Source organism: Mus caroli, unplaced genomic scaffold (genome assembly GCF_978045245.1).
Source record: "Mus caroli unplaced genomic scaffold, Mus_caroli_1 scaffold_9, whole genome shotgun sequence".
Taxonomy (NCBI): domain Eukaryota; kingdom Metazoa; phylum Chordata; class Mammalia; order Rodentia; family Muridae; genus Mus; species Mus caroli.
In genome coordinates, this window is record NW_028227264.1 from 118,725,865 (window position 1) to 118,870,043 (window position 144,179).

The following is a 144,179-nucleotide window of genomic DNA, read 5'->3' on the forward strand; positions in this document are numbered from 1 at the left end:
TTCCATGCTAAATATGTTACAGATTAAAACTTCTATTCATGTGGTAGTGACTGGCACAGGCTAGAGCTATTTTTGCTTGATGCTGATGCTTTGAGGTGGTTGTCTCAGACTCCTGGTTTGCAACTCAGCATGACCAGGTTCTCTGCCTCACTGCTGGACCATTACAGATGCCAGAACTTGGCCAAATGAAGAAGACTTTTCACAAACAATCCATCCATGGGCGCCTACATAGAAAACAAGAGGGGCTTTAAAAGAAACGGCCTAGTGTTAATGTCAGGTATACATACTATTTAGGCAAAGGGGCATTCTGTCAACCAAATATCCTAGTTAAGTCAGGAGTATTCTTGAAAGAATGGGACCTTAGACACTAGCTTTCAAATGAATTATATGTGATTCCCTGCATCCAAACCAAGCAGGTTTTTATCTTTGACAGTTCAGCAGTCAGGGACGTGTCTGTGGCCTCTATTGGGCAGATGAGTCCCCACGTTTGTAAGGCACCAGTGAAGCAAAGCAGGGCACCTTAAATGGTGTTTACCAGATAGCAGTGAGTCTACTGCGTCTATCTGTGGACCTAAACACGGTACTAAGTTTCATGTCAATGGTTTAGTCTACCTAAACCCAAGTCTACACAAGAACTCGCATAAGCGAAAGCCCTGTGCACTTTTTGTTTTCTCAGAATGGTTTAGGTCAAGTCCATTTACTGAAGAGCAATTTTCCAGGACACCAATCCTGGAAACCTTCCTGCAGTTTGGTAGATTGAGAAACTATAGATCCAGGGGCTGAGCACTATGTACACAGAGGTGGGAAGGTGGGAAACTGGAGACTGTCTAAAAGAATTGGCTTCTAGAACTGATTCTTACTGGTCACGGCCCCTGTCTTTATTCCTTGGTAAAGCCAAAAGGCATTCTCCAACGCCAGGTACCAGAAGATTTGCTACACAACACCCCCCCCCCCCAACCTTCCTTGAGCATAAAAATCAACTGACCAGGAAACTTCAGCCTTGGTCACTTCCCAGGCCCACTGACCCAGCTGAGCCATCCCCACCAGTCACTGTGGCCGGGGCTTTAAACGACATGTGCGGATCCTGCTGAGAGACAGGCATGGAAGTCGACAATGCTGAACATGAAACATTTGTATCTCGCGTATCAGATGGCTAAGCCAGCACAAAATTGATTCTTTTAGTGTTGTTGTTGTTATTATTACACTTTAAATTCTATTTTATTTTGCATACCTATGTACGTGTATATGCACAAATCTGAGGACAGCTATAAGAGGTCATTCTCTGCCTTTCTCCTGTGGGTCCCAGGTATTGAACTGAGGTCATCAGGTTGAGCAGCAGGAAACCTTGACCATCTCACTGGCCAAAATAGTGAGTCACATCTATGAATATGTGTTTCATTTACTTAAAGATTAAAAGTTATTTCTGGGTGCTGGCCACATGGTTTTGGCTCAGACAATGGTCTTATCGCAATCCACCAACACCAGAGGCAGCAGTGACATTGAATTCTGAATAAAGCTTCATTATTTACCCTTCTTTAGCTCTTTAGTCATTTTTCAGATGAACAGAATTCTCAAGACACTCATCTCAGATTAGTCAGTCAGAGAGGAAGTTTGCCCTACTATGAAGGAACCGAGCAGATGGAATTAAGATCACAGATCTTAAAATAGGAAGATTATTCTAGATTATCCACATGTATTCAATTTAATCCCTTCTGTCTTTAAGGCTGGCTGGAGTCAGAAAGATCAATGGCAGAAAGTGGGAAGGAGAGAGAGCCGGAAGCACTCAACAGGAAACTAGAACCCCAAAGGTCCCTGCTGGCTCTGCCTGTGAAGGAAGAAGCAGGTGACACTGGGTTTTGCACAGCCTGGAGCTGAGAACAATGTCCTATGACAGCCAATGAGAAAGTGAGAATTTCAGTTGACTGCAGGGAGCTGATGAGGGCCATTTGTGCTCCAGACTCTCCCTGGAGGGTTCAGCTCCACCTGGAACTGGATTCCAGCCTCGGGAGACCCAGAGCAGAGCCAAGCAGACTGTTCACGTACAGAAGAGACGCACGAACTAGATAGGTGTTGCTTTAAATGGCTATGGAAGTGGTAGTTCTAGTAACTGTAAACACCGCAATTTCCAAAGTAAAAGTTCCCTAATCTCCAGTGAGTAGTTAACTTTTCCACTTCCATTTGTCCCCACTTGGTTTTTTTACAAAACTTGCTGTGGACTTCATTACTTGTTTTTTCTCTCATCTTCCCTGGGAGCCCCCACCAAAGGAACCCCCACCAAAGTCAGTATTTGCTCCAAAACAGAAACCCACACTTACCGTGAGGAAGGAAGGAAGGAAGGAAGGAAGGAAGGAAGGAAGGAAGGAAGGAAGGAAGGAAGGAAGGAAGGAAGGAAGAACTGACTACCCAAAGCCTCCAGGTGGGTAATGTTCTGTGATCTGCACACTATTAGAGCACAGGCAAACCACTGCCTGAGAGTGATTTTAACATAAAGGCTATCAGTTTTATGAGGATAACGTTTAAAAATCTATCCAGGGAAAGTAGCTCCCAGATCAGGCCTAGTCTCTGTGGTAAGAAGTTCCCTAAGAAATAAAAACTTTAGAAATAAAAAAGTTTCGGTTTCCCAGGGAAGCAGCAGATGGGGCTTTTCGGAAGGAGCTCCTTGGGCTGGAGAGATGACTCGGTGGTTAAGAGCACTGACTGCTCTTCCAGAGGTCCTGAGTTCAAATCCCAGCAACCATCTCTCCTCTGGTGTGTCTGAAGACAGCTACAGGGTATACACACACACACACACACACACACACACACACACACACTAAATCTGAAAGAAAAGAAGCAGCTACTGCCAATGGGCTGATAATCATTGATGGTTCTATAACCTCAGAGGAGCCGGGTCTGTTTCTGGAACTTCCTCAAGGCCTCACTAAATAGAGTAAAAACTAACATAACAGCCAGTCAAAAACCGACCTGTGTAACCTCCCCGGCACCCACCAATGAAGTTTTTAGATCACCTAACCCTAGTTAAAAATGTCCTAGTTTTCTATAAAAGCCTTGTCTGGGGTTGCCATTCTGATAAATGTTTGACCCCTGCATGCTGGTAATTTCTACAGAGTAAACACTCTTTGCATACTATTTGAGTCTAGGGTCTTCCTTTAACAAGTCTTGGACTCTAACAATGGTTTAAAAAAAAATCCACTCTTAGAAATGACCCAGTTTTTGAAATTGAAAGCCATCAAATGCCTTGGGGGTGAAAAAAATCTCTGAAATGGATACAGTATCATTTTACAAAATTTTGCAGAGAAAGTGAGCAAATTCAGCCAAAAGTACCAACCCATAGTTATAGTAGAGTTTAAGGCTGTTATGGCTTATCTCCCTCAGCCCCAGGGAACCAGTTTCAACAAGCATAATAACAAAATAATATTGTTTCAATGTCTCTCAAAGTATAGTTCCTAAGTGCGGTTTAAAAGGCTGATCTGGCAATAATACAAATTGTGGGTGGGTGGGTCTGTGTGTAAGGTAGGGATTGAGCTTGGGGCTACAAACAAGCCAAGTACACTGTATGCCTGAGCTACACTAAGCCCTGGCATGACCCAGTTGGGCTCCTGGCAACACCAACTGTCTTGCCTAGAAGCACCTAGAGCAGCCATGAGCACAGACTGGTTGCTGTGACAGGAAAAGATGAACAAGACATGTGGGAGCCATCGGAAGCTGGCCTGGGCTTGCACTGCCCTTAAGTTGGTCTTGGTGTCCAATGAGTGGGCATCCACAGGGACAGTGACCATAGGATAGGCCATCCTCAGACTCTGATCCACCCTCACTCTGAGGCTGTGTATTGCTGTTAGGCAAAGGTGGCTCAGACATGGCCCTAGGTTGGGACACTCTGCATCTCTGCAATGCAATTAGATGTGGTTTTGATTTGTGTGTGTATGTGTGTGTGTGCACACGCACACGCGTGTGAGCACTGGAGTCCTGTTTTCTAAAAAAAAAAAAATCTATTGTTTTATTTCAATTTCTATTTTTCTGAAACAACGAAGAAGCACATTGATCCTATAGCTTCTAATGGACCCAAATTAAAATGTGCATTCCTTTGCTGGCTCTACCAATGTGCCAGGAAGGGACAACTGACCAGCTCACATGTTTTAGGGTCTTCCATGTCCGTGTGATGCGCATTCTGAGTGATGGATTTCCAAACCACACCCTGCCTCTTCCCCCGTCTCTTGACATTACTGAACTTCTCGGGTTTCAGATTCTTTACTCTAAAAGCATTATGCCTCATAAGTAGCCTGTCATGATGGAGTAATTATTACATAATGTTAAGTTTCACGCAGAGCCTTGAACATAGTGAGCAATTTGAGCTATTATCATTACAGCTATTAAAGAACTGCGACAAATAACAAAGGTAACATCTTTCTCAGGCCTGTCTACTTCCACATTTATCTCAGATTTACAAACTTGGGGACTAAATGCCTACCAGATGAAGTTCCCTAAGTAATCAATTTCAATAAGTAAACCTCAGAAGCCATTTAAATTCTACGTGTGCTGCGAGTCCCATTTGTTTCTGCCCTCGGGGTATCCAGGCATTGTTGCAAACCAAGCTAGACTGGAAGGAATGAAGCTTAGCCTGGAAGGTGGGGGGGTGGGGGTGGGGGTTACTCAGAGCTGCCTCTGCCCTGGACTACTCTTTGCAGACTCTACCTCCCTTGGTGGGTTTGAGATGAAGTGGTGTAGAGTCAAGGACACAGACTCTGGGAGCAGGTGAGAAACGCGGAAGCAAGATTGTCAGAACATGGCTGCAGCAGGCTCCTTTAATACCCGCCATCTGCGCCCCATTGGTCCCTAGAAAGCATCTCTTCTAAACAGCGGTTCCCGACTGGCTAGCAATGTGTCAGCAATCCTTGGTCTTCAGGCTGTCTTCAATTAGGTCCTCCTGCAGAGGGTGCCTCTGCGCTGCTACTCCTCCTAACCACAGGACCCGGTGGTTAGAGGTTCCAGGAGAGTGTTCATCATTGGTTAGCGCTGGGGTGCTGGGAATGCTTCATTTGCATGAAAAGGAATTACAGGGGCTTGTTGGGCACGTTCTTACAGGGACAGAGGAAGATAAGCCTGTAATTTGGCCACTAGGCTATAGGACCACCTCAAGGGTGGCAGAGGTGGGGGTTGTAACGGCTGTGTGGGCCAGGACACACGTGCCCAGAGCAAAGAGGGAACAGCCCTCCTCCTGCCTGTCTCAGGATGAGAGTGTCAGGCTTTGCACACGTCTCCACTCTTGCTCTAGATTGGCTCCCCAACACAACATACACGGCTTTCTAACCCCACAGTGTGCAGCTTTGTCCTCCCATGCCTACCCTGCTCCTTCATTCATGCATTCACGAAGCTCTGCTTTTTAAGAGGGAAAAAAAAATATGGGCACATTGACAGTGTGGGACGGAAGCAATGAGCACAGGGCAAGGCTGACACGGGGCAAACCAGCCATTATTAGTCTTTGTCCTCACCGCTGGGCCTACTTCTAAATCCCAGAGGGCGTTTTTTTTGTTTTTTTTTTTGTTTGTTTGTTTGTTTGTTTTTGTACATTCCGCTTATAAATCGGGTTTCCATCACTTACAAAGCCCAGTACTGTCAATCTATATCTTGATGCTTACCCTAGGAAGGAAGTTTCCCAGTAGCTAACAGAAGACCTGATTTGGAAGGTGTCCGTCCCCACCCTTGCCTGGTGAAGAGAGCAGGGAATTTGTACTATCAGAGGGCCAAGCATTTCACAATGCATGGGAACCAGATTTTTCAGGTAAACTAAATTGTGTCAAAAAAAAAAAAAAAAAAAAAAAGTAGAGGCTTCTAAAATGTCTGACCCTGCCTCCGTCTCCACTGACTGATCTTTCTCATTGTAGTTTAAAGCAAGAAGATAGGGTCGGGCTGGAGAGATGGCTCAGTGGTTAAGAGCACTGACTGCTCTTCCAGAGGTCCTGAGTTCAAATCCCAGCAACCACATGGTGGCTCAGAGCCATCTGTAATGGGATCTGATGCCCTCTTCTGGTGTGTTTGAAGACAGCTACAGTGTACTCGTCATATATATATATATATATATATATATATATATATATATATATATATAATCTTAAAAAAAAGAAAGAAGCAGCTAGGGTCATGTCTTTAACCCTATTTCATGACACAAGCAATTGACTGTGGTTGGGGAAACTGAATAACAATTAAATATCCTGAATTCATGTGGTTTGTGGGGGGGGGCGGGTCTCCCTTAGACTCAAGGTGCTACTGTTACAGACTAGCATGGCACTGCAGTTTAGTGTTGTTGGTTTCAGTTGAGGAACCAGCAGCTGAGATGTTTATTTAACATATCTTTTCCTATTCTTTAAAAACAAAAAACCAACAGGCTGGATTGTGAATGTTTTTTCATTTCTTTGTACAGAAATCTTTTTCTCTGATTTATTTATTTTCTGCATATAAGTACATTGTAGCTGTCTTCAGACACACCAGAAGAGGGCATCGGATCCCATTACAGATGGTTGTAAGCCACCATGTGGTTGCTGGGATTTGAACTCAGGACCTCTGGAAGAGCAGTCAGTGCTCTAAACCCCTGAGCCATCTCTGCAGCCCTTAATTAACATATCAAAGTGGACCTGGCCTCCAGGTTCCCCCAGCATCCCTCAGTGCCTACCTGTTACAGGGCATGACTAGGATACCCAACCCTCTACCCTCAACTTCCCAGCCCAGGGACTGGGCTTTTTCCCTCCCCCTCCTTCTTCCCCCCTCCCCCTCCTCCCTCCCCCAAGAAGCTGTTCCCTATGTAATCCAGGTATTTAGAGTCTTTTACATTCTCTGCATTTCTCCTCTCCCTCTTCCTCCCCCCTCCCCTCTTCTCCCTCTCCCCCCTCTCTCCTCTCTCTCTGCAACCCCCCCTTTTTTTTTGCTCTTCAATTTCCCTGACCTCCTCCTGTGATACCAATGGAACCCACCTGAAAGCTGTCCCCCAATAAACCTTCCTTTATACTTTAACTTGGCTTGAACTGGCTCATTTCATTGGCAGAGGAAACCTATAAAGTGTGTTCTCAATAAGTATTCCCGTCCTGGCTTCAGTTGATCCCTCCACGGGATTCTTGATCAGTCATCAGTTTCTCATATTGGACAAGGATTGACAACTGCCACCTCCTTTCTTTGCATGTCCACAGTTTCTCTGCGGTTTCTCAGCTTTGTTAAGGTTACCTCCCAGCAGACAGAGTGGTAGTGGTACATGGCTTCTAATCTTAGTGTAAGGCCAAGGAAGTGTTTGATTTCCCCCCCCCCCAAAACAGACAGGAGCTGATCTGATGCAACTCACAGCAGGGTCTTTATTCTAGTCAAGGTAGCTCAGGCCCCCCAATGCAGGACTGTTTTGGTGGTAGGGGAGCCCAGAATATCTATCAGGGCAAGGCAAGCAGCAAGCAGGGAGTACATGTGCAAGCATCTCATTGGAAAGCTCCTGTGGCCTTTAACATGATAGGTTGGTGCTGGGAGTCTATCATAGACTTAACTTCTGCTCCCCTCTGCATTGGTGGTCGTTAGGCAAGGGGTGGGCTTGTAACCTGGGGTGCAGGTTTGTTGGGCTAATAGCCTGGAGACACTGGTCCTGTTGAGGGTGTAACCTGGAGAAACTGGTCTTGTTGGGGATTAGCCTAGAGAATGGAGCTAGGCTCGGGTTTTGTTGAGGGCCAACATGGAAACTAACGTGATGTACCAGCCTGTTAGTTTACCTGAGTTCAAATTTAGATCAGGCTCTCTAAAATGGGGTCCAAGCTTAAAAGATTTGGCCTCTCACTAGGAACCTGAGGCGGGAAGATTGTATGTTCCATCTCAGCCCAGGTGACATATTAAAACCTCCTCTCAACGCCAAAAAAAAAAAAAATCCAACCACAAGAGAAAAATCAATAAGTGACTTATCAAGCACTAAAGATTTCTATAGTGTATTATGAAAGAAAACTATTGGTACTGGGCTTAAATAAAATTGTTAAAATTTTATTTCTTTAGATTTTCTTGAATCTTATTTAAAAATTATCGATTTGTGTCAGCAGTATACGTATAAGGGATGACCTTATTTTACCAGGACTTGTATTTCCTCTTTTACCTCTCATAAAATGCTGTGCTAATGGAAACAACGTCTTTGTATTTTCATGACCCAGAAAGCCCTTCAAAGAACATTTTAGCTCACAAGAGAGAATGAAATGGCTTCCATCCAGTACAGACGTTATCCTAGTTAATTATGAGCACTGAGGTTCCAGTGGAGTGTGGAGCACACTAACAGATGCAGCCAATGCTCTGGGCCAGTGCCTTGAAGAGAGACGCCCGTGTGCTAGTCGTGAAGGAATGAGGTGAAAGGGGAAATGAGCTAATGGAGCCCTGTGTGCAGTGCGCGTGTGCTCAGAGCACTCAGCACAGAGTGGGTCCTGTGGAGGTTGCCTGGAGAGGATCTAAGCCTCGAGAAGATGATGCTCAGTTATACTCCGCAAATGATGTCTATTCATAGCACTTATTGAACAAAAATACTGTAAAGGACGTGAGGGGGGTTTGAAAGAAATAGATCTCTGGTTCCAAAGAGGCACAGAAAAGTAAACCAAGTGGAGAACGGGTTGGCAAAGGAATCTCAGGTCCCCCAAGGTAAGGCAGGTCCTCGCACTCAGGAGAGTTTAGAGAACCCCAGGGAGGAAGAAGGAACTGAGCAGAGGGCTCCTGAGGAGCCTTGGAGCTCTGCAGAGCAAGAGAAGAGCCTTTAATCTCAGTGCTTGGGAGACAGAGGCAGGTGGATCTCCGTGAGTTCAAGGACAGCATGGTCTACATGGAGAATTCCAGGCAAGCTACGGCTGCATGGTGAAACTCAGGAGAGGAGAAATGGGGTGTGGTGGGGGTGGGAGAATCAGTAGTTGCTGTGTGCAGAACGCTAGGTAGCAGCAGGCTGTGGAGAAGAAGTAATTGAGCATCGGGCTACTGTGGAAGGGCTATCTGAGGCTAAAGCCGATGCTGTTTCCTCAAAACACTGATGGGAACTGTCTATATCCCGACTGTGAGATGGCTGCGCCAGGATTCAAATAAGCTTGCCAAATGCTCACAGAAATCCAAACATAAAACGGGTGCTATTTTGTAAATGAGTTATACCTCAGTGAAACAGATTTTCAAAAGACGAATAAAATTCTTGGTGAAAGAAGCTAAATCAACACAAGTCTAATCTACTCAAAGTGTTTTGTTTTGTTTTTTACTCTGTTCTTTCAATTGTTGATATTGTTGAATCTGAAATCTAGTGGGAAATTACCAAAGGATGCTGTTATGTTTTTGAAATAAAGACATATTTTAAAAAGTAGGCTTTTGGAATTGGATGCAATTTGATTTAACTGTGAATACTTCTTTATGATTCATAGCCGAAGACAGTTTATTCTTCTGTGGTTGAGCAAGAATGATGTCTTTGTACACACACCCCTGTAACATACTTAAATCTTAAACCCTCGGTTGTAGACTAATGGAACATTTGCAGAATGCAAGCAAGCCTTTTCTGAACCATACTGTCATGAGGTTACAATTATGGGCCTCTATACCAGCATTGACCCCCATTAACGAGAAGACAGGATGGAGAAAGTTGCAGACTACCCACACTCCTGGATCTCAAAGCAGAGGAGAAACAAACCAAGAACCTATCAAAATACCATAGACATTTGGAGACAATGAGATTTGCATTAATTCCATGGTAGTGAATAGTTCCTAGGCAGAAACTTCCAGTCACCTGTATTTTCTCCTTGGGTCACTTGGTTAAGAGATTAATGGCTGAGTTTGACCCAAGAGTGAGACAGTGAGACCAGCAGAGTTTTTGTGGCTCACATTTACCTAAAATATTGAAAACACAGAGCCTGGATGTAAGAGTGAATTTTGGTGCTGATAATTTGGTGGAGTCTTGAGAGGTATTGTGAGTCCTAGGCTAGAAAAGTCTAGCAAGGCTTTCTGCACATCCTTCTCCTCGCCTCGGATGAGGAGGAGGGCAAGACATGGTACATGTGGTACTGTACCTATACCCAGGACAAAATCTGGTAACTGAGTAATCCACATAGAAGTTCATATTCTGTACTCTTTGGTTTTCACCCTTGAGCATGCATTCCCCCTTGGTGTTTGAAGAACACCATCAGTCACTCACATTCTACTATACGTAGATCCCAACCGTAACACACAAAAATGGTTCTAGGGCTCTGTGGGTAAGGTGCTTATTGAGCAAACATGGGGATTTGAGTTTGGATTTCCAGCATCCTTAGAGAAAGTCGTAGTGACAGCACGTCTCTGTAACCCAACATTGGAAATGATTAAAAAGAGGATACAAGGGGCTTGATGCCAGCCAGTATAGTCAGTCAGTGAGTGAGCTGCAGTCTAGAAAGTCAGTCAGGGAGCTGCAGTCTAGTCAGTCAGTGAGCTGCAGTCTAGACAGTCAGTCAGTGAGCTGCAGTCTAGAAAGTCAGTCAGGGAGCTGCAGTCTAGTCAGTCAGTGAGCTGCAGTCTAGACAGTCAGTCAGTGAGCTGCAGTCTAGAAAGTCAGTCAGGGAGCTGCAGTCTAGTCAATCAGTGAGCTGCAGTCTAGTCAATCAGTGAGCTGCAGTCTAGTCAGTCAGTGAGCTCCAGTCTAGTCAGTCAGTCAGTGAGCTCCAGTCTAGACAGTCAGTGAGCTCCAGTCTAGACAGTCAGTCAGTGAGCTGCAGTCTAGTCAGTCAGTGAGCTCCAGTCTAGTCAGTCAGTGAGCTCCAGTCTAGACAGTCAGACAGGGAGCTGTAGTCTAAGTCAGTCAGTCAGTGAGCTCCAGTCTAGTCAGTCAGTGAGCTGCAGTCTAGTCAGTCAGTGTCCTCTAAATTAGTCAGTCACTGAGCTCCAGTCTAGAGTCAGTCAGTGGACTCTAGTCTAGTTGGTGAACTCCAATATCGTTAGTCAGTGTGCTCTAGATTAGTCAGTCATTGAGCTCCAGTCTAGTCAGTCGGTGAGTTCTAGTCTAGTCAATTGGTAAGCTCCAGTCTATCAGTGAACTCCAGTCTAGTCAGTTGGTTAGCTCCAGTCTAGTCAATTTGGTGTGCAGTAGTCTAGCCAATCAGCGAGTTCCACTCTAGTCAATTGAGACCAGGTTCAGTGAGAGACCTGTTCTCAAAAAATAAGGAGGATGAAATACAAATGTGCACCTCTGGCCTACACAGGAGCACACATGGACACATGCACTCATATACATGCATGTTAGTATCCACTCTTCCACCACACATGCACACACACACACACAGACACACAGGAAACAAGCCTGACAAGACCTTGGAAAACTATAAAACTCAATCAAAATCTCACCTTCCTTATCTGTAGAGACTCCAACTTATGTTAAGTCCTTGTGCTACTGTAATTTAGAAGTGAGGCAGTAGACATGTACATGTTACCTTTGTCAATACTGTGACCAACAAAACAAAACAAACAAAACAAAACACAGAAGCAGCTTGAAAAGAGAAGGGCTGAAGCCGGGCGTGGTGGCGCACGCCTTTAATCCCAGCACTTGGGAGGCAGAGGCAGGCGGATTTCTGAGTTCGAGGCCAGCCTGGTCTACAAAGTGAGTTCCAGGACAGCCAGGGCTATACAGAGAAACCCTGTCTCGAAAAAAAAAAAAAGAAAAAGAAAAAAAAAGAGAAGGGCTGATGTTGGAATGTGGTGCCAGAAGGCTCGGCCCATGGTTTCTTGACCCCCTGAGTTTGAACAGAATTATCATAGCAAACAGAATATGTGACTTAGGACAGATGTTGATCTCATGGCAGATGTGAAGCAGAGAGAGAGGGGAGGGAACTCCCGGAACATATTCCCAAGTGGTCTACTTCTAGGCAGACCCTCACCTCCTAAACTTTCTAGAGCTTTGACAAGAATTCCTAGCAGTCAGGAACCAAACGTCATTCTCATGGGCCTGTATAAGGCATTTTATATTCCATAACCATACATAGGGTACTTGGGAAAAAAAGCATTGAAACATCAGTGTAATCATTTGTTAGGGAGAGCCATTGACAGCTCTGTGTGCCTTTGAGCTGAACAGAAAAGGAGACTCGGTGGAGAAAGAGGAGGACATTAGGCTCCATCTGAGCTGATTTGGCTCCCAGAGTGACTGGCTAGCAAGAACAGGACCATTAGACAAAAAGGGTGGGGCATGGAGGTGAAGCACACTGAAGTTTTGCTCACCTCCCCCAGGATGGGTGCCTTGAGTCTGTCTACAAATCCCCTATGCTGTTCTGTGGTTCCAGATCTACCCCAGTCTTTCCTCCGGACTGCAAAAGCATCATACCAGGGTGAAAAAAAGAGTTGAAGTATATTTGGCTGGTGACACAGACTTGTCATCTCAGCTACTTGTGAGGCTGACTTGTAGGGATGCAAATTTTAGGCTACAGAGCAAGTTCAAAGCTTTAGTCAGCTTAGTTTAAAAAAAAAAAGATAGAAAGAAAGAAAAGGGAAAGAAAGAAAAGAAAAAAAGAAAAGGAAGGGGAAAAGGCTAAGGAATAGCTTACCTGCCTAGCATTCACTTGAGACAGCCTGGGTTTAATCACCAACAGAGACAAGAGAAAGATGCTAGGAGTGAAGGGGGTTAAACAGAGCAGAATGGAAGAAGACAGGAAGGGGAAGGGGAGGGCAAGAGGAAGAAGAACAGAAGAAACAAGGCCCAGTGTCTTCTGTCTTAGTGGTGCCCCAACATCACAGACTTGGATAAACTTAGGAGGGCTCTGGGACTTGCAAGGCCAATGAGAGGGTCTACCAGCTGGTGGAAACAGGAAGAGCAATATGACCACTGTGATGGTTTGTGTATGCTTGGCCCAGGGAGTGGCACTATTAGGAGGTGTGGCCTTGTTGGAGCAGGTGTGTCACTGTGGGCATGAGCTTTGAGACCCTCATTCTAGCTCCTGGTAGAATGAGGTAGTACCTACTGCCTGGAGCCTGACTTCGGCCCCCATGTCAGCAGATGCCCACTTTTTTGTTCTTTGTAAAATTCCCCCTCAACCCCTCCCTATTCCCCGAGATGTATGCTTTAAAACAAGGCACCTCAGCATAATAAACGGAGACCTTGATAGGAAATTTCTCTACTTGGTCTTCCCTTCTCTTTTCTCTTCCAATCCCATTTTCTTCCGGGTTTGTGGTGCCCCTTGCACCCACGAATAACTGAATCCTGCAGGATGGGATATTTATGTAGTGGCTGGATTACACCTTTTACCATATAAAAGGGTCTGTTTTTATACTTTTTTTTTTTAAAGAAGATTGTAGGGGGTTGATCTAGTGCTACTGTGTATTCAGATGCTAAATACTGACCTCTAAGATCTGGTTGCCCTGACTAGGAGATCCTAACATAGACCAGCTTTTGTTATATAAACCTTGCCTGTTTGACAAATTATCCCTGATTGGTTAATAAAAATGCCTACGGCTTGGGTTGGGCAGAAGAGACCAAAGGTTCCCATGCTTGCAGTCTCAGACAGGGACAATAAGGGAGAGAGAGGAAGCAGGAAAAAGTCGTGGCCATGGAGCAGGTGGATCATGAACTGGTGGCCATGAGGGCTGGCCTGTTGGAGTAGGAGGTGGCCCAAGTGGAACATGGCCGATGACAGGTATCTCGAGGATCACCACAGGGAAGTAGACAAAATACCATAGAGAGTTGCTATCAGCCCAGCTCTAGTGCTTTTAAGCTTACTATAAATCTATTTGGAAACTAGATGGCCTGTCTCCGTTAGGGTTTTCCTGCTGTGAACAGACACCATGACCAAGGCAACTCTTATGAGGACAACATTTCATTGGGGCTGGCTTACAGGTTCAGAGGTTCAGTCCATTATCATCAAGGCAAGAGCATGGCAGCATCCAGGCAGGCATGGTGCAGGAGGAGCTGAGAGTTCTACATCTTCATCTGAAGGCAGCTAGCAGAATACTGGCTTCTAGGCAGCTAGGATGAGGTTCTTATAACCCACAACCACGGTGACACATCTACTCTCACGGGGTCATACCTTTTAACCACTCCTTGGGCAGAGCATATACAAACCATCACATGGTCCAAGTGGGGTAGAAATCCAAAATAATAATTACTACAGCAGAAATCTACCATGTGACACAATCTGTGCAAGGCCACACATCTCCTGTTCCATGTGTCACTTTAATAAAAGTGCCTAGATCTGGAATCCCAGTTGGGTGCACTCACACCATCATAAGACAAAAGGCAAAGCGAGTTTATATGCAACTTGATCAGAGTGTGAACGCAGAGAACCAGTTCTTCCTACCCTCACCCTCACAGAAATGCTACCATATTAAAAGCCAGGAGATATATGTGTGTAGATTCACCCAGGCTGCGAGCTAAAGCCCACAGGAGAGCTATGTTGAAATTCTGGTTTTGCAAGGCCCGTTGAAGGCCTGCCAGATCTGGTTGAGATTTAGAAGGGCAAGCAGTTTCTGTTCCCAGTATAAAATGTCCTGTAAGGAGCTTTGTCTTAGGGTTTCTACTGCTGTGAAGAGACGCCATGACCAAAGCAACTCTTAAAAGGAAAACATTTCATTGAGATTGGCATTCAGGTTCAGAGTTTCAGTCCATTGTTGAAAGAGGTTCAGTCCATTGGCAGGAAGCATGGCAGAGCACAGAGAGACATGGTGCTGGAGAAGAAGCAGAGAGCTCTACATCTGGCTGGGCAGGCAGCAGGAAAAGAAAGTGAGCCCCTGGGCCTGGCTTGAGCTTCTGAAACCTCAAAGCCCACCCCAAGTGAAACACACTTCCTCCAACAAGGCCATGCCTATTCCAACAAGGCCACACCTCCTCAGAAATATACAAATAACTCCAACCACTTAGTTTTTCTTTTTTTTTTTTTTGGTTTTTCGAGACAGGGTTTCTCTGTGTAGCCCTGGCTGTCCTGGAACTCACTTTGTAGACCAGGCTGGACTCGAACTCAGAAATCCGCCTGCCTCTGCCTCCCGAGTGCTGGGATTAAAGGTGTGCGCCACCACGCCCGGCTCACTTAGTTTTTCTAAACGTGGAAATCAGTGATGAATTTTTTTTTCAGATGAGAGAATTGCACCAGAGAAATATTTTAATACCTCAGATCTAAGAATTCACATACTGCCAAGGAACAAGGAAAAGAAAAGAAAACAAAACAAAACAAAAAAAGGATTTGCATAGTGACCATAGATACAGACACTAGAGGGCAGGATACATGGTTTTGTGTTTTCTCAAATTTTCATCTGTTTTCAATTTTAATAAGAATGCAGGCCAGGCTTCCTTTCAGACAGTAAGGAAGAGCACACTGCTGCACACAGCATGATGCAGACTCAGACTGGACTTTGGAGGAGGGAGGGAGGGAAACCACAGAGAGAAGCAAAGGGGACAACAAGCAGCTCGGGTGATCTACTGACTGAGCTACAGCTTCTGCAGAATCAATCACCTGTGATTTTCTAACGTGGAACCTTTGACCTTGACTTTGGCAGCACAGGGGAGAGTCTTTTCTCACCCATGCCAGGAGAGTCTCTATAATCAGTTACACGGCTGTAGTCTCCTACTGTTCTGCTGTTTACTGGGATTCGGCCTGTTACTTCTTACAACTCAGAGCTGAAAAGAAAGTGATTTTTAAAATTTCCCCCAACGTTTCAGAAGACAGTAGCTCAGGTTTGTCATGCCTTCAGATAAATGAATTCAGACTTATTTGGGATGATAGGGCTTTACCTCACACGTGAGCATCCATGTTCATGTGTGCATCTGTGTGCGTGTGTGTGTGTGTGTGTGTGTGTGTGTGAATGCATGCTACCATGTGTCAGTCACCTCAGAGAAAGCCCTTTGCTGTCTTTATACAGTGAAAGTGACAAACGGTCTCTCCCTCTCTGTCCTAAGAGTATCAATGCTATTAACAAAAGAGGCTCAATCTCAAAACTTCATAGTCAGCTGAAGGCTCCACATCTTTTTAATTCTTTTAATCCGATGAGATGTTTCTTGGTGTGTTGCCCAGTCTGCTGGTGTTAAATAATCTTCCAGGCCCAGCTTCCTTAAAAGGTGGGTTACAGGTGAATGCTACCATGTCCACTTTATTTATTCTTTTCCTGTGTGTGTGTGTGTTAGTGTGTGTGGGCAGGGGTTGTTTCAAGACAAAAGTTTTTTCTGTGTAGCCCTGGCTATCCTGAAACTTGCTCTGTAGACCAGAGACCAAGCCAACCTCAAACTTGGCGATCTGCTGCCTCTGACTCTCAAGTGCCGGAACTAAAGGTGTATGACCACCTCCCCCCCCCCCCATTACTTTATGGTTTTCAAAGAAGGGCTAGAAGCCAGAGCCTCGCATGCGCTAGGCAAGTGCTCTGCCACTAAGCCCCACCCTGCTCTGCAATTGTCTGCTCCTATCGATCTTTTTAAAATGTGCGTGTGCTTCCTAAGGGTTCCCAGCATGGAGATCAGCCCTGAAGATCCACAGCAGAAGTAAGCGGCAGAGCAGCACTGCATTGCACAGCCCTGCTCACGCAGGGTCAAGCTCTGCTTCCATTCCGAGGGTTCCCACTTGATGTGGCAAAAAGTGCAATATGGATGTGGCTTCCAAGCCCTGCATAACCTGACTCCAAATTCACTACTTCACACTCTCCACCAGACACCGTCAGCATGTAAACTTCGCCCTGGAATTATGGCGTGGACTTCATCACCATAAAGTTGATCCTTCTTATGTGGCAGACAGGGAGCAGCGGATGCAAGATTTTCGCACATGCGCACACGCCGTCGTACGCCCTCGGTATCACATGATACAGATGGACGCCTGAGGAGAACTTTGAGGACTGTTCTCCCTGTCCACTGTGGGCTCCTGTCATCACACCTAGCTCATTGAGCTTTCTCAACAAATTCTCTGAGCCATCTTGCAGGCTCTCTCTTGTAATTCCTACAAAATTCAATTCATAAACCGAAGAGCAGTAAAGAGTGCAAAGAGGTACCCTTCCCTGCTCTGCAATGGTCCTGTTGGGTCCTTAGTACTCATGCCCCGCCCGCTAGTCTCTTCTAGCTACTATGGGTTTCTACTCACAGGGCAGGTCTGATGGCAGATTACACTGAAGACTGTCCTCCGGGTTTTTTTGAGTTATCCTGCAATTCAATTCCTTTATTTTTTCATTTTCTATTCTTAAGAATTTCATACAGGCATACACTGAAATATGGTCATATCTAGTCCTTCCCATTTCCCCCATCTAAGTCTCCCCGCCTTTCCCAGCAACACTATCTGAGTACAACACTATTTCCCAGCAATCTCTATCTGAGTACTCGCCCCTAAACAGGATCCTTGTATCAATGCGTTCCTGATGCTATCTATCTAGGCTAGCATCACATTCCGCAAGGCTGCCCTCGTTTTGGATGCCAATCACAAAGGCGGGGCTCCAAACAACTGGCCTGGCTCCAACTCCTTCCCGGGTTCAATTTTTTGCTACTATCAGTTCTCAGAACTCAGAGGATGTTTTGCTTATATGAACAAATGCATTTTAAAGGATACAGCCATAACCCAAAGGTACATATTTTAAAGGGCCTCGTAACCAAGGATTGTGAAAGAGATGCTTAAGGGAGGGGGAATAGCAAGTGAGCACCACCCTTGACACACCTCGGCGTGTTCACTAACCCGCAGGTCTTGGTACAAGAAACAGTTGAGACTCGATCAATTGAATTATAAGGGTCAGAGGATGTAGAGAGAAAGGGGGAGGGATAATCACTTAACAAGCTACAGAACGACAACAAAACAGGGTCACATCCCTGAACATATGTTGAAAGAGAAGTTTCTAATCCTAAATTGTCTCCCTCTTTTCCTCCCTTGTAGAGATTCTTTTTCTCCCCCAGTTAGAGGCCAAAGTGTATCCTCCTAAATTTTGTATGTTGAAGCCCTAATCCCTTAATATGAGCTCATCTGAAAATGAACTCACTGCATATCTAATTGGAGAAGGTGAGGTCAAAACCGAGTAAGGTGGGTGGGCCCCCTGCTCCCATAGGATCGGTGCTTTTCTACAAAGGGGAAACCAGAGACAGATACTCAGGGAGAGGCCATTATGAGAAGATGCAGGTGGAGCCCAGGCTGATGTAACAGAAGCTAAGGAATATCAAGATGGACAGGACCCCAGGTGCCAGGATGGAAGGGAACAGATTCGCCCTCATAGGAGAAGCCAACCTGTCCAAACCTCCATCTCAGAGATGTTCACTCCAGAACTGCGGGAACATAGGTCTTCTGTCTACATTCAGTTTCCAGCTTTTCTTCCTCATAACACTTCCGGTCGTGGTGCTTGAGGGTCAGTAAAGCTCCCCCAAGGACAGGCCTTCCCCACCCCGGGCATTCGCCTGTCTCTGCTGAATCCGGTTGGACAGTCTGATAGCCACAGGAAATCGCCATCAGGTGAGCTTTTGGGGAAGTGCGTTCACTTGGTAGCTCTGAACCTCTGTGACCTCTAAAGCTCTAGATAAGGCTGGACACACCCAGTAAGTCCGCTCTGCCCGTGAGATACACCAAACTGTGAAATGAAATTGTTCTCCCCCATCCTCCTTTCTCCTCCCGTCTAAAAGAAACCCAGAGCGCCTGTGTCTTTCTGCGCATGCGTGCTGCTGCTCTTCTCCAGAAACTCCAAGTTGTAGCTTTTGCTGCACAGGCCATGGCACTTCCCTCATGGTACTTACTCATTTTGTATACACTTTTCTCTGCGTGACAATTTGTGACGTGTGAATTCCCACTTTTGAACAGGTTCAACGAAAAGCCAGTGACTATTTTGTACCACACTGCGCACCCAGCATCTAGATGTGAAGGGTTTGGACACAACGAAAATGAGGGCATGGCTGCTCCTAGGCACGGTGGAGGAGAAAGGGTTTTGTAGATATGAGGGAGAAAGCAGCCAGAAGCCAGAGAGTACACGCAGAGTCCAACAAACAGGGAGAAAAAGAAGTACACGAAACATGACCAACACACAGCCCAACAACAGTCCATGAGAGGAGAGAGAGGAGGGGAGAGAGAGAGAGGAAAGAAGAGAGGGAGCAAAGAGAGGGGACCAAGAGAGCCAAGGCAAAAGAGGACAAGGACCTAGAGAGAGAGAGAGAGAGAACACCAAGAGTGCACATGGCTGAAATGGCTAGTTAATTAGGAACGGAAGCTGCGAGAAGAGAAGGGAAACCTCTGGGCTGCAGAGCTTTAGGCTGGAGAGTGGACAGGGGTGAAAGTCTCAGGTATTGAGTGAGCTTAGAGACCAAGCAAACCCTTAGGTGTACTATTAGGCACCACAGACGTTTAGATGGTTAGACATTTGTCCTGGGCTTCTTTGGGAGCTGATAGAGACTCTCTAATCAAGCCATGGCCTGCCACAGGCGTCTCTGAAGGAAGCCCAAGTGCCTGGAGGTATGCACACCCGTGGCTGATCTCCGCATCCTTCTTCAGCAAGGTAGAACGGGCCGGGCCGATCACCCAAAGCCCCTTTGTCATCTGGCGAGTCAATCAGCATGTTTCAGTAGAGACTTGAAAACGTGGTAAGTTCTAGAAACAGAACACTTGCTAATCCCACCAGGCCAGAATAAGATCACTACCACAGTGTTTTACGTACCTCATGCCTGTGTGTGATCAAGGACTTGCTATGAAGTTGAGGCAAGCAATCTTGTTTACAGAAGTGAAAACACTTGGCTTGTTACCTTACCTGACCAAGAGCTCCCACCCCCACCGCCCGCATTCCCCGGAGTTATCTATCCTTGGGTAAATGGGGCTTAGAGTTTGGAGGCATATTTGTTTTATAGGTCTCTTAAGCACAGTAATTATAACTTACAACATAACTTCAGCCCTCACAAGGTGTCTGGAAAAAGGGTGTTTCCTGGGAAAAATATGACAAACAGAAGGCTAATGCACTACTCATATTCTGTACCGAATATCCCAGCAGACCCAATAGCCAGTGTGGTTTCTCAAGAGAAAAATTAGGTTTCGAGAGCTTAAATATGCTGCCAAAATTCACACCCTGACTCCAGAATTTAAAAGCAGGGAGCTTACCGTAAAATCTGCGAGCCTAAATTCAATGCTAGGAACCATATAATGGAAGTCTATAACTGGCTCTTGCATGTTGTCCTCGTGAGGACTTAAGTTATATCTTAAAATTTAATTGCTGTGCTTAAGAGATCTATAAAACAAAAATGCCTCTAACCTCTAAGCCACATTGATCCAAGGATGGGTAACTTCCTGGAATGCTGGAGGCTGTCCGCCATGTAAGATAGCAAGCCCCAAGTTTTCACTTCTGTAAGCAAGGTTGGTTGCCCCAACCGCACAGGAACTGCTTGATCACACATGGGTGGCAGGTGCATAGGCAGGAAATGCAGTAGGTTGTATGCTTGCCCCTCATTGGATGAAGGCAGGAAGGACATGCCCTTGTATGCCCTTGTAGGTTTTACCTTTATAAACACTGGACCCATTTAATTTGCACCCATTCTCTGCAAATCCTAGGTATGGACCTGGCCAGTGTTCATCTTCCTGGTGTTTAATAATGCTCACTTCAACTTTGACTTAAAAATTATAGTAGTGATCTTATTCTCACCAAGTAGGATTAGCATCTTCTGACCCCCCAACATGTATACACACACACACACACACACACACACACACACTATTAAGAAATACTGAAAGGCTTCAGTGATGTTAACTCAGCTGTATTCACTAACCAGACACAAGCCCCTTGAGACGGCAGGCTTGCCCCTCAATATTAACACACCTTAACTTAGTAGGTCTGCCATCCCTAATACTTAATACAAGACCTGGAAGAAAGTAGATGCTTAATAATATTTATATTAGGAGTGAATTAAATATGTACTTATTGGTCACTTAAATGTATTTTAAAAATCAAAATTAAAGAACTTTTGTAGATTTATTTTTTTATGCATATAAGTGTCTTGCTAAGCCAGGCGTGGTGGCACACACCTTTAATCCCAGCACTTGGGAGGCAGAGGCAGGCGGATTTCTGAGTTCGAGGCCAGCCTGGTCTACAAAGTGAGTTCCAGGACAGCCAGGGCTACACAGAGAAACCCTGTCTCGAAAAAAAAATTTAAAAAAAAGTGTCTTGCACAGTACATCCATGTATTGTGTGTGTTCCTGGTCCCTGAGGAGGTCAGAAAAGGATGTCCGATCCCCTCAGAACTGGAGTCGTGGACAATTGTGAACTACCGTGTAGGTATTAGAATGGAGCACAGATCCTCTGCAAGAAGAATGGCTCAGACTTGCAGAGCCATCTCCATCCCCCGGGTTAAAAACCTTATTTCAGAGAAAGAACTTAGGAACAAGCTGACCTAGAAGCAAGTCATTACAATTATAGAATGCTGTAACTGTGAAATGCTATAATGTGTGTATGTGTGTGTTTATGTATGTTTGTGTGTGTGTGTACTGTGTGTGTATGTGTGTTTGTGTGTATATGTATATTTGTGAGTATGTGTATGTTTGTGTGTATGTATATGCTTGTGTGTGTTTGTGAGTATGTGTATGTTTGTGTGTATGTATATGCTTGTGTGTGTAGTGTATGTGTATGTGTTTATGTGTGTATTTGTGTGTATGTGTATGTTTGTGTGTATGTGTATGTTTGTGTATATATATAGTGTGTAGTGTGTGTATATGTGTTTGTGTGTGTGTACTTGTGTATATGTGTATGTTTGTGTGTGTTAGTGTGTGTATTTGTGTGTATGCGTATTTTTGATGGGGTATGTAATGTATGTATAGATGTGTGTAATTTGTGTATAATGCATGTGCAATGTGTGTGTAATGTGTGTGTATGTGTGTGTATTTGTGTGTGTTAGATATATCTGGTTTTTCTTCTCATAATCAACTTTCCATTTTTATATCTATTCCAATTTTGCCTGGAATTGTTCTTGCTAAACCATGAGGTTTTTATTATAATAAAAGCTTCAAAGCAATAAAAAGCAAACGAACACTAGACAGACATTTTAATGGGGTCGATCTAGACAGCAGTTATTTCTAAACAGGCAGCTGTGACGACCCCAACAGCGATTTCCTCTCTCCCTGATTAAGAGACTAGAAGTCAATTGTTAGATAAACAAGCAAGATCCCAAATGCCCCACAGCCATCAAGGTGTGTGACCTTGTTCCTGAGCCTAGGCCCTCTAGTTTCTTTTACTAGAATTTGCCCTAAGAGGGGGGAACTACCCAGCAGCTGTGTGAAAACTGCTGTACAGCAAAGTAAGGGCAAAGAGTTTTTGGAAATTAGCCTCTAGACGAACGCAGCGCCAGGGGTGGTTGGTGAGGAAAGACAACCTCAATCGTAACAGAGCAGCTGTGGCTAGCAAGGATTAAGGCAACATTTTCAAACCTCGAACACAAAGAAATGATCAGTGTCTAAGGTAAACCATTTACCCCATCTGAGTATTTACACATCACACACACACACACACACACTCAGCACCACCATATACCCCAGGAATACTCACAATCACCATGAGTCAAATAATAATAAAAAGACATACTGGGTATGGTAGCAAATCCCTGTACTCAGGGGTTAGAGACAAGGGTACCATGAGTTACAGTCCTTTTCTATAAAGAAATAAATACTGAACATACAAGTAGTCTCTAAAAGACCCTGTGGTTTCTTACGATCCTCTGAAGCATATAGTTGCCATTGTGGTTTAGATTAAAAGTCATAATTCTGGATTCAACAGCATCGTCTTCAATCAAGTAAAGTGCACCATCCAGAAGCCAGAGGCCAAGCCGGTCGGTGTCAACCTTGACAAGCTAATTGGGAAAAAAAGGGGACGATTGAGTTCAGTATCTTCCCCCTCCCTTTCTGATGACTAGTGACTGGGGATCAAACGAAAGGGCGTCCCTGAGGAGTAGCCCAACCTGGGCAGGGACTCCCCAGTGGGAGGCCTTGAGGGGCAAACGTGCCTACAGAACTTCCTTTGAATTTTCTGATGTTCTATCGCCATCTTCTGGAAGAAAAAACCGAGATTGCATAGGGTATGGGGGTGCCGGAGTCCTGGCCTGAAACTAAGAGAGTTACCCTGAACTCTCAAGAAAGGTAAAGACGATCTTCTAGTCACTGCCTCTCCCAGTCATGTTCATGTTCAGCAGACAGGAAAGCTACCGGACAAACATGCGGCATGGGAGCGCGGATGATCACATCAAACCTGAGTAACGAGCCTTCGGACTGGGATCCCCAGAGTTCTGAGTCCTCCGTTAGAGAAGAGACAGTGAGAACCTAGCCTCACGAGGAGCAAGAACACAGAAGGCATCGAGAGAGGCCATAAAAGAGTAATTTCCAGTCTATCTCTCAAATAGTCAGCCTCATCTTTGCATTTTAAGTCTCAGAATTTAGCAAAGGAGTTCAAGGGGTTTTAAAATGTCAGTTCTAAGACTAAGAGTTTCCCCAGATTAACTCCTCCCTGATTTATGTAACTAAAAAGGAACCTGGTGTAATATTTTAAAGTATTTTAAAGCAAATTCTTCTATGTGATGGGGGATGAGGAGCCCTAAAACTGCAGAGTGGGAAGGGGCTCTGTCCACATGCGTCTCAATTCCAGACCACAGCCATTCTCACCCAAATCAACTCCCGGGGAGATGGTGAAGCATCTGTTTTCTCCAACAGTTTCATCCCCCCCCCCCGACTCACCCTCTTGACTTTACCGACAGTTACAGCATCCACAAGTCACAGTGTCCCAAGAAGGGTGGGACTGTAGCTTCCATTCCAAATACTGACTATGCTTAGCTATAAAACTCCGTGCAGTACAGAGTGCAAAGGTAATGAGGTCAGAGCTAGAAAGGACCTCCTTCTTGTAAATGATATAAAAGATGCCTGTGCCCAATGGTCTTTTTATTATTAATCCATTCATGGTCTTTTTATTATTAATCTATTCAACTTCTCAAGAAGGTTTAAGGGGGGGCTGGAGAGATGGCTCAGCGGTTAAGAGTGCCGATTGCTCTTCTGAAGGTCATGAGTTCAAATCCCAGCAACCACATGGTGGCTCACAACCATCTGTAATGAGATCTGATGCCCTCCTCTTGGGGTGTCTGAAGACAGCTACAGTGTACTTACATATAGTAAATAAATAAATATTAAAAAAAAAAAAGAAGGTTTAAGGGCTGGGGAGATGGCTCAGTGGTTAAGAGCACTGACTGCTATTCCAGAGGTCCTGAGTTCAATTCCTAGCAACCACATGGTGGCTCACAACCATCTGTAATGGGATCTGATGCCCTCTCCTGGTGCATCAAGACAGCTACGGTGTAGTTATTTATAATAATAAATAACTCTCTGGGCTGGAGGGAGCAGAGACTAAGTGAGTGGGCTTTTTAGATGACACCTCAAGGGACATGTAATCAGTACAGTGACCTGATAACCTGGTACCAGCTACCACACTGAGCTACTTTCCCAAGGCAGATGGCCAGGCCCACTGACCTATTCCTGCTAAACCTCTAATCAAGAACACCACCCACAATATCTAGCAAAGGCTGGGGATGGACTTTGGTATCCCAACCTCCCGGTGATCTCACATTTCAGAGTCAGAAACTGAGCTTTCATGGAACAGTGTTACTGGAGTTATTGGAGTCTGGGGCAGGGGGTGGGGGAGAACCGGGGGGCTCAGCAGCCACAAGTTAGTGTGGGCCTGTCAATGGCAGGCCAGCTAAGGAGACAGTAATGGTGGAAAGCAGAGAAAGGAGAAGAATCCAGTAGGGAGTGGAGCCAAAGGGTCTGGTAACAGCCCACACCCACATCCCAAGCCCATCCTTGGGGGCGGCATATGTGGATTCATTTTAAACAGAAGACAAGAGGTACACACATTACTAAACTGTCCTGATCTTAGTGTGAGCTCATTCACATGGTCTTGTCTTCAGTCTCTCTACAAGGTGGTCTAACAAATAAATCGTCAGAACTGTAAGACATCTCTCCCTGCACGAGTTCCTCCCCTGGTAGGCACCTGACTTCAGCCTTGTCTTTTATCCCTGCATGAGATTCCTGGGAAAAGTCAGTTTCTCAGAGTCTACTGTCTCAGTAGGCTGACACCTGCAGGAAGGGGCCCAGCATCTCGCTAGAACACCTTTATCCTTGCCATGACCAGTACAGTTACAACAGAGGCCTGAAATACTCCCCGGGGAACAACCCAACTGGGATGAATCTTTCCGGTCTTTGCTTGGTTACATGCCCCTTTGTCCCCCACCTCAAGAACATGCTTGCCTGGACGTTGCAGTTTTAGTCAATCTCATGTTGATGGTACAGCTATTCACTAGCTGGACATCTGTGTCATTCCTTATCAGTGATCAATCTGTGTAGCTAAGACACCTGACCAAGATGTACAAGGTTGCATTATTGCCAACGGAGCAATTCTCTCTAACTGACCAGCCGTCTCATTTAAGTGAGATAGGAGAATTCCGGCCCTGCAGAGAGACAATTCAAAGGCAAACTGGGCCGTTTGACAATGAACGAATCCTCACTGACAAGTTCTCTTCGTGAAATTAATTCCAAAAGTCTGAAAAACCTATCTCACCCTTTCCCTGGAGTCTTCTCGGTCTCTAATGAGTTGGTTTTTGCTCAACTCTCTTCATCCATGCTCCCAGCACAATCGCAGCTTCCAGCGTGCAGGATTGCTTGCAGGCTTCCCTAAATGAGCCAGGCTGTGTCTGTCTCCACAGATCATGCATGCTCTTGCGTCTGTATCATAAGACTGGTCTACAGAGTGAGTCCCAGGACAGCCAGGGCAACACAGAGAAACCCTGTCTCGAAAAACCCAAATCTAACAGATGCCAGGCCATGAGCTCTGTACATTCAAGGTCTTCCTGGTTTACGTAGTGAGAGCTCCAGGAAAAACATTATTATCATCATCCAACATATGAATCTAACACAAAACTCATTAATTCTAATATTGTTTAAATACTATTTTTGTTTAATGTACAGGATGAGGATAAACAGTTTGGAAGCTTATTCAGTCAAAGATCAAACAACATTTTTAATTATTGTGTTGCCAGTTCACCTTAAAAGGTCAAAGGGGTGCTGGGGAGAGGGCTCGGGGGTTAAGGACACTTGCTATTCTTGCAGAAGACCCAGGTTTGATTCCCAGCACCCACACCATCCATCTGTAATTCCAGGGCTTTGACACCCTTCTCGGGCAGGCACACAGTGGTATGCATATAAGTTACATATAAATTAAAATAAACATTTTTAGACTATTATTATTTACGCTAACCATGTAGCTATAAATAACCACATGCAAACTCATAGAAAAGTATACACATGAAAATATTACCAGATACATAAGCCCATGTAGCACTCACAAAAATATATATTTCCACAGTAACCTTCTAGCATCCTCACATTTAAATAGTTACACAGACATAGATGTGTATGTTCATAGTTGAAATAAATGAACTACAGGTTGTTTCAATGAAGCTGATGTTGAATAAAATCGTTTCCCCACTCACTGATTTTGTTTTTATTTCCTACTTGTTATAACTTACACTGTTGAAGTGTTTCACGCCTCAAGGTAAGCAGTCACAGCAATAGTGTCCTGTTTTGTAAATTGGGTTGGGTTTTACTGGTAAGCATTGGGCTCTTCGCCCAGTGAGTGAACTGGGGAACAGCAGCCTGCAAGCCTTAGGGAACCGAAGTTCCCTAAGACTCAAAACAGAAAGCCAGGCCATGAGTTCTGTAGTCATGCTAGTCAGCAAAAAAAGTCACTCTTCCTAAACAAGGAAGCACAGGAAAAAGGCAGTAAACATTTAGAAGGCATGCAGAGCTTAAGTTTGAGGTTCTATAATTCCTCTTTGAAATATACTAATCTGAGGAACATTCTGGATGGAGCCCCTGATTTTACAGTTCTTGTTTTTGTTGTTGCTATTGTTTTTGGGTTTTTTTGAATATTTATTTATTCATTATTATATGTAAGTACACTGTAGCTGTCTTCTGACACACCAGAAGGGGGCGTCAGATCTCATTACAGATGGTTGTGAGCCACCATATGGTTGCTGGGATTTGAACTTAGGACCTCTGGAAGAGCAGTCAGAGCTCTTAACCGCTGAGCCATCTCTCCAGCCCAGAGCCCCCCACCCCTTTTTTTAATTGGATAAACGGGCATTCTGTTCCAAAATAGAACATAATAGATCTGAGATGCCTACTCTTTGGGTGAAACATTCCAATCATAAAAGGGACTTTGTAAAAATGATTTTTGTCTTATGGAATTATAGGCAAGAAGGGTCTGGGGAGATGGCTCGGGGTTAAAGTGCTTGGTGTGAAAGCACAAAGACTGGAGTTTGGATCCCAGACACCATGTGAACACCAGGTGAGCAAGACAGCCTGCCTGCCTGTAATTCCAAGCTTGGATGGAAGAGACAGAGATCCCAAAGCCAGTTGGCTAGTGAGGCCAGCCATAGCAGCAAGCTCTGGGTTTGATTGAGAGACCTTACCTTAGTGAAGAAGGCAGGAGAGTGATGGAGGGTGATTCTTAACGTTAACCTTTGGCCTCCACATACACCCACCCACATGGCTCCCACACAAAAGCATGTGAGCAGATACACACACAAAAACAGAAAATAAATAAAATTATACATATGCAAAAGAAAGTAGTCTGAATTGAAAATAAAAATATCCGAGCTAAAATATTTACCCATTTTAAGCAGAGTCGAGAATAACTTCCAGAGAGCAGATTTGGCTCTGATCTCACTAATTACATCTGCACTCACTGAGAGGTAATATTCTTATTAAAAATCAGATCTTCAGAGAAAATTCAATTGAAAATGCCGAAAGTTCCCAATTTATAAGCCACAAAATCTAACTGTGGGGATGATAAGCAATTTTATGGAAATTCTACTGAAAAAAATGCAAAAACACATTGTTTACTCAAAGAAGAGTGTGGAGGCGAGACACAGTCACAGTTTCAGAGGCAAAAACAACAGTAGATGTGACTTTTCTTGCTTCTGTGACCAAATACTGACAGGAAGCAGTTTCAGAGAGGGCTTTATATTAGCTACAGTGTGAGTAGACAGGTTCCTCCATCCCAGAGGGGAGGGCGGGGCAACAGGAACACAACTTCAGCTTCTTCCAGGGCATCTGTAGTCAGGGAGAAAAAAGCTAGTGCCCAGCTCCAAATCCAGCTTCTCCTCCTCCTCCTCCTCTTCCTCCTCCTCTTTTGTCCTCCTCCACCTTCTCCTTCTCCTCTTCCTCCTCCTCCACCTTCTCCTCTTCCTCCTTCTCTTCCTCCTCTTCCTTCTCCTCCTCCTTCTCTTTATTCTCTTTCTCCTCCTCTTCCTTCTTTTCCTTCCTCCTCTTCCTGTTCTTCTTCTTCTTCAGTCCAGAGCCCCAGCCCAGGGAGTGATACCACTCATGTTTAAAGAGAGTCATTCTGGCTGGGCATGGTGGCGCCCGCCTTTAGTCCCAGCACTCAGGAGGCAGAGGCAGGCAGATTTCTGAGTTCGAAGCCAGCCTGGTCTACAAAGTGAGTTCCAGGACAGCCAGGGCTATACAGAGACACCCTGTCTCGAAAAGACCAAAAAGAGAGAGAGAGAGAGAGAGAGAGAGAGAGAGAGAGAGAGAGAGAGAGAGAGAGTCATTCTATCTCAATTAGCCTAATGTAGATAATATCTCACAGACATGCACAGAGACTTTTCTCCCAAGTGATTCTAGACCCTGTTGACAATATAATCTGTTCCAAGTCCACTGTGTGTCAATTTCACCCCCAAACATATTATAGACATAACCTTCCTTCCATCTTCTTCCTCCATGTGTTCATGGCTATCTCTTAGAATGCAGAGTGCAATCAGTGCCACTTCAAATTCCTATAGTTTTTAGTAGCAAGTGCAGAGTATCTCCTGAGACTCCGGAAAATGTGTAACTGTGGCCATCAAGACTCCTGCCCCTTGCCAGGCAGTGGTGGCACACGCCTTTAATCCTAGCACTTGGGAGGCAGAGGCAGGCAGATTTCTGAGTTCGAGGCCAGCCTGGTCTACAGAGTGAGCTCCAGGACAGCTAGAACTACACAGAGAAACCCTGTCTTGAAAAACCTTAAAAAAAAAAAAAAAAAAAAAGACTCCTGCCCCTCTGTCAGAACAACCCCAGTGGCCCTGCCCTCGTGCAATATGGTTTCTGGGACGTCACTGACTAAATGGACTCACCTGGTGCTCTTTCTGTCTTCTGATATCTCCTGATCCTTTGGGGTGTTGTGGTTTTTGTGTGTGTCTGTGTATATGTGAAGGAGTAATAACAACATACTATGTTGTTTGAAAAAGGAGCCTGGTATAGCTGTCCCCAGAAAGGTTCTGCCAGCACCTGACCAATACAGATGCAGATGCTCACAGACAACCATCAAACTGAGCATGGGACCCCAGTGGAAGAGATAAGGTAGGACTGAAGGAGCTGAAGGAGATTGCAACCCCATAGGAAGAACAATATCAACTAACTGGACCACCCAGAGCTCCCAGGGACTAAACCACCAACCAAAGACTACACATGGAGGAACCCATGGCTCCAGCTGCATATGTAGCAGAGGATGGCCTTATCTGGCATCAATGGGAGGGAAGGCCTTGGTCCTATGGAGGCTTGATGCCCCAGCTTAGGGGAATGCTAGGGCGATGAGATAGGAGTCGGGGGGAGCACCCTCATAGAGGCAAGGGGAGAAGGTTGGGATGAGGTTTGCAGAGGGGAAATCAGACATTTGAAATGCAAATAAAATAACCAATTAAATAAATAAATAAATAAATAAATAAATAAATAAATAAATAAACTAGGCACTTTTAAAGAAAAGGAGAGAAAAGAAAAGAAAAGAGAAAAGGAAAGGAAAGGAAAGGAAAGGAAAGGAAAGGAAAGGAAAGGAAAGGAAAGGAAAGGAAAGGAAAGGAAAGGAAAGGAAAGGAAAGGAAAGGAAAGGAAAGAAAAGAAAAGAAGAGAAGAGAAGAGAAAAGAAAAGAAAAGAGAAAATCTACTTTAGTTGGGAGTGGTGGCCCAAGCCTTTAATCCCAGTACTCAGGAAGCAGAGGCAAGCAGATGTCTGTGAGTTTGAAGCCAGCCTGGGACATCATACATACACACACACACACACACACACACACACACAATTCAATTATCCTATATGAGAATGTTTCTCCCAGATGTCATAGGTTCTCAAACAAAAACCCCAGGGCCAGGTATGGAATTCTCCCTTCAAGTTGTTGGTCGGTGGTTCTCAGTGGTTCCCAAAGCAATACAAGGTTTTGGTCACTGACCAGAACTTAATTGTAATGACCACCCTATTGCTGAAGACACTATACACTTGGATCATAGTAAGGGACCCTAAGGGCTTTTTCCAGTCCCATACCCTCCATACAGCTTCCCCTCCCACCTAGGGTCAAGGCTAGGCCAAGTTCCATTCTCCACTCACAGGAACATTCTTGAGTAATAAATTCTCAGAATGTACTGACTGATAGTCTCCTGAACCTCTGGAAAGTCCCAGGTAGAGTTCAAATGCATGATATGCTTGCTAGTCAATAGATTTAAAGGTCAATAGGCTCTGTCAATAAACTTGAACTGTAACCTTGCTGATGTAACCTGTGCCCCTAAAAAGTATAAAAACTGCTTGTAATAGCCATTCAGGGTCACCTTCTCATCACTCGCCTTGAGGGACTGATTGAGGGTTGACCTCAATGTGCCAGAAAATAAACCTCTTGCTTTTGCATCAGTCTGTGTCTTGGTGTCTCACTCCGGGGCATCTTGAAGTACGCATAGCACATGGAGAAGTCAAACTGGTTTCAGTCCTGAAGCTTTCTCTTTGTTAGCTATCACAAGTACTAGAAGATGCCATACAGGCTCTTAGGGGAGGAAAGACAGTAGTAGTCATATCTAGCTGTAAGCCCTGTTGAATTGTAAAAACAAGCTAGTCAAGATGAACCGACTCATGCAACAGTGGCACAAATGTTACTGGGGTAGCTAATCACTTTTTGGCAGGATGAAAGACCCACTCTGATAGGTCTCAAATACGGGACACATGGCTAACTGAGGTGCCTATTTAATGTATCTAAGCAAACCTTGCCACCAGGTTCTCCCAGCATCCCTTAATGCTTACCTGTTACAGGATATGGCTGGCATACCTTGCCTCCCTACCCTAAACTCCTCCTGCCCAGGGCCTGGGCTGTCCTTCTTCAAGCTGCCCTTCCATTTATAATCCAGCCATGTTTGTTATCTGGCCTTTTTGTCTATTCTTTTACCTCCTGGTTTCCTGGCAATCTAGTGAGATAAAATTTTGGAAGGCAAACTTGGGGGTAGGGACCAGGAGGAGTTGTGGGAGAGGAGTAGATTAGAGGGTGGCTATGATCAAAATACATTGTATATATGTGTGAAATTCTCAAAGAATAAGTAAGAATATTAAAAAAAAAACAAAAAACAAAAAACCTAGCTGGGCAGTGGTGGCACATGCCTTTAATCCCAGCACTTAGGCAGAGGCAGGCGGATTTCTGAGTTCGAGGCCAGCCTGATCTACAGAGTGAGTTCTAGGACAGCCAGGGCTACACAGAGAAACCGGTCTCAAAAACAAAAAAACAAAACAAAATAAACAAAGTTTCATTCCTTCAACATACCAGTGTGGAAAAAAATTTCATTCTACAAGGAAGAAATCGGGGTATAACTAGTCAAAAGAAGATTGAACCCCCAGAAGGCAAATATCAGATCCATTCAGTGTATGGCATCTGGAGCTCAAACTCAATCACCTGGGCTCCAACAGTCTTGGGTAGCCTCAGCTTTAGAGTTCTACTCTCCTAGAACTCACTGCCTCTCTTGTGATCTGGGCCCACTCCAGGCCTTCAGCTTTCCTCAGTGGATCTCCTCGGTGGATCTCTCATGATCCTTGGATTTCCAACATTCTGGGTCTTCATTTCAACTTGGGCTTTGTCGTCACAGCTTCATGAAGGGGCCCCTCATAGTCTCTTTGCAAGGACTCTGAACATGCTGAACATTCTCTGACTCCAGAAGCTTTCTGAAGCCTCAGCACAACGTTCCCCAAGGTCCCCCATCTTCCTGTGCCTTTCATAGTAGCTCTCATAGCTCTCACATTATGCTATCTTATTGAGATGGAGGCTATCTGGGGCAAGCAACTCTTTCTATTTTCAAAAGAGTTTGTTGTCAGAGTCTAGATGGTCCATGGTTCCTTTCTCAAGCAGAAACCCTGGCCCAGATATGGCCGGAATTCTGTGCTCACTGGCTGGGGGAGGAGTGGGTGACAACATACACCTGTGGGCATGACACAAGACAAGACCTATGGCCTGAAAGGAACATCCTCCAGGGCAAAACAGTGCCGCCAGGGCAGGGAAATGCAGAAGAAAGATTCAGATAAGAGGGCCACAGAGAATGTTTGATCAGGCTCTGCTTCTGTATGCTATCTTTAGTAGCTAGATAAACAATATGCAAACAGCAGTGTGAAAAACAAAACTATTCATGCCTGACTCTACCATTATCCTCCTTTTCAGGTCCCTGGATACCTATGGCTCTGCTGGCCATGGTAATTTGTACTCTCTGTCTCTGTCTGTCTGTCTCCTCTGTCTCTTTCTCTCTGTGTGTCTGTCTCTCTGTGTGTCTCTGTAGGTCTCTCTCTCTCTCTCTCTCTCTCTCTCTCTCTCACTCACTCACTCACTTTTTGAGACAGTGTTTCTGTATGTAGGGCCAGACTGTGCTAGAACTCACTCTGTAGACCAAGCTGGCCTTGAACTCCTCGAGATCTCCCTGCCTCTGCCTCCTGTGTGCTGGGATTAAAGGTGTGCACCACCACACCTAGCTCAATGTGTATTCTCACAAGTTAGACCCTTCCTGGATGAGGTCTGGTCCTCAGAGTCCCTTTCTTACTGTCTGCAACTTTAAAGTCGTTCACACACCTTTCCTCATCAAACTTCATTTTTTTCCCCCAAGGGGAACTGCTCTGAGTTCATGTGTACAACAGTCACATCATGTCCACAGGCCAATGGTTCACAACATTTAAAATTCAGTTTAAAAAATATTGTTTTGAATTTCAAGAAAATGTAAGGTGTTAGTTTTAATTTTTTTGGGTTTTTTTGTTTTATTTTATTGTATTTTGTGTGTGTGGATGTTTTACCTGCATGCATGTGTGTCTGCAGCGGTCAGAAGAAAGCACTGGCTCTCCTGGGACTATCTTGGTGTGAGCTGCCATGAAGGTGCTGGGAACTGCACTCAGATCCTCATTAAGAGTCACAAGTGCTTCTAACTGCTGAGCCTTCTCTCCAGCCCCTAGACTTTACACTTTCAAAAGACCTTTTCGTTCTCTTCAATATATGTCTTACTAAGGACCATGAGCAATAGCCACTGCATAGCAGAGCCTGAATGTTATCTTGAAATTTTCATCTGCAAAGAAATTAGCGAAGTAATTTTAAATTAAACCTCACAGAAATTCTCAGACATGGACAGATGGAACCATATTTACTGCAAGAATAACCTCTAGCCCAGTCTTTATTCCCCTCTAAGGCTGTATGATTCAGGGCTCCTATTGACACTTCCCTAAGCATCCTGGTGCCCGGAAATCCACTACTGCCCATAACATGCTAGCACTTTCTTAGCCAACTTTCAAGCACTTCCACGCTCCATGTTCTATCTCATACTCTGTTCTCCACGTCTTATATTCTCTGCCTCTCTTGTTACTATCTACAATCAGGGTGAATTTAATGTAATGTGGGTTTATTTTGATTTAGACTTTGATGGGGAAACAGTCTGTTCTAGGAAGTAAGACAAGGTGACAAGGACAGGTCCAGCTGGCTACATGGCATCTGCTGTTGGGAAGGGGAGAGTAAAGAATACTTGTCCAGATGGCTTTCTCCTTTTAATGCATTTCAGGGTCCCAGCCCAGGGAACATGGCTGCTCACATCGTATGTAGGTCATAGGTCTTTTCACCTCAGTGAATCTCATATAGAAAGCATCTCACAGACACATCCAGAGAATTTTCTCCCAGGTGATTCCAGACCCTGTCAAGTTGACCATCAATACAAACCATTACACCAACTAACTAGCTAAAATAGGGTTCAGGAATAATTATTATACTTGTATTTTTTAAAAATATTCAGCTCTCCAACATATTTACTTTAACAGATTTTGAGAAGTAGCTTTAAATGTTCAACAATGACATAAAACCCATTGATTGGTTGGTTGGTTGGTTGGTTGGTTGGTTGTAATAAAGGTGTACTTCTTTTTTTTAGTAATTTTTAAGATTTATTAATTTTATGTATTTTAGTACACTGTAGCTGTCTTCAGATACCCCAAAAGAGGGCATCGGATCCCGTTACAGATGTTTGTGAGCCACCATGTGGTGGCTGGGAATTAAACTCAGGACCTCTGGAAGAGCAGTCAATGCTCTTAACCGCTGAGCCATCTCTCCGGCCCCAAAGGTGTACTTCAAAACTAAGAATTTCTTTATAATAACTCCTACTAGTTTTAAAGATGTCCCAGTCTGGTTGATAAACTGCTTTTGTGTAAACCAAATCTCAGTGCAGATTTTGTCACAATATGATAACTAACACCATGTATTAAGTTTCAATTATTGTGTCTCAAAGCCTAAAAACATAATTTCCTCTAATTTGTAAGTCCACCTGCCCAAGGATAGACAGCTTCTCAGAATGCTGAGGGCTGTTCTTGTGATTGCCTGTTCTTGTACCACTTGAAGAAACTCTTGTTTATGCAAGATCATGGTCACAAAGGTTTGCTTACTCGAGATAACTAAGATATCTGTTTGCTAAATAGAAAACAACCTTCTGATTGCAGAATGTGTGACTGCACATAAACAGAACACAACCTCATGGGTTTCTTGCCTTTGTAACCTCCTAGCTAATGTGCCTCAGCACCACATTTTGGGAATCCCAAGTCCCAGGCATAGCCCTGGTGCCAGAATCCAAATAAAATACTCTTCATTGTTGCGATATATTCATGGTCAGAGCGGTGAACTGCTTAGACCCCAGACCTGTAACAGCAGCCTGTGAGTGAGAAGCAGTTGTTGAAATTAGCTCTGGTTCTGCCTCCCAGCTGCCAGGAATGACTTAAACTCAAAATCTATTTACAAATGTTTTGTCCAGATAGTGAGGCTCTACTCTGATTAGATGATAACTTGAGATAACCCATTTCTCTTAACCTTCATTCTGCCACGTGTCTGGTTACCCGTGCTCAGGTGCCATGCATCCATCTGCTCACATCCATCTACTCTTATCTGAAGTTATCCCAGGGGAGTCTGGTGATACCCGGATCTCCTGGACCACAGAGCACAGGGTATGGAGAAGACCAATGGGTGGAGCTGGCAGGGCTGCCAGGTTCCAACCATTATTCCCACCCAGTTCCAGAGTGCCCATCTTATTTCTATCTTCCATACTGGATTTCCATTTAAACTGTAATGTGAAAGAAACGGTTTTATAGCTAGAAATAAGTTTGGAAATACAGCTGTGGGAAACAAACTCCTGGACCATGTGAGTTTAGAATGTGAGGACAGGATTTCTCTGCACCATGATTTAGTGTTGTGTTCTTTGATTCTAAGAAAGCCTCCCAAATCATGTTTACAAAGTCCCCTGTTCAAAGATCTTCATGTTGAATGACAAACTGATTTCTCAGGAAAAAAAAGAAGTTGTTTATTTTGATGGTCCTGTTTTGTTTCAATACAATTTTAAAAGAATTATTTAATTGTGCTATTTCATGTGTGTGTGTGTGTGTGTGTGTGTGTGTGTGTGTGTGTGTGTGTGTGTATTCAGACAGCACCAGAAGAGGGCGTCAGATCCCATTACAGATGGTTGTGAGCCACCATGTGGTTGCTGGGAATTGAACTCAGGACCTCTGGATGAGCAGCCTTAACTCTTAACTGCTAAACCATCTTTCCTTTTTTAAAATTAAAAAAAATAAAAATCTGTATGTGTGTGTGTGTGTGTGTGTTTTAATGTACACACATATATCTACAGTGTGTATGTGAAGGACAGATGTTGGATGTTCATCTTCGCTTTTCTGTGTTTGAGACAGGGTCTCTTCTTGTCCATTCTGCATATGCCTGACTAGCTGGAGAATGAAACAGGCATTCTCCTGTTTCTGCTTCCCATCTCACCTCACCGTAGGAGCACAGGAACTGCAGATGTGCACCAGTGTGTACAGCGACTGCCGATGTACACCAGTGTGTGCAGTGGCTGCAGATGTGCACCAGTGTGTGCAGCTTTACATGCATTCTAAACATCCAGACTCAAATCCTCACACTCACACCGTGAGCGCTTTACCTACAGAGCATCTGCCCAGTCCAGTATTCCCCACTGACGTGACTCCTAGATGCCTCAGAAGTAAATGTTTGACCATGGCAAGTAATTAGTTCCAGATACAGTGCAGTTTTTTTCCTTACTTTTATATCTTTGCTGTTCTCCACCTTGTTTGTTTGCTTGCTTGCTTGCTTGTCCTGGCTTCTTAAAGTTGTCCAATTTGAAAACAATATGAACTATGAACTCCAAACCCTAAGCAACAAGCATCGTGATTGTTAGTGCTATGCAGAGCTCACACATGCCAGACAACAGTCTGGACTCGTTGTGCATGTTAACTCATTTGAGTCTTGCTAAACTAAATATGGAACAATCTCTCACTTTGTGATTACTGTACTTATTTATAAAATATAGGTGACATCAGAAGACATCTGCTTCCCTTTCTCACCACTATAAGCTTAACTAACAATGTCTATGCTTAAAATTCTTCAAGCAATAAAACAGCCAAAAATAAATACCAAAAAAAAGAAAGAAAAAGAAAAAGAAAAAACTTAGCTCCCAAACACTAAAAATAAAAGCATGAAAAATTAACTCTGATTCTCCACTGTGTACTATAAAAAATTCATCTAAAAAATAATGATGCACAAGAGAGTCATACTGAAAGTTTTTGGTTAGTTGGTTGGTTGGTTAGTTGGTTGGTTGGCTGGCTGGTTAGTTGGTTGGTTGGTTGGTTGGTTGGTTGGTTGGTTGGTTGGTTGGTTTGGTTTTTCAAGACAGGGTTTCTATGAGTAGCCCTGGTTGTCCTGGAACTCACTCCATAGAGCAGGCTGGCCTTGAACTCACGGAGATCCACCCTCCTCTGCCTCCTGAATGATGGGATTAAAAGTGTTCACCACCCCCAACCCTAGCCATACTGAAAAATTTAAAGCAGTGCATAAATGTGTACAAGTGAACGAGAACAAAGGTTAACCCGAGAAAGAGTGGCTCGGGAGTTCTCTGTTGTTTTCTCGTGCTTCTGGTACAACCCACGGGCAAGCCAATCTCCACCAAAGATCTAGAAGCTGATCACTTCTCAGCACCCATATCTCAACTATTCTGGATGGGGGAAACCAGCGCCTCTCACCAGTCCCATCACCACAGGCCTTGTATCAGATACTTTTCTGTTGCTGTGATAAAATACTCTTGACAAAAAAATCAGATGACAGGGAAAGTTAGACCTACAGTTCCAGAGGGATCAGTCCATCATGGAGAAGACAGGGCAGCAGGGGTGTGGGTCCAGACCACATGCCACCTTAAGCTTCATAGTGCTCTCTTCATCTCCAAACTATACATCTTTCTCTTTCTGCCATACTTGCTCTTTTTCATTGTAAAACTAAGAGCAATCAGGAACAATTATTATGCAAACTCAATGATAGACTATCTTGAGATTTTTCTTTGCCAGAGACATTAGTTCATTAATTTTTAATTCAGCCTCATACAAATTCTCAGGACATGGGCAAAATGCAGCCAGATCTCTAGCAACCGTATCACAAAATATGCCCCCAAGGCTGGACCCTATAGAGTCCTCGCTTTCCTCTGAAACCTCATAGGTTGGGCCCCTGCTGTCCCTATTTCTCCCAACACCACTAACTTCTAAGCTTGCACAAGAATGAACCCTTAATGCCGGGCGGTGGTGGCGCACGCCTTTAATCCCAGCACTTGGGAGGCAGAGGCAGGCGGATTTCTGAGTTCTAGGCCAGCCTGGTCTACAAAGTGAGTTCCAGGACAGCCAGGGCTATACAGAGAAACCCTGTCTCGAAAAACCAAAAAAAAAAAAAAAAAAAAGAATGAACCCTTAAGCCCTGTCCAGAGCACTCGATGGCTTTTGCAGATCAACGTTTCATAAAATAGTGCAAAGGTTGAGAGTCACACACACACAGTCTATCAGGGAAACAATGATTCTCCATGCCAAGTGCCATACAAGTTACTGTTTTGTCACTGTGATAAAACACACCATCAGAAACCAAGTTCACAACATAAGGGTTTCCTTTGGCTTACAGTTCTGGAGAGAAAGAGCCTATCACGGTGGAGAAGACATTGGGACGTGAGGGAGCATGTTGTAGGAGCCAGAAGCTGGCTGATCATATTTCATCAGCACACAGGAAACAGAGAGAAGAAAGAACAGGAAGTACACCGGGTTACCAATACTCAGAGTCCACTCCAGGGACATATTTCCTCCAGCTTCACCTCCTAAAGGTTTCCTGACTATCCCAAACAGCACCACCAGCCGAGGACCAAGTGTTCAATACACAAGCCTACAGGGGGCATTTCTCATTCAAACCAACACACTCCTAGTGAATCTCCCGCTTCAAACTCTTCTTGTGTAGAGAATCCGGAAAGGAGGTCTCCCTTCACTTCCTCCATCTCCCCCCACTTCCTCCATCTTCCCCCACTTCCTCCATCTCCCCTCACTTCCTCCATCTCCCCTCACTTCCTCCATCTCCCCTCACTTCCTCCATCTCCCCTCACTTCCTCCATCTCCCCCCACTTCCTCCATCTCCCCTCACTTCCTCCATCTCCCCTCACGTCCCCCACCCCTCAGTTCCTCCATCTCCCCCCACTTCCTCCATCTCCCCCCACTTCCTCCATCTCCCCTCACTTCCTCCATCTCCCCTCACTTCCTCCATCTCCCCTCACTTCCTCCATCTCCCCCCATTTCCTCCATCTCTCCTCACTGCCTCCATCTCCCCTCATTTCCTCCATCTCCCCTCACTTCCTCCATCTCCCCTCACGTCCCCCACCCCTCAATTCCTCCATCTCCCCCCACTTCCTCCATTTCCCCCTCACTTTCTCCATTTCCCCTCACTTCCTCCATCTCTCCTCACTTCCCTCACCCCTCAATTCCTCCATCTCCCCCCACTTCCTCCATTTCCCCCTCACTTTCTCCATTTCCCCTCACTTCCCCCATCTTCCCTCACTTCCTCCATCTTCCCCCATTTCCTCCATCTCCCCCCACTTTCTCCATCTCCCCTTACTTCTTCCATTTCCCCTACTTCTTCCTTCTCCCATCACTTTCTCCATCTCCCCCCAACACACACACACACACACACACACACACACACACACACACACACACACGCACACACTCCCTCCATCTTCTCCTTTGGCTTCCCTGCTGCTCTGAGCATGCTTGCTTGTTGTCACACCAGAGCCTTTGCTCTTGCTATTTCTCCATCCTCTGATTCAAATTCTCTTCATCTTCTTTGACTTTTTGTCACCTTATCACGCAGGACATTGTTCTTTTAAGGAGCACTGTAGAGTCTCAACAGTGGTTTTCACCCTGTGGGGTGTGATCCTTTGGGGTCAAACAACCACTTCACAGGGGTCACATATTAGATATCCTGCATAAGAGATATTTACATATAATTTATAACAGTGACAAAATTATGGTTATGAAGTAACAATAAAATGATTTTATGGTTGGGGGTTCACCACAACATGAGAAATCATATTAAAGGTTGCAGCATTAGAAAGGCATTAGAAAGGCTGAGAAACACTGCTTTGGGAAGATAGCACCAAGCCTAAGTATTTCCCTCAAAAACCTGAGGACCCATGTTGGGATTCTTTTTTTTTTTTTTTTTTTTTTTTTTTTTTTTTTTTGCTTTTCGAGACAGGGTTTCTCTGTGTAGCCCTGGCTGTCCTGGAGCTCACTTTGTAGACCAGGCTGGCCTCGAACTCAGAAATCCGCCTGCCTCTGCCTCCCGAGTGCTGGGATTAAAGGCGTGCGCCACCACGCCCGGCCCATGTTGGGATTCTTAACACGCATGCAAAAATCTGCACAGAAAGGCAGGCAGGGGTGGCACTTGGGCGGCAGAGGCAGGCAGATCTCTGTAAGTGTGAGGCCAGACTGGTCTATGGAGTGAGTTACAGGACAGCCAGAGCTGTTATACACAGAAACAAATGCTGTCTCAAAACAAACAAACAAACAAACAAAACACCTGGGCACAGGGACTCTATGACTCCACCCCCGCTGTGGGGAGGTAGGAAGGAGTGGATATTCAGAGCTCATTGCCAGCCAGTCTAGCCAAATTGAGAAGCTCTAGGTCCAGTAGGAGACCCCCTTCCAATCGAAACTGGAGAGTGGGGAAATCCCACCCAGTGTCAATCTCTGGCCTCCAAACACTTCTGTGTACCCACACATGTATGGCGGCGGCTATACAAGTGCTACTTCCTAGGCATACACGAAACAAAGAGTGAAACAGCATCTGCTTCTTTCTCCCTGCTTTAGTTTTCTAAGAACGCATTTCCAACAATGTTAAGTGTTAAGTGATCATCGCTCCCTTCCCCAGATGAGAATATAAATTCCTCATGTAAATGCTGTTTGTTGTTAAGTTGGGTCCTGTGTCCCCATTCTGTAAAAGTGCCAGGCACAGAGGAAGGACACGAGGCATTTGGTGAACTGAACACATTATTTTAAATTGTTCATAATATCTCTATCTTTTTCAGTTTAATTATTTTCAGTATCTCTGTCCTTGCGCAAAGAAACTCTGAAACCATTACTCTCTGCTCTCATAAATTTGAGAAACCCACCCACATGAACCCCCATCAAAACAAGTTGGAAGGAGAGAAACTCCCCAGGGAGGTAGTGGTAGAAAGATTTTTCCCTTACAACTTCAAAACCTTTCCAAAAGGGGTCAAAAACTCAGGCAGCGCCAGTTCAGAGTCTCCCAACCAGAGAATGTCATGACAGCTCTGAACTCATAATTAATCTCACAAGGCCAGCAGGGTAATTAGTCCTAGGCCTGCAACCAGCTATTAACGTATTTTAATTCACTCTCATTCAGAAGTAATGAAACGAAATGGGTTTTGACTGTTTCTAAGGAATTCAAAATTAACCAGTTTTCAACAGGCTTCTTCAGTGTCTCCAACATCACTAACAGATGTGACTGAGGAATCTTCCCACAACAGAACTGAGGGGCAGAGAGAGATGGGCTCGGGGGTACAGCCAGGAAGAACGAGCCTTCTCAGTACCAGGCACTCTTGGGAGCATTGGCCCACTCCAATTTTGAAATCTGACTACGTTGTATGACTGAAGATCAAGGAGGCTGTGGAGTTCAGGGTTTGGTTTTGTTCTAACCATGAGATCATTGTCCTGTGCACATGGAAGGAAACAGGCCAACAGGGTAGTGGTGGAGGGAGAAGTTAGAAACTCTTGGGTTAGGGAGGAAAGAGGAAAAAAACAAAACAAAACAAAACAAAACAAAACAAAACAAAACAGGAAGCAAGACACAGACACAAGTAGTCTCAGAACAAAAGAAACTAGAAGTGATTCCAACAACTGGGTCATTTTGATAAATCTGAATCAATGTGGCCATATAGAGTTGTGGAAATATATTTAGAGTTTTTGTTTGTTTGTTTTTGTTTTGTTTTACTACCAAATAACATTCGAAAGAAAGAAAGAAAGAAAGAAAGAAAGAAAGAAAGAAAGAAAGAAAGAAAGAAAGAAAGAAAGAAAGAAAGAAAGGGGAGGAGAGGAGAGGAGAGGAGAGGAGGGGAGGGGAGGGGAGGGGAGGGGAGGGGAGGGGAGGGGAGGGGAGGGGAGGGGAGGGGAGGGGAGGGGAGGGGAGGGGAGGGGAGGGGAGGGGAGGGGAGGGGAGAAGAGGAGGAGAGGAGAGGAGAGAGAGGAGGGGAGGGGAGGGGAGGGGAGAGGAGAGGAGAGGAGAGGAGAGGAGGGGAGGGGAGGGGAGGGGAGGGGAGGGGAGGGGAGGGGAGGGGAGGGGAGGGGAGGGGAGGGGAGGGGAGGGGAGAGGAGGGGAGAGGAGAGGAGAGGAGAGGAGAGGAGAGGAGAGGAGAGGAGAGGAGAGGAGAGGAGAGGAGAGGAGAGGAGAGCGCTATGTATCCTTTGAGATGTCTTGTTTCACCTTTCTTGTAGTGCATACTACTAGCATTAATACATGTGTTAGTCTGTTATAACTCTGTAAGCTTTATAAAGACACCCCAATTCTGTCTCTCCAAACATTTTAAGGGAGTTTGGAAATGTTTCTAGAATGTGTTTAGAACCTTGAGTAATGAAGCATCTATCCAAATGTGAACCGGTGATGACCTGTGCCACTCAGGCAGGGTGAGAATTGGAGACCATCGTGTAACACAGGTACCCTCTACTAATGATGCTCCTTCCGGTAGTCCTTGACTATATCTCTTGGGTAGAGCGCTCTCATCTGCAGGGTAGAGGAATGTTCACAACAGCATAGCTTTGATTTAGAGATCTTCAGTCCATTCTCGTGGTTGTCACGCTGACAACAGAATATTTCACTATTAAAGAGCATTTACTGACAAAAATTACAGTATCCCTGTAACCACAAAGGCAAAAAATAAAAAAAAGAAAAAGAAAATTAGAATGATAGAAATGTATCCCCAGCTGAGCAGTGGTGGCGCACACCTTTGATCCCAGCATTCGGGAGGCAGAGGCAGGAGGATTTCTGAGTTCGAGGCCAGCCTGGTCTACAGGGTGAGTTCCAGGACAGCCAGGGCTACACAGAGAAACCCTGTCTCGAAAAACAACAACAACAACAAAAAAAAAAAAAAAAGAAAAGAAATGTATCCCTAGTCTGCCAATCATGAGGAAATATACACATTACTGAGAGCAATGCAGACCAGAGCACAAACTACAAAAGATGTGACTTGCCCACGGGGTGGCTCTTTCCTTCCTCTCTCCTCCAACATGGACAAACCTCCCCAGCAAGGCCACACCAACCTCCATAGAAAGAAGCTCACCAAGCATGGACCAAGCATACACATACATGAACCAACAGGGGCCATTCTCCTTCAAAACACACAAAAGGGGAGGCACGGTAACCATAGTGACAAGAAGTGACACCCCAGGGATAGTAGTGGGGCAGAAGCTCCATAGTTGATACTTCCAGCGAGAATGTTTCTACATGGCCAGAGCTCCAACAAAGATAGAAAAGAGCATATGATTCACGAATCACTTACTAAAACAAACTCTTTTAAACTTCAAAGCTACATGTTTTCTTTGGGGGTGGGGGTGTTTTGTCTGCATCAAGATGCCTTCCTATCCGTTAGGATAAGAATATCCGTTGCAATGTTTCTTGAAATAATATGTCGGATCCAAGTTTGTGTCGACTAACACATCAAAGACAACTTCAGATGCATCGAAACACAGACTTCTTTCATGAATTTGATCAAGACAGAGCTCAAATTTGAACCTTCACCTCTCTCCCTGTACCTTCCTTCTGTCTATTGTGACTGTTGGCTTATCTTTGGTTGGTCTGTTATGTCTGCCTCCTGAATGTTGTCTGATGCCTCACTGTCCCCGTGTCTGCCTGCCTCTATCAGAGGACTTTGCTCTGTATTTATTGAGCAGCATAGAAAACATGACATGGGAATGGAATGAGGGATACTTTACAGAAATCTTTAACAGAGCCTTACCGGGCAAGAAGTCATTTTGATGACCCTAAGTGACCCCAAAACACTCATAAAAGCAAACAGTCTTGCAAACAGAAACTATCAAGCTATATCCTCAAGTTATTGCCAACATTTATGGCAGATATTTATTGTATCAGGCTGTTTTCTAACCCATTGACTGCTTTTAGCGAGTGGTTGCCACCATGTAAGTGCTGGGTAGTTTTATGACACAAGCTAGAGATATCTGAAAGGAGGGAGCCTTTGAGAAAGTGCCTGCATAAGATCCAGATGCAGGACATTTTTTAAATTAGTGATTGATAGGGGAAGGCCCAGCCTATTGGGCTACCTACCCCTAAGCTGGTGGTTTTGGGTTCTCTAAGAAAGCAGGCCGAGCAAGCCACGATGAGCAAGCCAGTAAGCAGCACCCCCTCCATGGCCTCTTCAGTGGCTTCTGCCTTCGGGATTCTGGACTGTCTGAGTTCCTGTCCTGACTTCCTCCAGTGTTGGACTGGAATCTGGAAGTATAAGCTGAGTCTAAGACGAGTAAACCCTTTCTTCCCCAACTTGCTTTTGGTCTTGGTGTTTTCATCACAGCAACAGAAATCTTATCTAACACACACTCACACATGTGCTCGCACATCCTTTTGAGCCAAGGACATGGAAGAGTAAAGCTTTTGCGGTGGCTTAGGTTTTAAAGGCTGATGGCATGGGAAATTCAAAGCACAGTAAGGCTGGTTCTTACAGTGTTTTCCTAAAGGCTACTTAAACTTAGGCTGCATACACGGGAAGATAGCAAGCTCCCTCTTGGTGATCTCACAATGCATTGCTATCTTGACTGTGAGTTCTAACAATGGTTCACTCTTTGGGGGGCGGTCAGGAGATATTTTCATAAAGTCGTATAGCCACCCAAATCTGCATCATGGTCATCTACTGTGTATTATACTAGAGTACTTTTGGAGAACGAAGCACACATCTTACTACTAGCGTGAGGTTCTTTAAACTACATTGATACATTTTAAGCAAGAGGACTCACATGACCAAGCCAGTAAGAAAAGGAATCTGCAGGCCAATTATAGAACAAACCTCCAAGTTATATGTTTAAATTATTCTTGGTATGCTACAATAGAGAGTCAGGAGCGATGTCCCGAGAACCAGAGGGAACACTGGAGTCACGCACAAAACAGAGACTTGCTTTTTCTAAGATATATCCTTTCTAAAAGTTCACTCTTTGAACTTTCTGCTATGAAGCGATCACCGATCCAAAAGAACAGTGAGTTTTCAAATAAAAAGCTTCCCACATACAAGCAATAGCCTCAAATGGAGCTACCACAATGAACATGTCTATATCTAAGAAGCACACACACGACACCGCGATCTGTAATTATCTAGAGATATGGAAGTTATTTGTTCATTTTCTCACCCATTCGCTCTACTCACCACTTATGGAATATATTATTATGTATGTCCTATACATTAATAATACAACAAAGTCAGCACATTTAAACCTACTTGGAGGTCTGTTCTATAATTGGCCTGAAAATCTTTCAAGGAGGAACCTAAATTCAAGGTCAACCTGCGACTCGGTTAATCCTCCCCTGGGAGGTCAGACATCTTTTTAGGAAACTGGCCAGGCAGTCTGAAAGCCTGAGGGAAAGTGCCTGTCTGTGCTATTTTGAGGGAAGTGTGTTTACAAGGAAGCTCTGAGCCCTTATCACCTCCAAAGCTCTAGATAAGACTGCACTCGCCAAGTAACTTCCCTCCCCACCTGCTCTGCCCTGGAAGCTCCTGTAAAGCTAAATTGATCTTCTCTCTCAGATAAAGGAACCTGGAGAGTCTGTGTGTCTCTCCAGTGATTCTTCTTCTCTTCCTTTTGCTTTACTGTACACGGCTTTTTAGTTCTGTAGGAAAGGCACAGATAAGGAACTTACAATCATAGCTAATAATTGTGCGTTCTAAGGTGGTGAGGATTGGTATGTAATAAGTAGGGCAGTTATAAGAGCCAAAAATGAAAGGATCACTTTAAGGAAAGACATCTAAGATAAAAGGGATGATCAAGGTGGCTGTCTGGCTGAGACCGAGCTCTTACGGAGGACAATGTTCCAAGAGCCAGGGCAGATGTCTTGAGGTGGGAGTGTACCTGGAACCACTGAGTAAAAGCCAGAAAGCTAGGAGAGATGCAGCCAAGTGAATAGTGACTAGCGGTAGCTTAAGTCAGAAAAGTAATGGACAGCTAGATCCTGGAGGGACTTGTAAGCTCTAGGAAAGGGTCTGCTTTTCTGAGTAAAATTGAGGACTCTAAGTTGTAGAGTGGTATAACTAGATTCACATGTTAAAAGTCCACCACTCCAATTCCTCTGCTGAGACTGGATGTGAGAGCTAAAGTTATGTTTTAAGATTAAATTGCTCCCGGGCAGTGGTGGTGCATGCCTTTAATCCCAGCACTTGGAGGCAGAGGCGGGCAGATTTCTGAGTTCGAGGCCAGCCTGGTCTACAGGGTGAGTTCCAGGACAGCCAGGGCTACACAGAGAAACCCTGTCTTGAAAAATCAACGCCCCCCCCCAAATTAAATTGCTATGGGCTGGAGAAGTGGCTCAGTGGTTAAGAGCACTGACTGCTCTTCCAAAGGTCCTGCGTTCAATTCTCGGCAACCACTTGGTTGCTCAAAAACATCTATAATAGAACCCAATGCCGCCTTCTGGTGTGTTTGAAGACAGCTACAATATACTCATATAAATAAAATAAATAAATCTTTTTTTAAAAGATTAAATTACTATGCTTAAGAAATCTGTCAAACAAAAAATGTCTCTAACTCATATGCCCCACTTGATCAAAGACAGATAAGCCTGTAAGTCCCACTTGCCCAAGGACAGGTAACTTCCTGGAATGCTGGGGGTTATTGTTCATGTAAGATAAAAAGCCACGTGTTTTTGCTTCTGTAAACAAGGTTGGTTGCCCCAACGGCACAGGATGTGTTTGGTCACACATGGGTAGCAGGGACACAGGCAGGAAGCATACATGCTTGCCCTTGATTGGACAAAGATGGGAAGTATGTAGCCTTGTGGGTTTTGCCTTTGTAAGCACCAGACTAACATAAATCACACCCATTCTCTGGAAATCCTGCATAAAGACCTGGCCCGTGTCCATTGTCCTGGCCAGCATTTAATAAAGCTTGTTTCAAATGTGACTTAAAAAAAATATAGTAGTGGTCTTATTCTTGGCCAGTGGGATTAACACAGCCTGTAGGAGAGAAAGGGAGTTGGGAAATAGTTACTAAAACCCAGGCAGACCATCGGTGGTCATAAAACTAACTGGGCGGGTGTCAATAGAGATACTGAGAAGTGATCAGAACAATGGATGATTCGTAGAAAGCAAAGAGTGCTTCATAGGTTGCATATGTTATGTGAGAGGACAAGAATAATTCAGGATGACATGGAGCCTCTGGACTTGTAATTAGAAGGATGATTTTTATCACACATTGTAAAGGGAAAGTCAGGAATTCAGTTCTGTGTCATCAGGCTGGAGATGCTTGTAAGACATCAAAATGATGGATGGTGCTAACTAGGCAGTTGGTTCTACATGGCTCAGATTCAGGGGAAACGAAACAAATGGAGAAATTAGTAGTGAAGACATTAATTTCAGAGTTATAGGTATACAGGCAATATGTAAATTATTAGGAGTTGACTGGCCCACAAAGGGAGTATGAGCCCCAAAGTCTTAGTCCTGGTATGTACTCACCACCGAGACAAAGCGGTGAGCAACAAGGACCAAGCAGAGAGCTGATTACTGATCTTTTCTGACCTGAATGATGGTCCCATGAATGTATTCTCTTTTTGATAAGTCATTGAGCCATAACTCATACTTTGCCCTATGTATGTTATTCTCAAAGTTTTAGCCCTCCTTTCTATTCCTTTGCTTTTTCTGCTCCCCACTACTCGCTCTGGAATCACAGAGAAATTAACCACCTCAAAAAAATTTTGATATCTCTACAGTTTCATTCTTCTTCAAGTCTGATTGACTCTTCTTCCAAAACTGTGGCTTCAGAACTAAGGCACCATGATTTTTCCTTTTTCTTTTTTTTTTTTTTTATGTGTCAAAATAATTTAATTTTCCCTGTACATTTCTGTTCACATGAGAAATCCAGATACACATTTATAATATTTACCTGTCATGAAACATTCAAGTGAATTCAGATGGCAAAGTAGAATTCAATCACTAGTGAAATGTTTAAAAATATATATTAAACAAAAATGTCTTTATAAGATAAAAATAATCTTCCACAATGCAATGAATTGCAGATCACTGAAATTTTAACTCTAGATTATGTCAGTTCAGTTTTTGGTTCCAGATCTAGAGACAGTTAAAAAAAAAAAAAAAAGAGTTAACAGAATTCCTATCTATTTCTACGCTTCTCTTTCTTGTTTCTACTACTAGTTACACTGTTTAAAGATGCTGTTGCTGAAGGTGCTCTTGCATGACCAGTAGCCTTTAGATGATCAAACAGTTTATTCCGGGATGGAAATTCACTGTGGCAAGTTGCACAGCTGATGAGGACGACACTCACTGGTTGTGGTTCAGCAGGTACTTTGACAGATTTTTTCACATCTTTGGTTTTCTTTCCTTTGGATTTAGGAACACTTTTAGCTTCACTTTTTGGATCCTCACAGGGTTCTGTGGTCTCTGTAATACAGGTATTTTCTTGGGGCCTATTTTCTAACTCTTTGGCATTGTCTTCATTTGACTTAGTCTTTTCTGGAGCAATCTTTTCTCCTTCTTCAGTTCCATTTTCATTGAAATTGTCATCAAAATTCTGTGCTGATTTCTGTTTCTTTTTCTTCTGTTTTTTAGAAAGCTTCTGCTTCGGTGTATCTTCCATTTCTTCCTCAGAATTGGCATTCAATACATTTTCATCCATCTGAACTCCTGAGAACTGTTCTTCCTCCTCCTCCAACTGCTGTTTTAGCAAGGCAACCATTTCCTGATGTTTCTTGGACTTCTCGTGATTCTTCATGGCCTTTTCTGTCTTGAAGGATTTGTCACAAGCTGGGCAGTAAAGGTCCTGGTAAAGCTCAGCCTCCTCAGCCTCCTCGCTGTCCTTACCATCCAATCCGTTTCTGGGCTCCTGATCCTCCACTTCGTTTTCATCTGATCCATCTCCAAACTCCTTTTCGTACCTTGCTTCCATCTCCTGGAGCTCCTTCTCCAAATTGGCCATGGTCATCCAGCTCTGCTCTCTGTACTGCTCTGCCAGCTTGGCTTGCTTCAGCTTCTGTTGCCTCCTCATCTCCTCTGCCTTCCTCGCCTTCTCTGCGTTCTGCTCCTCCACAAGCTTCCGATGGGCCTGCACTCTCTTATCTCGTTTACGAATGAAGGCTACCAGCTGGCGCACCAGTTCATTTTTCTCTTTCCTTGCTCTGTCTCGAATTTTTTTGTTTTCTTTTTCCATGGCTCGTTTTTCCCAGTGGTTCGAGGCTTGCCGGGTATCATACTCTTCCTTCCAGGAAAAATTCTTTTGTGTGTAGAAACTCTGCCAGTGAGCGTAGAAAGGGTGTACCACCGTGTCATAGTCGCTCTGGGAGTCGCCGAAGGTTGGGAAATCCTCAACGTCTCCCTCTGACATACACTCCAGTTCTTCTTTTGCAATCAGCTCAAAGACAACACGATACACTGCATAGAACCCCTTTTCATCGTCCCCATAACCAGAATAACAGGTAACCGTGAAATAATGAAGCAGATCTAAGCTGTCATCTTGATATTCCCCATCGAGCCCTCCTTTAAGTAAGGCCTCTCGGTGGTTATCGTACCACGCTCTTTCCTGAGGGTCACTTAAGACGTCATATGCAGCTTGGATTAATTTAAACTGCTCAGCTGCTTCTGCGGCATTGTCCAGATTTTTATCCGGGTGCCACCTCAGGGCCAGCTTCCGATAGGCCTTCTTGAGCTCCTCCTCGCTGGCGTCGCGCCGCACCCCCAGCGCCTCGTAGTGACACTTCATGGCGGGGCTGGACACCGGGCCGGGGCCCGGGGCGGGGCCGACGCCCGGGCCCGGGCAGAGGATTTTTCCTTTTTCAATTTAAACTTAAAAATTTTTTCTATCTGTGGTGTTTTGTTTGCATGTATTTGTATCCAGCACGTGTGCCTCATGCCCAGAGAAGCCAGAAGAGGAGGGCATCAGCTATGCTAGGACTAGAGTTATAAATGGTTGGGAGCCACCATGTGGGTGCTGGGGATTGAACCCAGGTCCTCTGGAAGAAAAGCAATGACTCTCACCCATTGGGCCTCCTCTCTAGGTATAAATACTGAATACTAAAAGCAGCTCATCTGAGACCCCACTCTTTAAGCTGGCATGGAATTCAGTCTCATTGTTATTAATGGTGGTGGACAAGGAGTGCTGCTTCTCTCTCTCTCCAGGCTCATTATTTTCAGTCTTCTGAGGAGCTAAGGGCCCTTTCCTCAAAGTTTGGAAGCCATAGGACTCACAAAGACTAGCCAGAAATCCCATTCAGAGGCTTAGCCATTGGGTAGAAGCAATGAGTTACCTATCAGCTGTGGGCAACTACCTGTGACGGTTAGATGTGGTTGCCAACTGATTGGATCTGGAGTCAACTAAGAGGCAAGCATCTTGGCACACCTGTGAGGGATTTCCCATAGTTCTGATGTAACTCGGTGGGGAGTGGGGGTTGTCTTTGTGTCATTAATACACACTCATTCAGGACATTCCACTGGCCCAGTGTAGTTTCATCCGGATCTCTGAGAAAGTCTTGGGTTGGTCTGGCTTCCCACAGCCCAGGCATAAGGAGGTCCAAGGGAAAAGCTTGTGCTCTTTGCCTGTTCTCTACCCATCTTGTTGGCAAGTTCATCTGTGCCTGCCACCGCTACACTCCTTTGCTGACATCGGAAATGAGCTTCTTTGGCTTCTTCCCCACATAGACCGAAGCCTAGCGGCTCTTCAAGACTCTTCTGGGCCTTCAGCACCACATTGGAAATGCTGAGGAGACCAGCCTCATGGACGGAGCAGCTCCCGGGTTCTCAGCCTCTCCTCCAGGGTAAAGAAAACCAGTGTTAGACTACCCAGATTACACCCTGTAAGCTGGCCTCAAATGCTTTTCATATACATTCACTCCACTGGTTCTGTTCCTCTAGAACAGATTAAGAAAGCAAACCAGGGTCCGATAAGATGGCTCAGAGGTTAAGGACCTAGTTTCTGTTCCTAGCACCCACATGAAGGCTCACAACCATCCTTAACTCCAGTCCCAGGGCAACCAGTACACTCTTCTGGCTCTGTGGGCACCAGGCACATATGTTACACATACATGCAGATAAAATACAGAGACAAATACAATGAGTTATTTTTAAAAATGAACACATAAACCATAAGAATGGAGATCTCTGCTAAGTCAAAGGAGGTAGCCATCAACCAGAGCAATCAATCACAATCAAAGTGGGCAGTAATCAAAGCAATCAATCGAAATCAAGTAGGTAGTAAATCAACAACATAATGAGTTTAAAAACAGCACAAAAACCTGACCAAAGGTCATGACCAGATGTCACACTTCAGCAGCAGAAAGTCACTTTGTTGTTCCATGAACACATTTGTTATAGGCTAGGGGTGGCTGTCTCGATCACAGGGTTTCTGCCCATCTTTCAGTTCCTTTCGTCTCCTTATGGTAGATTTGGCTGTGGGTAGCAGAACTGATCATGAAGATTTAGACCCATAAGCCAGCTCTCCAGCAAGAACCAGTGCCAAACCCCCATAACTGGAAACTCAGTACTTTTGCTAGGTACAGCACAGGAGAGGACTAGTAAGTCTGGTGGGATCTCTATTGGGGGTGGGGCAGTCTCAGGTTAGAAGGAAGGTGGAAGCAGCAGTTGTAATACATGCGCTCACACAGGAGAGGAAGGCTTTGGCAATGCCCGGACTCTGACCTGGGGGAGGCTTTGCCAGTTTCTGTGGATCTGAGGTACCAGGGTCCTTTGTCATTGATACTCATTCGAGATTTCAACAGCTCCTTATACACACTGTCAAGGCTTCCTTCAAACCCCACAGTAATGGAAAGAAAGGCTGCAGTTTCATTGGTGATGTGAGGCTGAGTTTCGAGGGGAAGGGTTAAATGGTAACACTTAAAGGAAGCATCTGTAACCCAGTGAGAGAACAAATAACTGATTTAGGACACCAGGAAGACGCCAGGCAGGACCAAGAGGAGATGGACTGCAGGCCTCTGAGTTTCCGAGGAGCTAAAGCAATGGCAGAACCTGACGGATACAACAGTGCATTAGTTACTTCTATAAACACGAGAAAAAACATGGCGGTAAACGTTCTGAGGACGAGCCTGGTAAGAGGCGGAAGCATGGCGGCAGGCAGGCAAGATGGCCGGAGCAGGAAACTGAAAGCTTACATCTTCAACCACAGCAGGAAGCAGAGAGCAAACTAGAAGTGGCTCGAGGTTTTGAATTTTCAAAGCCCTACCCAACTGGCAGAACTTTCTCCAGTGAGGCCAAATCTCCTAAACTTCCCAAGATAGCAGCAACTGGGGACCAAGTCTTCAAATGACTAAGCCTCTAGGAGACACTCTCACTCAGATTACCACAGGAAGGTCTTGGAGTTTAAGTAACTTCACATACCCAGACTGGAATGCCCGATATAGCTTGCAGAGGTTGGCTTGAGACCTACTGCATAACATGACTGTAGTTAATAATTGGTGCATGCCTTTAATCCCAGCACTTGGGAGGCAGAGGCAGGTGGATTTCTGAGTTCGAGGCCAGCCTGGTCTACAGGGTGAGTTCCAGGACAGCCAGGGCTACACAGAGAAACCCTGTCTCGAAAAACCAAAATAAAAAAAATAAATAAATAAAATAAAAAATCGTTGCTTCAAAATTGCTAAGACTGAATTTCCACAAAGAAGTGTTAGAGGCAATGATGTGCAAGCTTTAATCACTTACATGTATATACTACAGAGGGCCAGGTGCCTATTAAAAGTCACCCTCCTCATCATCACATACTTTGCCTTATCTCCCTCCCTTTATCTCTCCACCGCTATAGTATACACATGTGTATATATGTGCATTATGTACATCTACTGTGGCCATACATATGTCATTCTAACTTGTCAATTTATGATATTTACAAAATCAGGACAAAAGAAATAAGGTAAAGGTTAAAACCACTCATGGGTGTGGGATGTATGTACCCTAAGCATGTTAGAAAACATCCAAAGTGCTGGTCCTCTCAGGGGGACCATTGTTTTGTTTACTTAAAAAAAAAAATAAAGGTACCCTTGAAACACACTGGCGAAGAAGTATTCGATGTGTTACTGGTTTAAAAGAATGAACGAAACTGATAAGGGGTACCTTGGAAGGCAAGGTGGTTTAGGCTACAGTGGTGGGAAAGGGAGGTGGGAGATGTGGCCAAGTAGGAGCTGCCTATCAGCAGGGGGATGGAGGGTTTGTAGTAGGAACCTGACACTCTGGAGTAGAGTGTCCACCTTTAACCTTTCTCACGGCGCAATGGCAGGCAAGCTGTTCTCCCCAACCTTCAGAATTAGCTACTGGATGGCACAGACCTGGCACTCTGTAGGAGAGTGTCCACATCTAGCCATTCTCACGGCGCAACAGCAGGCTGCTCTCCCCAACCTTCGGAATTAGCTACTGGATGGCGCAGGATTTGCTTACCACCAAAACCGTGGTCGGCTGCGGTGTGATTCTACGTGTAGAATCTGATGGGACTAACTTCGCATTGGCCTCTACTGCAGTAGCCAACATGTCTCAAAATGGTGTGTTTTGACTATCCTGGGTCCCAAGTGGGATGGGAACAGATCTCCCCCGCCAAGCCCCCACCCCAAACTGTCTTGGTTTAGTTAACCATTCCCTGTGGTACTCCAGCAATTTCCTGCCTCTTTAGATGCAAACCTACCCCACCTACAGACTCGCTCTGCAGCCTTTTTCTAGTTTGCTAGTGTCCCTGCAGTCAGACTAAGGACTCCATCGTCTACCACCCCAGACTCACTAGTTAGCTACACTGGGCTCCGGAACTTGCCATGCAGATGGTTGTGCCTTTATGCTTTGGCCGATAAGGTCCTGTTACATGCAGTCTCTCTTATGCTTGCCCTGATCCTCAGACTAGAGCCTCTCTGCCCTAAGCCCACACTTTGCCTTCCCCACTACCCTGCTTTTACTACTATCTGTATGTGGCTGAGCCTTTCAATTGATGGCCTCTAACAGCAACAGCAGAAGTTCCTTTCAGAACAGCCATTTCTTTAATGCTCAATCACTTTGTGTTGACTGTATTTATGTATGGACAGATGTTCGTGCATATGTGCACCACACCCCAGAGCTCTCTCCGGCTTTCTTTTGACTCTCAGTGTAGGCTGTGAGAGCCATGGCAGCACACATGGCAGAGTGGTGCTCATCTGAGCTTCTGGGCTTTTATTTTGTAGAGATCCCATATTGGAATGAAGCAGTAAACATGGTTTAAGTGTAGATTTTACTTTTAAATTATATTTATATTTAGGGGGTGTGGCTGCCACGAACACTACGATATGCTATGATAGTATTCATGTGGAGATTTCTAGAAGACAACCTGCCAGAATTGTGTGTCTTTCCACCATGTGGATCCCAAAGACCAAACTTGGGTTCCAGCAATCCTGGGAGGGAGGGGCTTATCTCAGGAGCTCTCTGGAAGCCCTAAATGTAGATTTTAAAAGCAGAAAACAACTATGTAAGAAAGTGTTCAAAGTTACCAAGGCCAGTCACCAATCTATAGCTAAAATCCTGACAAATTAACCTCATTGATCTCATTAATGAGCAAAAGGCAACTGAGTGATCAGAGCTGCTTATGCTATTTCTTCTAAGCATACTGAGTTTCAAAGTTATCTATCACATTCAAAGTTATCTTGTTTCAAAGACACTTGTGTCAGTTCTGCCATTTTGCTAACAACCTCAGTCTTCAAAATTCCAACAGGGGGACCAAGATTCACCTTAAACCATTTTGTCTCTGACCCTGAGCCAATTCTAGAAAAATAGCAAAACCCTGCTCTAGTCAACCTGACTGAATAGCTGTGGTCAATAAGCTCTGGGAGCATGAAAAAGGCCACCATTTGGCATTAAGTCCCCCATTTGCTGGGAAACAAGTCTTTACTTCAGGAAAGCAAGTTAATGGACTTAAAATGTGTGTTTTGAACATGTTTCTTTGGACTTTATTAAGAACTCAAGTGCATTGGATCCTTTTGGCCACTGCTCCTGAATTTACACGCTGCAGACTGCTTTAAACTGTTCCAGAGCCCACATTCTACTAGTGGCCTTCATAATCACGTTTCTATGAAATAAGCCACTTTATAGCCAGAGGAAGTTGGCTCTGAAGATCAATTTAAATCACTGGAGGCCACACTGCATGGAAAAGCTTTTCACTGGGCCATGCTAATTAATTAGCACAATTAGTTGGTTATAAGCAGCAGCTATATATTAAGATGGAAAACGGATGCACTAGGAAAACTCTTACCTAAGAACCATGAGATCTGTCTACTGTCCTCGGAGAACTATCTATTTAACTGCTGCTGCCCGATATAGTGGCTAGAAATGAGAAAATTCTTTGTCAAAAAAAAGTGAATCTCAATTGAGGCAATGCAGGCTTGCCTAATTTGGGGGGGTGGGGGGGGGACTTAGAGCACGGTCTCTGAAGGCGTGTCACTATAGGACCCAGGAGGTAGAGGCCAGGATGTTATCTTACAATACACTCACACTCAAAACGATTACAAACTCTTTAACAGCATCAACATCCAAAATCCTTATCTAAAGTAACGTTTTTACTTACTGCAGTATAAATTCTGAAGGAAAACATGGATTTTATTTCTAGAATAAGGAACCAGGAGTTTATTTCCACATCTCTTAGGAAAGCCTCGCTTAGTTTACATATGGCAATGATTGCAAGCAGATACACGTCTTAACACTAGTACAGGTACATACACATTTAGCTGCCCTCATCTAAGCAAGCAGTTGCAGTTTTGTTTAAATGTGAAAAAAAAAAAATCTATGAAACAAGCAAAGTAACTTTCCAGAGTAATAGCTTATCACAGACGAGTAAGACACGGGACCGCCACTGTATGATGCAGAGTACAGCTCTATAGCTTTTCCTTCATATGTGTGAGCATTCCCAAGTCACTCACTGAGCACCCACTGTTACCAAGGGGCTAGATAGGCTAATTCCAGCACTCCCGCGTCCCTCATTGGTAAAGGGAAAAAGAGTTTTGTTTCAAGTAAGGTTTTTCCTTGTCTCTCTCTTCTGAAGACCTGAGCAAAATAACATTACCAAACCACCCCGAGATTTGTTACTAGAATTTAAAGGCCTGAAGACTCCAACACAGAACCCTAACCTACTAAATGAAATCTTTCTGACTCTGACTCACTGATGCCCAACAGCACAATCACTGGTTATTAAAATGCCCTAAGAAAACCAAATCCTTCGGGGGGAAGCCAAGCCACCTTTCTAACATACAAAGAACAAAACCATGTTACTGAAACCCTACAACATGGTACAGGTCTTCACAAAATCCCCATTGCTATTACTAGGAAACCAAGCTACTCACACACATACATGGTTTCACTTCGTGTTCCTCCTAAAAAAACAGCTTTATCTGGTGAGCTTTGGACAGCTGCTGGCACAGGTCCACTGTGGTCCATTTTATAACCAAATGTCAATTTCCCACCCCACAGAGATTAAAGAAGTAGCTTAAGAGTTAAGATGAAACTTCAAGTAAACACTACAATTGGAATTTTACTTGTTGGAACATTTAACTTTCGCATCCAAATATCAAAAACGTTAACTTTGGATAACTTAGACTCACACACATGCACACAGACACACCATTTTGACAAAGGGTCTTGTTATGCAGCTCAAGCTGGCCTTGAACTCATCTCCTGCCTCAGCTTCCTGAAGAGCAGCAGTCAAATTTAATGTGGGCAGAAAATATTACTCCAATTACAAAGCATTCCTATACACGTTATCATGTAAGTAACGGGGCTCTGAAGACATAGGAACAAATGAAGTGACATTAAACAACTTCAGCAGTTGAGGATTTTCTATACTTCAACATTTTGAACTTCAATCATGGCTTCATGTCTGAGGCTGAGCTAGATACAAAAATATCAAAACATCCCATAGAATTATTTCCCTATGTTATTGTTTACCCAAGGAATGTAAAGACTAAGGAGGACTCATTTGGTTGTTTAATTATGATTAAATTATGTAAATATACAAACATTTAACAAAACCATCATATTCCAATCTTTTCAGATTTCTAACTGCTAGCAGTTAAGCAGCCTTTAGATATCACTAATAAAATATACAATTAAAATAGTTGCATTCAATCCTACTAACTTTATAAATAACTTCTTAGGTTAGACTTCTTCCTGCCTAAGTTTAATAAGACAGTCTAAACCCAAAACGCAATGCATACTGAGCTTTCTTTTTAAAAACTCCATATAGTTCTAAAGTAATCTCAACATATTCCTAAGAATAGCCACCAGCTTGCTCCCTCGCACTACTGACTTGAGAACTGGCAGGCAGAAGCCCGACCTTCCTAGTGTGTGTGGTAGTGGGTCTGCTGCTTCCAGTCCAGATGTGGACCACATCACCACAGCATCAGTGTGGCTCAGCACTGAAGCCCTGAGCCTTCTTCTGATGGCCTGTGTATAGAGGTGTCTAGTTCCTCGGCTCTGTGTGTATAGGTAGTGATACTTTAACCATTAAAGCAGATTTTCTTCATACAAGAATTTAGTGACGTAGGAAAATGAGTTGACTTGCAAGACTCAGAAAAACAGAATGTAACATGTAACCATGGGGTAACCAATGAAAGTTTAGGGGCTTAACTATAGGTAATTAACTAAGACAGTCATGGAACACACACAATGTCAAAACCTGTTCAGTCCCAGAGCTGTACTGTAACCACCGTGAGACCACATCACATAACCCCAAACTGAACTTTATCCACATCTATACCATAGTAATGCATAGTGCATAATATACTAAAATAAATTCCTATTAGTTTTGTGCAAACTATGGTATAAAATTATCACCTGCCATATTTTGCCATGGCACCAACTTCATAGAATAAGCCAATGTATAATCAAAAGCCTCACCAGTACCAATCAATGTCCTTGGTTGGCATCACTGTACATTCAAAGCCAACAGCCACAGTCTGCTCTGGCCGGAACAAGTAATTGTGCATTCGACCTTACGGCAGTCCAACGGTGCAGGTTTCAAGCGGAGTTCTTGAAACCAACCACTCAATTTAACAACTGCCTCCCTCCAATACATGTAAACTACGTCGTGTGCGCAGAATGAAGAGTGCTCTTATTTTCAGAATACCTAGATCTTCCTGTTGGCAGGAACACCTCAAAGATGAAGGAGGCTAGTGTGCAAGGAGCTCACAGAATGTTGGATACAATTTCAACTACAAGGGAAACAATTGCAAAAGCTTTGCTGGCCCAGCAAATACTCAACACTTACCAAAGACGATAGGCAAGTTAGCTCGCCAATGGGCTGGGGGAGGTGGGGGTGTGACTCAATTCTAAGAAAGCTTTAGCTAACAAAAGGGGTGATGAGCAACTTGAGAAATTTCTTAAAAACAAAAACTTGAATGCACAGGTGAGGTTTTTGTCCTCCAGTATAACAAATGCAGATACTCAACAAGAATAAAACAGTCTGGCTTTGAGAACACGCACGCAAACTGTGGAACAGAGGAAAACCATAAATGTGTAAGGAAATTTATAATTGTAAGAAGTTGCAAATTGCTGTGATGTGATTTGCTGGAAACATCCATAAATTCACACTGGCAGTTAGAAAACCACATTCAACATTAACTCCTCTTTCACCAGATAATATTTGGTGTGCAAAAGTATCTGAAAAATTGCACTACTGCTTATTTTAATGTGTATTGTGAAGAATCTGTACATGCTGTTACAGACAAGACATATTTGTAAACCTGTTCATGCAAAAGTCAGTGTGCACAGGGATATTGTTAAGCCGTATACTTAGGTGATGCTTCAGTATCTTGGCTAAGATGCCAATCTCTCTGAAATATAACATATCTTAAATGGATAATCTACCTGCCAGGTAAAGATCATTTTATGACGCTGAAAGAAGAGGTTGTACAAGGAAAGAAACATGGTCTTCGTGTTGCAGAATTGATTTTAAATGAGAGAATTTACAAAACCAAGAAATCCATGGTCATAAAGTTTTAACATTTTAATCCTACACATTACAGGGCAAACAGATACTGGACCCTATTTCCACATTTCATAAATCCAAGCTTTAGTTCCCATTTCAAATGTTGCCCTAACCACTAAAAACATCAGTGGCTTTACAACCTCTGGCTTACGGAAATACAGACTTCTGAAGTAAAAGCTACAAAAACAACAATGGAAGGAAGAAAGCCGAACAAACTTCCCGGGAAGGAAAGTAAAAGTGGAACGTCCTGAAGCTCTGACACTTCTCTCCCGTGTCTGTGGTCAACTTGTCGGTTCAGTGCATTGTGCGGTCACATGTAATGGTCCTCACGGGGCGCACACATCTAACTCGTGTCCATTGATTCCAAATTAGTGGACGAAGAATCTTTCTGGATACTTTCAAAGATGGCTGCCAGCTCCGGGTTGGAGCTGATCTGTGACTGGAATTCACTCATCAGAGGGCTCTTCTCTGCCTCTGGAATGGTTAACAAAGCCGCCACTGCCCTCATGGCAGACCGCTTTAGCTCGTCTTGCTTTTCAAACTCCTGCTTTACAGAGTTTGCCTTGACCTGCAATACAAAGACAACCCAGGTCACATGCTGTAACAGAACAAAGCGCACCAAGAGAAAATCCCTCCCAGGCCCAGAAAGCACACTACACTTCAAGTGCAGGTATAGCAAACTTCAAGACACCAGTTGTCTCCTAGTAAGGGACTATTTCACACAAGTCTTACTATATATAAAAAGACAGAAAATCCAGGCCTACTTAGTTGAATCAAGTTGGCCCTACCAAGAATCCAGGTACTTAAATTACTACAGACTTCAGTCTACTTTTTACTTTCATGTTTTCTGTTTTTATCCTGTAGATTTTTATTTGTTTTGCCTGAGTTCACACGAGGGAGGAAAACAAGTTTATCTGAGTCTGACCTACTTTGCTTATCACAATTATTCCAGGTCTACTCATTTTCCTAAAAATAATTTCACGTTTTTAATAGTTAAATTTCATCCCGTGTGTATGCATATATATATATATATATATATATATATATATATATATATGCATACACACACACACATATATTACGTATCACCCTTTTTATAAATCCATTCATCTCACATGAACGCCTAGGTTGACTTGATAGTTGACTACCGTGAACAGTGTTGCAATAAACATGGTTCCATGCATCTCCACTGCCTAGATGCAGGGCGTGTCCTAGGTCATGGTAGGTAGTCCATGCTGTAACTGTTTCTGAGGATGAGCCGTGTGGGATTGTGAAAGGCAGTCAGTCTGTGTTCTGGGCAAGCAAGGCTTACTCCGGAGACCCAGTAGAAAACTCAAGGGTCAGAACAGTGAGCTACGTTCCCAGACACAGGTGCCTGACATCACAAGTCCTCAACTCCATAATCCTGTGACTATTAGTCACGTAAACAATGTCCCAAGCTCCTGGTATTCTGGGCCCCGCGCCTTGTTGTCCGCTCTGCTTCCAAGTGACTGCCTCGCCTCCTCCAAAACTGCAGTCAGTACTTTGCTCGCCCAGTCCCACAGTGACTGCCCCCATAGAGCTGCTCCTCAGATGGCAAGGCCTGCCCTAAACTCTCTCTGCTTCCACAGACAGCAATGCTTGCTCTGGGCTCTCTGCTTCCTCTGTCTGACAGCCAACACATGGTTTCCTGAGGTCCCTGCAGGTCAAAAGGCAAGATTCGAGTTCTCACACTGGCCAGCAGGCTACCACCGCTTTGGCTAGAAAGCCTTTCACTCAACCCTCTATGCTTATTATATTCTTTTGAGCTTTTCTTCAAGATTGGACTTTCATCTCCTGCTTTCCAAGAAAATACAAACGTGAAAAAAGGAACCTGTTTGCTAAGAGCACCGCAGCCTCGTGACATAGCAGCCCCTCCCCATCCACCAAAGCCTGCCAACGCTGCACCGGAGGCTTTGCTTGCTTGCTCCCCTACAGGAACACCTAAATTGTGCTTTTCAACACAAAATTGTCTTGTTTCTTTATTTAAATGCTATTTTCCCCCTAGCATTCGAGATATATGTCCAAAAAAAAAAAAAATCTTTCAACTTGTTTAAGATTTCCTTTCAAAAGTCATCTAATCTACTTCCACAGGTCAAATCAACTATGCTGACTACCATTATTCAATCCTTAATTAACATCCAGTTTCCTTTTACAGACAATCTGCTACTGCCTATCCCAGATACACAATTAACATGGTATTTTCTTCCTCAGCCATCCAAAGCAAACTTAAAGGATGCCTTCCAGGACTAAATTCCGTAAACACCCTCACTTTTCTAGGATCCTAGCAACGACCCATGTCGTGGTCCCAAGCAAACCATTGCAGGCTTAATGTTTGCTCTCCACCAGATGCAGACATCCCCTGCTGGGGTTCCTCTACTGCTGTAATTACCCTACAGGTTTATCCCCACAAAAAAAAAGGACAGTGCCTGCAGCCACAGATCAAGAGACAATTCTAAGGACTAAATTCATTTCTAAACATATATTTGACCTGTAAAACTGAACCAAGATGTACATGGTGGTGAGTTTTAGCTAGAGTCCTGTTCAAACAGAGGAGCTCAACTGAGTAACTGCACGTCAGCCTGTGGTGCACTTTCTTAACTGATGACTGGCGTGGAAGGCCCCACCCACTGTGGGCAGTGCTGTCCCTGGGCAGGTGTACTAAGTATCTATCTAAGCAAAGTGAGCAAGGCAGGGAAGGAAGCCAGGAAAAGCAGCATTCTTCCATGCCTTTCCATCAGTCTTGAGAGCTCCTGTCCTAATTCCCTCCATGGTGGTCTATAAGCAGTAATATGAAATAAAAACCCTTTCGCCAACGCTTCGTTTTGGTCATGCTCTTTTATCACAGCAATAGAAGCAAACTAAAACAGGATGGGATTGAAGCAGTAAGAATTTCCCAACAAAGAAAACCCACAACTTTAAGACACACTTCTGAATTCTGCCAGACTTTTGAAGAAACACCAATGTTTCTTAAAGCACCAAAAAGGGAAGGTACTAACAAAATTAATTTGAAAAGTCTGAGAAGGACTGGGGAGACGGCTTGGCAGTTAAGAGCAATGACTGCTCTTCCAGAGGTCCTGAGTTCAAATCCCAGCAACCACTGGTTATTGGTCAGTTTTTCTTTGGCTTGTTTTTTTGAGACAGGTTTCTCTGTCCTGGAACTCACTCTGTAGAGCAGGAGGACTTAGAACTCAGAGACCCACTTAGCTCTGCCTCCAGGGCCTGGGATGAAAATGTGCACCACCACTGCTTGGCTTTTTTTCTTGTCTAAATGTAAGTTAACTTAATGAAACAAAAACAAAGCCAAAATTCCAGTTGGTAGACATGGTGGCATAAGCCTCAGCCTATCTAAAGAACAAGATAGTGCCTCAACACTCCCTTCCCTGGACTCAGTCATAAGTATTTTAGCATCTTATCTGAGTGCATTGCCACGCCCTCTAACGCCTGCGCCAAGTGTAGCCTAATGATGCCCAGCAGCACTTACCTTAGTCGTACACGTAGCGCGCAGTGGCTCCACAAGTCGGTCCAGCCTTTGTAGTACCGCACTTGGACAGAGGGTAGACAGTCGCACCAACATTAAAAATGTTAGCATCTATTGGAATAAAAAAACACATTTTTTCCCCCTAATGACAAAACCCCACATTCTGGAACACTTCTCTTAGATAGAAAAAGTGGTTACTATGCCAATTAGAGTGCTAGCTCAATTTAATCTGCCACTCAGAATCCGACTCATTCCAACCCTCAAGTGAGGGCCAGGGAAAGCCCAGCCTACCCTACAAAACTAGTAAGGCTCACTGCATATTACAACGCCCGGTGGGAAGCATTTAAAATTCCCAGTCTTTGGCCCCATCCGTCAGAGAATGTTATTTCATCTGCAGGGAGAAGACAGTAAACTTGGGATTTCTGAAAAAGCTAAAGGACTCAACGCATTAGAAACGTGCCGAACTGGAAGGAAAACTTTTATAAATTTCCTTCTCAGCAGAGTTTGGGAAGGCATATGATTATCATTACTCAATTTTGTACAAAACCCCCAAAAATGTTTTAAAAGTTCTTTCTCCTTGGACTATAAATATGTAGGAGTGCACCATAAACGCTGGAATTCGAGTCCCTCTGCTCGGCCAGAGACCCCATTACAGCGAATCATGAAGGGATAGCGCTCACTTTCTTGTTCTCTAGTCTCTCATTTACTGACCTATTTGCTCAAAAATAACTAAATAGGATAAATAGGAAAACAAGACATAGCTCTAAACCTAAGAAGCAACATGAATCTGTTCTAAGGCCTCTGCAGACTGTAGTGTATCTGAAAGGAGAGGGCTCCAGGTTGGCCTCTAACACAATCCCTGCTTAACAGGGCTTGTCTTGTATTGAGCAGGTAAACAAAGGTTAATAATACTCAGCCTAGGCTGAAAAACAGCCCAAGAGATTTCATGACATCGAAGGGAAAGTAAGAAAACTGGTGACTAGCCTGAAGGATGTGTGTGATTCCGAGGCAAAGAATATGGGTACGCACTATTCATTAAGGGGGCCTCAAATGAATTTCTTAAACATTTGGGATCTACATCCCCTCCTTAGGTAGTAAAAAGAGGTTTTGGCTTTCTCTTGTGTATTAACCAATGCAACTGCCTTTGTCTGCTTCTGCACATACATTTTGTAAGATGAATTAAATTTTCTTATACAGCTAAGTAAATTACAAGCATAACAGTTGTTTCATCAAAGTCTACTAAATCATTTTACCGACATTCACAAACATCTTACCTTAATATCATAATGGTCCTTCAAACCATCTTCAACATGATTTAGAAATTCAAAGATATCCAGTCTATCAAGACAGCTGTCTAGAAGTGTATACATACATTCAAAAGCTGCCTTTCTAATGTCTAGACCGTCATCAACCGTGTGTTTAAATGGACCCATTTCTACCTGTTAAAACAAGAAGGGACATGCAAGTGTGTGGCAAGGAAAAGGTAAGTGCGGGGGAGTGATGCAATCTAGCACACTCACCTCTCTTATAAGTTCCTTCCTAACTTTTGTCTCATTGTAAAGATGTGGAAGAACAGAATCCAGAAGGTCCCGTATCAGTGATGGCTTGTTGTGGGCTGCAGAATTGAATGTGACCAAGGCTACTCTTCTTACGTTCAAATCTGGGTCTTCCAAAGTTTTTAGAAAATCACCTGAAAAATTGTAAGAGAAACAACCCAGTCATGCCAAGTTTAAAACACAATTCACAAAGTGTTCTTCTCTAAACTGTCTTAGTTATTGTGGGTATTGCAATTATTTCTTCAAGGAAAATGAAAATGGAGGTCACTGAAAAATCAGACAAGATTAAATGAGGCCCAAAAAATATATTTCAACAGCATAGAAATAAACTACCGCTACCGGTGTTGAATGTGTGCACATTTTTCATTGATAGTCACTCTGGGCACCAATAATGCAGAGGATAGAGAGCAGGACCTAAGGCTGAGTTCACTATTTTTATAATAGTTAATAAATACATGAGTTGCCCAGAAGTGATGGAGTCAGTAGCCGACAAACCTAACACCTCAAAATTCCATATAGTTCTCTAAGAGCAGCAATCAATTCAAAGGATGGAGAATCATATCCTAACATTATCTGTGTCTTCACTGAGGAACATGGGAATTAGTAAGAAAATGGGAGTGTAACGAGGAGACTACAACCCAACAGGACAAATGACAAATACAGTATCCAGCTACTGTAAAACCAGAATGTTAAGTCTGCTATTTTGCAAATGAGCAGGAAGAAATGAGAAGGTAAAATTCCTTAAGGCCGCAGAGTCAGATCGTTTCCCCTGTTAACAGTAAAGCCCGGGACAGGCACTTTATTCCAGTCCCTGCGTTTCCCAATCAGTGTCTGAAGACACCGCGACCACTCAGCAGAGGAAGAGCATGCGCTTTGTGAGGAGCACAGAGGCCGCAGGGCACTAACTAGTCCTTGTTAGAGGATCCCATCTCATCACCAACCCTCTTCAGAATCTCAGGGAAAGGAGGGAGCCTCAGGAAGCTGACAAACAGGATTAGATGAGGAACAGGCTCCAAGGACTGCATGGTAGTAAACTGAACGCCGAAACCCCGACAACTTCTGCAGGTCTTTCCCCGTCCTGACTCTCATAATACAAACGTGTAAGTATATCTATGCAGACAGTAAGGAGGGACTAGACATCTGCCACAGAAACTATTTCTAGGTCCTAGTACGACCACTCATCTGTATCTCTGCGGCCTAGCTCTGAACTTTTATGCAGTTCAAATTGTTCACTATCTCTGGCCCCCTTTCCTGCACACCGAAGAAGGCATGGATCTACTTAGCTATATTCCTATAGTCTCCTCCCTTGTACCAACACTGTCCTTAAGAAAACACAACTTCTGCCTGGCATGGTGGAGCACGCCTTTAATCTCAGCACTCGGGAGGCAGAGGCAGGCGGATTTCTGAGTTTGAGGCCAGCCTGGTCTACAGAGTGAGTTCCAGGACAGCCAGGGCTACACAGAGAAACCCTGTCTCAAAAAAAAACCAAAAAAAAAAAAAAGAAAAAAAAAAAAAAGAAAAAGAAAACGCATCTTCCACCTGGAGGGTTTGGATTAGCACTGACACTAGGGTAAGCAATGCTGAGAACCTTAACAAAGCTTTATACTTTTCCAAAGGCACAGGCCTAAGTGTCGTTGCCACTCACCTATGCAGTTCTTCAACAGTGGATCAATAGGCTGAGGATGATCAGAAATCGTGAACTTCACAGCTGTAACCACCGAGCTCCTGGCATATGATGACCCTAATCAAAACATATTGCAATTGCAAGGCCATTGCTATGCACTCCCCAGTGACCATGAAAGACATTTTAATGCTGTGTCACAGAACCACCAACGTCCTCAACAGTGTAAAACTATCATTGTCCCAACCTGCTGTCTCCTAACTCTCAGGAAACAGAGGACCTAGCCCTCACAAAAGTTAAATACACGATTTTAACTTTTTTTTTTTTTTAAGATTTATTTATTTATTTATTATATGTAAGTACACTGTAGCTGTCTTCAGACACTCCAGAAGAGGGAGCCAAATCTCGTTATGGATGGTTGTGAGCCACCATGTGGTTGCTGGGATTTGAACTCTAGACCTTCGGAAGAGCAGTCGGGTGCTCTTACCCACTGAGCCATCTCACCAGCCCTATTTTAACTCTTTTATTATGAATTACTACCTATTTATTCTAATTGGCTAAACACTGACGAATCAAAAGTATTTTTTTGCATTTAAACTCAATAATTTCTGCAATTTTAATATAAGTATATCCAAGATCTTCATATTAAATTCAAGAGTTGTCTTTTCTATATTTTAAATAAAAAACAGCAACATTAAAATGCAGCTAGCATAAAGAACTAGATCACACTTATTTAGACATTACCCAATTAGACTTCATTGCTCTGAGGAACAAAGTACCTCCAAATATCACTCCATATTATAACGCATGTAAGTGCTTTCTCATCACACACATGGCTTTAAACAGGTTTGTAAAAGGCAGGCATCTTTCAAGGCAACTAACTATCAATAAACTTAGAGATGACCAATTCTTGTTACTCACCTGATATCAAATACCCTTTAAGACGTGGGAGGAGAGTTTCTGGGTCAATAAGAGTGAGCTTCCCTAGACATTCAGCCACGACATTCCTGGTGCCTTCCTCCGCACACTCACAGTGCTTTAGCAGCAAGGCCCAGATGTTCTCAACATATGGCTTAAGGCCTGCCACCGATGCAGAGCTAATGATCTCCTTCAAAGAGTGAAGCAGAAGATACTGCCTTTTGGGCTGACTGGTTATTTCTTGCAGTACAAACGGCAGGTACTCGGGAAGGTTGCCTACACTAATGCTGCCTAATGCATAGGACGCAGCTGATTTGACTTCTTCACTAGGCGATGAGAAAGCCTCTAATATTACAGATTTTAATTCCAACTGCCCACTTAAGTCAATATGGTGTCCAACTTCTCCAAGAGAAAGGAGTGCTAAGAGACGAATGGAATCTGTAGACCTTGAGTTCTTGACATCTTGAATAAACTGACCTACTACAGCGGGTCCCTCTTTAGGGCAAGCTCGAGTAAGGGCAGCTACACATTTGGCAATGGAATAATAAGACTGCTTATGAGTGAGAGCTGTGCTCTGAGAATAAACTGGACCCGTTAGCATGCGCAGCAAGTCCATGTACCCTAGATTGTTTGTTCCAGTGACAACCAGAGCTTGGAAAAAGTCTAGCATGGCACTGAGCGCCCCTCCCTGCAGTAGAGGCGATCTCACAAGTCCAATCAGTTCATTGAGAATAGATCCGCTTATCTTGGACAGGGAGGAGGGGTAGACCTTGGCCAGGGTGGTGAGGAAGCTGATAGCCATCTGCGACACGTGCATATCGCTCTCGCTGATGAGGGGGGGAAGCTCATCCAGAACTGCGTCAATCATGGCGGCCGTCAGGCTGTCACTATAGTTCTTAATGAGAATATCCAGGGCAGAGAGGGTCCCCAGTTTCAAAGCTCTCTGATTTTTCCTGAGGAATGAAGCAAGGATGGGGACTCCCTCTCCCAGCACAGGCCTCAGATCTATCTTCAAAGGTGACCCAGCAATCAGGGTCAGCGCTTTGACGGTCGTTAGCCGGGTAATCTCATTCTTGAGTCTCTCCAAGAAAATCTGAAGGGTATTTGATAAATCAGGACCCAAATTGTCTCCAAGATTGCAAATAATCTGTCCCATACAGGAAATAGCCCTTTCCTTGACTTCTTGATCAATGTCAGCTGCTTTTAAGCGCTTAATTGTGCAGGTGAAGAGATCTTTGATGTAAGGCGTTGCATCGAACGAAGAAGGCTGGTCTAGAGGACGGATCACTTTGACAAGCTGCTGAGTGACAAGAAGGGCTTCTGAAGTGATCTTGTAAAACGGGTCTCCAACACAGGCCACCACCGGAGGGACCAGAGCCTGAACATGAGGATGGAAAACTTGAGGAGAGTGGTTACAGAGGATGACATACAGACACGACAACGCATCAATCTTCAGGTTTGACGAGCTGGACTTATCATTCAGTGAGAAAATGATTCCTGAAAAGCCAATAAAACATCTAATCATTTCTATGCACTTTTCACAAAGAATTAAAACCCACCCTCCAAAGACTTAAATTTTCTATCTGTATTTTATTTCTAACGAGGGAGAAGCATAAAAAACTATAGAAAATATTAAATCCCTTTTCTTACGAGGATCTAACTTCATGTGTTCAAAATGGTCAAAATAAGGTACAAATTATCACAAACTTGTAAGGGAAACATTTATTCAAGCTTATGTAAGTGCCACAAACAAACAGTGCTTAGTAAGTACCCAAAGACGCACCTGGTACCAGTACAGGAATGTGCTGGGTTAGTGCTCCCGGCAGCACATTTACCAGTTCAGTTAACATGTTAAAGCAACACTGTCGGGTCTTCACACTCTTCTCTTTCATCTGCTTGTGCAGGGCTTTAACAATGTTGGGAACCTGCAATCATAATACCGTCGTTAGTGTGCTGATCCAAAGGGACTTCCTCCACATACCTGTAACGACTCACAGGAACTGAGCACAGGAACTGACCTTTGGTCACATTTCCAACTCAGCTCTCCATACTACTCAGACAGGCACAAGTACATGGGAACCAAGTTTCAATCTTGCACACACTATATATAGTCAGTTGCTGAATAGACATTTGCGTGACAACTTCAAGAAAGTACAGAAAAACTTCCTAACAAGCACAAGTCTCCACTGATTACAAAAATTTAAGCAAAATAATTTACAAATACAAAAAGAGTAGAGAGCAAATTGTGGGAAAACAAACAAACAGCAAACAGGGTATTTTTTTCTTCCTTTTTTAGTTTGCTATTGCAATAAATGACACCATACCTCAAAGGTACAAACAGCAGGGGTAAAATTCAGATATCTGATCTACATGTTCTTATGTTTAGCAAAACTAAGGTATAGTCTTTACTAACAAGTCATAGATACAAGGCTATTAACAGGAACCCTAAAAAAACTAATCACGCAGTAACAAAGTAGAAGATTCAACACTCTTTCCCCAACACAGAGAACTCTCACAAAGAAAACGGATCTGAGAAATAGACAGCAAAGAATCCTCAGTCTTCCTCATGGCTCTACTAAGCAACTTCTCTATGCTCAGTCAGTGCTTCTATATCTGTCTATTTATCCTCCATGTACTATTACCATCTATCAGTCTACATCTGTCTTCCTTCCTTCTACCCACCATCCATCTACTTTAATACCATCCTATAGTTCATAAGCAATGGTTTACAACAGCCAATGGTTTCCAAATAATATGAAACCCATTAGCTTTCGGCGCATGAGCACACACTGACCTGACTCTGCAGCATTGTTAGGGGCGTGTCTCCCTGCTCCATTGCGTCAGGGTCACACAGCCAACTTTGCACTGGACGAGTTTGTTTCAAAAGAGACAGGTATGCATGAAAAACATCTGCCTTTACATTTTCTTCCCGCTCTTTAAATCTGGATATCAGCGCAGGAGAGACAGTCTTGTAGAACTCCGGGAGCATCTCGTGCCGTGTGCTGACTACAGCGTCCAGGCACTTAGCAGCCGCGCGTCTCACTTTCCAACTCATGTCGTCATCGTCACTATATTCATCGTCACTCCCTAAAGGGAAGGTTCAATGTGGGACAGGCTATTAACGGTATACAGAGTACATAACTCAGCACACACTGAGCTGCTATTCCTAACCAAGACACGTAGTTAAAACACCTTTGCATCTGCAGCGTTTGTGACAGCCAAGACTGTTTTAATAATGAACTGTGGTTTGCTTACAATCTTCTCAATGAATCTGTTTAAACTCATAAATTCCTCAAGCACTGAACCCAAGTCAAGACTCAGTGGAGAAAAATCAACCAATGGGCATTTATACAAGAAAACCGACTGCTTATAGATCTAGTAAAGACAATAGTTAGGATTACTTCTTTATGAGAAGAATCCGGTCACTGGCTTCATACATAGCTTTTCATTGAATCTTTTATGTGCTACTGGAACAAAAACTTTTTTTTCCAACTTTTTATCAGTCTGTGTGGAGATCCATTCTTCATTAAGAAAATTAACAACAACATCTAACAACAATCCTATTGAGGTGACATCCAAAGAAAAATGAAGTATTACAGGTAAGATTTAGTAGTTAGGGATTAATAAGAAGCAGACCAGAAGACAGACAGCGGAGAGGTATGGTACATGAGAGCACTAACAGCTAAACACCTGCAGTCATTTGCAACCTTATCCATTACTGCACTGCATTCAAGACAGAAGGGTAAGAAATGACTTTAATAATGAGCGAGCGTCTGTGTGAGATCTACTGCGGAGAGAATGGGAAGCACTTGCTGGAGTAGACTGAGGTGGCTTAAACTACAGATTTTATAAGTTATTGCATAAATTTACACAATCAAATTTAAAACATCTTATAAGAATAACAGCACTCGGGAGGCGGAGGCAGGTGGATTTCTGTGTTCGAGGCCAGCCTGGTCTACAAAGTGAGTTCCAGGACAGCCAGGGCTACACAGAGAAACCCTGTCTCAAAACAAAACAAAACAAAACAAAAGAATAACAGGAATCCTACCAACCCATATGCTCGTTAATCTACCCATTTAGATATAGTAGAATTCTTCCAAACAAAACAGCAGTAGCCATCCCCTTGAAGCATTCCTATAAGGCAGTCTGACTTTAACCACATGTTTACATTATTCGTGAGCATTAATCGGGGCCTCAATGCAGGATCTATCAATACTAAGCAAACTGCTCTGAGTAGGGACCTTTAGATCATTTTTTAAAAACCAAAGGCTTTATAAGAAATATATAGAGTAGAATGGTTGCCCACTGCCATGTCCAAGATTCTAGGCTTGAGCATCACAAAGAACAAGACAACCCCTAAGGAACAAACCAAGGCACAATGGCGTCCTCCCCACCTAAGCCTGACTTCCCTCAGGACACAGGCCAGCTCCCATGTACCATCTGAATACCTTGCTCATCGTCGTCCCCGCCATCAGCATCCATAGCATTCTCGTCTTCATCTTCATCATCGTAATTGTAATTTGGATCATAGGTAAGGTATTTTAGGCAAATGTTTATAATGGTAGAAACATGAGGATAAACTTCTTTAGGGCATCTAAATATAAAGATAGGAACGGCTTTAAAAGCACACACGCAAACTGTGCTTCCTTCCCGCCTCAGTTATTAGCAACAATAGCAAAGTGGTATCTCACCACAACTTCTGTCCCATGAGCTTCATGTTTGAAAAGATTCATCTTTCAAAAAATATTTAATTTTAGGATATGCATTCCACACATGTACCATATACCTATTTTAACTATATTGTTCAAGTGGGAATAGTAACATTTTTACTGAGCATTCATTTAGCATGGTCTTCTCTCACAATATGCTGAGAATCAATGAAAATTCGTATATGCCCACAGAGTCAAAACTAAAGGAGCAATTTGTAGTTCTTCATAAACTGGACAGAAATAAAGGTCAACATTTACAATTTTCAAAAGTTGGCATGACAGCTTGTGAAGCTTTCTGCTGACTCCATGAGTGCCCATGATGCACACACACACATAGCACAAATATTTAAAACTATTTTTAAAATGGCTTGTCTATAAAGATGCTTCTTTAAACCATGACGTAAAGGACAACGTCCAGACTAAAACCACTCAGGATCATCAAGACAAACTCCATCATCAAGACAAACTCCATCATCAAGACAAACTCCATCACTGTCCTGGCATTTCTTCCCAGAGGTAAAAGTAAATGAAAATGTCTGACTGTTAAGTTCTAACAATGCCAAATGTTTTCAAAGCAAATGAGGCTACTACAGTTTAATTACTACTTAATGAGAAAAACAAACATACATGAAATCGTATATGCTGTTTCTCTTTACTTACCTAATCTTAGTAACTATTCTATTCTTAAGAAATAATTTAAATAAAAAGATCTTAAAAACTTACCTTCTCACAAATGATTCAAAAGCTTGAATGCAGTATTCTCTTAATTCATCATCATCTACATTACAAAATTTTACCACCAAAGGAATTATCTTTTCAAGGTATTCACCTAGGAAAAACACACTGCCTCTTAAAACCACACACTTAAAACAAAACAAAACCCAGTTTAGTACAAAACAATTTTAGGGGCCAGAGGGCACAGGTGCCTGCACAAGCCCAGAGGCCTGAGTGTGAATCCCGAAATCCATGTACGACAGACACAGAATTGAAATAGAGACGCTTTTGAAGCACTTGACAATGGCTTACCTATTCTATGGCCAGCTTGCCTACTAATAGCAGCAATGCACTGTATGTAGGTCCTTGTTGTTGACATGGAGTCATTTTTGGACAACTCTGACAACAGATGTTCAATAAGGTCTACAAAAACTATATTTCCGCAGCTCATAACTAGGTGGCCAAGAGCAATAATTGTTCTTTTCCTCACTGCAAGTCTAGGGCTGGTCAGCTGGGGAAGCAGACAGGTCAGAATTGAAGGGTGGAAATTAACAAGCAGTCCTCCTTGCCTTAAAGGAAAAGAAACAAACAAAATCAAATAAGTGTAACATGCCAGAGCACTAGCAGTATGTCTAGACTCTAAACGAACTGGGGAGAGAAATCAGAACTCACAACAAAAGAGAAAAGCCGAATTCTCACTATCCCCTCCAGTGCAACCAAAATCCTAAGCTAAATGTATAGATCTGAGATGTGTTTCCCCAAATAAACCCTAGGAGGGAGGCCCATATTCCTACTACAGGCTGGCTAAGCAAATGGCTGGCAAAACACCAAATCAAACCAAACACACAATGATCTTGTCACTTTCCTTCTTCCAAGACTTTAATGTGCTTTATCTAGAGTCTCGTTTCTGAATGCCTACATGTCCAAAAGTCTGGCATCCCTTCCTTCTCCCTTCTTCTCTCTGGTTCTCTGTCCATCTCATACCCAGTTTTACTGGTTCACCACACCCAGCGTCACTTAGTCTTGATTCTGGCCTTTCCATTATTATCTCCTAGAGCAGAAATCTAAGTACTCTATACTATATGACAGGGTACTGAGAGCCCCTCACTGCAGATATTTAATATACACACATTTTTCTATATCCAAGTGCTCAGCTATTTTTCAACTTAAATTAACTATAAATAATACCCACAAGGACTCATCATTATTAGAAACAAGGATACACTGAAAGTGAAGAGCCCTAAAAGGTTTATTTTCTCAGGAGTAGCTCAAATCTATTCCTCAGCTTGCTGCCATAGAAAGCAGGAGAGCAACAAATGAACAGAATCCAGCCCTCCCACCCCAAACACACAGCATAAACCTGACTGCTAAAGGGTGGCATGTGTTTAGCTGCAGACTTGTGACTTCCAGTAAGGCACCTCTTCACTTAAGCAGGTGAATGGATGGAATAATAAACAAACTGCTAAAAAAAAAATAATAAATCACAACATTTTTCAGAATCAAAAAAATGTCTGTGATGGGATGGAGAGATGGCTCAGCTCTTCCAGAGGTCCTGAAGTTCAATGCCCAGCAACCACATGGTGGCTCACAACCATCTGTAATGGGATCTGATTCCCTCTTCTGGTGTGTCTGAAGAGAGCAATGGTGTACTCATATACATTAAATACATCTTTAAAAAGAAAAAAAAATCTGTGATGCACCTTACATTTTCTTTACCGCCAACCACGGATATCTAGACCAAAGAAAAATGTCAATAATGACCATAATATTTGTAATACACGCACTACAAAAACACCATAGACACTTACCTGCTCAACATGTCAGCCATGATATCCAAGGCTTCGAGCTGAACAGAAACATCTTCCTGCTTTGCTATTGCACTGGTAAGGCGTCCCGTAATCTTTTTACACACATTAGCAGCTAATGCAGAGCCTGCAAGAGTAAATAAAAATTTCAAGTGTGTTAAAACTCACATCCGCATTTAGTTGCCAAATATTCAACAGGCTAAAGTTCAAAGGCATTTACGAGATCCTTGCTAAGAAAAAGAGTTAAAAATACCTCATTAAACCTGACCACGAATCAGAAATTAATAGCTGTAAAGGGGTCCAAGAAATGTGACAAATACCACTATTCAAGTCTTGCCAGGCAAGTACTAAGTGGCCGATGGCTGGGAAGCCTGCAGTGCTTGGCAAACCAATCCCTGCACTGAAAGCGTCACCACTGTTCTGTTCTTGCGCTCTCTCTAGCAACAGCCTTAAGTTCTGTTGAGTCTGCCCTCCAATACTTAAACCGTTGCTTTAAAAGAAGAAAAAAAAATAGGTTTAAGCTTTAGTCAGTCACGTGACCAAAGTCACTTTAAAGTAGGTCATGTTTTACAAACGCCAGGAAAAGGGGAAGAGGTAACTCACTGTGAAAGTTAGAATCTCAATAGTTAAAAAAACTATTTTTATTTTTTTTTTTTTTTGGTTTTTTGAGACAGGGTTTCTCTGTGTAGCCCTGGCTGTCCTGGCACTCACTTTGTAGACCAGGCTGGCCTCGAACTCAGAAATCCGCCTGCCTCTGCCTCCAGAGTGCTGGGATTAAAGGCGTGCGCCACCACGCCCGGCTCAAAAACTATTTATTTAACTATCTTGTAAAAACCAACTAAATGCATCTCGCATGAGGGAAAAAAAATGAAGACAGTGTGCAACACCAGGAAGGGAGAGTAACATCCATCATTACTCAGACTGCCTAGATGCTTGAACAGAGTCAAGCAACACTGGTGTGCTCTGGCACACACAGCACTCCAGTGTGAGATGGAAAGAACTGTTTTTCCTCTTGTGGTGCTCATCCACGGTGCATGCTTTATCACCGAGTCACCTTCAGAGCACCCTCCAAACTGCTGAATCTTTAACCAAACAGGAAGTCAAGACTCTGGGCAGTGACTTCATTTCTGCACATTTCAACTGTGTCATTTTTAGATTAAAGGAAGCAACGGAGAGCAGAACTGATCATAATGATAGCCAATCATTAGTATCTAGTAATGAGTGAGAACAACACTCACATGATGTTACCAATTTAAAATCCTCCCACAGTACGGATATGATCATTTCCCTCATTTACAGTTAGGACAATAATTTTCAGACTTCTAAACTAAATGCAGGTGTTAAGTCCAATCTCAGATTCACATGACCTAGGTAATTCTGGCAGAGGCCAAAAGTCAAAATAATTAATGAATTATCAAATTTATATAATATATATCAAACTTACATATATCAAATTTGATAATTCATTAATTATTAAATTATCAATTAACTGGAAAGGGCTCAAACTTAATTAAAGCTACTAGTAAACTGAACAGTTTCATAGCTATGTCTTAACTTTTTAGAATTTTATACAATAAGCTTTTATAAACTAAATCAAACCTAGAATTACAAACTCATCAGAAATCGGTATTTGCTTATCTTTTCCCTCACTGATCCTTCAGAACCGACGCACAGCACACTTAATCAGTGGAGAGGATGTAACTGCACGTGGAAAGGAAACAGGAGAACCCATTCTTGCTCACCACTGGAAGCTGGCGGAAGTTCTCCAATGACTGTTTTCAGGCCGATGCTGGAAATGTCTCGCAGCTGCTCCTTGTCGGAAAGCATGTTGGTGCAGAGCGTGTCCACAATCGTCTCCACTTGGTACTCTTTCACTTTACTCACCAAAGGGCCAAGGCTGCGAGACAAACAGACACAGACAGACAGACAAGGGAACACTTTTAACATCTGGATAACCACAAAGCAGAAAGTACAACCATCAATCTCATCTAGTAACAACTGTCACTGTCACTGTGGCTCCCTGTCCGTCATAAGTGACACATAACATGAAGAGTGAGTGACTGCTGCAGCCCCTTGTGGTCAGTTTCCAACGGTTCCCTACTGATTTCCAGCACAGTAACTGAAGACAATTTCTAGCCTGCTCATCAACCCTTCACACACACACACACACACACACACACACAGCTCAGCTCTAATCATCAAGGTCTGCTCCCAAAAGCATTCTCCTATAAGGAAAGGTCCATTCACTGTTGCACTGCCAACTCTTTCCTTCTAGTGTTCTAGTTGCTTTTAATTTCCCATCTAGAATTTAAAAGCATAAAGAAAACTTCTAGACCTATTATGTGCTCAGAAAGCATGTTGCACAACTTCTGTTTTATACTGTTGATGTTTCTATATTACTCCTGCTATCCAAACCCCTCCTCAAGGATAGAAGCCCTGCCCACTCTAACACACAGCAGGTATCATTGGGATATGAATAGTCCTCAAGAAACCATTGTTATTCAAGATTCATGATAAAGAAGGTACAAACCATATAATTGAAGATTAAGCTGGGAGGTAAAAACTCATCTAACTGGATGAGTTAGGCACTATTTTACAATTTCCTAAAACTTACACATTCAATATTATCTTTCATCAGGGCAGACTTAACACATTGTAAGTCGGTTTTCTTTGGTAGCAGGCTTTCAAGAGATAATTAGGAAAGCAGACTACTTCAATAGCTCTCAACCCCAAGCAAATACAAGGGCCAGCAAAAGTCCTGAGCCTTGGTGGGAACAGGACCTGCTGTGAGGATGGGAAGAGCAGTGATAGAGGGCAATGAAGGGCAAAAATGTGCCTGAAATGCACCATGTTCATGTTTACAAAAAGACCACCCTTCTAATGGAGACCAGAAACTACCACAAATGCAATGTACACTGAAAGTCAGAGGCCAGAGAGATAGCTCAGCTAAGAAAATGCTTGCTCTATGCATGTGTGTGTACACATGCGCACACACATCACACACACCCCACATAGAAAATAAATCCAGCCTGGCGTGGTGGCGCACGCCTTTAATCCCAGCACTCGGGAGGCAGAGGCAGGCGGATTTCTGAGTTCGAGGCCAGCCTGGTCTACAGAGGGAGTTCCAGGACAGCCAGGGCTATACAGAGAAACCCTGTCTCGAAAAACCAAAAAAAAAAAAAGAAAATAAATCCATTTCATGTCAGCAATAAACACTAACAAACCGGATCCTTAAGACAGTAAATACTACTGTACATTTTTAAAAACTTCCTCTCGGCGCGCCGAGGAAGCGTGCGAAGTGTATACACGTGCTGTTACCGGCTAAACGGAGATCCATATATTGCTGCTGATATTGTTTGCGTTTGTATCTTCTCTGGTGCTCTGGTCTGAGTTACCTACTGACTGAGGGGGTCTAAGATTTCCAACCGGGAAGATGGTTTGGCACTTCTCTTTAGTAACACCAATTTTCTTTGCATGAATTTTAAAAGTGTATGCTGTTAAAGATGAAATTACTGATATTTGTTTAAACAGTGAGGAAGCCTTTATTCAAACTCAGCAGTCAGTTGTGGTAAGTATCAAGATCATTACAGTAGGGGAGAGAGCTTGGATTCCCATGTGAATGAAGTCCAAGTGAGGATTATAGCTAACAAGCAGGAGGAGGAATTAGGAGATGGAAAATAACACGAGAGGAGACATGAGGAAGGGAATTCTTACTCACTGCTGGGCCACGCATGCGTGCCCAGAGGAGGGGGCAGGAGGAGGCACTTATTGAAAAGAGGACCCTAGGGGCCTGGGTAAAATTGGGACACCTTAGTCAGTGATTAGGCATAATGGAATGGAATCGAATCTGATGATTTCTGGTGTGTCTAAAGACAGCTACAGTATACTCATATAAATAATAAATTCTTCAAAATAAAAAAAAAAAAAAACACTGTAAAGATGTGTTTAAAGCAAAATTTATGACTATGTGTGTTTAGGTTAGATAGAAAATTAAAAGGTAAAAAAGAAAATTCCAAAGAAGCCCTAACAAACAATAGAGAAAAATCAGCAAAACCTAAAGTCCTCTCTCTGATGAGAGCTCAAATATAATTACAGAACTGATGGCAGAGGAGATGCAGCAGTTGGTCCGAGCATGAACAATGGACTTTGGATCCCTGACATCCACACAACCCAGCAGAGGACAGGGCTGCCCTGCTGGCCCTCTGCAGTAGAGCCTCTCAGAGGAAGGGTGAACTGGCTAGCAAGACGGGCAGCTCCAGGGTCAACTAAGAAACTGCTTCAGTGGAGAGTGATCTAGAAGGCAGGTGATGACAACCCTGACCTCAAGCACAGCAACAACCAGGATTTAAGGAGAGATGCAGCACTTAGTAACTGTTAAACACAAAACCCAAGGAAGTAACAAACCGAATGTATCAGCTACGGGAAACTGGGTTCTTCTCAAACATCCCCCAGCTTCAGCATAATCACGGCTCCCGAAGGAACACTCTGGTATTTTAAAGACAGAAACTGACAACTGACTAAAAACAGCAACAAGGGCTTTTATATAAATACTCAGAAAAAAAGTCCTGATAAGACAATTTATTATACATCACAGCACCAAAAGGCAAGCCTTGCTCTCAAGAGGCGTTTGACAACATCTGTACTCATTTATCACTGTTATCTGGGAGAGCAGACATGGTCCTGGTAAACAATAAAAATGGCCATGGATGCTCTCCTCCTGGCCCCATTCAGACTGATGTGGTCTAAGCGTGAGCAGCAGGGTGGAAAGCCTTCAGCAATGACAAGATGACAGCATAACACTGTTGTAAGAACAGACAGATGGACCATAGAGCACGGAAGCGGAAAACACACACTTCTATACTCGATTCATTTCTTTCAAAGATGCCAGGTAAATTCTGCATTCAACTCAGTGAGGAAAGGATGCCATTTCCCACCCACAGTGAGGCAGCAGCTGCCTACCACATAGGAGGAAGGGGACAATTCCGACTTCATACTTTCCACAAATTAGTTCCACACAGATCACAGAACTAAATATAGAAACAAAAACTGTAATGACTAGGAGAGATCTTTGTAAACCAAACCAAGTATTTCTTAGGACACAAAACAATAACTAGAAAATGAACACTTTATAAGCTAAATCAAACAAAAAACAAAGGATCAAAATTAACAACAGTCATCAAATTAGAAGATATTTTCAAAATAAATGTGTTAATGGATTAATATAAAAACGTTTTTAAAACCCTACAACTTGACAGTAAAGTTAAGCCCCATTCCAAAAGCTGGAAAAGCCCATAACCATCAGAGCGTCTGCACAGGTCTGCACTGGTCTGCACTGGGCCCTCTGCATACTTACCACAGTTTTCTCTTTAGTACTTGCACGGGACTCCTGAATGGATAAACGAGTGGGTTCCTGGTTCTCAAGTCTGTTCTCAGGGCTTTTATTTTTCTGTCTCATCTAACTTTGATATAATGGTTTTCATTTTTTCTTATTATACTTTATTGTTAAAAAATTACATATTAAAAAAAAATAGCTGTACCAGCATAGAAAGAATACCCCATTACCTTAGTGAAAGTGGAACCACACACGCAGCTGTGATAAGTCACAAAAAAGTGACACTGGAATGCCCACAAAGGCCAGCTGCTACAGGTGCAGGGGTGTTGGAGGCTAACATCCCACCTCGTCGTGGGCACATTCAAGAATCATTTCACACATGCGTACATGACCCAACTGTCTGGTGCTTCTCCTCTCCCCCCTCTGTCTTGCACTTCCTTCTTGCTGTCTACAACACCCCACAGCTTTACCTTGCAAAGAACGGTTCTCTACCCAGACATCATCTTACCACACAGGGAACAGGAGGAGCCGTACTTCCGTGCTAGAACCTCCAAACAAGAACCTAGCAATTCCTAGATTCTTAATTGTTTTACTGAAACAGACAGCAAATTCTCCCCTCTGGTGGAGGGGAAATAAGACATCTTTGATCTCTTCACTTTAGTGTCTGTAGGCATAATGCTGGTGATTAGAAGTGTTTTCATTTTGTAATTCTACTAAGTAGCCTAAAATATTTTCGTTTTTAACCATAAGCAAGTGTGAAAAAAGAATTTCTTTTAGACAGGGTTTTTTTCTCAGTGTAAACCAGGCTGACCTAAAACTCAGAGAACACCTGGTCTCTGACTCCTCCTGAGGGGCTTAAAAGCAGCAATATCACTGTCCAGTCATTCCCAGTGTGGGATCTTAGCAATGTCTTCACAATTAACAAGGTTATCTATTCCTGTGACCGGCTAACTGGGCAGACTAGCTATGCAAGCACGAATAGCACTACTCGCCTGACATTCTTGGGAAAACACCTGACATGTGGTACCCTAGTCTCAATATTAACATGCTATAGTTTGAGTCAGTCCGTCTGAGCTTGGTTTCTCTTTTTAGTGTTATATTGAGTCAAAAAGCATTATCAGGCCGGGCAGTGGTGGCGCACGCCTTTAATCCCAGCACTTGGGAGGTAGAGGCAGGTGGATCTCTGATTTCGAGGCCAGCCTGGTCTATAAAGTGAGTTCCAGGACAGCCAAGGCTATACAGAGAAACCCTGTCTCGAAAAAAACCAAAAAAAAAAAAAAAAAGTGTGAATTTTTGTAACTACACAACTGAATTTATACCAGGCTGTTCTGAGACTTCCTTTATCAAAGTAATTAATCTAAATCTCTTCATCATGCTAGTCTCTGTGTGCTGTTGGAACAAGATGTAGAACTCTCAGCTCCTCCTGTATCATGTCTGCCTGTATGCTACCATGCATGCTCTTGCCTTGATGATACTGGACTGAACTTCTGAACCTGTAAGCCCCAATTAAATGTTGTCCTTTATAAGAGTTGCCTTGGTTGTGGTGTCTCTTCACAGCAGTAAAACACTAAGTCAAAAGGGATTTGTGGAAGACTTTAACCTTTCTTTTGGGTGGCAATCAAGTTCTCTGACATTTTTTCTTCATAAAGTGCTCAGCCACTCATGGATAAACCATTTTTCTCCAAGAATCAGTTACTATTTAGTCATTACCATGATTTTTGTTCTAGCATTTCCCTGATGATTAAGGAGTTGAACCGAATTATGTGTGACCTTGTGAACTTGATAGAATGAAGAAGGAACCTCAACTGACGACCTGCTTTCATTTGAACTGGCCTGTGGGCAGGCAGTGCTATGGGCATCTTCTTGTCAACTGACATCAAGGGTTGGCCCATGGTGGGTAGTAGCATCGCTAAACAGATCATCCGCAAGCAGCTGGCCTGGGCTGAATAAGGAAAGTAGCCAAATGTGACCCTAAGAGAAAGCCAGCCTTAAATGGAAACTTCATCTGACGTTTCCTCCTTAAGCTCCTGCCTTGAGTACTGTCTTAGCTTTGCTCCATGATGGACTGTAACCTATACGGACAAATTAAAACCTTCCAAGTTGCCTTTGGCTGGTGATTTATCTGCTTGTATCCTAAGTCCTTATGGCCATAAGGTTTTTATAGTGTTAGGGATGGCTAGTGACGCACATGCTAAGCAAGAACTGGACCACCAAGCAGTATTCTCAGTTCCCTCATCTCTTCAATGTAAATACAAACACAAGAGATTATCAAAAGATAAAAAGATTACCAGGCACAGTGGTGTACACTGTTAATCCCAGCATTTAAGAGGGAGAAGCAGATGGATCAAGTTTGAGGCCAGCCTGGTCTACAAATCAAGTTCCAGGACAGTCAAGGATACACAGAGAAACCCTGCCTCGAAAAAACAATTCAGGTTCGTATATCAATCATTTGTATATCCTCTATCATTTTAAATGTTTTTATAGTATATATATGTGGAAGTGTGTGTGTGTGTGTGTGTGTGTGTGAAAGTCAGAAAACAAACTGTGGGAGTTGGCTCTCTTCTTCCACTATGTGGGATCTAGTGATGTCATTCAAATCTTCAGGCTTGACAGCAAGCACTTCTATCTGCTGAGCCATCCTGCCAAGCACACAGCACCTGTTACAGACCTGTCTTAAACTCACAATAAGTCTCAGGGTCATCAAATAAACCTTCACCTCACGTCTAGAAGTCCCTACGTCAGCCAATGATCTCTCAGCTTTTACAGGCCTTTCTTATAGACAGAAATGTAGACAGCTAGATGAAAACCAACTTGAAAGCTGTACACAAACCCAGTAAGCTAATAAGGGGACAATGCTTTAAGTCCCAAACGATGTGTACAGCGACACAGAGTTCCACAAAGGAACCGTCAGTTTCTAAAGCTTAGCACCCACAGATTAAAATGACTTAACCTGCTCACTGTTTGACTGCAATACTGGGGAAGGAGCTAGGATGTGGCACGTTAGGCAAACCCCCAACCTCTGGGCCATTCTTCTAGCTAGCAGTCCACTTCCTTACTAAATTGCCCGGGTAGGCCTTGAGTCTGGCCATGCAGTCTCCTTCTTTGGCCTCCTGAGTCCCTGGGAATACATGCATGGCTGAAATTGGTTCAGAAGGAATTTGCTAAGAACTCACTCTATACTCTGACTAAAACAGCCAAGATCCTAACTCGTAACAGTGCCTCTGAGATGAACACTGAGAGACAGACAACTGCAAGTCCTGCGACTTGAGTCAGATCATCCTAAATTCACTGACTTCAACTGCTGTCTGCCATTTACACCCGTCGCTCCCGTCTGTCTCTCCCCCTGCACCCTCTTTAAGGAAGGAGCTTCCTAACTCACCTCTTGCTAGTTTGCAGCGTGTGATCCTCCTGCCTCCTGTGATTTCAGGGATGCACATGCAGTCTTTACTGCTGCCATCTTTAAGATTTAAGTGTTGTTTTCAAACAAAGACCAAAAATCATGCACGGCGTAGTTTCCTCATTTCTCTCACGGCCTTGTTAGAGGAAGAGCTAAATAACCAATCTCAGGAAAGGCTGTACTAACAATTTACATGCTGCTATGGAAACATCCTGTATTCATCATATGGAACCAGTCAACATTTACTAGTAATTTAAAAATTCCAGGAAAGGATCTTTACCAATCCTAAATCTGATAGGGGATTAATATCCAATATATACAAAGAGCTCAAGAAGCTGGACTCCAGAAATTCAAATAACCCCATTAAAAAATGGGGTACAGAGCTAAACAAAGAATTCTCAACTGAGGAATACCCAATGGCTGAGAAGCACCTGAAAAAATGTTCAACATCCTTAATCACCAGGGAAATGCAAATCAAAACAACCCTGAGATTCCACCTCACATCAGTCAGAATGGCTAAGATCAAAAATTCAGGTGACAGCAGATGCTGGCAAGGATATGGAGAAAGAGGAACACTCCTCCATTGCTGGTGAGATTGCAAGCTTGTACAACCACTCTGGAAATCAGTCTAGGGGTTCCTCAGAAAATTGGACATAGTACTACCGGAGGATCCCACAATACCTCTACTGGGCATATACCCAGAGGACGTTCCAACCGGTAAGAAGGACACATGCTCCACTATGTTCATAGCAGCCTTATTTATAATAGCTAGAAGCTGGAAAGAACCCAGATGTCCCTCAACAGAGGAATGGATACAGAAAATGTGGTACATTTACACAATGGAGTACTACTCAGCTATTAAAAACAATGAATTTTAAAATTCTTGGGCAAATGGATGTATCTAGAGGATATCATCCTGAGTGAGGTAACCCAATCACAAAAGAAGTCACTTGATATGCACTCACTGATAAGTGGATACTAGCCCAGAAACTTAGAATACCCAAAATACAAATTGCAAAACACAAGAAAATCAAGAAGGAAGACCAATGTGTGGATACTTCATTTCTCCTTAGAATAGGGAACAAAATACCCATGGAAGAAATTACAGAGACAAAGTTTTGAGCTAAGACGAATGGACCATCCAGAGACTACCCCACCCGGGAATCCATCCATTATCAGCCACCAAACCCAGACACTATTGCATATGCATATCCTTTGCTGAAGGATCCTGATAATAGCTGTATGGTGTGAGGCTATGGCAGTGCCTGGAAAACATAGAACTGGATGCTCACAGTCAGCTATTGGATAGAACACAGGGCCCCCAATGGAGAAGCCAGAGAAAGCACCCAAGGAGCTAAAGGAGTCTGCAACCCTATAGGTGGAACAACAATATGAACTAACCAGTAGCCCCCCTGGAGCTCGTGTCTCTAGCTGCATATGTAGCAGAAGATGGCCTAGTTGGCAATCATTGGGAAGAGAGTCCCCTTGGTCTTGCAAACTTTATATTCCCCAGTACAGGGGAATGCCAGGGCCAAGAAGTGGGAGTGGGTGGGTAGGGGAGCAGGGTGGGCGGGGGGGCGGGGGGGTTATAGGGAACTTTCAGGATAGCATTTGAAATGTAAATAAAGAAAATAACTAATTAAAAAAAATTTCCAAAAGCAGCTTTCTAGAAAAGGAAGCGTGCATCAGCCTTAGAATACTACCAGCTTGTAAGGCACAAGCAAGGAGAGCACGGCTTCTTACCATTTGACAGCTAAGTTCTGCACTTCGCCATTTTTATCCTCCAGCAACCTGAGAATCATCTTCACGACTTTCCTCTCACTGTCATCATCCAGCTTGATGGAGTCTTTCTGCAGCTCTGTCATCAGGTCATTGGTCGCCATGAACCTACCAACAGTTAACAGTTGCAATTTAAAGCATTGAAACACCAATCTTTCATATCTAGTGATATTTTATTTTGCAAAATGAATATAGTATATTATAAAAACTCAACCACTACAAAGAAAAGGGTAACAGAATATACTTAAAAACAGACAGGCACTTCAAATATTTATTTGTACTTTTATGTGTATGAATGGCTTGCCTGCTTGCACGTGTGCCTGTTGGATCTTCTGAAACTAGGGTTACAGATGTCTGTGAGCCACCATGTGGGTGCTGGTCCTTTGCAAGAGCAGCACACATTCTCAACCTCTAAGATACTGCCCTCCTCAGACCCTCCCCTCCAACAGGCACTTGAAAGTTCTAACAGGCTCTTGCATCAGGCACTAACCAAAATTATTATCCCCAGATCAATCTTAATTTCAAATTTCCTAATAAGACTTAACTGAATGTTCTTCATTCTCAATACCTGTAGTACTTTTGTGAGATGCTGGTGAAAGCGCCATACTCTTTGCATGGGATTATGATGTTATTTACAATAATCTTAACCACAAATTTAAGAATACCTTCCCTGGATATGATGAATGTTGAAATGGGGGATTACACACTACAAATAACTGTAACTACATATAAAAATTGCTAGTTACCAAAGTATATTATCAAAATGGTGAAGAAGTATTCTAGAAAGTTGCTCCACCTGAAGTATTCCTCCTTCCCCTGGAGTCCAAGGGCAGGGGCTGGAGAGATGACTCAGTAGTAAAGAGTACTTCTTGCTTTTCCAGGGGACCTGGATTTGGTTCCTGGAAGCGACATGGCAGCTCACAACTGTCCCCAAGTCCAGTTCCACAGGATCGGACACCCGTTTCTGACCTCTGAGGGCATCAGGCATGAATGTAGTACAGACATACATGTAGGCAAACAGTCACACTCATACACACCCACACAGAATCAAAATATAAAAACTTTACAAAAGAACCACAGTCAAAGGAAAGTTTAAAACCAAACAGGCTGAGAACAGTGATGTATCATTTGATCTCAGATTTAATACAAGGGTTGACTCTTCCATAAAGGAAAATGTAAAGTGTTAGGCTTCCTCCCCTTCCCCATCCAGGTTAAGGAAAACTTGATTGTTTAACGAATGTCCCTGGATATGGTGAAATCACATTAAAATAAAGCACTAAGAACTGCTTAAAGCCAAATGAACAGTTTCCCTACTTCCTGATTCTCAACCATGAGAATAGTCTGAAATAGCAAATACTTAACATCCTTTTTCTTTTTATATGAACAAGATCCACTTTAAAAAACAAATACCTTTTTCACACAGAAACACCAAAATCTCTTTTAACCTAAGAAAGCCAACTATAACTGTAAAGAACTAGGATGATAATCGGGCAACATGGTCAATAAGCTATGTGGTAATAGTGGCAAGACAATTTGGTAAGTGGTTAGTAAGTTCATTTAAAGGATAATTTTAATAATTAGTAATAAAGAGGGCTGGTGAGATGGGTCAGTGGGTAAGAGCACTGACTGCTCTTCTGGAAGGTCCTGAGTTCAAATCCCAGCAATCACATGGTGGCTCACAACCACCCATAATGAGATCTGACGCCCTCTTCTGGTGAGCCTGAAGACAGCTACAGTGTACTTACATATAATAATAAATAAATCTTTAAAAAATATTAGGGATCAATATTCATTTAACAATGTCAATTTTAAACTACATAAAAGCATGTTAATTCAATTTTTGCAAGTTCCATCAAACTGCTAAAGCAAACCCTTCCGTTCACACTGAGACAACAGGAGATAAGTCAGACAGGTACATTTTGAAGCTCTTCCCAGGATAAAATAAAAGGACAAAACAATATTAAAATCAAAGTTTCGATTAATATTCTGAAGTGGGACACTGCATTACACATTTTAATGTAGGTATAAAACTGTCCTAGTCACTGGTCTACTGCTGGGAAGAGACACCATGTCCAAGGCAACTCTTAAGAAAAAGCATTAACTAGGGGCTTGCTTACAGTTTCAGGGTGTGAGTCATTGTCACAGAGGGAGCATGGCAGCATGCACGCAAGTTTTACATCCTGATCCACACAGGTAAAGAGAAAGAGACTGGATCTGGCTTTTGAAACCTCAAAGCTACCCAGTGTGACATACCTGCTTCAACAAGGCCATACCCCTGATCAGTGTGGTCCTTTCCAACAGTTCCACATCCTGGTGACTGAGCAGGATTCACATAGAAAGAAGCTCATGGGCATCATCCTTAGTCAAACCACACCAAGCCTGGCAAAGATACAGTTACTGCCTCGGTGTAGACAATACCAACTGCCCAGCTCAGTGATACAGTTACTGCCTCGGTGTAGACAATACCAACTGCCCAGCTCAGAAACAATAACCACCAATCTAAGCTAAACAAAGTAGACAATCCAAATAACAACGTGCTGGCAGTGCCACTGGATACAAGAATGGATACAGTCAAGTAACAGGTGTTTGTTTGTTCTGATGATTCTATTAGATAAAAGAAGAGATACACTTTTACTCAAAGGCAAAGATGACAGTCTTCTTTTTCATTTGCTGGGACAGACACAGAGAATCTCATCCTCACAATTTTTTTCAAGAGTTTATTAATTTTATCTAAAGTTCCAAATATACTCATCTTACTAAAGTAAAAAGCACCCCAGCATGTCAAGGCACAGCTACAATTGCTAATTTCACAGGCGAGTTCCCAGGTGTAAGCCTAAGGACTGTGCTTACCCCTCCCCATCTGTTAGTCGCTCATTCAGTCTACTTTGTCTTCAGTATGCTTCAGTAGTTCTATCCACTGGGAGGTGTGCTCAGAAGGAGCAGGGTCCGGGTCGCACTCAGCTCAGTGAGTTTGAGACTAGACAGAGCTACTTGAGATCCTGTCTTGACAAACAACTCTCACTCTGACCATCCGAACAAGACAAAATGATTCTGGAAAGGGGGAAAATGATGCCAGGTAAGCAAGAGACATGAACTTAAAAGATCTGTGTAACAGTAGGGCTTCAGGTTCTAGACTAAGTGCAATGGGAAACTGCCAAAAGGCATATGGGACTGTCAGGAAATGACTAGCTGTGCCCTCCAGAAGAACCATTACAACAAATGCTTTGGAAAGAGTCAATCATTAGTTAGGGGGACGAGAGACAGGTTCTGACAACTACTGAAGCTCACTGAGTGACTGACAGAAAGGGAGGGGGAAAGAGCCAGCCCTGATTCCTGAGGCTCGCTCCACCAGTGAATCCACTTGTTTTTTGGTTTTTTGGTTTTTTTCGAGACAGGGTTTCTCTGTATCTCCCTGGCTGTCCTGGAACTCACTCTGTAGACCTGTAGACCAGGCTGGCCTCAGCACTCAGAAATCCGCCTGCCTCTGCTGGGATTAAAGGAGTGCACCACCATGCCCGGCTGTGAATCCACTTGTTATGTTAGTAACAACTACATAAATTCCCCCCTGCTTTGCAACAGACAGCTGGAAAGTGAGCCTGCACACACCCTCCACTGCAAGGTTCCAACTCCACACCACTAACAGCTGTCTTCCCACACTGGAGTCTTGGGGTTCACAGTTACACTTTCTGGTGATGGTCTGTGGTTTAATAGAGCCCCCATGCATAACTGCAAGCATATCTAACATTTCTATATACAAAAGGGTGTGTGGTGCCTCCTGGGAAAGTGTGCTAAATAAGCTTTATTTAGGCATATATTGAAAGTGCTATTGACCACGAGTTCAATGTTTAATCAACTGGAAAATATTCTTAAACTTAAGTAGACATAAAATTATTAATATTTTAACTAATGAAAACACAGGAACCAGGGGCTCACAGAAACCAAACTTCATAGTCTCCTTATAAGCAAGTTGGATCAGGGTGGTATCTGTTGATTCAGACTTGAGGGAATCTTCCAGAATATGTCATACAGACCGGCCAACTCCTTGAACTTGAATTTAAGAGGTGAAATTAAGTTATTCAGAATCGATTACATACAGGAATAAAGGGCATGCTACAGGAAAGAAAGGAGACCAGGACTGAAGACTTGAATGTGACAGCAACTGATTACATATGCATCCCTGCTATCAGGCTAGGTCTATTCTTTATTCCAGGGAGGAAGAACGAAAGGTGAGGGCCGTGTAATCACAGTGCAGCCGGTGGTAAGGTCAGGTGAGCACTGTGAGTTAAGCACGCACCTCACACCCCCATGACAAAGGAACAGCTGCTTGACTCTCCAGTCTTAAGCAACAGTGGCGGACAACTAAGAAGTCACTACAAACTGAGCAGGTGCTTCCTTCACCTAAAGCATACTGTTTTCTTGGACGGAAACAATGTCTAAGAACATTCAGTGCAGATGAGGCTACACAATAAACTATGAGATGCTCCCTCTTGTTAGAGCGTGGATACCTCCTAGCAATTCAGCTTTCCATTGGTTAGGAATGGTCTCCCCCAAAAGGTTTACTGAGATGCAATCACAGAAATGTCCTGACTTTCTGACAACACCCAATTTAAAACTACTTCTCCATGCCCTTCCAAACAGTCCTCAAATAAACAAGTTCCTTCCAGCCACCTCTTACTGAGAACCCCACAGCTTTAGAGAGGATAGATGACATCAGGGATGGCATTAGAAAAATTCAAGTGTGCTAACAGTACTTAAATATAAACCAGAAGAATGAAGAAAACATATACTAAATCCATTACATGAGGAGACTTGGGACTTTTCAAAGAGTGACTTTAATAAGCTCAGATACCAAATAAGAAGTTTGGAGTTCTTTGTGTAGTCAATCAGAGTAAAAAAAGAACCAGCTATGATTTGATAGGGAAATTCTATTAGATAGAAAGTGAATGAAGCTCTAGAGGGGATGAAGACCAAGAGACTAATTTGAGAAGTATTCCCCACAGGACTACAGGAAGGCTGGAGAAGAGCTGCATCCAGGTGCTATTCTACTTGCAATCTCCAGCAAACATTAATAAGCCAAAATGAGGATAAACATTGCTCAGCTGTTAAGAGCACTGACTGCTCTTCCAGAGGTCCTGAGTTCAATTCCCAGCAACCACATGGTGACTCACAACCAGGTGTGACTGAAGACAGCTACAGTGTACTTATATATAATAAATAAATCTTAAAAAACGAACAAACAAAAACCCTGGTTGACTCTAGGGCGCGTGCGCACACACACACACACACACACACACACACACACACATACAAGATGGGAGGGCAAAGATAAAATACTCAGCATAGTATTATGCAATTACCAAGTGAGCACAATCTACCGGCAAGACAGTTTACTCATGTGGTCACTAAGTATTTAGGGGTGAGGTGGGGTAGTGTGTGTGTGTGTGTCTATGTGTGCACACACGACAGTGTGAACACTCGCACCAGCATGAAGAACTCACATCAAGCTCTTATCACTGAACGCTTCTTGAAGAGAATGTACTCGTTCCAGGTAACAGCACGGAGAAGCAGAATCATGTTAGAAAGGGACAAGTGATGATCAATGAGTAACTTGACTCTTAACTACAGCAGGAATCTAGGTGACTTATCTGGAATGCACGGTCTAGCAATCAAGTATCTTTCAAAGATTTTTCTCATACATTACTACAGAGCTATGAATGAACCTGGAATAATCTGTCTACAAGAGCAAAACTAATTTTTGCCAATTTTGTAAGTTGCCTGTGTGACATTCCTTTCTCTCCCTTCTAGTATTGAACTCCAGTCACAGCAGATCCTGCTGTACAAATCAACATACAGGAAAAGCAAGTAAACTCTAACCATCACCTGCCTTAAAAACTCAAGATGGTGATTCTTTTATTTATTATTATTATTTGGTTTTTCTTTTGAGACAGGGTTTCTCTGTGTAGCCCTGGCTGTCCTCCAGCTCAGAAATCCTCCTGCCTCTGCCTCTGAAGTACTGGGATTAAAGGCGTGTGCCACCACTGCCCGGCTATTTCTTTTTATTTTAAGGTGCAAACTCACCTTTCAGCTCTGCAATAAACACTCCCTCTTACACCCTTGAGAGCCTAGGAGTTACAGGCCTAGTTGTTTACTAACCTTAAAGTTTCCAAACAGAAACACCTGCTAATATTCAAACCTTAACAAACTTTGTAACAAATCACTAGCAGCATCATAAACCATTTTAAAATTCACAAAACTGGTTTTACAATGGTTTCTTGATGGGATTTCTCAACCTTCTTCCGTCTCTAACCTTGGAACTAACGGCCATTAAGCATTACAAGCTCTCAAAGGAGCCAGCTGTCAAATGAACTAAGAGTGCTCAGGTAAGATCAGGATTCCCTGGGCTGCTTTTGCTGTAGCAGAAGATGTAGGCTCAGTCCCCAGCACCTACACAGTATATCTATACTCAAACATCTGTAACTCTAATTCCAGGGGATCCGGTATTTTCTTTTAAGGTATGAGGGCACCAGGCACACCACACACATGGTGCACATACACACATGCAGGCAAAACATTCACACACACAAAATAGTCTAACAATTAAAAAGGGCTGGAGAGATGGCTCAGCGGTTAAAGAACACTCACTACTCTTCCAGAGGTCCTGAGTTCAATTTCCAGCAACCACATGGTGGCTCACAACCATCTGTAATGGGATCTGATGCCCTCTTCTGGTGTGTCTGAAGACAGCTAGTGTAGTCATATATACATAAAATAAATAAATGAAAAAATTTAAAACAATTGTAGGCCCCTGTTCTTAAGGATTCCATGAACGAATGACTATCCAGCTATACGACAAAATCGTCCTTTCCCCCCATGTTTTGTGTCAGGTGTTTTCTTTTCTCTATCAAATAATTTACTAGCAAGACTTCACTGAAAGCCCTCCACACATATGGAATCTCTCTGTTTTAATGTGCTCTGTCACTACCTACACCTACATACTGCAGAGATGATTTAACTCTTAAATAAGCTTCTAACCACTCTACAAGCAGATTTTCTGGGAATAAGCAAAAACAGCTCAAACTTCTCAGAGCTCTGCTAAAGGATTTAAACATCTCATCAACATGAATTTAGAAGCAATTGAAATTTAAGACCTGACTCAATGTCCCTAAGTCACACCCCCAGCACAGAGCAGTCACCAGGAACTCAGGCGGAGGCATCCCAGCTCTACTTAACTGACCTCCTGCAGCAGATCCTTAACCCAATCTCAGTTGCCGTACTGTACCACAGGTCATTATCCACTATACCAGAGATAAGGATAAATAAAACCAAGCAGCTAAAGCGTATAAGAACCATAAATATTATTATGCAAACAATAAGAACATTTTCTCTTTTGTTTGTTTGGGTTTGTTTTTTGTTTGTTTGTTTTGGTTTTTCGAGACAGGGTTTCTCTGTGTAACCCTGGCTGTCCTGGAACTCACTGTAGACCAAGCTGGCCTCGAACTCAGAAATCCGCCTGCTTCTGCCTCCCAAGTGCTGGGATTAAAGGCGTGCGCCACCACCGCCCAGCTAAGACCATTTTCTTAACCTCTTCGTTCTGTGCAATAGTCTGATCCACTTATGGTAAGATATATGAAAATGTGTTGTCAACAACCAGTATAATCAGCACTTATAAGCCAAGTACCAAGCTTATCCATACCTGAGCTTCCACTCTGTTATCTACAGAATCAGATGATGGCCAACTCTATCGGTCCATTTGTATTCTTGGTTCTTGAACAAACTCCCAATGGTCTACAGACCTACATAACTAGTTTCTATGGACACATCAACTCTAGCTTCTATGGAGTGGTGTCTGAGAAGTAATGAGAGCTGCTCTAAGGCACGCTGACAATGAGGGATGACTTATCTTCTAGAGGTTCACCTGAGTTAGCACTCATTATTTTAAAACACCCTTTCCCCAAATCAAAGTAAGTACAGGCACTATCCACCTTAGACACGGGACACACAAATGTCATCTCGTTCACTGGGTCCCTTTGCTTCATTTAGTCACAACATCAGCAATAGCTTTCAAAACACTAAAATAGATTTTTTTCTTCTTTCTTCCTTTCTTTTCTTGGTTTTTTTTTTTTTTAAAATTTTGTTTTGCTTTGTTTTTTGTTTTTTCAAGACAGGGTTTCTCTGTGTAGCCCTGGCTGTCCTGGAACTCACTCTGCAGACCAGGCTGGCCTCGAACTCAGAAATCTGCCTGCCTCTGCCTCCCAAGTGCTGGGATTAAAGGTGTGCCCAGCTAATAGATCTTTTTCAATTAAATGATTTAAATTCCACAAAAATATCTTTTAAAATCCTAAAGTTTATGCTTAAGTTTGTTTACTTTTCTGTTTTAATGAACAACACTGTTATCAAAAAAGACCTATAGATTTTATAACTACACATAATGCAACTCTTATAAGTTAAAATATAATCTCAAGTTAAATAGATTCCCCAGGACCTCACAATTTACAGCAGAGTCATACAGGATTGTACTAGGCCAAATCCTCTGTATTTCACCATGAGAATAGTATTTCTTCCTTCTGGAAACATTGTCTTTCCTTACAAGCATGTCCAAGCTTTTGACATTGTGGCATGACATTGCCACTTACAAAGTTCATCCAAGAAAACCACACAACAGCTATCTGGAAAACCACACATGTCAAAAAATATCCTAGCCTCACAAGTTTGTGTTGGGCCACACTAACAGCCATTCTGGGGCCATGGGTGCCTGTCCCCAGTATTTTATACATAGTAGACATCACATAATTGCTACTTATACTTAGTCTACAAATCTGTCAATTTAAAAGCATTTAACCATAAATCTTGGTATTTACATCAGAACTAAACTTCTTTTTTTTTTTTTTTTTTTTTTTTGGTTTTTCGAGACAGGGTTTCTCTGTATAGCCCTGGCTGTCCTGGAACTCACTTTGTAGACCAGGCTGGCCTCGAACTCAGAAATCCGCCTGCCTCTGCCTCCCGAGTGCTGGGATTAAAGGCGTGCGCCACCTTCTAATGGCTTTAAAAAATGATGTGCCTATATAATGAAAATATAAAAAAGCTCAAATGCGCTACTTTACTATTCTTCAAAAATGTTTAATATTTAATGTACAGAGTACTTCCATCCCAAAGAGTTAGATGGCTAAAATGTAATTTATCTTGCCTGCATGTATGTCTGTGTGAGGGTGTTGGATTCCCCTGGAACTGGAGCTACAGGCAGGTGTGAGCTGCCATATGGGTTCTGGGTATTGAATGGGGTCCTTTGGAAGAGCAGTCAGTGCTCTTAACCTCTGAGCCATCACTCCAGCCCCTTTATAAAAAATGTAATAATGTTAAGTTCAGGGAAGTTACTGTTACTAAAGATAACATTCACCAAATTCTAGAAAGGTGGCATAGTTTTGGCAGTGCCTTGGCTCACTCTAAGGTAGAAATCCCCGTAGTTTGGCATCAAGGCATCCTTATTTCCTTCATAGTAGTTTTCAAAACAAAAGAAAAACCCAGGTGTACACTTTTTTTTTTAATGGGGGATTACTTCAGTCAATAGTTGTATATACAGTGTCACCACATGAAATAATTGTAGTCTTTCAAAAACAATCCAAGAGTCTGTAATTAACAAAACTGCCTTCCAGCAAAAGTTAAATGGAATCAGAGGGGAAACTCAGCACTGCTACAAGACAGGGAAGACACCCCCAGGGAGTAACACCCACACCTTATACAGCTGAGAGCTTACAATCCTGGCTGGTTCCTTCATTCATTGAAGACTTTAACTGTGAGTGAGTGAGCAGAGATCCAGAAGGAACCACGATCTCCCTCACCCTCAGCAGTCTTAAGTGCAAACCCTTCTACCTTCACCTGGAGATCCAACCCAAGCTTCAAAGTGCTCCGGAGCCACTCTCTCTCCACATCATCCTCACGGGAAACTTTTTTAAAAATGGAAATGTAAGACTCAGAAACTCCATAGGTAGGTAGGTATACATACATATATATCAAGTTCTTGGTGGTTTTGAGTCAGAGAAACGACCCTGTATGTACTTCACTGCGTACTTATGACTTTACCTAGGAACAAAGGCATTATTTTCCCGGAGTCTGTAATTAACAAAACTTTCCCCTTTCACCAGTGGGAAAATTGCTTCAGATAGGATTTGGACTAACCTTCAGGTGTTAAGAGTTCACAGAACAAAAACCAAGCTCCTAGACTAATTTTAACTAAAGATTACTTGTTCTTTCTAAATGCACACAAAACTGTACTAAGGCCCAAGGCATTACAGAGAAAAACTTAGGTATCAAAAAAATAGTTTTTTTTCTTTTGACAGAGGGCTTATTTGTGAAGGATTAGGCGTGGGTGTGTGTTAACAATCAGTGTAGCATGGAAAAAACAGACGAGGCTACCGTGTGAAAATATAACACCTTCGATATGTACGGGAATAAGAACCAATGGTCCAGGTCTTGCAGAACACAACTCTATGATTAAGCTTCATGGCTCACCAGCCTCTCTTTTCAAGGTTGGTTTGCTTGGCAATCCAGCCCTCTGGCCATGACTCTGTATAGGGATGTGAGACCAAAACCCCAAGATCCTGCGTGGCTTTCACTCGGCCGGAGAAAAGTGACAAGGATGCTGGCGGGAAAACCCTGCAGGCCAAGTTTCCCCCCCAAGCCGGGCTCCCCTCCCCCTTCTGGCACCTTTGCCAACGAGAAGGATCCAAAGAGAAAGTATACAATCCAATCAGCGAAGGCCTCGGAGAAAGTTGATCGTGGCACCCATTTCCCATCCGCGGGAAAAAGCCAGGCGGCGGCTGAGTGGCTGGCGAGCGGCAGCTTGTCCCAGCGCCGGGATGGCCTGGCGCCTCGGGAGGGCCGGGGACTAGGCCCGGCCGCCCGCCCGACCGCCCGGGAAAAACTCCTTCCCTCCCGCGCAGCCCGTGCCTTCGGGCCCGGGCGCTACCTGGGACGCGTCCCTGGGGGTGGACAAAGGATGCGCCAGGGACGCCGGGACGCGGACGAGCCCCGGGTGGCCAGAGCGGACAACGGCCTAGCGGGGAGATGGGGGAGGGGGTGGCTGGAGACCCGCCGGACCGAGGGGTGGGGCAGGGCCTGTCGCGAGGCCCCGGCGGCGGTCGCCCTCCACCTCTCCCGCACCCCGAGGTGAGGCGGAGGTCGGATTTCAGCCTCACCTGAAGTCCTTGTCGCTGGACGTCATTTTCTCCAGCAAGTTGGAGATGTGGTACGAAGCGCTCGCCATGTTGCCGGCCTCGATCCCGCCTGCTGGCTCAGTGGCTGCTGGGCCCCGCGGCCGGGGCTCCTCCTCTCGTTGGCGGCGGCGCCCGCTTCCAGGGTCGCAGCGCGACGCGGACTGGGGAAGGCGCTTCGACGAGACGTCCAGTCCCCGGCCAGACGGGGATGGGGAGGGGAATGGCTGCCCCGGGGCGGGGAGGTAGGGGAGGCCGAGAGAGAGTGACGGGGACGGCCTAACGACGGCGCTGCTCGCGGGGCGCGGAGCTCATGGGCGGCGGGACGGACGGCTTAGGCCTCGCCGGGAAGCCAGACACTGGCGTTCGGGCCGCCTCGCTCCCACTCCCTCCGCACTCGCTCCCTAGGGCAAGAGGCCAAAGCCCGCCTCCTTCGCTGGGAGGGCGGGGGCGGCCGACGCAGGGCTCTGCGGGGAGGCGGGGTCGGAGGTCACCGGGGCTGCCTCGCGCACTCTGCGCAGGCGCGGTTTACAGGGACGCTCCCGTTGGCCGGGCCGGCTGTCTGTCTTGGCACGGGCCGCCTCTCGGGCGGGATGGCAACGCCTCAAGGGGCTCTTCTCGCGAGACCTTAAAGCGACGGTTAAAGGACGGGCGGTGAGCGTCCAAGGCCGGAGTTCTGAAAACGCTCCTTGCTCCTCCCTGCGACATTAAGAAGGAAGGTCTATGCGTTTGAAAGCGCGTGGGGCTTGTGGGTGATGAGGCTAAGAGCTGGCCTGGAGGCCAAGGGGTGCACTGGAAAAATGAGCTCTCCTTCCGAACGGTACGCGTGGCCGAAACTGTCCCCTAACAACCATGCTGGATGGTTGCCACGTGAGGACTACAACTCCCACGATTCAATTGGGGACACATGAAGGACGTGATTGGCTCTTTGAACCTGGAGTTTCTTTATTGGTTTCCGTGGTCGGAGAGAATGCTGGGATTTGCAGGCAGGGGACGAGGGTTATGCTAAATAAAATCTTTCCATCAGCATGCTCTGTTTCTAAAGTGTCTGTTTCCCTGAAAACATCGCCCACTCCCACCCCCACCCCTGTCCTCATGTTGTTTTGGGCAAGCGCCTTGCAAAATTCTGTGTTTTGGTAGAGGCCTAGTCGAACCTTAACACTAATCTTTGCTCCGCTTAAAGGCCTCAAGGCCACAGTTTGGACGTAATCCTTTTATTCATCCCGGAGCCACTTTTTTCTATTCCATCTAGGTCCTAGTAAGGATTCTCTCCCAATGCCAAACATGGATGGTGCATACCTCTAATCCGTGATCAGTAGAGGCAAGTGTAGGAGAGCCTTGTGGGTCTCAAGTATAAAAGCCAGCTTGGTCTCTAAATCGAGTCCCAGGCGAGTTAGAGGTATCTAGTGCAAACCTGTCGCAAATAGGGGAGGTGGTGGGGAAGTATCGTTGCAGATTGTGCTCTGAACCTACATCTTTCAATAGTCGGCTTCTGTGCACTTAGTTATGAAATATAAGTTTTCCTGTGTGCTCAGATACACCAACACAGCCACCAGAGATCAGAGGTGACATGTACAACTGTTTGTTTACTCTCCAAGTTTCCCTAACTGTTCAGTATTTCACAAATAGCCCAAAGAAGAGTTGGAAAGATCAGAGATTTAGGTTTAGTTTGCTTTTCTGAGATAGGGTTTCTCTGGGTAACCCTGGCTGTTTTGGAACTCAATCTGTAGACTAGGCTGATCTCAAACTCAGATCCGCCTGCCTCTGCCCCTCTGCCTGCAATGCTAGGATTGAAGCTGTGTGCCACCACGCCTGGCTAATGATTTGGTTATTTTACGTGCATTGGTGTAATTCCTCCATGTGTATCTGTGTGTGGGTGTCAGATCCCTGGAGCTCAAGTTATAGACAAGTATGATCACTGAGAGTGCTAGGACTTGAACCCCTGGTCATCTGGAAGAGATGCTCTTAACCATTGAGCCATCTCTACAGCCACCTCCTCCATAAATCTGTAAAATAGCTCACTGAGCCAGCCGTGGTGGTACACGCCTGTTATCGCAGCACTGGGGAGGCAGATGATGGATTTCTGAGTTCGAGGCCAGCCTGGTCTACAAAGTGAGTTCCAGGACAGCCAGGGAAGCTCACTGATTCCAGATACTCCCAATCCCAGCAAAGCTACCTGATTCCGCCCCCCCCCTTTTTTTTTTTGCTACATTCACCAAATAACAGTATCTAAAGAACTATTACAAAATATTGTTTGGGCTCAGAGCACTTTTATTGCCCCCCCCCCCCTTTATCGTTAGTGGGCTTTGTGTAGGCTTTTTCTTTTCCACAATGCCAACCATCTTTTGTTTTCACCAACTCTATCACTATTAGGCTACTTTTCATCAAACTTTATCATTTCAGCTCCAGTTTTCATAAGCTGGGAACGACTTTTACACACTATTTAATATAAACCCCTCGACATACACAAGCAGAAACGATTCAGAGACAGCTGCATCACCAAGGCCCAACCAGCATGGATGACCGCTCATGAAAGCTGGGGAACCTGGAGCACACTGCACAGCTGCAGGCAGCTCAGTCAGATGGAGAGTGTTCTTTCCAAATGACTCTGGTCTAACCTCTTCCTGGCACCCTGCTGGTTTCTTCCAGGTAGTCATCTTTTTGCAGCCTTCCACTTCTCAGCATCTTCTTTGCAGCTCATCTTCCTTCTTTGTGTGTGTGTGTGGGGGGGAGGCACTTTCTGCTTTTGTTGCTTACTCTGGTAGGGAAGGGGGTGGGCTAGTGAATCTGTTCAGTTTCAGGAACTTCCTGAAGGTATTTTGAGTTGTTCACAGTCCTGCTTAACAAGCTTCCTACAGGACTGAATGTTTTAATCTCAGAGGAAGCTGTTACACAATTTGGAGTTCATAGATTAAGCTAGATTGGACGCTAGTAAACTCCAGGAATCGTCCTGTCTCTGTTTCCCCAGGACTGGATTACAGGCCAAGACCAGCCCAAGATGTAAGAATTTTATGTGAATTTTAATACAAGATCGAGATGAGTGTTCAAGTTTAATGAACATGTCCTGTTCCTTGTACTGTCACCACTGTCTCCTGTGTCCTTGTCACAGTGTAGGTGCTTCAGGTTGTTTGGTTTTGGTTTTGTTGTTGTTGTTTTTTGGGGTTTTTTGTTTGTTTGTTTGTTTTTTGGTTTTTTGAGACCTGGAACTCACTTTGTAGACCAGGTTGACCTCGAACTCAGAAATCCGCCTGCCTCTGCCTCCCAAGTGCTGGGATTAAAGGGGTGGGCCATCTCTGCCTGGTTAGCACTCCAGATTGTTAATGCTGGAAAATGTCCCAATATCTTCAACTGCATTTTCCTCAGACTTCCCATTTGAACCTTCTGTTCTGATCTCTGCCTAGAGGTACAAGTCTGAGTTTAGCTTAATCTAGACTGACTCCCTATTGCTGCCAAAGCTAATTTGGCAAAGGGATTAATTTTTTTTCCTTACTGCTCAGTAGAAGCAGTTTCCATATTTGTAACAGTTGCATTTGCTTTCCATCTTGAGACAAAATGTGTGAGATAAACAATTTAAAAGAAAAAAAAATGCCAGGCAGTGGTGGTGCACGCCTTTAATCCCAGCACTTGGGAGGCAGAGGCAGGCAGATCTCTGAATTCGAAGCCAGCCTGGTCTACAGAGTGAGTTCCAGGACAGCCAAGGCAACACAGAGAAACCCTGTCTCGGGGAAAAAAAACAAAAAAACAAAAACAAAAAAACAAAAAACAAAAAACAAGTTGTCCTCTGACCTTCATCAGCATGTGACGCTCACGAGTGCCCCTCCCCCACATTATTATTTTTTAATAAAAAACTTAGAAAACTTTTATGGGATGTTTCACAACATTTAATATACAAACATGTATCCTGAATTCCAGAGAGAAACAAGGAATTCCCAGTGCCAGATGCTGGACATATTTGAGCACAGTTTAAAGCTGTAACTATTTACCATCTCAAGGAATAAGAACATACCATGTCACTCAGTTTTGAAACCATTGTTCTCTTGATATTTTTCTCTAAATTGAATGCTGAATTATGATGGATAGGAGATTCTTGGAAGAAAATTAATTCAAAATATATTTTTAAACTTAATCTTCTATCAAGTAAATTTGGTTGTCATGATTTCCTACATTTGTTGTGAATTGAGTTAAAGAAAAGAGAGCTCTATTTATTAAAGTAGTTATTAAATTCCTAGATAAGAGGATGTCTCTCTGATTGCCAAAGCAGATGGGTTAAGAGAGGAAGAAAAGGGCAATTTTGATTTGTATTTGGTTGCAGACAGCTTCACACTCAAATAGACACAAGTGCTCCCTGTTATGGATCATTCATCAATAGTGAATTCACCCTAGATGTCGAAAGAAGCAAAGGCATTTAAGACTAGCGGTCGAGATTTATTTCAAACCGATGGGAAACAACCCAACAGCTAGTTTTTCCTATGATCTATTCTCTACCAAACAACTGCTAGAAGCTCTTGGTTAATTTCTAGTGGTCCTCTAAATCAAATGTAATTGCTATTCTCTGAAGGAATTATTCTCGAGGATGTGGAAATACATTTGAGGCATATTAGTGGAAACTACAGAAGTTATTTATGTCCTTAAGGGGCTCCCTCGGATACCTATCATTCCAACGTTGTGTGTGACTTTTATGTCAGGATTAGCAATAAAGGAAACGGCATACATTCCTGTTATGAATGACTAAGAGAGCTCTTCTAGGATGCTTAGGGCAAATACAATTAAGACGGTACACATGTCCGGCTTGTCATTGCTTTGGACACAAGGACACAGAAGATCTGCTAGAATCCAGCACATGTGAGGGTTTTCTTCAACCATAGATACTGTGTGGATGATGCCCCATCCTGTTGTTTAAAAATATATTCTTGGGCTGGTGAGATGGCTCAGTGGGTAAGAGCACCCGACTGCTCTTCCGAAGGTCCAGAGTTCAAATCCCAGCAACCACATGGTGGCTCACAACCATCCGTAATGAGATCTGACACCCTCTTCTGGTCTGTCTGAAGACAGCTACAGTGTACTTACATATAAATAAATAAATCTTAAAAAAAAAAAAAAATATATATATATATATATATATATATATATATATATATATATATATATATTCTTCTGCCTGGAGATGTGGCTCAGTGGTTAAGAGCACTGACTGCTCTTCCAGAGGTCCTGAGTTCAAATCCGAGCAACCACATGGTGGTTCACAACCATCTGTAATGGGATTGAATGCCCTTTTCTGGTGTGTCTGAAAACAGCTACAGTGTACTCAGAGAAATACAAGGAATAAATCTTAATACACACACACACACACGTTCTTCTTACTACCAAATACGAGTTTTGACTTTTTGAGAAAAGTGTTAAGGGACACTTACAGAGAGATCATCATGAACCTGCAGATAGGGAAGTCTTAAACTTATACCAAAGGAGGCTGGAAAATAGCAATTTTTTTAAAAAGATTTATTTATTTATTTATTTATTTATTTATTTATTTATTATGTATACAGAAGAGGGCACCAGGTCTCATTACAGATGGTTGTGAACTACCATGTGGTTGCTGGGAATTGAACTCAGGACCTCTGGAAGAGCAGCCAGTGCTCTTAACCACTGAGCCATCTCTCCAGCCCCCGGAAAATAGTAATTTAATGAAAGTAAATGTAAAAGGAATAATAAAGAAATTGAGTGCCCCCCACTTCTACTCTCTGACAGGAGACACGACAAGGCCAGCCGACTCACACTTCTGTTTGTGTGACTTCTCCTATAGTGATGGACTGAATTTTTGAACTGTGAGACAGAATAAACCCTTATTTCTTGAGAGAGAGAGAGAGAGAGAGAGAGAGAGAGAGAGAGAGAGAGAGGGAGAGAGAGAGAGGAAAGAAGGAAGGAAGGAAGGAAGGAAGGAAGGAAGGAAGGAAGGAAGGAAGGAAAAAGAGAGAGAGAAAGAGAGAGAGAAGAAGAAGAAGAAAGAAGAAGAAGAAGAAGAAGAAGAAGAAGAAGAAGAAGAAGAAGAAGAAGAAGAAGAAGAAGAAGAAGAAGAAGAAGGAAGAATGGAAGGAAGGAAGAAGCAAGCAAGCTCATAACTTCCATTATGGAGGGAAGCCAGGGCAGGAAATGAAGCAGGACAGGAGCTCAAGCAGGGAAAGAAGCTGGAGGCAGTGTGGACTGACACTGATACAGTGGAGGGGTGCTGCTTACTGGCTTGTTCCTTGTGGATTTTCTCAGTTTGCTTTCTTAGACACCCACAGGACTACAGTCCAGGGGTGGCACCTCCCACAGTGGGCTGGGACCTCCCATATCTATCACTAATTAAGAGCATGTACCATAAACTTGTCCTCGGGCCCATCAGGTGGAGGGGTGTTGAGGTTTCCTCTTCTCACATGAGTCAAGCTTGTGTCAAGTTGATATAAAACTAGCCAGCAACCATTTATATACGTGAGTTTGGAAAACAGGCACATTCCTTTACCATATGGCCTAAAGAAAACACTATGAGTTACCACTCATTGCACTTCGGGGGAGTCATAAACATGTGTTAGTTCCCAAAAAGCAACATTGGTTTTCTGTGGTCTACTTAAGTTTCAATCTTAAGCCATACCACTATCTAGGATTAGTGCAGAAGAAAAATATTTATTGATTGGACTATTACTTTTTATCGCTTTAATCCAACTCTAAGACAAGGGAAAATGCCTGCAAAGCTCATTTGAAAAGGGACTAGAATTCATAGCATGCAATCAGCATATACAATGAAATAATAATGTATGAATCCTTATTTTTTTTAAGATATGAAATATGTTCGGCAAGATGCATCAAAAAAGAAGTTACAGGGGTTGGGGATTTAGCTCAGTGGTAGAGCGCTTGCCTAGCAAGCGCAAGGCCCTGGGTTTGGTCCTCAGCTCTGGAAAAAAAAAAAAAAAGACAAAAAAGAAGTTACAGGAGGGAAATAAATACCTATGTGATGCTGATATATACTTATTAGAATAGCCAAACTTGAAAGTTGAGCATAGTGGGGCTGGCCCGATGACTCAGCAGGTAAGAGCACTGAATACCCTTCCCAAGGTCTTGAGTTCAAATCCCACTCGAGGGTGGAAGGGCCCATTGTGAGTGGTGTCATTCCTGGGCTGGTAGTCCTGGGTTCTATAAGGAAGCAGACTGAGCAAGCCACATGTAATGAAATCTGATGCCCTCTTCTGGTGTGTCTAAAGTTAGCTACAGTGTACTTGTGTATAATAATAAATAAATCTTTGGGTCGAAGCAAGCAGGGACTAAGTGAGCAGGGCTGACCGGAGTGAGAGGGCAGACGTGAGAAAGCAGGAACAACTGGAGCGAGCAGAGGTACTAAAAATTCAATTCCCAACAATCACATGAAGACTCCCAACCAACCATATGTACAGTTACAGTGTACTCATATACATGAAATAAATACATACATCTTTAAAAAATGATCTATTAATAACAGTCCCAAGTTGGAAAGAATCCAAAATCTCTGCCAAGAGAGTAACACATAAATAAATTATATCATGCAATGGAGACTTTGCTGCAGTGAAGAGGGATGAACTGTGGGAAGAACACAGCACAGTGGGTGAATCTCAGAATAATTAGTGGGCATCTGGAGAAAGGCAGAAAGCAATCGTACTGGCTGGTTTTGTGTGTCAACTTGACACAAGCTGGAGTTATCATAGAGAAAGGAGCCTCCCTTGAGGAAATGCCTCCGCGAGATCCAGCTGTAAAGCATTTTCTTACTTAGTGGTCAAGGGTGGAAGGGCCCATTGTGAGTGGTGTCATTCCTGGGCTGGTAGTCCTGGGTTCTATAAGGAAGCAGACTGAGCAAGCCAGGGGAAGCAAGCCAGTTAGCAGCATTAGTCCATGGCTTCTGCATTAGCTCCTGTCTCCAGGGTCCTACCCTGTGTGAGTTCCTGTCCTGTCTTCCTTTGGTGATGAACAGCCGTATGGAAGTGTAAGCTGAATAAACCCTTTCCTCCCCAACTTGCTTCTTGGTCATGATGCTTTATGCAGGAATACAAACCCTGACTAAGACAGCAATAATTTACAAATCTACTCACTGATTGTAGATAATTGTAGAATCCTCACCCTAATCTGTAGAGACACAGAACAGCCCAGTGGCTGTCGAGGAGATATGGTGGAGAGAGAGCCTAACCATTAAGGAGCTCCACGATAGCTGGGAATGGTAGAGATGTTTATACTTTAATTTAGTAGTGATTGCACATGTATATACAGATGTCAAAACTCATCAATGCCTATACTTTAAAACTATATTGCTTATTGGACATTGTGTTTCAATAAAGCAGTCAAAATAGTGAAAATAAAAGCGCGTCACTCGAAAACGTAATTATTTAGACTATGAATGTCAAAATGTCTGTGATTTTCTTTTATGTATGGCTCTCTCCCAGGAGAGAGAGAGTATTTGATCTAAGACGTATGACTAAGTCATTGCTAGACCGGAGGGTGTAGCTAAGAAGTGGAGTTCTTGCCTAATCATATGCACAGGCCATGAGTTTGAGCCCCAGTACAGAGAAAACGTCTTTAAAGTGAACAAGTCATTGCTGCCCTGTTAAATGGTTCACACACACACACACACACACACACACACACACACATGTATTATCAAGTACTTGAACATAGAGTGACTTTTGCTGTCTGTGTTCTAGCCATATTCTCAGGCACTCCAGTGTAGCTCACCTTGGCTCGTGTGGTCCCCTTATGTTTCCTATAGCATGCTATAGTGCAGGTTGATACAAAAATCCCTCCTCTAAATCACATTAAATCTGCATTCATTCAAATTCTCGCTAAATGAGAATAATATTAGTTGTATTCACTTTGTAGAACTACTTGAGGCTTAAAGGAGAGAGTTGTATAACACTTGTCACAAGGGAAGTGCTTTATAATTATTTTGTTTTTAGAAACCTCAATTAATTTTTTTTCCAAAAGTCTACTTCTCTATTAGCAAAGGCTTCCCCCCGCCATAGATTTACAAATATTCCATTTTTTTAATATAGGAAAGATTGGGAAACATTTAAGATTTATATTTCATTATTTTTGAAAATTTGTCTATTTGGTTTTATGTGCATTTGTGTGTGTGTGGAGTGAAAGTGTGTGTGTGTGTGTGTGTGTGTGTGTGTGAGCATGTGTATGTGTGTGTGAGCGTGTGTGTGTGAGCATGTGTGTGTGTGTATGTGTGTGAGAGCATGTGTGTGTGTGAGCGTGTGTGTGTGAGCATGTATGTGTGTGTGTGTGAGCATGTGTATGTGTGTGTGTGAGTGTGTGTGTGTGAGCATGTGTGTGAGCATGTGTGTGTGTGTGAGTATGTATGTGTGTGAGCATGTATGTGTGTGTGTGTGTGTGTGTGTGTGTGTGTGTATGAGCACAGGGAGGTGCCTGTGGAGGCCAGAAGAGGGTATCAGGTCTTCTCAAGCTGGCATTACAGGTGATTGGGAGCAGCCTGATGTAGATGCTGGGGACCCAACCCAGGATGATTTGGTCCTCAGATGCACTAAACAAGATTCTTGCTACTGAGCCGCCTCTCTATCCTCAGCTACATTATTCTGACACCATTTTCTTTTTCATTTGAATCTTGCTGGCAAGTAAAATCTGGGTTCGTTGTCTTCCCCACCCTTCTACTGCTTGTGTGGTAGTTAATAATCTTCAACAAGCCGGGTGAGTTAGGCAAGTTACTTAACCTCAACATGCCTTAATGTGTTTTGCTACAATTGGTAATAATAATTATCCCGAGCTTTTGTTCCCACCGGCAGAAACACACTCAGGACAACCGGAATCTTCTGCGGCAAAGCTTTATTGCTTACTTCTCAGGAAGACCCCGAACCCAGAAAATGGTGCTGCTTATATAGCCCGCAGCATGACGTTTCAGCACCTGATGTGGTGTGACAGCTCCTGATTCGTTGCTCGCCCATCACCCCATTACTACACCCCGAGATGGGCAGTGACTAGTCATGAGTTCACTCTCGCACTTGCGCACAAGGCTTGTTTACTAGTTAGGCACAGCGGAGGCCAGCACCATCTTATAATGGCGATTGCTCGCGGCACGCACGGCTCTCCACAACGATTGCTCGCGGCACGGCTCTCCACAAGTAATAATAACAATAATAATAATCTACAACAATATCTGTTTCACAGAATGACCCTGTGGATGCAGCAATACAATTCACTAAGCATCCTCTTTGCTTTGGCTGATAAGAATAAACATCAGGCCCACTGGGTTATTTTTTTTTTTTTAATTTCCTATTCTCTGTCTGTTAGCTATGAACTGAAATTGAAATTTCTCATTGCCCCATCTCAGGTCCACTGCTCTTCCTGTCTTTAGATTCCTCTAAACGTTTCCACGCCTGGGCTGCGCTCTGCTCGTCCCACTTCTCAACCTCCTCTCTAGGTTCTGAGTCAGTACCTTGCAAGCATTTCTGAATGGCTTCGGAAGTTCATGGGTCGGTTGTATGTTACCTACTGTTTGCCGTTTTCTCTGGTACCTGGAAAGAAGAAGCATCTAAACGGAGCAAGAGTTTATTTAGTTCTCAGCTTTGAAGGGTTCAGTTGTGATTCACCAGCCCTGTAGTAATGGCCTTGTGTTAAGACAGAATCCCTGGACAGGTTGGTTCAGAAAGCAGAGAGAAATGCATTTGATAGAAGGGACCCTTCCAGGACATCTCCCTGGGGACCTCTTTCTGTCAATGGTGCACAAAGTGTACCACATCCGAACAATCCATTCAAGTGTGAATCCCCGAATAGACGAATCCACTGCAGAAGTCAGAGATCTAGTGACCGAAGAGCTTCTGAATACCCTGTTCATGTGTCAGTCAAGCCTGGAACACATGAATGTTCCAAAATCAGTTCAGATTTAAGCAGGGACAACCCAGAATAATCACTTAAAAATATGTATATTTAGGTTGCCTCCAAGACCTTGGGGCTGGACATATAGCACAGTTGCTGAGTGTTGGCCTCTCCTGAACAAATCTCAGGGTGTCATCTTTAATATGTGGGCTGAAGATGAGGGGAATATTCCTAGGTATGTATGTATGTGTTTATTTATTTATGTATTTATGTATTTATGTATTTATTTATTTATTTATTTTTGGTTTTTCGAGACAGGGTTTCTCTTTATAGCCCTGGCTGTCCTGGAACTCACTTTGTAGACCAGGCTGGCCTCGAACTCAGAAATTCACCTGTCTCTGCCTCCCAAGTTCTGAGATTAAAGGCATGCGCCACCACCACCCGGTTTCCTAGGTATTTATAATGAGAACAAAAAAGGCACTAAGAATTGCAATCTTGCTTTTTGTTAATTTTCTTGTTTGTCTTGGGCTATTTTACCTTTTCTCTGAATCTAATCGTAGAATTTCATTTCTGATGATCTTTCCGAATATCCAGGGTAACTCAAAATGTGCTAGAGTTTCTGGTAGCTATTGGGTTTTGTGCAGATTTAGGCATCATGTCAGCCACACCTTAACTCTATTTATTAAAGAAACAGAATGGAACGGTGACATCCCGGAGAATTCACTACACCTTACCGTTAATTCATTAATCAACACTTTGGGAAATGTCATTAATCAAGCACCCTAATTACAAATCCACATAATTGCACTTGATGGCACTTCTTCGTCGGCAACATCATCCCTTATAAATCTTCCGCAAAGAAAAGGAACACATCAGAGCACTTTCTAAAAATCAAGATGTATTATACGCCTATCTAAAATTAGTCTTCTCTGGAGGATGTTTTTTAGTAAGTCCTTCCTTCTGATCACTTCCCCCTCTTTCCCGAGTGCTCAATTGCTCGCCCTAGACTCTTGCTCTTGCTCATCTTCACATTGCTCTCTCTGTCTCACAGTGTGTGGTTTTTCCCTACTTGGAAGATTTCTTTTTCTAGCTCTCAATTTAAAACATCTTTTCAGTTCTCTCCAAATTCTCAAAGATTATCAATAGCTACTTAGTCACCACCAATATCTACCGATAGGTCAAACTGCTGGCACCTTCGGTACCGATTACGTAGACTTTGGAATAAGTTGGAGGTGGACACAGTTTACTATTTTATGCCTCTGATCTCCCATTTCTTCTCCATGATATTGTAAGACCCCGACCCTTGGTCAGTGGTACTTACTTTGAGATGCCCCTGACACACCAAGACACAGATCAATGCAAAAGCAAGAGGTTTATTTTCTGGTTTATTTCGGGGTTGACCTTCAATTAGTCCCTCAAGGCGAGTGACTAGAAGGGCCTCCCCACTCTTCACCACCACCCTCAATGGCTATTACAAGCATTTTTTGTTTGTTTGTTTGTTTTGTTTTGTTTTTTGTTTTACTTTTTAGGTGCACAGGTTTCATCAGCAAGGTTACAGTTCAAACTTATTGACTGAGCATATTGACCTTTAAATCTATTGGCTAGCAAGCATGACACACATTTGAACTCTACCTGGGACTTTCCAGAGGGTCAGGTGACTATCAGTCAGTACATTCTGAGAATTTATCACTCAAGAATAATCCTGTGGGTGTAGAATGGAACTTGGCCTAGCCTTGACTCCAGGCAGGAGGGGGAAGCTGTAAGGAGGGTGTGGGACTGGAAAACCCCTCAGGGTCCCTCAATATTTTCCTCTTTCCAGGGTGACCATTAACAAAGAGAAGACGGAAGTGACTTGCTTCAGAAGCCAGTTGAGTTAGAAAAATGTGTAAGTCAATTTTGTTGTAGCCAATGCTGGTCTACCGCTTGCTCCTTCTATAACACTGACCACTCCTTCCTTAGTTCATAAGTCGAAGTGGTTTTTTAAAAAAAAAGTTTTGGAGATTTAAAAAAATTTTTTTTATTGATTTATGAGCTGGTGTGAGGATGTGTGCCAGTGTGTAGTGCTTACTGAGGCCAGAACAGGGTGCCAGATGTCCTGGAACTGATTTTCAGGCCATTGTGTGCTGCCGGACCTAAGGGCTGGGTATAAACTCAGGGTCTTTGCAAGAACACCCTTTTTTTGTTTGTTTGTTTGTTTTTGTTTTTTCGAGACAGGGTTTCTCTGTATAGCCCTGGCTGTCCTGGAACTCACTTTGTAGAGCAGGCTGGCCTCAAACTCAGAATTCCACCTGCCTCTGCCTCCCGAGTGCTGGGATTAAAGGCGTGTGCCACCATGCCCAGCTAAGAACACCCTCAGACATCCGTTCACACTCCTGACCCTTTTTTCTTGACATGGGCATTTCCCCAAGCCTCTGTGCACTCTTAGCATCTCTTCCCATGTCCCTTTTGATCTCTCCAAAGTATTTACGTTATCAGCGTTACTACAGAGAAGATTTTCTTGTGTGGTGTCTTCTTTTTCTTTTCTTTTTCTCCATAGACTCAGTCGATAATTCCTCAATGATTCATATCTACGGCTTTATTGTTCTTGCTTTCTTCCATGTCACTGCTGATGTAAAGTGAGCAAATGCTTTTTGCAAGCAGAGTAAATATTTTAGATGTTGAGGCTGTATGGGCTTTATTGCTCCGTGGTTCTCAATCTGCGGGTCTCGACACCCCCCACGGAGGCTGCGTATCAGATATTTATGATCCGTAACAGTAGCACAATTACACTTATGAGTAGCAATGAAATATATATTTTTTTAATGCTTGGGGGTCACCACAACATGAGGAACCGTATTAAAGGGTCACAGCATTAGCAAGGTTGAGACCCACAATGTAATCTCTCAACTCTGCGATTGTAGCACAAGGAGCCACAAAGAACACTGCTCTGCAGTGGTGGCTCTCCCCTTTAGTCAGCACTCAGGAGGCAGGGTCAGGCAGATTTCTGAGTTCGAGGCCAAGCCTCGTCTCTATAGTGAGTGGCCGAGAGAAGCCCTGTCTTAAAACTACACAAGGCTACAAAGAGAAACCCTCTTTGACACAGAGAAAACCCACGTCAAAACAAACAAAAAAAAAAACCCAAAATTTAAAATATAAAGGTATTCCTGTATAAGGGGCTTCAAGAAAGCTGGGTTTAATTCTCATGCAACCTATTACTTGCTAACAGTGCTATATAAGAAAGCAAACAGACTCTAAATCATAATCAGTGAAGGAAAAAAAGGTGTAATTTTTACTTAGGAAACTTTGAAATGATTTTTATACAACTGTTTTGAGATTGAGCGTTTCCTTCCTATCTCTGCATCAGAAAGCCACCTACGGGGACATTAGGACATTCCTGAGAGTCGCCCTGGATAAAGCTTTGTACCCTCAGAGCTCACAGCAGTCCTCCGGTCTCAGCATCAGCTCTCTTTCAGGCTGGCCTCCAAGCCACGCCCATCCTCCCCATATGACTGTGCCTGGCTTTTAGGAGAAGATGCCTATCTCTCAAAGCATCTGCGATGGTCTCATTCCAGCCAGCAGCTCTCCCTGCCCAGGCATTGGTGGAAATTGGAAATATTTTTTTCTGGGAGGTTTCGGACAAGCAGGATTTCTGGTGGCCTGCCCTGATACCGTAGAGTTCTTGAGGAGAAGCCCTGAATTTCCTCCACGGAACCATCTTCTATTTTTAGGGCACATCACTGACTGTCTATTGTGAATTTGGAAACAAAATCAAATACTAATAAAAATGTAGATGTAGACTATAAGATGAGCACATTCCTATTGTCATTTTTTTAAAAAAAGATTTATTTATTTTATGTATATGAGTACACTGTGGCTGTGCAGATGATTGTGAGCCTTCATCATGTGGTTGCTAGGAATTGAATTTAGGACCTACCTCTGCTTGCTCCAGCCCTAACACTGTAGCTGTCTTCAGACACCCCAGAAGAGGGCGTCAGATCTCATTACCGGTGGTTGTGAGCCACCATGTGGTTGCTGGGATTTGAACTCAGGACCTTCGGAAGATCAGTCAGCGCTATTGTAATTAGATTGTTTTTCCTTTTCCACTTGGGTATCGTTTTCTTGCTCTTTTTCTTCATTTCTTTTCTTTCTTTCTTTCTTTCTTTCTTTCTTTCTTTCTTTCTTTCTTTCTTTCTTCCTTCCTTCCTTCCTTCCTTCCTTCCTTCCTTCCTTCCTTCCTTTCTTTCTTTCTTTCTTTCTTTCTTTCTTTCTTTATGAGACAGGGTTTCAAAAAAACAAAAAACAAAACAAAACAAAACAAAACCCACCCTGTGTAGCCCTGGGTGTCCTGGAACTTGCTCTGCAGACCAGGCTGGCCTTGAACTCAAAGAGATCTGCCTGCCTCTGCCTCTCAAGTGCTGGGAATAAAGGCTTGGGCCACCACTGCTGCTATACTCTTGCTTTTTAATATTTTACATTGGAATAGAATACTGTAATTCATGCATCATCTTCCCATAATACTTCCCAAAGTCTTTTCCTTAAAAAAACTCCAAACTGAAAACTCCTTTAACCCCAGCACTTGGAAGGCAGGTTCAGGAAGATCTCTGAGTTCAAGGCCAGCCTAGTCTACAGGAGTAAGTTCCAGGATAGCCAGAGTTACACAGAGAAACCCTGTTTCAAAACAAAACAAAAACCCCAAACTGTATTTAAGACATCTAAGAGCCAATCCAAGTAAATCATCATAGTGTCTAATAGCAAACACACTCAGGCTGTTTGGTATCTGTAAACTCACATTATCAAACACTTGGGACTGTCCGCTTCTCATTGATGTTGTGCTAAGACCTGTATCAGCGTTTCAGAGACCCCACTTGATTCAGTGTAACTCATGAGACAGAAGAGGAGTGTGGACTTCAATGTTGTACAGCTATGCATTACTTATCATTATCATTTGGAATGATGCTAAAACACTACAATGTGAGGGGGAAGAGACTGACTCTGAGGATGCCCCTAAATACTCATCATAAATTAGTGAATGGGGGCTTTCAAAGATGTGTGGAGCTAGCGAAGGTGGAGCTTAGGTAGGGGCTGGGGAAGAGGAAACTGGAAGAACCCCGACCTCTCCTGCTCCCCCCAAAAAGAAGAGAAAAAGCCTCTTGAGGAGAAGCCCCTCACCCAAAGAAATGAAAGAGGCTTTGACTGGAATTTTTTCTGTATAAATTTTAATTAACCTTTAAAAGAACCACTACATGATTTATAAATAAAACATTTAAAATTTAAAATCATCTGCCCTGCATGATTTGCCTTAATTGTTCAGTTAACAAAACTGCTATTTTTATGGCTTAGTAGAAGTGTGCCTTTGTTGCTTCTGCTTTAGGAAACACCCAGGTGGATATGCTATGAAGATGTAGTGGTGGAGAATAGCCCAGAGTCTATGCAGTGTCCATTCACTGCTCCTTGTAGTTAACAAGGATAATTTTTAAAATGATCAGGAAATTCTACATATTAGATTCATCTCTATCCATACAACTTAACCTTTGTTTGTTTTTTTTTTTTGCTAAATAGATATTCAAATTTATATTGCAGAACCTAAATCTGTTTTATTGCTCTCTCTCAAACTGGGTTTAATTTCATTTCACAGTTTGACAAATAGCTTAGAGATACCTGGGAAATTCTTGTTCACAACTGAATACAGTGTCTTCAGATGCGGAATATCATAGCAATCATTTCTCAAATGTTTCTTGATCTTGTTTCTAAAAACTAAATACATTAAGATACTTGCTGCCAGGTTTGGATGAGTGTTCTCCACGGAAAGCCTTGGTCTCCTGAATTTCAGGGGCCCTAGTAAGGGCTAGAACCTTTTAGAAATGAGTCTTTGGGGGATATGTTTTTGAAGAACACCGAGGACCTTCAATCTCTCTCCTTGCCTCCTTTCCTCCCTTCCTGTCTTGTTATTTTCCCCTTTCTCCTCCTTCCTTCCCTTTCCTAATCTTTCTTGTCAGGAGATAAATCTCCCGCTCCAGCATACGTTTCTGCCATGCTATTCTGCTCACATCAGAATCCCAGACTGTTTTTTCTATCTTGGATGGAACTCCCAGAGCCATGAGCTAAACAAATATCTCCATAGTTCATAAACAGCCTATGTTATGTGTTTCATTAGACTAATGGAACAGCTAAAACAGCCATCCATCATGGGACCTGAGGACTTCAAAGCAAACCCAGCTTAGCCTGTACCTGTCAAACTTAGTACAGCAGTGAATTAAATCATGGGGTGGGGCACTGGAGGGACTGCCATGGAAAATCATTAATGTTTAGCAAGAAAACATAAGACATTTTGTTTTCTCATTTTGGACATTTCTTTTTGTATATATACTACTTTCTTACCTCAATACACGTGTGATATTTACATAAATTTCTATATATATGAGCAGATGTGCTAAATTATTTAAACTAATATGGATGTATGCATAATTAATAATATCTGAAAACATTGGTCTGAATTAGCATCAAGTGGCATCCCTCTTCTTGCCTCTTCCTAGTGGGTCAGGGACAGAGCCTGGCTTTTCTCATTCTGTAGATCACAAGTACAACGGCAGACACATTTGTCAGAAACTTGCCTTGGCCCTGAAATTCTGCACACGGAGTGTCTCTACCCAGCAGGTCTTGATCTCTGAGTACCTTGTCAAGGGCAGTTGCATCACTGAATCTGGGCTAGCTCACAGTGTTGTTTGATATAGCTCCCATCGGAGATCAGGTGTATAGGCTTAGATCTCTCTCTCTCTCTCTCTCTCTCTCTCTCTCTCTCTCTCTCTCTCTCTCTCTCTCTCTCTCTCTCTCTCCTTGGTTTTTCAAGACCGGGTTTCTCTGTGTAGCCCTGGCAGTCCTGGAATTCACTCTGTAGACCAGGCTGGCCTCAAACTCAGAAATCTGCCTGCCTCTGCCTCCCAAGTGCTGGGATTAAAGGCATGCATCACCACTGCCCAGCTTAGGTTTTTCAAAACCTACTTTAATAAGGGTCCTTAAATGCTTTAACCTGCCTTCCTTCTAGCCCACCACCCACCAGAGGTGGTGGGAAAGAAAGGTTATTAGGAAATGGGGGAAGTGGACCCACCCGCTTAGGAAATAGTTCTTTGGAGCAAATCCAATCTGCCTCATAAGGATATGTGTGTATGTGTGTGTGTATGTATGCACTACATACACACACATACACACACACACACACACACACACACATATATATATATATATGCATTTCTCTCTGTGGAGTCACCACAAATGGAGCTCATCAAGGCAAATGTAAAGCGAACCAATACACGCATGACTTTAGCAAAGAATATTGATGCCAGGCAGAGCAAACCAAGGCTCAAGTTCCCCGAGTCTGTGGGGTCGTATGTATTTATATTCCTTCACCTGTCCTTTCATGTGTTTGCTTTAGGAAAACATCCTTTCGCCTGTGTCTGCTTCAGCGAAACATTCCTTCCCATCTCTGCCTTAGCAGAACACCATCTGGCACAACTGACTTTCCAAAGAAACCATCAGTTTCCACTTCAAGGTAGAGTTAGGAAGCAGAACTAGAGTTTTATGTTTGCCCATCCTTGTAGGTATTTGTTTTTTAATGGTGACCTGCTGCAGGATGTTTGATCTAATTGTGAACCCCAAGATGGTGAACTGGAAAAACCATGTGGTGTGGCTCAGCCCTAACACATGCCTTTAACTCGAGAGAGCTTTTTGTAAACAAGAGCTCAGTAAAATCACTAATAATAGGTCAAGAGGAAGAGCAAGCAGGAAGTTGCCAGGGAGTGAACATAAGAAAAGCCAGGAGAGAGGAAGAAGGCTCTTTGAGTTGAGTATTTAAGACATTAAGAAGGAGCAGAAATTTTTCCTTCTGAGACACGGGTGGAGTTGGAAGGTCAGCTGGGCACACCTCTGCCTCTCTGGGCTAGCAGGCTTTCAACCCAGCTTCTGGCTCCCGAGTCTTCATTAGTAAAATCCAAGTTTGGGATTTTGTTATAAAAACAACAGTGACGCACGCATGTACGTACGTTAGGGTTGGTTTAGCATTGGTTGTAGAGGGCATCTCTGAACTGTTTTGATTCGTCAGCTTGAGGTTAACAGTGGCGGTAATAATGGTGGCCTTATGCTGAGAGTCGAGCCCCGCTGGCATGGACGCGAAATAATTCGGGATTTCATAGAGAAATTAATGGTTAAGAGTGACAATATTTATTTTGCCTGCTGTAGCTCCAGAAGAGAGAAAGAAAAGGCCTCTTAGTGGAAAACCCTCACTAAGGGGAAGCTCTGATTGATTTTTTTTTCTAAGAAAAATTTGATTAATGTGAAAACTGTTTGAAAAAGACTGCGTTTTGTTACAACACAGTTCACTAAACCGCCTCATTTTTTTTTTCCTGCTAAATGACTTTGTATGGACCCAGGGTCACCCAGGGTATTAGCCACTTTTATGTTGCTATTTAAAACAAAACAAAACAATACAAAACAAAACAAAAACAAACTTAAAACCGGCGAGAAAGCTTGTCAGTAAAGTGGGTGGCACAGAGCGTGAGGAGCCAAGGCCCATCTTCAGCACCCGGGGAACAACGCTGGCACAGTTGCACACACTCGAAATCACAGAGTGTAAGAGGTGGAGACAGCCATTGTAACCTAAATGATGAGTCCCAGGTCTCCTGGGGAGACAACATAGGTGAAGTGAATTGGTAGAAGGAAGCAGCCTTATTGGAAAGTGACTTCTAATTGAGGGGCAAAGTAACCTATCAGAGACAGATTTGACGGAATGAGGCAGTGTCAGGATACGCCCAACTCTCTCAAGAGAACAGACCAGAAACAGACCAAGCAGAGAGAGGGGAGGCGTTGTCCGCGTTGTTGTCGTGCCCCCCGCCCCGTGCCAGACAGGTTGCAGAGAGGACAGAGTAGACACAGATCAAAACAGAATGAGCCAGGGAATGAGAAGGAGCCAGATGATTAGAACAGAGTGCTAGAGTTAGTTGAAGGCCAAGCAGAGCATGTAAGTGAGAAGCTGAGAGAAACCAGATGGACTCAGTCAGCTTGGGGAGAAGTTTGGACAAAAATAGCTGAGTAGAACCAGCCAGTCAGAGTTCAGAGAGAGCTAGAAAGGGTGAGCTCATTTGGCAGGAACATCTGAGATGACACCTATATCAGGCATACAAAAGAGACGGTTACACACCCGCAAATGTATTTACGTATGCATGTGCAGACACACACACACATACACACACACACACACACACACACACACACACACACACAGCGAGAGAAAGAGAGAGACATAGACAGAGAAACAGAGATACCATACATACAAAAGGCACAAAGAATAAAAAACAAGCAAACTGGAAATAGGTAAGAAATTAAGTTTATTCACTATGTTGGTGGGTGTAAAGTTCAAAAGACACAGTGCCTGCATGTGGTCAGGGCTCTGGGTGATAGAGAAACAGAAAGAAAAATGACCCCATGCAGGGGTCACAACTATCTGGTCAGGAGAGAACTGTTTCAGTCACTGGCATCTTTATTCAGCCTACTCTTCTATGATGAGAGCTTGCTACTAATTCTTCTTTAGAGCGGTGCCCACGTGACCTCATCACCTCCCACTGGGCCCCACTTCCTGGCTTGCCCTGACCTCCACACCACCACACTGGAGACCAGGTTTCCTGCACATAAACGTTGTTGTAACAAAAGACAACCAAACCATAACACAGCCACTACAGCGACTCACAGTTCACTACACCAAACTTCCAATCACTGGAGTATAGCAGTAGGTGATTAAACATCTGTACCGACTTCTAGAAAGTACACTTATAGATTAGTTACATGTGGATCCCCAAGCCAGATGAGTGATGGAAGAGCATGGCCCATGCCCTAGACCAGCTCTCTGAAAGCCTAGCAGGAGTGGGGCCACTCCCTACCTACTACATCTCGGTCTACTCAACCCGAATGAGACAAAGGTCACTAAGTGATAGATAGAGCCAGTTAGGCTTCTGTTTCCTCTGCTTGAGAACTGGCCTCTCAGAGACCACGTGACTTGCAGTCTGCCAATCTAATTGATGTGCTTGGAAAGTCTCCGCCTCCTCCTGCCTCTCCTCCCCCCCTGCTCCGCCCACTTGGGTGTTTGAATTAGTGTGACATTGGCATTTGTCTGTCTTCAATCAGATCCACATATGCAAATTAGGTGCGTTTTTCTCCCTTATCCATTTCTTCCTCTCCTTGACTGAAGCTATATAAAGCTGGCCCTGCCATTTCAATAAGTGAGCTGTCCTGGGTCATTTATACCTACCATACTTACTGTCGTCGATCCGGGACCCTGCTCCTCAGCTCCTCCGCACCCTGAGACTGTGTACAACAACCGACCCACAGGTTTATAAAATATTTAAGTTCATTTCACAGTCCCAGCAACGTCCTTTCTCTGAAAACAGGGCACTATCAGATCATCTTGATTAAACTGAGGGTTCTAGTCGACTGTGGAAGGGGTGGGGGGACCTATTAATTTTGGTTTTACTTTAAGTACTTTTCTGAGTGGCCAATGCTTTGAAAAATACATCCCAGAAGAGCCAGTCATCTTGCCTAATGAAACATTTAATGCCTTTTCCAATCCTGTTCTCTGATGTTTTCTTTGGAAGTGTAGCGCTGCGGACTCTGAAACAATATCTCAGATTCTTTTCATCAGGATGGGTAAAGGGTTCCAAAATATAGAAATTAGAGCTTACAGCCATAAGTGTTTGGAAATCCAAGGTATAAAGGGAACTAATTTTCTTCCTGATTTCCAATTTCTATAAACACATGTCTGTTCTGTTTTCTATGGTGAGCCTAGTGATCAAGACACATAATTTCAAAGTTGATGAAAGGACTTATCACCTCTCCCAACCACACAATACTCACACACAGCCTGTTGATGTTGGTTCTTGGTAGTAGGTTTTGTTTTTTGTTATTTTGTTTTGTTTTGTTTTTTTGTTTTTTTTGTTTTTCGAGACAGGGTTTTTCTGTATAGCCCTGGCTGTCTTGGCACTCACTTTGTAGACCAGGCTGGCCTCGAACTCAGAAATCCGCCTGCCTCTGCCTCCCGAGTGCTGGGATTAAAGGCATGCGCCACCACGCCTGGCTCATTGGTATTAGTGTTCAGGACACCTACTGATAATTTATTTTTTTCAGAAAGAAGTGTTCAGGCTTTTCTGTAGACATTGGGGTTATAATTTCAGTGGGTATAGCATACTTGAGAGTTGTCTGAAGCTACTCATTGCTAAAATCATTTGTCTTTATAGGATGTGGATGTATAGACATGTGGGTTATATGTGTGATGTTCATATATGTGTGTCAGTGACATGTGCCTTAGAGTGTGTGTGAAGGTCAGAGGACCACCTTGGCTGTTGCTCTTCATCTTCTAGCCTCTTTGAAGCAGGGTCTTCTGACAAGTTGGCATCCCCTTGTGTGATGGTCTGTATATGCATGGCCCAAGGAGTGGCACTAGTAGGAGGTGCGGCCTTGTTGGAGTGGGTGTGGCCTTGTTGGAGTAGGGCTATGGGCATGGGCTTCAAGACCCTCATCCTTGCTGCCTGGAAACAAGTATTCTGCTAACAGCCTTCAGATGAAGATGTAGAACTCTCAGCTCTAGCTGTACCATGGTTGCTTGGATGCCACCATTTTCCTGCCTTCATGATAATGAACTGAACCTCTGAACCTGTAAGCCAGCCCCAATTAAATGTTGTCTGTTATAAGACTTGTGTCATGGTGTCTGTTCACAGCAGTAAAACCCTAAGGCACTTGGCTTTCCAGATTCTCCTGTCTCTGCCTTCCATCTCACCATAGACACATTGGGGATTACATGCCTGCTACTGCACCTGACTCTAGGTGATTCCTGGGGATGCAAATTTTCTAGTGCTCATACTTGCATGCCAAGTGCTTTACACACTGAGCCATCGTGTTATCTCTGCTTGTCTCGGGGTTTCATTGCTGTGAAGAAACACCATGACCAAGACAACTCTTTTTTTTTTTTCTTTTTCTTTTTCTTTTCTTTTCTTTTCTTTTTTTTTTTTTTTTGAGACAGGGTTTCTCTGTGTAGCCCTGGCAGTCCTGGAACTCACTCTGTAGTCCAGGCTGGCCTCAAACTCAGAAATCTGCCTGCCTCTGCCTCCCAAGTGCTGGGATTAAAGGCATGTGCCAACACCACCCAGCTTCAAGGCAACTCCTTTTTTTTTTTTTTTGTTTTTCGAGACAGGGTCTCTCTGTATAGTCCTGGCTGTCCTGGAACTCACTTTGTAAAACAGGCTGGCCTCGAACTCAGAAATCCGCCTGCCTCTGCCTCCCGAGTGCTGGGATTAAAGGCGTGTGCCACCACACCAGGCCAAGGCAACTCTTATAAAGGAAAAATTTTAACTGGGGCTGGCTTAGAGTTTCAGAGGTTCAGTCCATTACCATCATGGTAGGAAGTATGGCAGTGTGCAGGCAGACATGGTGCTGGAGGAGCCTAGAGTTCTACACCTTGGTCTTCAGACAGCCAGGAGGGAACTCTTTTTCACACTGGAGGAACCTAAGCACCCGCAGGCCTCACAATCTGCCTACAAGTGACACACTTCCACAACTATTCCAACAAGGCCACCCCTCCTAATAGTTTCACTTCCCATGGGCCAAGTATATTCAAACCACCATACTGCTAAAGTTATTTTTTGAAGAACAATCCAAAACACAGCCTGACCAGATTACATCATAATATTTTTTAAAGAATGGACACAATAGGACCCAAGAATACAAGGTGCTTCACGAAGATTTTGAGCCATAAAATATTGTGTGTAATTTGAATAGCTGGTAAATAATAGCTATGTATACCAGATGGACATAACCACGTGTGAGAGTTTCATGGTTTTGAGATATAAATCCTGTGTTGCTTTAAGTTACTTTTTTAAAAAAATGATTTATGTTTTTAAAGTTTTATTATATATATATTTCCTCGGGTGCTTGCAGCGCTCTGCATAGGTTTGCAGTCTCGTGGACTTTCCCCCTCCACTTGGCATGTCTATTGATCCTGCCCTTCTTCAACTCCTGTTTGGGCTGTCATACTAGTGAGATTTTACGGCTGTATCTTCTGATATTACTGGGACCTACGATCTCACAGCAAACACTCTGGTCCTCTGGCTCTTAAAATCTTTCTGCCCACTCTGCCGAGATGTTCTCTTAGCATTAGATGCTGGGTTGTAAAGGTATCCATTGGGATTGGGCTCCAAAAACTCTGCGTTTTGATTGGTTGCTGATTTTTTTTTTTTTTTGTAATGGTCTCTGTTGCAAAGAGATGTTTCCATGATGAAGGATAAGGGCTACATTTACCAGGCTAGACCTTGGAGGAGGGTGTGGGCAAGTTACTTGTAAAAGACAACCAGAAATCTTCATGTACAAGACTTGCTCAATACCAGGTACTTTGTCAAGGGCTCTGTTGGAGGGCGCTGTTATCAGAGAAGCTGTGCTGAGTCATAACCAATCTTAAAAACAGGATGGCTCACTCTTCTTCAAGAGCCAGAGAGAGACTGGGTTATGAGGGCTACTTGCTTTTTGACAAATGAAACTTACTACTCAGCCTTACAGTTAAAAAAAAATGAGACAAATGCTATTGGCCTCTCAGTAGCAATATTTGGCCTTCAGTTAAGAAATGGGGCTTGGGGGGCAGAGGGAGGGAGTGTCCTGGGTGGGAGAATGGACAGGGAGGGGAAAGGGGGAACATGATCAAGTAGTGGGATGGGGCAGGAGTGAAGCCCTGAGGGGCCAGCAGAAAGAATGGAAACAGGCAACCTTGGGAGTTAGGAGTTGGGGGGACCCTATAGAATGTACCAGAGACCTGGGAGGTGAGAGACTCTCGGGACTAAAGAGAGGGACCTTAGATAAAATGCCCTACAGTGGGGAGAGGGAACTTGTAGAGTCTACCTCCAGTAGAAAGTCAGGGCATCAAGTGGAGGAATAGGGTTGCCATCCCACAGTCAAAACCTCTGACCCAGAATTGTTCCTGTCTGAAAGAACTGCAGGGACTAAAATGGAGAAGAGCCTGAGGGAAAGGAGGTCCAGTGTCAGGCCCAAATTGAGAGCAATCTCAAGGGGAGGCTCCAAGGCCTGACACTATTACTGATACCATGGTGCGCTTACAGACAGGAGCCTAGCATGGCTGCCCTCTGAGAGAGGCCCAACAAGCAGCTGAAAGAGTCAGGTGCAGATATTTATACTCAGCCAATGGACAGAAGCTGCTGACCCCTGTGGTTGAATTAGGGAAAAGCTGGAAGAAGCTGAGGAGGAGAGTGACCTTAAAGGAAGACCAGCAGTCTCAACTAACCAGGACCCCTGAGGTCTCTCAGACCCTGAGCTACCAACCAGGCAGCATACACCAGCTGATATGAGGCCCCCAACCCATATACAGCAGATGTCTGCTGTGTGTGGATTCACTCAGAGAAGATGCACCTAATCCTCAAGAGACTGGAGGCCCCAGAGAGTGGGGAGGCCTGATAGGGGTGTGTGTAGGGCTGGGGACATCCTCTTAGAGATGGAGGAGGAGGTATGGGATGGGGAACAGTCAATGGGCAGATCTGGTTGGGGATAATTACTAGACTGTAAAAAAAAATTGAAGAATAAATAAATAAAACAAGAAAAAGAAAAAAGGAAAAGAAACAGGCTAAAGTTTCATTGTTTTTGTTCCACAGAATAGAAGGCGTGCAGCTCACAGGTCACCGGCTACCTTAGAACAGTCAGAAAATTCGGTTTTCGCTGCTTTGCCGTCAACCTGCCTCTGTCTGGGATCCGACTAGGAGGCACTTGTGTGTTTTGACATGACTCTTGTGTAGTGGCAAAGATACCTAACCAGTTTATCTTCCCAGCAGCCCCTGCCTTCCTGCCTACCTCTGCCTTTGCACCTCTCCGAGCTTCATTCATTCTGTGCTCCCGTGGATTTTGTATGTGGGGTAGAAGAGTCAGTTTGCCGATTGGTATTTGCATATCATCTGTTAGGGCCCAATTGCTGCTGGATGGTCCAGGGCCTGTTTGGTTCTTTGCTTTAAGACTATTAGAGAGTGCAGAGACTATACACGCAAGAGCTCAGAGTCTCTGAAGGTCATTATAGCCTAAGGGGAAATCCTCCCTATTGACGCACGTTTGCAGTGCCCTTTTGTATATGCGATGAAACTCACCGCTGCCTTATTAGAGCTATGGAAACACGAGACATCGAAGCAGCAGGGGCTGTGGTGACAAAGAACTGGTATGAGAAGACCTGGTGGGGTTTCATATCTTGTGGCCTTCGGAGTAGATCAAAAGCCCATTGTTACTTGATGCTGAGCCTAATGACATCACAGCGTGCTAGCACCTGCTCCTCAGCTGTCCGGCCCCTCTCAAGTTACTGACTCAGAAGATCTAAGCCGCACAGGCAGGGTGGAGAGGGGGTGTGGAGGCAACTGTCACTCCAATTATGCCAGAACTTATTTGCCATCAACTTGGATTATCACGAGAGAGAGCACACAAATACAAGTCTTTAATGTGAGTCTCACAGAATATTTTATATGTATATATATATATCACCTAGATCCATGTTTTTCTGACATTTTTAAACCCTATCCCACATAATCAAATTATTCTATAACATACTATGTGATACGCTCACAGCGTATCATGCGTATGCACACATATGTGAGAGGAATGTGCATGCAATATGAAAGAAAACTTCAGTGGTGCAGTACTTATGGGCAACGCACACCGTTTATATTTTACATCCTGCTTTCCTAGACGGTGGAGATGGGGCAGTGGCTCGTGACCTCAGGTAGGGGAACCTTGCCTCTGGAAAGCGCCTAGAACTTGCTTCTCTCTTTAAGAGTCCATTGAGTTGGTCACGGTTACCAACAGGCTCCAATCCTGCCGCTTCTGAGGAAACAAAGGGAGATGGATGCTTGTTAGACATGGATACTTGTTAGAGATGGATGCTTGTGAGAGATGGATGCTTGTTAGAGATGGACGCTTGCTTGTTACCACCATGTGTCAGTCAGATTCCGCTGAATGCCTGGTATCAGCGACAGGAAGGAGAGGTTTATCTTGGCTCACAGATTGGGTGACGGGTTCCCTGGTTGCTTTTAGAGTGCTCTCAAAAACTCACATTCTAGTGGTCGTGGTGGAAGCAAGCGCCGAGCAAGGCCATTCACCTTCTGCCTGGAAATTCAAAGAAGAGAGCAGGGCTCTACAATCTCCTGGTCCCCCTGAGTGCACATATTCTAGACCCAAGCTCTCACATTCCACGGAGACAAATATGCCCAAAGTGTAGACTTGAGGTCCGCTTAACTATATTCAAATACTATTTACAGAATTCCTTCCTTGCTCCATTCTGGCAGACTAGTTAACTATGCTGTGGGATATGGAGAGAAGGAGAAATTACAGTATTTAAAGATAGAACTGCATTTTCATCTTTAAGCTTCCAGAAGACCATCCCAGCAAGCTCTTGATGGTGTCAACATAACACAGCTGTGCAAAGCGAGCGAGCGAGTGAGCAAGCAAGGCCCACCTTGTCCCATCATCTATAGACTCTGTCATCAAGACATGTGAAACACAGCTTCATAGTTGGTCTTTTAAAGTTGAAATCTATTTCCAGCCTGTGACTGGAAATAGGATTTTTATTTAGCTGGAGATACAGTTGGTGACCAAAATTGTGGGGGAACTTCTGTCTGTCCCAGAAGAAACGCAGAGAGGCAGATGTGGCATGCCCAATGGGGTGTAGATGAAGAGAATCTGGGGTTGCAAGTCCTCCTTCTGTGCTTTAGCAAAAATAAAAAGCATTTAACTTTCCAGACCCTCAACTCAATAGTTAAAGTCTTGGGTAACAACTATTAAATGAAAGGCTCAGGGCTGAGTTTAGAATGTATATTTTAATAGAACTCCACATAACTAAAACACAAATTTAAATGAGAGATAATCCCCCTCTGTTATAATACTTGTTCATAGAAGACATGAGAAGATATTCACTCATCCCCAGAGAAAGTCTCAGTGACTAAGCTGAGTACTGAGTCTATCCAGATCTGGCTTGGTAAACCAATGAGGTTAACTGTGGTTACCTATAAGAGCACAGGTTAGACACTATCTAAACAAGTACGGGCACCTCACACATCAAGTTACACCACCAAAGAGGAGTCACTCCACGTCTCCCACAAGGAAATGTAGTGAACACAGGCCTGGGTTGGGGGTGGGGCTCATACAGATAGTCACAGCTGCTCTGACTTTAAAATGGCATGTCCCAAAGATGGGATTTGCCAACGTATCCCTGAAATGAAGAAGGCAGGATGGTAAGGTGTGCTTCTTAGAGAGTTTACTCACTAGATTCATTGGAGAATAAATAGCCCATGGTTTTACCTACTTAGAATTATTTTGCCTTATTGCAATTGCTTTGATTGAAGCCGTTTTACTTAGTATGAAACATCCTGCGGTTTCAGAAATGTGAAGACATGTTCAGCTGAATGGACTTAGAAAGCAAACCTATGTAAGTCTCAAGGAGACAGATGGTGAGATAGATGATAGATAGAGAATTGACTGATAGATAGATGATAGATAGTTGATTGATAGATGGATAGATAGATGGTAGACAGATAAATAGATGGTAGATAACTTCATCACCCAGAAATTTTTACTAGCTTTCTCTCGTGGCAACCCTCCTTTTAAGGAGGCTACTTGTTTGTTGTTGTTCTTTTTAACTTGGTCATCAATATTTATGGTCCTGGAACATTCCTATCTTGATAGCCAGAGTATGTGAATGTTTGCCTACAGAAACCACTGGAAGGACAAAAATTAGATGCAGAGGTAAGAAGCATAGAGCATTTTTCTCATGGACAGTCACCCTGGTGTTGTGAGTGAAGCATTTGTGAGTTTGACCACTGGGCTATGAGCAAACTTCTCTGTTATCCCTTGAAGCCTAATCCCCTCCACACCAAACAAGCCCTGATTTCATTCCTAGGGCAGGTGAGAGCTTTCTGATTCATTCTGCTTCGGATGACTGATATCACTCCAAGAGGCCGTGGAGAAGACTCTCCACCTGCTCTTTCTGTAGTCTCTATAGTTCCCCTTATCTACACACAGGCATTAATCTATTATATATTTAAGTACTCGTTTCTTTAAAATTAGTAACTTCTTTTGTTTTATGTGTATGAATGCTTACTTGAATGTTTGCAAGTGCCTCATATGTGTGCAGTGCCCATGGAGGGCAAAGAGGGCCTCATATTCCTTGGAACTGGAGTTGCAGATGGTTGTGAGCATCTATGTGGAGGCTGGGAATTGAAAATAGGTCCTCTGAAAGATGTGCCCTTAACCATTGAGCCATCCCTCCAGCCCCCCCATCCCCGTACTCAAATATTTGATGTATTAAACCTTCCTCATTCAAAATTCCTCATTGTGTGGATTTTTCCCCTTGAGTACATGAAGGACAGAATCTTCAACTTCACCCTCTCTACTCAGGGTGACCCTTGTCACGTGAAGTTTTTGGTGCCTCCTTTCTCCACTTCTAAGTTTAATAAGAATGCACACTCTTATTAATCTTATAGTGATACACATGATTATAAGTGCGTCCTTGGCCTAAAGAACTTGATACTTTGGCTTTCCCTGGAAGACATGGGATTTAATTTCCTCTAATGTCATTGCTAAGTATTTTAATTTTCTATATCAAGACTTCATTATTACTCTTTATATGTCAATAGCTATTTATATTTGCCTATACTTTTTACTTTCTTAGCTTTATGTTTTTTATACTTTTGAGCTTCTGGGCTTCTGTTTGCTTGCTTGGTAGCTTGGCTTTAACACTAGTGTAGACTATATGTGTATATATATAATATATATATATATGTGTGTGTGTTCAATCTCTCCTCCAGCCCAATACCGACCCGAGGTATTGGAAGGCAAAAGTTATTAGGGTTTGGGGGGTGGACCTGCTTAGCAATAGATCTTTGGGGGCAAGCTCAGTCTTCTTTCCCACCTGCTCAGTCCCTTAGCAAACACCACACGTGAACCAGCAGCTGCAGACCAGTTCTCTTGGCAGCCAGACACGAGGCACAAACCAACAGCTTTAGTTCAATCCTGAAGAAACTGCAAGACTTACCAACTGACTGGAAGCGAGGCCACAGAAGCTGCAAGAAGCCGCAGGAATCTCACAAGCAGTTCTTTGGCAAGTTTCTCTCAATGGTGGCCATTATCACAAGTTGAGCTTAACAATGCTATATAAGGCAAACCAATATATGGGCATCCTTAGCAAAGAATAGCAAGGCAGAATTGGGCAGTGGTGGTGCACACCTTTCATCCCAGCACTTGGGAGGCAGAGGCAGGTGGATTTCTGAGTTCGAGGCCAGCCTGGTCTACAGAGTGAGTTCTAGGACAGCCAGGGCTATACAGTGAAACCCTGTCTCAACAAACAAACAAACAAGCAAGCAAACAAACAAACAGAATAGCAAGGCAGAGCAAACCAAACCAATGCTCAGTGCTGTCTTCCACTGTCTGTGGGGTCAAATACTCCCTCACCGTGTGTCCTTTCATGTGTTTGCTATAACAAAACATCCTTTCACCTGTGTCTACTTCAGGAAAACCTCCTTTCACGTGTCTGCTTTAGTCAGATACCCTTTCACCTTTGTACCCAGTAAAACATCATTTGATATAACTAACTTTCCAAAGAAACTAGGAAGCTTCCATTTCACACTAGCCTGGATGATTTCCATTGTATTTCCGTCTCTGTGGATATGGTGGTGACTGATGGCTCAGCTTTTCGTTTGTCTTCAAGCAATTGGATTTTATCTACACTGGCAAAGGGTATTTTTGGCTTGTGTGGGATGTTAGATCATCAGTCATCTTCCTTCATCCCTTGGATGCTTTTATCTCACTGTCTTTCAACTGCTATCACGTCTGCTGAGAAAGCAATTGTCAATAAAACAAGCCTGTTGAAGATCATCTTTATTTTTTTTCCCTGCACCGCTGCTTCTAAGATTTTTGCCACTCATGAGCGTCCCTGTGATGTATCAGGTATGAATTTATTACTTTTTGTTGATTCACTGGGCTTTGTAAATATTTAGCTTGATGTATTTTGCAAGGTTGGGGAAAACTCAGCTCATTTTTCTACATTTTCTATCCTCATCTCCTCTAGGGTGTCAAGTTCATGAATATTAGTTGTTTTTACTCATTTAACCATGCTTTATTCAAGATATTTTCCTCTGATTAATCATTCAGTTTATTATTATTATTATTATTATTTTATATTTATGCTTGTCTTGGTTTGCTTTCTATTGCTTTGATAAAACACCATGACCAAGAGCTACTCAGGAAGGGAAAAAATTATTTATTCTTTCATTTTACAGTCCACCATTGAGGAAAGCCTAGAGAACTCAAGCAGTGGAGGAAGTGAGTCAGGAAGTAAGGCAGGATGTGGTACATTTAACAATGGAGTAATACTCAGCTATTAAAAAGAATGAATTTATGAAATTCCTAGGCAAATGGTTGGACCTGGAGGGCATTATCCTGAGTGAGGTAACCCAATCACAAAAGAACTCAAATGATATGTACTCACTGATAAGTGGATATTAGCCCAGAAACTTAGAATACCCAAGATATAAGTTACAATTTGCAAAACACATGAAAACCAAGAAGAACGAAGACCAAAGTGTGGACACTTTGCCCCTTCTTAGAATTGGGAACAAAACACCCATGGAAGGAGTTACAGAGACAAAGTTTGGAGCTGAGATAAAAGGATGGATCATCTAGAGACTGCCATATCCAGGGATCCATCCCATAATCAGCTTCCAAAGCTAACACCATTGCATACACTAGCAAGATTTTGCTGATAGGACCCTGATATAGCTGTCTCAAGTGAGACTACGCCGGGGCCTAGCAAACAAATAAGTGAATGCTCATAGTCAGCTATTGGGTGGATCACAGGGCCCCCCAATGGAGGAGCTAGAGAAAATACCCAAGGAGCTAAAGGGATCTGCAACCCTATAGGTGGAACAACATTATGAAATAACCAGTACCTCGGAGCTCTTGTCTCTAGCTGCATATGTATCAAAAGATGGCCTAGCCGGCCATCACTGTAAAGAGAGGCCCATTGGACTTGCAAACTTTTAATGTCCCAGTACAGGGGAACACCAGGGCCAAAAAGTGGGAGTGGGTGGGTAGGGGAGTGGGTGGGAGGGTATGGGGGACTTTTGGGATAGCATTGGAAATGTAAATGAGGAAAATACCTAATTTTTAAAAAAGGAAGTAAGGCAGGAAGTGGACAGGAAGCGAGGAAGGAAGTGAGGCAGGAAGTAAGGCAGGAACAGGCAGGAAGTAAGGCAGAAAGTGGACAGGAACCGAGGCAGGAAGCAAGGCAGAGCCCATGGGGGATTGCTGTTCATTGGCTTGCTCTGCAATGGGCACTCAGCTTGCTTTTACCTTAAAAAAAGCACCTTGCAATAAGTGGGTCTCGCCTCATTAACAGTTACATCTACACTTTAGATTATCTTTTGCTTTCTTCTTATCTCTGTTATACCCCATGCAGCTTGTGATCCTGAATGGTACGGCAGTCATTGTATTTGAAAAGTTGTTTATAGCAGTGCTCTGAAGACAAATAATGCTATTTTCTCTCTCTCTCGTGTGTGTGTGTGTTTGTGTGTGAGAGTATATGAGTATGTATATGAATGTGTGCGTATGTATGAGTATGTGGGTGAGTATGTGTTTGAGTGTGTGTATGAGTGTATATGTGGTATGTGTTTGTGTATGTGGTGTGTGTCAATGTGTGTGTATGGTACGTGTGAGTGTAGGTGAGTGTGTATGTGTGTGTTTGAGTATGGGTATGTGTGTGTTGTGTGAGTGTATGTGTATGTATGAGTATGTGTGGTGTGTGTGTGTGTGTGTGTGTGTGTACATGTGTGTGTTTACGTTTCTGTCAGGTGCATGAGAAAAATAGCCTTCACTAAGACCTTTCATCTTTTTCTAAGTCTTAAGTTTTTGCAAATGTGTCAGAAGGAGTAAAGCCGGGGCTTTATAGCGTGTGAAGACTGGTGTGATTCCCCTCATTCCTATACAAAGAGGAAACTTGACAAGAAGAGGACATGGAGCAGTGTGCCCTTGCTGTTGGGACTTGGACTCTGACTTTGTTCTCAGCTTTGAAGGATTTCTCTGAGCTACCTCTGCTGCAACACTGCTCATCCTACAGCTCTGGTTCGTCATATTCAGAAAGGGTGGCAATACAATTATGTACCCGAATGGTACACATCTCTATCTGCTACCCAGATACAGGCCTAGTAACTCTCCGCTGTCTGATTAGCCACTCATGCCTCTAAAGGAAAGTTCCCAAAACTGCTTTCTATCTTACTTCTTGGTGTTCATGAGTTACTTCATCTGACAACCAGCAGTGACATGAAATTGGTTTGTAGATTCGGCATTTAACCTATGTTTAAAGGTCCAATAACACTGGCTTTCCTTCAGACACTAACTTACCCCGTCATGATAACAATGAAAGACAAGCATTGATAGCATCCATGTTCACACATGAAGAAACAGGGTTGTAGAACTTCACTGATTTTTCTCATGAGATACAGCACCAGGATTCTCTCTGAAACAGTCTGGCTTCAGACCCATCCAACCAATTGCTTTGGGTGCTTTCCCTGAAGTTTGCTGTCTTTAGGAGTCTTATTCTTCTTAGATGCACTTGAGTCTAAATCAACTTCTTTTTTAGATTTATTTTTATTTTATGCACATGAGTACATGGTGCTGTTTCCAGACACACCAGAAGAGGGCATCGGATCCCTTTACAGATGGTTGTGTGCCACCATGTGGTCGTTGAGAATTGAACTCAGGAACTCGGGAAGAGCAACCAATGCTGCTCTTAACCGCTGAGCCATCTCTCCAGCTTCCTAAATCAACTTCTTAAAGGAAGTACGCACTAGTCAATTATTCTCTAGAGTAACAGAACTTAGAACAACCCTCTTTATAATAGAAAGGAGAATTATTGGAATGACTTATGGGCTGTGGTTCAGTTAACCCAACAATGGCTGCCTATGAACAGAAAGTCCAAGAAACCAGTGGTTGTTCAGGCCACACAAAGTTGTGCAGTCCATGTCTCAGCTGGCTTGCTTTCCCGTGGCTTGCTCAGCCTGCTTTCTTATAGAACCCAGGACCTCCATCCCAAGGATGGCACTACCCATAGTGGGCTGGGCCCTGGGCCCTCCCGCATCAATCACTGATTAAGAACATTCCCTACAGATTTACTTTTTTTGTTTTGTTTTGTTTTTCGAGACAGGGTTTCTCTGTGTAGCCCTGACAGTCCTGGAACTCACTCTGTAGACCAGGCTGGCCTCGAACTCAGAAATCTGCCTGCCTCTGCCTCCCAAGTGCTGGGACTAAAGGCGCGCGCCACCACTGCCCCGCTTACAGCCAGATCTTATGAAGGCATTTTCTTAATTGAGATTCCCTCCTCTCAGATGATTCTAACTTGTGTCAAACCGACATAAAACCAGCCAGCGTAAGCACAGAAAATGATTTTTCTTGCAGTGATGCACATATGTATTTGATTCAGTTAGTCTTTTTTTTTTAATTTTTAAAATTTTTTTTTATTTAATAGCCTTCTCGTTTTTTGTTTTTGTTGATGTTAGTGATGTATCTAACAGATGCAAGTTCTATTAGGCACCAGTGCCCCCTTTCACTTTTTATCCTAACAGTGCCATGATGACCTACCAGGCTCATGTTAATGGGACAGTGCCCTGCCATTTGGACAAGATCTGCATCTTCTACTTCCTGCCTTACGGCTCTCAATTGCTGCTCTAGCTTGAGATTCCCTGGGATACATTGAGGGCCCAACCATTCAAATCACCATGGCGCAGAGTGAGTCTTAGAGAAATAGGAGACTGTACCTTAAAACAAAGCGAAAAGGGAGGCAGCAGGGAGGGATACCTTCTGCTTTCACCCTCCATTCCCAACTTTTCCCAAAACGCAGCAGTCACGTGGTCTGAGGAGCCCGGTAGATGAAGTGCGTTTGTAGTACACGATTGCTGCCTGCTTCATGTACCTGCACTATGTCCTCTTTTTCTCTACCTCTTTTCTGTCTTCCTTTGCTCCCACTTTCCTACGCTCTTGGCTGATGCAGCAGCATATAAATGTGTTTGACCCAGGCTGTCCGTTCTGAGGAACTCAGACTTAAAAACCAGGATAACTCAGATTAGGCTTTTGGAGTTGTTTTCTCTCCGATCTGATGCGGGTAGGTCCCCTGTTGTTGGTAAGAAGGTGGCAGTCTCCTCTCCCTGTACTAGTGGACAACTAAAGTTTTTATTTGGGATTAGCTGGGATGCAGTAAACGGAACCCAAGCTAATCTGAGTAGAGCCAGTGGCGCTGTGACGGTCGGAGGAACAAAATACTGGTTATTTGGCTGTCGGTTCTCTGCTCCAACCCCACTTTACTGAGCTTTGCCTGTTGACGGTCGCAAGCCACGTTCCTCTTTGGGCTTCTTACACTAGATGGACACCGAGAGTTTAGAGGAGAGGAGATAATCACATCCTCCCCCTGTTTTCTGTGCCTCTCAAAAAGGCTCTGGCTCTGTGTAATAGAGAGCTGTACTGGATATGAACAGTGGAGTGGCAGTCACACTGTCTTGATCCCCAGGGATCTAGCTTGGTGGGGAGGGTGAAGAGGGGGGCTATTGGATCCTAATATTTTCCAGGATGAAAGTAGAAGCCTCACCACTGGTTGAGCATCTGATTTTGTATAACAATAACGACATTTTCTTAAAAATGACAACCGGTGGGGAGGATCTGTAATCAGCCATCGTAACTTCATATAAATTCATATAATGAAATTGCATTTTCTCACGTACTTTCCAGGTCTCAACTTGTTCACTCATTCAAAGCCAACTAATTGGCAGATGCTCAGCCTTGAGGAAGACTCTGCAGCAACATCACAAGTGTGTCCTTCTCACCTCTTCTCCTGAGGAGGCTCTTGATCCCCATCCCCACGCCCCAGGGCAGCTCGCCACTGAGATGTCAATGTCTGCCAGTCAGATAGGAAGCAACATCTCTGTAGGTTCTTTCATAAATGGAGTCTTGGCTCATAAATAGACCGTCTTACAGAGGAGTCAATGACTCCTTAGATCAATTTTGTAGATGTTTCCCCTTATCACGACTACATAATTAGAAGACATATTATTGATACAGAAGCACCTTTATTTTTTTAAACTTAACATTAGACTTGCAAGGAAAACCAAAAATGCTAATGACTGCCATGGGAAACTCCTTGAAACTACCGCCACCCTTTGCCAAGGTAATAAATGGGACCTAATACAGCTCCAGAGAAATTGCAAACATTACTTCAAAAGACCCAACCAATTCTGGGGTGAGGATCTCCAGTGTATTACAGTTTAATTCTTGATCTGGCAAAACATACAGATACTGTGTGTGTGTGGGGGGGGGGCACTTGGAGTGCTGTGTAAATTGTTGGTATACACAGCCCGACATTCGACTGATTTTCGATGAAAGTGCTAAAACGACACAGTAAAGAAATATCCCTTTCAGTGAATGCTGCTAAGTAAGCACTGGCGAGATCGTACATACGCGTGCAGACAAATGGACGCACAAGTCAATCTCTCAGTGGTTAAGAAAAAGATGAAAGGCTTACATGTCACACTTAAACTATGGCTGTGCTAGAAGGCGGGAATAAATCAAGACCATAGGATAGGCAAGGGCTTTTTATAGAAGGCTCCAAATCACAAGAGGCAAGCCCCAAAGCCGACAAGTAGTATTATCTCAGCTAAAAAGGACACAGCAAAAGAATAGCCAACCGACAGCCCAGGACAGAGTACTTACACACTATACCCCTGACAAGAACTCAACACATAGAATGTATAAAGGATTGAAAGTCAATAATCAAACTCAGGTGATCTGTTTTAACAATGAGTAATAGGTTAAGTTGGCATTGACGAGAGAAGACACAGAAATTATTATTAGGGGAAAATGCTCAAAGCTAAACTATTGGAGAAGTACAGTTCAGAACAATGGTGGCATTACTTTCCTCCAGCTAGAATGCTATTATTATTATTAGCATTATTTATTTTATTATTTTAAAATGAAAGAAACAAGAGTTGGTGGTATGAATGTGGACCACGGGGAACTCTTTCTGATGGAAATATAAATTATTAAAACCGTAATGGAAAGACAGTAGCTCCTCAAAAAAATTATAATCAAAAGATCTGGCAGTTTCAGTACTGAATGTATATTCAAGGATACAGATCAGATACTGAAGACATCTGCTCTCACATGACTGCAACGCCCTTCGCAAGGCCAAGAAGTGGAAACACGCTGAGGGTGCCTTAGCTGCTGAATGGGTTTAAAAACGTGATCTGTACAAGTAACGGGGTACTGTTAGGCTCTGAAGATAGCGAAATCCTGGCCTTTGCAGTGGTGCAGATGGGCTGGACACTACTGTTCAGTGGAGCCAGTGCAGCACAGAACTTCATAGGCCCTCCCTCACTCCTGTGTGTACCATGGAAGCGTTGTTCTCATAGAAGTTGGGGGCAAGGATGAGCAGAGTCCTTCAATGAGGATGAAGGCACAGCTAGATGGGAGAAGACGGTTCTAATGTGCTCTGGCACAGCAGGGCGAATATCCTCCCCAACAGTGTCTTTTAAAAATCTAAGAGAAAGTATTTTGAGTGTTTTCATCATGAAGTAAATGATGCATGTTTGAGGAGAGGGCTGTTTTTTAACCTGACAAACGTTATGTGAAGAGCCATGTATCAAAACATTCTATTTTCCAATGAATACACACACATGTAATGACTATATGGCAGGTAAAAATTATTTTAATCCGCAAAGATTATTTTTAAAAGAAAACAAATCAGAGAGCAACACTACTCCATTGTGGTTTTAATTTATGTGTCCCTGACAAGTGCTCATGTTTCAGTTTAATTCAACTGATTATTACTGAAGCAACTGGAAACCCATTCATCCAAGAAAAGCAAGCGTTCTCTATGTTATTCATGTTTTGTTACAACAACTTATGTGTGCTCATGTGGTTATTTGAGTGGAAAGTGTCCTCCATTGACTTGGGTGCTGGAACACATGGTCCCCAGCTGATATTGCTGATTGGGGGAGCTTAAGGGTGGCCTTGCTGGAGGAATGATGTCCCTGGGGGAGGACTTTGAAAGTATATAGCTTCACCTTACTTCCAGTTTTCATCTCTGCTTCAAGCTGGCCACCAAGGGTGTGAGCTCTCAGCTTCCAGACCCTGTTGCCTAGCCTGCTTGCCACCATGCCTCCCGCCATGATGGACTCTGTTTTTATTTTTTAAAAAGATTTATTTATTTATTTAATGTATATGAGTACACTGTAGCTGTACAGATGGTTGTGAGCCTTCATGTGGTTGTTGGCAATTACATTTTTAGGACCTCTGCTTGCTCCAGTCAACAATGCTCGCTCTGGTTCGCCGTGCTCATTCAGTCCCTGCTTGCTCTGGCCCAAAGATTTATTTATTATTATAAATAGGTACACTGTAGCTGACTTCAGACACACAAGAAGAAGGTGTCAGATCTCATTATGGATGGTTGTGAGCCACCATGTGGTTGCTGGGATTTGAACTCAGGAACTTTGGAAGAACAGTCAGTGCTCTTACCCACTGAGCCATCTCACCAGCCCCTGATGTACTCTTAATGCCTCTGGCACCACAGCCAAAATAAACCAGTCCTTCTATAGGATGCTTTGATCCTAGTGTTTTGTTACGGCAGCAGATCGGGAACTAATACCATTCACGGATCAAATGTTTGCTGGGCCTTCCAGAGTGGTACGTGCTCTCTGCTGCACAGGTTGTGTAACTGTTGAGGTTTGGAGAATTTGATGCCCCAGTCTCACCTGATGAGCCATCGTTTCCAGCTGGTGGCAGTTGGGAAGGTGGAGGAAATTTAGGAGGTGAGACTTATTTGCAAGAAGTATGTCATTGAATAGTGACTATGAAGGACTGGTTTCCAGTCCTCTCCCTCACTCTCTGCTTCCATGAAGTGAAGAACTACCTCTGCCACACACTCGGTCCTCCATGATACTCTGTCTCTTCAGGGGACCAGAATCAACGAACCCAAGAGCTACGGACATAAAATATAATGTGATGAGTTAAAATAAATAGTTCTTGGATCTGGCATTTGTTGCTAGATGTCCTCAATTCTCCTCCCCCCCTACAGCCATACGACTCCCCACCCCTACCCCATGGCCTGCTTAGTACCTTTTGTTACTATGAAAACTATCCAATTCCAATTGGATTTTTCTATGTCCTACATACCAAAGGGTGTTGTCATCAGCAGAGTCTTACTATATAGTTCTGGGGGTGGGTTGGGCAAGCAAGAACAATGACAACAGCTATGCTGTTTGGGGGTCCATTTGGGGCTCCCTGACCATTACTTCATAGGAAGGCATCTCATACCTGATACTGTGACTTTCATTTTATAGCCCATGGATTCTGGGAGCAGCGTAGTCCACCTATTCAGTATACCTGTGATCAAACTCCTTCCTTATGTTAATTATAAGTTTACAAGTACTGGGCTTTCTTAAGCATAGAGGTGTTATAGTGCTCACTAGCCCTTGGGTCTATTGTTATCATGGAAAGTTGATTTCTGGGCTAGAGAGATGGCTCAGTGGTTAAGAGCACTGACTACTCTTCCAGTGGTCCTGAGTTCAATTCCCAGAAACCACATGGTGGCTCACAGCCATCTGTAATGAGATCTGATGCTCTCTTCTGGTGTGTCTGAAGACAGCTACAGTGTACTCATAGATATAAAAAATAAATACATCTTAAAAAAATAGAAAAAGAAAGTTGAATTTTTTTCTTGCAGTTGTGACAAGTTTTCTAGGGTAGGTATTCAAGGTTGTCAGTTGTTACCCTTTGGAATTTGAAAGATACCATCCCAAACCCACTGACCTTTAAAGTTTCAGTTGAATTAATTGTGTATTATTCTGATCGTCTTGCCTTTGTGTGTGGCTTGTCACTTCTTTCTCACTGTTTTCCATATACTTTTCTGTGTTCTGTATATTTAGTGTTTGGATTATACTGTGGTGAGGGAAGGTTCGTCTCTGGTGTTCTCTGTTTGGCGTCGTGAATGCCTCCTGTTTGTGCACTGGCATCCTTTTCTCTAACACTGGGAAACATTCTCCTATTATTCTTTTGAGAATGTTTCTGTGCCTTTAGAACAAGAATATTCACCCTTTTCTATGTTTATGATACATAACTTCAGCCTCTCTAGAGTCTCACATATACCCTGCAGTTATCTCTGCTGTTTTCTTTATCTTTGCCCTAGTTGGTATGTCAGGCTCTTCCATCTTTTCTTCAGGCCTCAACTTTGTCCTTTTCTTGACCCATTCTTTGCTGAGAATCCCCACAAAGGCTTTTATTTGACTTACTATATTTTTAAAAGTTTTATTCAGTTTCTTTCCTCCACTCAGTTACTCCCAAGAATGCAAATTGAATGATGAACGTTTTTATCGTTAACTTAGCCCATAAAGGCAATATATAAATTGTTAGATAGCCAATCTGAAAACTGTAGACAATAAGATTCTTATTCTTAAGTATGTGTGTATGTATGTGCAGGAGTGGGGTGAGGTGGGAGGTGTATGTGCCTGTTTGGGTACAGGTGCCTGTGCAGTCCACAATAGGGCACCAGCTCTTCTGAAGCTGGAGTTGGAGAAAACTTCCTGACTTGGGTGCTAGGAACTAAACTTGGGTCCTCTGCAAGAGCAATACAGGGTCTTAACCACAAGGCTATCCCTCTAGCCCTGAAGCCTGTCTGTTTGTTTTTGATTAGATTCCCAAAAGTATCTGAGTCTGAAATCATTGTGTGCATATAAAACAATGTTCAGTTGTTCAGTATAGAAGCCACTGACACTTGGAGGTTTTCAGGATAAGCTCAAAAAGAATTCTATCTCAAAGATCTCATTTCATTTGCCAAATGATCAGAAATCTAAAACAACCATCATTACAGAATTCCAGAACTGGATACGATGTCAACAGATGTCAACAAAGGTCAACGGATCAGGCAGAGGCCAGTCTCAGAGAACGCATCCACACCACAGGTTCTACATCCATGGCTCAGGGAACGTCATGGACAGAGGACGATGGAGCTACTGTCAGAACAGGAACACCAGGGTCTGCTGTGAAACAATCTTTCCCAGAAATGGCTGCATCAACAAGGCTGGAACCATGGCAATATTAATGGGCCTGTTGACATGGGAGGGGGAAACATGTTGGAATCTCAGTTCTACACAAAGAACCACAGGCAACTAATGACTGCCAGGAAAGGGAGAGTTAGCCTCCTCAAGGGCTGAGCCTCCTTATTGGTTGTCCAAGGCAGAGAGATCAGCCCCGAAGCCATACACACAAACGAACAACAAAAATGGACCCAGCAAGCTGTATTTATATGAATATTTGTATACACACATTCACACAGACACTTCCCCCAATGTGTGTGTGTGTGTGTGTGTGTGTGTGTGTGTGTGTGAGAGAGAGAGAGAGAGAGAGAGAGAAAGAGAGAGAGAGAGAGAGAGAGAGAGAGAGAGAGAGAGAGAGAGAGAGAGAGAGGAGTATAATTAAAGAGAAAGGCTATTGATTTTAGAAGCATGGAAAAAACAAAGGGGGGACAATTGGGAGGGGCTGGAGGGAGGAAAGAGAGAAGAAAAAGTGATATATTTCTATTTCGATTAAAAACATACTAAATTTTTAAAAATTAAGTGGAGAAACTTGCTTATGGTGATTAAGACTTAGCTATTGGATGGCTTTTTCTAGCGGATTGTCTCAGACACTCTGATCAGATTTCACGGTCCTCTCTTTGCTATCAAAAGTGTCTTTCCAGCAAGGACTCAAACTCATGAACGAGGGTTGTTTTCACGTGAAGAAGGATTAGTACTTTCATCAAAAGGAATGAACTTAAGTAATGGTTTTCAGCAAGCAGAGAGACTATTAATTAATATTATAAGAATTGTTTAAGGTCCTTTTGAAATTCTGACTGTATAGGCTTGGCTTCTGTTAATTGAATAATTTTTTAATGTGTGCTTTTTGACAGGCATTATGCAAATAGATGGCTCACCAACCTGTCTTCATCCTGAATTCAGGACCAGAAAGTCATGTCTAGGGAAATCTCATTACTGACTTCTGATTTTCCATTAAGCTTGTCTCTAAAAATCATCGCATATAATGTTGGCGTACACCCTGACCAAGTTTTTCACATTTAACTCTTTGCCTCCACAGATAGCTCCCGACTTACAGTATTTCAATTTGACCAAAGCAAAGCTCATCGAAAAACGATGACTTTTCAGGTTTGAAATTAGGACCTTTTCCAGGTAAACACTGTGTAGAAAGATACTCTCTGAGGACACTGAGAACTGGCCCACTGTATTTCCCAAGGAGCCATGGGATCCTGGAATTAAACACCAGAAACTCTACAGTTGAGCTGGTTGCCAAGCCACGATACTTGTTAGCTTTGATATATTAAATGCATTTGATGGGCTGGAGAGATGGCTCAGCCATTAAGAGCACTGGCTGCACGCCGGGCGTGGTGGCGCACGCCTTTAATCCCAGCACTCGGGAGGCAGAGGCAGAGGCAGGCGGATTTCTGAGTTCGAGGCCAGCCTGGTCTACAAAGTGAGTTCCAGGACAGCCAGGGCTATACAGAGAAACCCTGTCTCGAAAAACCAAAAAAAAAAAAAAAAAAAAAAAAAAAAAGAGCACTGGCTGCTATTCCAGAGGTCCTGAGTTGAATTCCCAGCAATCACATGGTGGCTCACAACCATCAGTAATGGGATCTGATGCCCTCTTCTGGTGTGTGTCTGAAGACTGCAACAATGACAGTATTCTCACATACATAAAATAAAAATAAAATCTTAAGAGTGCTTATTGCTAGAAAAGAAAAAAAAATCATTTGACATGATACCTTCAATTCATGTTGGGCATAGCTGAAGCAGTTCCATGGTAAATGAAGGAACACTCAGAACATGTTGCAGGAAGCTAGTTTGTTGCCTGGAGCAGACTTAGTAGAGTAGATAGCCATGTCAGGTGGTTTTTCTGTGTAACTAATTGTAGATAGAGACACGGGGTGTCAGGTGTCGCCTAGTTTCTCTTTCCTTTTCAAGTTCTTTAACTTCTCACCATAGCTGCAACATTTTGCATAGAGTGTGTTTTTCTTAACATCCAGGTAAAGGTCTGTAGAACGTGAATGCTACTTTTATCCACTGTCTTCTCTAGAATTGGCAGCCACTGCAGTGCAAGCTTCACTCCTATGTGCTAGAGAAAAAGCACAGAGATGATAAAATGATTCTTTCTCCCCCATTGGGAATTTCACCCGAGACAACAATTTTGCAGCAGAGAACTCCTTAGCCCCGAGGACACATGCAAGTCTTGGACCTAGGAAGCACACTCACTCATAACTCACATATATTCAGTTTAATAGATCTGCCAAACAATGCTTGCCTGCTCACAAATTCACGCCCACAAATGACAGATACATAATGTAGTTACTTAAAAGAGAATTTTCTACTTTCACATGTTTGGTAAATGACGTTAAAGTATCTGAATGGCGACTATCAAAAAAAAAAAAAAAGTTGTTTTGCAGATTACAAAATGCTTGCCCGAAATATTGCTGATCAGTGATACTGTGAAGATTTCCTCACCTATAAGACGGAGTTGTTCTTGGACTAAGAAAAACTCTCCTTTAGTGCCTTCTTAGAGAGAATTCATTCTTTTTTTTTTTTTTTTTTTTTTTTGGTTTTTCGAGACAGGGTTTCTCTGTATAGCCCTGGCTGTCCTGGCACTCACTTTGTAGACCAGGCTAGCCTCGAACTCAGAAATCCGCCTGCCTCTGCCTCCTGAGTGCTGGGATTAAAGGCGTGCGCCACCACGCCCGGCGAGAATTCATTCTTATCTTTCACCTGTTTAGAAATCTCTTCCGTGGTGTACGTGGCCTCCCTCCCCTCCCCCGCCCGATTTCTCTTTATTCTCACTTAAGAGTTTTTCCATTTTAAGATTCATCGCGGCCTATAAGTAATCTTGTTTTGCTGTTGTTGTTTCTGTTGTTTCGTTTTTACTGACTTAGTATCAACCTTCTTGGCAACAGTGAAATTCAATGAGACTGGGGAATTAAAAAGAGATCTTACACATCTCAGAGACCTCAGGAGTCAGTCTGTGGGAGGGGCTTAGTAAACTGTCCATGGATCTGTGGTGACAGAGCCACAGGACAAGCTGCTCCTGTGAGCCAGCAGCACCCAGCTAATTATCCTCTATTTGCCCCAAGTCAAGCTCAGACAGTCTTAGAAACAAAAAGCAAAGCGGCTATGATAACACATGTCTATCAGCTCAGCTCTCCGGAGGCAGAGGCAGGAGACCTACAGATCCAAAGGTATCCTCAGTTACCCAGCGCGATTTTATTTAAAAACAAACACAACAAAACAAAACCTAGGTGCAATACAGTTAGTTTATCCAAGTGTGTGGAGGGGGTTTCGGGAGCACGTGGAGTAACTGCCTGTCTCCAGGATGCTCTGCCCTTGCTTCTGCGGTTTTCGACCCTACAGTCTTTTGGGGCTCCCTGTCTTCCCTTATAGGCACAAGAAGCACACAGCAGTAGCCATGGCCTCTGGACACTAGGTGGCGTACCGCTTCTCCCTCAGCGTGGCAACCTAAAAAAAAAACAACAACAAAAAAAAAACCCTCCTTTATTGACTTAACTCGATCTGTGTTGTAGGAGTTTTGGAGTAAATTTAAGTTTATCTTCTAGATTATGCTCCTATAATAGAAACTTTGAAAACGATAAAAGGAAAAAATCCATAGGCCTATCTGACCACTCCCCCCTTGGGGATCCTTGTATTTTAATATATTGGCCTATTTCTTTCAACCTGTCATTCTTATTTCCCACCTTTCTAAGAACAGATAATACAATATATGTTTACTGTTAAATTATTTTAGTTAAAAATATTCTATGGTAGTAGAAAATATTTATGTAAATTATTTTAAAGACTAGCTAATGTTTCCTAATGTGAATAAGCCCTTATCTCGCGATAATAATCTCTTGATGGCAAGAAGTTCAGGTATGTCAGTTCCTTAGTTTGTACTGACTTGTTCTGCCATACTACCATGTGGCCTGTAAAATTTTTATTTTATTCATTCATTCATTCATTCATTCATAACTCTGGCTGACCTGAAACTTGATCTGAAAACCAGGGTGGCCTAGAACCCATAGAATTCCCCCTGTTTCTGCCTCCCAAGACAGTTTTTTTTCTTTTCTTTTCTCTATGCTCTCAAAACTCCTGCCATGTGTAACAGGCCCCAAGACCTTAGCCATAGATGCCGTGACATATGTTGTTCAACCGTTTCGCCCATTTCTCACCATTTTTTCCTAGAGTAGGTAATATGTTATACTGTTAAATGATTTTGTTCCAGAGTATTCTACGTTAGTAGAACATATTTACAATGGATGCAAAGATAGAGGTACCATCCAGGCCTTGGGACCTGGCAAGTGCATGGGCAGCAAGCAACACCTGCCAAAACGAGAGCCAAGACCTAACCGATCAAAGCCCAGCGGTGGGGAAGCCCCTAAAGGCACTAACCTTGCTTTTTGTCTTCTATAGTTCCACTTCTGGTTAGCTGTGCCTGCTCATTGACTATGTCAAACTAAGGTGTTGTTGTGTGGTTAAAAATTCACCCTGAGAAAAGTCTTGGGACTGCTCAGAGGAATCTCCAGCCAGCTAAGAAAGACTTTCTATTCACTTAAACCCATGTTTGAGGGATCTTCTCTGATGGCTATCTCCCAAGACGCACATGCTTTGTAAACTGATTATATTGCTCCTGTGCGTGTGTGTGTGTTCATGTGTGTGTATGTGTGTGTGTACATGTGTATGTGTGAGTGTGTGTATTTGTATCTTCTTTATTATTTCCTTTATTTTTTGAGATTATGACATAATTAGATCATTTTCTGCTTCTGGATCATCATTCCAAACCCTCTCACATGCTCTTTCTTACTCTCTTTAAAAAATATTTATTTATTATACATTAATACACTGTAGCTGTCTTCAGATGCACCAGAAGAGGGCATCCGATCTTATTACAGATGGTTGTGAGCCACCATGTGGTTGCTGGGATTTGAACTCAGGACCTCTGGAAGAGCAGTCAATGCTCTTAACCACTGAGCCATCTCTCCAGCCCACTCTTTCTTACTCTTGTTCAAATTCAGTTTTCATTAATTCTCTCTCTCTCTCTCTCTCTATATATATATATATATATGTATATACATATGTATATATACATTCCTAGTGTTAAATATAAGCTACCCAGTCTGTATAATGGTACTTGGAAGCATGTTCCTAGGTCTGACCAGTAGTCATTCTTGTTCATGGAAAAGACTCTATCTTCTGCTCTCGGCCTTCTTTAGTTGCCTGGAGTTCTTTGGGTAGAGTTTGCTTCTATATTTTTGAGAGAAAACAAATCTTGTTATTAAAGATTTAAAGATTATTAAAGGAAATGGTGGCAGATGCCTTTAATCCGAGCACTCAGGAAACGGAGGCAGAAGGCTCTCTGAGTTGAGGCCAGTCTGGCCTCCATATTGAATTCGAGGACAGTAGGATTAAATGGAGAGACCTTGTCTCACAAATAAATAAATAAATATAAAAATAAAGGCATATGCCACTATGCCTAGCAGATTTTACATTTTTGTACAACTTTGCAAATGTTATTATTACACTAGTTAAAGTGTTTGTTTGATAATTTAATAGACAAAATGCCTTGGTTCATGTTTAATTTTGCCAAGGAAATCAACCCTTTTAAATACATTTATTTGCTCTGCATGCTAATATTGTTTGTTCACTTATGCAAAGGATTCTTTGTGCTTCATCTATTTCAAGGAATCGTTTAAATTCCTCCTGCAATTAATAAGCACATAAATCAGATATTGTACATATGTTTTAAATTTCTTTTAATTTAATTTCCGGTCTTTTTGAAATAGAGATTTCAGTTCTAAGTTGAAAATGTTGTGACTTGCCTACGACTTAGTCCATTGATTTGAAGCTCAAAGTCGGCAATCAGAAGACGGGATTAGAAAATATTTAGCCACAGTTTTTATTCTTTTAAAACGTTTCATTAGACAGACCATCAACAAGGATAGCTGCGGGTGAGGGAGGGGTCTGGAGGGAGCGGAAGTGTGTGTGGGGTGAGAAACTCGATTTCATTTAAAAACATGTTGGAAACTATATAACCAATGAAAAGTGACGCCACACTCAGAGAGAGGTTGTATTGTGGGACGGGTGGGGTGGCTCAGTGGGGGTGGCGCCGTGCAGTCCCGACGACCTGAGTTCAGTTCCCAAGAGTCACTGGGGTCAGAGAGAACTGACTTCTGAAAGTCGTCCTCTGTCCTTCCCATGGAGCCTGGGCCCTCACATATGAGCAACACACACACACACACTTCATTAATGTTTTTAAGAGATAATTATATATGTACATTTCATCTTGTTATTCTGGAAATTTATTCAGGTATGTGAAATTATCCAGGATAAACCTTGATATTCTTTTAAATCGCCAACCAATTATACGTTACATTTCTGTTGAATCATCTTTTCCTTTCCGGATAATTGATGTTGCCTACTTTATAATAAATTTATATGTAGGCTTGTAACATCTTAAAACCCACCAGAGCTATGATGATAGAATGAATGGGGTGTTGAGTATGTACTTTCTAAATTAATTTTACTATGGTATAATTTGCATGTAATATAATGTTCCCTTTTAAAATTTGCAGATCTGAATTTTTGACAAATGCATACATTTAGGTAATCAAATAATATCAACCATGATAAACATCTATCATCCTAAATTTTCTTCTCGTGCCCCCCTCAGACAGTCTTTTGCATGCATCCTGGGCCACTATTAATGTTCTCTTTAGATACATATTCATTGTATAAAAATATATTTTCAGTAAAAATTGGGTTTTACCACTTGAGAGTCTTATGTAAGTAGAATAATACCTTGTATATAGTTTTGTGCCTAACTTCATCCAAAAAATTCTTCCAGACAGTGATTGTTTTCATTCTTTTTTAAAAGATTTTTAAAGATTTTAAAAGATATATATATATATATATATATCCACATATACATACAATGTAACTGTTTCCAGACACACCAGAAGAGGGCATCAGATCCCTTTACAGATGGTTGTGAGCCACCATCTGTAAAGCTCAGGACCTTTGGAAGAGCAGTCAGTGCTCTTAACCACTGAGCCATCTCTCCAGCCCTGATTATTTTCATTCTTGAGATATACAATCCTGAAGAAAACACAGGGTATTATATGGGTCCATGAATGAATATTGCTTTGGTCACCAAGTTTTTAATGTTGGTTTGTCTCTGGTATGGTGTGACTGTCAACTTTTGCCATGGATATTTAATGGCATGTTTCATGGGTAAAATATTTACTTAGAAAAATACGAAAAGGCAGATTTTCTGAACTATACGACTAGACATGCGCTTAATTATTAAAGCAATTGCAAAGTATCTCTCCAGCTGTTTGCACTACTTTCCACTCGACCGTGCGGGAGTTTGAGTTCTGAGTCCTTACCTGCCGTCCCTGTTACGTCCATTGGTCTTCTTCTTCCTAGCCATGCGTCACTCAGTAACACGTCTCAATGCTATTTATTTGTGACATCTCAATGAATTCAGTGGTCATTTGTGGAATTTCTGTGTGCTATCCATTTTTGTTCTATATTTCACTGAATTTCTTCTCTTCTAATATCAGAAGTTTTCAATGTCTACAAGGTCCAATTAACCAGTTTATCTATCTATCTATCTATCTATCTATCTATCTATCTATCTATCTATCTATCTACCTATCTATCTATTTTACATCCTGCTCACTGTCCCTTCTGGTCATCCCCTCCCACAGTCTTTCCCCCACTTCTCTGAGCAGGTACTCCCCCCACCCTGGCACTTTAAGTCTCTGCGAGGTTAGATGCATCCTCTCCCACTGAGGTCAGACAAGGAAACCCAGCTAGAAGAACATAATCCCACGTAGAGACAACAGCTTTTGGGATAGCCCCCACTCC

At 43.3% G+C, this 144,179-nt stretch overlaps 2 protein-coding genes across 2 annotated transcripts; both read right to left on the minus strand.

The window, feature by feature from the left end:
• Window positions 1–47,651: 47,651 nt before the first annotated feature.
• Window positions 47,652–49,594, minus strand: LOC110303529 (dnaJ homolog subfamily C member 21). The gene has a single exon (XM_021174641.2). The coding sequence runs from the start codon at window positions 49,552–49,554 to the stop codon at window positions 47,953–47,955; it is 1,602 nt and encodes a 533-aa protein (XP_021030300.1). The 5' UTR covers window positions 49,555–49,594; the 3' UTR covers window positions 47,652–47,952.
• Window positions 49,595–58,782: 9,188 nt separating this feature from the next.
• On the minus strand, window positions 58,783–95,765 carry Cand1 (cullin associated and neddylation dissociated 1). Its single transcript, XM_021173558.3, has 15 exons — window positions 95,302–95,765; window positions 84,074–84,217; window positions 75,344–75,498; window positions 73,605–73,728; window positions 72,109–72,365; window positions 71,806–71,911; window positions 70,822–70,967; window positions 69,168–69,460; window positions 68,157–68,298; window positions 66,377–67,870; window positions 65,480–65,575; window positions 63,799–63,968; window positions 63,553–63,717; window positions 62,282–62,389; window positions 58,783–59,347 (listed from the first exon to the last, which is right to left on the minus strand). Exons 1-15 carry the CDS (start codon window positions 95,367–95,369, stop codon window positions 59,123–59,125), a joined length of 3,693 nt encoding a protein of 1,230 aa, XP_021029217.1. The 5' UTR covers window positions 95,370–95,765; the 3' UTR covers window positions 58,783–59,122.
• Between the last annotated feature and the right edge of the window lie 48,414 nt (window positions 95,766–144,179).

Excerpts from the sequence above, each read along its gene's own strand:
- Cand1 (XM_021173558.3), bottom strand. The coding sequence starts at position 95,369 with ATGGCGAGCGCTTCGTACCACATCTCCAACTTGCTGGAGAAAATGACG. Across the intron at positions 71,912-72,108 it reads GCAAGCTGGCCATAGAATAG|GTGAATACCTTGAAAAGATA; the intron begins GTAAGCCATTGT and ends TGTTTTTCCTAG. Across the intron at positions 70,968-71,805 it reads TTTGAATCATTTGTGAGAAG|ATGCCCTAAAGAAGTTTATC; the intron begins GTAAGTTTTTAA and ends CTTTATATTTAG.
- LOC110303529 (XM_021174641.2), bottom strand. The coding sequence starts at position 49,554 with ATGAAGTGTCACTACGAGGCGCTGGGGGTGCGGCGCGACGCCAGCGAG.